The sequence below is a fragment of the Perognathus longimembris genome, chromosome 23 (genome assembly GCF_023159225.1).
Source record: "Perognathus longimembris pacificus isolate PPM17 chromosome 23, ASM2315922v1, whole genome shotgun sequence".
Lineage (NCBI taxonomy): Eukaryota > Metazoa > Chordata > Mammalia > Rodentia > Heteromyidae > Perognathus > Perognathus longimembris.
This window is the reverse complement of record NC_063183.1, coordinates 3,997,141-4,138,579: the sequence shown is the minus strand read 5'-3', so window position 1 is coordinate 4,138,579 and position 141,439 is coordinate 3,997,141. Positions and strand designations below refer to the sequence as shown.

At 48.3% G+C, this 141,439-nt stretch overlaps 3 protein-coding genes and 2 long non-coding RNA genes across 12 annotated transcripts in view; 2 read left to right on the top strand and 3 right to left on the bottom strand.

Annotated features, from left to right (window-relative positions):
• Positions 1-1,464: 1,464 nt before the first annotated feature.
• Positions 1,465-25,929, bottom strand: Lcmt1 (leucine carboxyl methyltransferase 1). Its single transcript, XM_048332595.1, has 11 exons — positions 25,678-25,929; positions 15,189-15,280; positions 13,440-13,561; positions 11,785-11,861; positions 10,678-10,739; positions 8,133-8,235; positions 6,317-6,437; positions 4,540-4,641; positions 2,576-2,667; positions 2,252-2,349; positions 1,465-1,675 (listed from the first exon to the last, which is right to left on the bottom strand). The coding sequence occupies exons 1-11, from the start codon at positions 25,788-25,790 to the stop codon at positions 1,653-1,655; spliced, it is 1,005 nt and encodes a 334-aa protein (XP_048188552.1). The 5' UTR covers positions 25,791-25,929; the 3' UTR covers positions 1,465-1,652.
• On the top strand, positions 17,549-21,661 carry LOC125340771. Its single transcript, XR_007208816.1, has 3 exons — positions 17,549-18,260; positions 18,623-18,627; positions 21,631-21,661. It is a non-coding gene; the product is annotated as an uncharacterized LOC125340771 (long non-coding RNA).
• Positions 25,930-51,406: 25,477 nt separating the features above from the next.
• On the top strand, positions 51,407-136,034 carry Arhgap17 (Rho GTPase activating protein 17). Of its 4 annotated transcripts, none has more exons than XM_048331986.1 (21): positions 51,407-51,576; positions 84,855-84,894; positions 88,273-88,377; positions 92,766-92,839; positions 96,736-96,847; positions 97,393-97,469; positions 100,636-100,747; positions 101,942-102,010; positions 102,172-102,253; positions 106,194-106,321; positions 109,156-109,267; positions 109,908-109,989; positions 112,395-112,475; positions 114,164-114,277; positions 117,204-117,295; positions 122,037-122,193; positions 124,146-124,379; positions 126,422-126,591; positions 127,836-128,324; positions 131,755-131,803; positions 135,487-135,624. In XM_048331986.1, the coding sequence occupies exons 1-20, from the start codon at positions 51,524-51,526 to the stop codon at positions 131,760-131,762; spliced, it is 2,391 nt and encodes a 796-aa protein (XP_048187943.1). In that variant the 5' UTR covers positions 51,407-51,523; the 3' UTR covers positions 131,763-131,803; positions 135,487-135,624. The 4 variants fall into 4 exon arrangements, with proteins under 4 accessions (XP_048187943.1, XP_048187942.1, XP_048187939.1 ...); XM_048331985.1 differs by lacking the exon at positions 131,755-131,803 and adding an exon at positions 129,242-129,296 and having other exon boundaries at positions 135,487-135,615; XM_048331982.1 differs by lacking the exon at positions 131,755-131,803 and having other exon boundaries at positions 135,487-136,034.
• On the bottom strand, positions 115,260-127,509 carry LOC125340401. Its single transcript, XR_007208759.1, has 3 exons — positions 127,345-127,509; positions 120,579-120,584; positions 115,260-115,270 (listed from the first exon to the last, which is right to left on the bottom strand). It is a non-coding gene; the product is annotated as an uncharacterized LOC125340401 (long non-coding RNA).
• Positions 136,035-138,965: 2,931 nt separating the features above from the next.
• Positions 138,966-141,439, bottom strand: part of Slc5a11 (solute carrier family 5 member 11) — a 39,223-nt gene continuing 36,749 nt past the window's right edge. For 4 of the 5 annotated variants that reach the window (XM_048331990.1, XM_048331988.1, XM_048331991.1 and 1 more), the window contains 3 exons: positions 141,342-141,439; positions 140,327-140,495; positions 138,966-139,200 (listed from right to left, as the gene is read on the bottom strand). The exon at positions 141,342-141,439 is cut by the window's right edge and continues 118 nt beyond it. In XM_048331990.1, coding sequence (XP_048187947.1) covers positions 138,995-139,200; positions 140,327-140,495; positions 141,342-141,439 — 473 coding nt within the window. In that variant the 3' untranslated portion in view covers positions 138,966-138,994. Of the gene's footprint in view, positions 139,201-139,791; positions 139,980-140,326; positions 140,496-141,341 lie in introns of those variants that run through there. The other variant, XM_048331992.1, reaches the window with a different exon arrangement.

Below are 141,439 nucleotides of genomic sequence, written 5' to 3'. Positions count from 1 at the left end.
CAGGGATAGCACTTTACCACTTGAGCCACAGCACCACTTTGGCTTTTTTTTGTTGTTTTTGTTTTTTAATATATGTGGTGCTGAGGAATCAAACCCAGGGCTTCATGTATACGAGGCAAGCACTTTACCACTAGGCCATATTCTCAGCCCACTCAGTTTGTTTTTGTAGGAGACTCTTGTGCTTTTGCCAATACTGGCCTTCATGCCAGTCTGATTCTATCTACCTCCACCATCTTAAGAGCTGGGACTACAGGTGGGTACAAACATACCCAGAGCCTAAATTTCCTTTCCTTTCCTTTTTTGCCATCCCAGGGCTTGACCTCTGGGCCTGGGCACTGTCCCTTGGGCTCCTTTAGCTCAAGACTAATGCACTTCCACTTGGGCCACAGAGCCACTTCCAGTATTTTCTGTGATTAATTGGAGATAAGAGTCTCAAAGACTTTCCTGCCCAGGCTGGATTCAAACTGCAATTCTCAGATCTCAGCTTCTAGAGGAGCAAGAAAGAGCACAAGGTGTGTATATATACGCACACATACATACATATGCATATATATGTGAATCTTCTGAGAAGTATTTTTTTTTTTGAGGTGCAAGTTGTTGGTTTTTTTCCTGTTTTGTTTTTTCCTCTTTGATTAATGGACACAATGCTGAGATTCAATCACTACGTGAAACGCCTGGCTATGAAAACACAGCCACCCCTTCCCCAGAGAAGGCTGCTTTCCAAGCAGTGTCAAATTCATCCGACATCAGCATCTCTTCTCTCCTCTCTTTCTTCAAGGAAATTATCTAGTGATTTCAGCCTATGCATTAAACAGGAAATAATGTGTCTAGAACTGTGTTGTTGTTTTTTCTAAAGAGAATTTAAATACTGCTGCTACATGTTATGTACAAAACTGGTTTGGGCCACATGAACAGAGAATCACAAGTTTGTTCCTCCTTGTACTCAGTTGTATAGAACTTCCAAATCAGAATGAAAAGAAAGCTGTTCTGTATCAAACCATCTAAACAATAAACATTACAAAACAAAAAACACGGTAGAATACCAGTCAAAAAAAAAAAAAAAAAGAAGAAAGAGCACAAGGAGCAAGGCGCCAGTAGCTCATGCCCGTAATCCTAGCTACTCAGGAGTCTGAAATCTGAGGATCAAGGTTCAAAGCCAGCCCAGGCAGGAAAGTCCACGAGACTCTTACCTCTACCAGAAAATTGGAAGTGGTGCTGTGGCTCAAGTAGTAGAGTGCTTAGCCTTGAGCTGAAGAGCTCAGGGACAGTGCTCAGGCCCAGAGTCCAAACCCCACAACCAGCAAACAAAAGAAAAGCGAAGAACACAAGGACCGTTCAAACCCAAGTACCAACACACACACATACACACACACACACACACACACACACACACACACACACGATACAGTAAATCCCCAAATCCCCAGATGGATTCAAAATCATGAGCTACACAAACTCAAAGTCAGAACACATAGGTAATTGGCAAATGAGATTTATTTAAACAATGATACGTCAACAGGAACAATGGCCTTTGGAATCGAGGACGCTTAGACCACAGGAGGAGGCGAGGGGACTCGACCTGCCCATCCGTCAGGAAGCCCAGCTCAGCTCTGGAAGGCTTCAGCTTCCAGTTCACATGAGCCTTCAACAGATCAACAGGTTATCTCCTTCAAACCTGAGGGGCAGGGGAGACAACACTGTCAGAAGCTCAGCAGAGAGCAGAGACGCACAGAGGGGGAAGATGTGGCACTGCAGGGCCCACTGGGTCAGCACTGGCAACCAGCAGGCCTCAGGACAGCAGCTCCACTGAGATTCTACAGAGGAACAAGAGGTGTCACAAGATACTATTTGTGGATGTTTTTACAAAGGACCGAGAGAGCTGGGCGCCAGTGGCTCACACCTGTAATCCTAGCTACTCAGGGGGTTGAGATCTGAGGGTCACAGTTCGAAGCCAGCCCAGGCAGCAAAGTCTGTGAGACTCTTATCTCCAAGTAACCAGCAAAAGGCTGGAAATGGAGGTGTGGCACAAGTGGTAGAGCAACAGCCTTGAGTGAGAAAGCTAAGAAAGTGTGCAAGGCTCACAAACACAAAGAGTTCCCCCGACCTCTGTGCTACAAACTGAGAAGATGGAGCTGAATCCCAAGGCTACACTGGGGCTCCATAAGCACAGTGCTCCCTGGGCCTGCCTCTGGCTCTCCCAGAGGGAAGCGCCCCATGGCCCGCGCCTAGCTACAGAGGGAACATGGCCTACCGAGCTCCTGCCCTCCTTTGGTCGCCCAGCACAGGCAGTAATGCTGCATGAGCTGCTCCAGGAGCTCCATTTCATCCAGGAATTCCAGGGACTCTATTCTGTGCAGGAAATCAGATTAGGAAAACATCAGTGAAAAAATGGACGTGGTGTCCACAGAGATGGAGAAGGAGCAGTGTGCATGACCTATTAGGTGAAAACAAACCAGCTACAAAACGAAATAGAAACACATGGTGTGGTGGTTTTAGTATGTGTGTGTGTGCGCGCGTGTGTGTGTGTTTCATACTGGAGGACTCAAGCCCGAGCCTGTTCGTCACGCCCCCATACCTGTTCACCTCGGCACGTGGCAGCCTGCTGTACAACTCCATCATGTTCAGGGCTGAGGCCGTCTCCCACCCGTTCAGCAGGAGACGCTCTTTCTGAAAGGCAGTGAAGAGAAATGCACAGCTGCAAAGGACGCCCACAGCAAGCTGAGACCCTAGTGCCCATGGGGATTTAGTCCTCTCCAAAGCCCATCCTGTGTCCTCTGGTCTCCCTTCCTGCTTGCCAATTTTCTGTATTGAACACCAACTGTTATCATGAGGGGAAAACTCACTAAAGTATAGTTAAAGCAAAACAAAGGAGGAGACTTTTCCAGGAGCCAGTTTGTTGTTGGTTGGTTGGTTGGTTGCTGGTCCTGGGGCTTGAACTCGGGGTCTGGGCATCGTCCGTGAGCTTCTCCTGCTTAAGCCTAGCACTCTAGCACTTAAGCCACAGTGCCACTTCTGGGTTTTTCTGTGTATGTAGTACTGAGGAATTGAACCCAAGGCTTCATGCATCCTAGGCAAGCACTCTATCACTAAGCCATATTCCCAGTCCTAGATTTTTTTTTTAAATACAACTTAAAAGAGGTATCAGTGACATACCACTAACCTATACTGGTGGCCTATGGATGGATCCTTACTCAAGCACCTCATTCATAAAATGTGGTTGGGATTTTTAGCGTGTGCCAGTACTGACATCTGATCTTAGGACCTTACTCTCTTGCTTAGTGTTTTCACTCAAGGCTAACACTGTATCATTTGAGCCACACCTCCACTTCTGGCTTTTTGCTGATTAATTGGAGATAAGAGTCTCACAGACTTTCCTGCCTGGGCTGGCTTGGAACTGCAATCCTCAGATCTCAGCTTCCTAAGTAGCTAGGATTATAGGAGTGAGCCACAGCACCCAGCTTATAAAAAGTGTTTTTAAAGAACCAGGAAAAGCTGTGGGGCTTGAGAAGCTATGGCAATTACTATGGACTTTAGTAGTGTGAAAATGAGAACCTTACAGGGACCACAGTTACAGCCTGGGTACACAGGTACAGCCTAGGATTTGCCTGAAATAGTATGCAGAGGCTACCCGAAGCAATATTGACAGAATGTTAGTAATTACTCAAGCTGGCTTGATGGGATAGGCGTGTTGACTATACCTAAGTCTTAAACCTTTATGTTTAAAATTTGCATAATAAAATGACTTATTACTACTTGGCATGGGTGGCTCACACCTGTAATCCTAGTTCCTCAGAAGACAGAGATCTGAGGATCAAGGTTTGAAGCCAACCCAGGAGGGACCTGGCAGGAAAGTCCATGAGACTTTCTCCAATTAACCAACAAAAAGCCAGAAGTAGAGGTATGATTCAAGTAGTTAAGCACCAGCCTTGAGTGAAAAACCTGAAGGGCAGCTGCGCCCAGGCCCAAAGTTCAAGCCCTAGTACTGGAACTCTGTATTAACCATTAGATTTGCAGGGCTAGGATGTAGCTCAGTGGCAAAGCACTTGCTATCAAGTACAATATCCTGGGTTCAGTCCCCAGCACCAAAAATAAAAGACAAAAATAACAATAATTAATAAATAGAGTAGATTTGCAGCCAGATACCAGTGGATCCGACTTATAAGCCTAGCTAATCAGGAAGCTGAGATGTGAGGATTGAGGTTCCAAGCCAGTCCCGGCAGGAAAGTCCACAAGACCGTTATCTCCAATTAACCAGCAAAGAGCCAGAAGTAGAGCTATGGCTCCAGTGGTAAAGTGCTAGCCTTGAGCAAGCACCAAGACCCTGAGTTCACCCCAGGACTGGTACAAAATAATAACAATAATCATCAAAACAACAACAATAATAGATTTGCATGGCAGGGGAGCAGGGGAAGAGGTGGGAGCCCCAGGGCGGGTGCTGGCAGCGCTCAGGTCCTCTCACACAATGGTGTCACCTGCCAGGGAGCAGGCCCCTTCCAGCTGGCCACGGGTACACGTGGACGTCCCGGTCCCCACTCTGACCTGGGACTCTAATGACTTGCAGGTTTCCACTCCTGCCAGGTCGCACTGCCGTCTCCGAAGGTTTTCAATCATGATCTGCCCAAACCGATCATCCATGTTCACCTGGGCAAGGAGAAGCTTCGTCAGACACCACCACGCATGTCTGCCTCGTCAGACATCACCGCGCATGTCTGCTTCATCAGACTTCACTGCGCATGTCTGCTTCTTAAATATGCAGGCCATGACACCACCTGCAATCCTCCCTATACAATAGGCCGAGATCTGAGGATGGCGGTACAATGTGAGCCTGGGCAGGAAAGTCGATGAGATTCTTATCTCCAATTAACCAGCAAAGAGCCAGAAGTGGAGCTGTGGCTCAAGTGGTAGAGTGCTAGCCTTGAATGAAAAAGCTCATGGACAGCACCCAGGCCCTAAGTTCAAGCCCCAATACTGCCACCAAACCAAACCAAACAAACACACCCACCTCCTGCAAAAACAAAAAAACAAAAAAACTCACAGAACAGTGCCTGGCACAGAACAGAGAAAAATGTAATAAGCTTCTAAACTATATAGAAATAACAAACAGCAGTACGGGGTGTGGGAACACATGTTGTGAGGTTGCTGATGACTTTGTTCTGGCTACAGAACTGGTAAGTTGGGTTACTCCTGACAAGGTGTGGGGCAGGGTGGGAGGCAGAGCAGGTGAGGGGCAGCTGTGGTCAGCATGCTGCAAAGCACAGGCCTGCCACTCACACACAAGGCCCGCCATGTGCTTGTTTGCACATGCTGGAACTGAGAGGGAGAGGGGTGCATGCCAACGGTGCAGACGGGGTGCCCAGGATGCGTTTGCACCTAAAGAGAAGGCAGAGGCCAGCACCACTGGCATGGTTTTCCCAGGATAAGGAAGACAGAGGAAGGTTCCCAGTAAAAAAGAAAGGAACGCTGGGAGCCAGTGGCTCACGCCTATAATCCTAGCTAGCTACTCAGGCTGAGATCTGAGGATTGAGGATCGCAGTTTGAAGTCAGCCTGGGGAAGAAAAGTCCATGAGACTCTTATCTCCATTTAACCAGAAAAAGCCAGAAAGAGAGCTGTGGTTCAAGCTCTAGCCTTGAGTATAAAAGTCTAGCACCCAAGACAGAGAGAGAGAGAGACAGAGAGAGAGAGAGAGAGAGCGAGAGAGACAGGCCAGGAGCCCAGGCCTGGACTGGAGCTGTTCAGGAAGAGAAACTAGTGTGGACCCGTAAATCTATTTATAATGACATAGCATGGGCCAAGTCTCTTTACTGCTCTTACCTGGGGCTTGAACTCAGGGCCTGAGCACTGTCCCTCAGCTTCTTTTGCTTAAGGCTAGCACTCTGCCACTTGAGCCACAGTGCTACTTCTGGCTTTTTCTGTTTATGTGGTACTGAAGAATCAAACCCAGGGTTTCATGCATGCAAGTACTCTACCACTAAGGTACATTCCCAACCCAATAAATGGAATTAAAAAAATAAATAAAACCAACAGGGGCCAGGTACCAGTGGCTCATACCTATAATCCTAGCTATTTAAGAGGCTGAGATCTAAGGGTCGCAGTTCAAAGCCAGCCCAGGACGAAAGTCCATGAGACCCTTATCTCCAATAAAGCTGGAAGCAGCACTGTGGCTCAAAGTGGTAGAGTGCTAGCCCTGAGCAAAAAGAGCTCAAGGACAGGCCCAGGCCCTGAGTTTAAGTGCTACACCCATAAAAACAAAGAAACAAACAGAGATAGCCACCCAGGACCCCTGAGCAGGCTCCATCTCTTCTGCATTCTTCTTACCTGTTCATAGTTTATGAACATGGCCGTCTCAAAACAATTAGCTGCCCACTTGAGGAGGTTTGCCGACTGCTCTGGTGTCATGTAAACCAGCACACATTCAGTTATCAGGAGTGTTGGCAATCTGAAGAAAACAAACAGACAAAAGACGCACAAATGTGTTTTCACAAAGTCAGAACCCACTACTTATACACAGGTTGTGTTTGTTTTTTGGCAGGTGGTAGGTACTACAGGAAGAACCAGAAAAGACTCAGCAAGCACAGCACCAACCCACATATGATTCAAGAGCACAGCCATCGCAGCCCGAAGTTCAGCACTGAGAAGAGGGAGCTCATGACCATGAGGTAGAAGCACACGGTGAGCCATAGCAAGGGCTGCAGGTCTCCCCAGCTACACCTGGCCACTGGGGCAGGAGCAAACATGAGGCCAGCAAAAGCTTAGAAATCCCTCACACACTAGTGCTCTTGCTGCCCTCAGAAACCTCAGAAACCCTAAGTGAATGAAGTCAAGTCGACCTGGCAGAATAAGAGAATGAGGCATCTTGGCTGAGTGTCCTCTTCCTATATAAGCCTTCACCATAAACAGTAAGAGCTGAGGGTGGGGTGGCTTAGTGTAGGACACTTGCACAGCACCTACCAGGCCTGAGTTCCATCCCCAGCACAGTCTTCAAGAAATTGCATTACTACAACTACACCCATTTGCCAGACACAGAGCCATTGACGAATTGTGAACTAGGAAAAGCACAATTGGTTGGCTCTGTTGCTTCTGGGCCTGTGGCCAGGCAGCACATTGTGTGGGAAATAAGTGGCAGAGGAGGGACCCTGGGTGTGAAACCCAAAGGAAAGAGCTTCAAAGACACTGCCCAGTAACCTGAAGACCTCCCACTAGGCTCCACCTCTTAAAGGCTCTGCCATCTCCCAACAATACCCAAGCGGAAGACCCACCTTTAAAACTCATGGGTCTTTGGGGGAACATGGATCCAAACCATAGCAATGGCCCTGCTCCCCCGAACACTCATTGAGGCAAAGACTCAGAAAATAAAGCTGGGGCAAGGGCACTGGATCAATCAGAACCAATTCTAACATGGGACCTGTGGCTGCTGGCCTGTAAGCCCTAGCAATGACAACCCAGAAGAGGATTCTAAGCTGAACGTGTAAGGAGCTCAAAGACAGACAACACCCATCACCATATTGATGAGCAGGTTATAGGCATGTTCTTGGCATACTCCAAGATGTGAATTCTTTCCTTATATGTCATAGTTATGTTCCTGTCTATATGACTATCCTCTCTCAAACTTTGTTTCTATTAGGCACCAGTCAGTATTTAAAAAAACTAGTAGGTAGCTAGGCACTGGTGGCTCATGCCTATAATCCTAGCTATTCAGGGGGCTGAGATCTGAGAATCACAGTTTGCAGCAAGCCTGAGCAGCAAAGTCCTTGAGACTCTTATCTCCAACGAACCACCAAAAAGCCAGAAGTGGATCTGTGTCTCAAGTGGTAGAGTGCCAGCCTTGAAAGAAAAAGCCAAGGGACAGTGCTCAAGCTCTGAGTTCAAGCCCCAGGACCAGTATATAATAATAATAATAATAATAATAATAATAATAATAATAATAATAATACAGGTGATTCTGATGTGGAAATAGACTTGAGAAACAACAGGGCCTACAAATCTCAGGCAATCACTCTAAGTAGCCAAGGCATGACAAAACTTTTAGAATACACGTGGGACTGGGCAAGAGGCTGAGCCTCCGGCCAGTCACATTTCACAGCTAGCAGCAACTTAGAGATGCATAAGAGGTTTAAGGAAAAAAAAATCTCACTGTGTATTCATGTTACATTTCTTTAGTTTCTCTTCTAGCTCTGGGAGGTCCCGGAGATCAGCTCCAATGATGGCATATCTCTTTGAATCCAGCATGTGCCCATCTACAAGAAAGAGATGATCGTTTCAGAAAAAATCTTTCAGGGAAAGATCAGTGTGAGGGGATGTGGCTTTCTCAAATTAAAGTAATGGTCTTAGCCAGGCACCAGTGGCTCATTCCTGTCATCCTAGCTACTCAGGAGGCTGAGATCTGAGGATTGCCAGAAGACAGTAGTTCAAAGCCAGCCCAGCAGGAAAGTCCATGAGACCCTTATCTCCAATTAACCAACAAAAAGCCTTCAGAAGTAGAGCGGTGGCTCAAGTGGTAGAGCCCTAGCCTCAAGCACAAAAGCTCAGAGGCAGTGCCCAAGCACTGACTTCAAGCTCCCATACCAGCACCAGAACAAACAAAAAAAAACCCCTAAAATTAAAAAAATACATGCTCACTGTTGAAAACAAGTCAGGTAATGGCCGGGCACCAGTGGCTCACACCTGTAATCCTGGCTACTTAAGAGGCTGAGACCTGAGGATCAAGGATCAAAGTCAGACTGGACAGTAAAGCCTGTGAAACTCTTATCTCTAATTAACCAGCAAAGATCTCAAGTGGCAGAGCACCAGCCTTGAGCAAAAAAGCTCAAGGACAGCACTGAGGCCCTGAGTTCAAGCCCCTGTAATGGCACCAAAAATAAAAAAAATAGTCCTGAGGATTATGAAGTGTTCTTTTCAAACCTTAATTTTCCCAGGATACTTTACTCAGCAGTAACAAGCTAGCCTCAGGGGGCCTTCTGGACCATACAAAAGATTAATTTGTCTCTCTGTCCACCCCTTGGATCATTTTTGAGCTCTATGTACAGAGCATTGAATCAGCTCGGGGAATACAATGAACGGGAGCACACAGTCCCTGAGCAGGCAGCTGAGATCTGAGGATCATGGTTTCAAGCCAGCCTAGGCAAGAAAGTCTGTGAAACTCTTATCTCCAATGAACCACCAAAAAGCTGGAAGTAGAGGTACAGCACAAGAGGTAGAGCACTAGCCTTAAGCAAATGAGCTCAGGAACAGTAGTACCCAGGCCCCAAGTTCAAGCCCCACGATGGGCAAAAAAAAAAAAAAAAAAAAAAAAGGTGTTCCTATAACATAAAGGAAAAGGAAGCAATGCAATGAAACAGATGAATGAAGTAAACAAAATGAAAATGTACACTAGAGTCCCAAAGGCCAGAACTGCCAAAGACGGAGGCCATGTCACTGGTGCCCAAAGTCATATGAATTGTTCAGGTGACAGGACAGCACTTCAGCCCATCAGACCAGGGGTCACTGTGCAAGCCCAGGAAAAGCAAATTCATTTCAGATCACAATGTTGAGACACATGTCCACCAAGGCCAAGCAGGTGCTGGTGCCTCACACCTATAATCCTAGCTACTGAGGAAGTGGAGATGTGAGGATCATGGCCTGGAGCCAGGCTGGTCAGGCAAATCTGTGACTCTTAATTCTAATAACCACCAAAAAGCCAGAAGTGGAAGTTTAGCTCAAGTGGTAGAGTGCCAGCCTTGGGTGAAAAACCTACACAAGAACATGAAGGGGGCTGAGAATGTGCTTGCCTAGCATGCATGAAGCCCTGGGTTCCATTCCTCAGCACCACATAAACAGAAAAGGCAAGAAGTGGTGCTGTGTGTGACTCAAGTGGTAGAGTGCTAGCCTCGAGCAAAAAGAAGCTCAGGTACAGTGCCCAGGCCCTGACTCCAATCTCTAGGACTGGCAAAAAAATAAAGAAAGAAAGAATATGAAGGCCTGAGTTCAAGCCCCAGCACTGGCATGCATGTGCGCGCACACACAGATTTAAGATTACAGAGACACCCAGCTGGGTGCTGGTGGCTCATGCTATAATCCTAGAGGATTATAGTCCTTCAGTAGATATGTGAGAGTATACAGATCTCCTCATTCTTGTTCATGGCTTTATAGTACTATAATCCTAGAGGATGTACTACATAGTACCATAATCCTTGAGGATCTGCGGTTCAAAGCCAGCCCAGGCAGGAAAGTGTGTGAGACTCTTATCTCCAATAAAACCCCAGAAAACTGAAAGCGGTGCTGTGGCTCAAAGTGGTACAGGCACTAGCCTTGAGCACAAAAGCTCAGGGACAGTGCCCAGGCCTCGAGTTCAAGCCCCATGATGGAATGAAAAAACAAACCTCCTCCACAGGAATCATGATATGATTTCAGAAGCATTCGAGGTGTAACAGCACATACTATCTTGTTTTTGTTTTTTTGCCAGTCCTGGGGCTTGAACTCAGGTCCTGGGCACTGTCCCTGAGCTGCTTTTTGCTCAAGGCTAACACTCTACCACTTGAGCCACAGCGCCACTTCCAGATTTTTGTGTATATGTGGTGCTGCGGAATTGAACCCAGGTCTTCATGTATGACAGGCAAGCACTCTACCACTGGGCCATATTCCCAGCCCACCACGTGCTATCTTTTAAGAGACCCCATGCTTGATGAGTAGGGGATACTTGCCCAGCTGCAGAGTGGCCTCCAAATTCAGGTCAACAATGGGTTTGGACAGGAGAGGCTTGTTTCTATGAGAGACAGAAAAGAAACAAGTCAGCTATTCATCAAGTTATTCCCCAGCATATGGGCGGCCCAAATGCAGGCACCCACTCTAGACATGGCAATGTGGTGGCTAAGTGAGTGACCTTTATGCTTTGAGATCAGAAGTTTCACAGAGTCTAGATTTTTCTCAGACTTTAAACTGCTTATATAGACCTTACCAGCTAAGCAGCCCTAATCTAACATGACAGTCAAAAAGTCAAGAGACTAGAGCACCTAGGATTTCAAGTTTGGCGATTTAGGGAAGTTCTACCATAGATACTGCTACTGTTCTAAGCCAGGAGCCATTTCCAAAGGCATTCTCCTCATAGAGAAAAAACCCAGTACATAGAACTCAGAGGGGGTTAGCCGAGTGGGTAAGCACTGGGCATCCAATCACACACTGATCACGGGATAACTCGGCCGTGAGAAAGCCAGAAGATGTTTCCAAACGTGCAATACTGTCAAGCCATCTCTACGTTCTTGCTTATGCTCAAGTAAACATTGGGAGACTGCTGTTCTTTACCAGAGACAAACACAAGAATTGACTCTGTAAAGTTTAGTGACTGGGTGATGGTGGCTCACGCCCTGTCATCCTAGCTACTCAGGAGGGACAAGATCTGTGAGCCACAGTTTGAAGCCAGCCTGGGAAGGACAATCTGTGAGACTCTTATCTCCAACTAACTACAAAAAAAAAAGAAAAAAGAGCCAGAAGTGGAGCTGTAGCTCAAGTGGTAGAGTGCTAGCCTTGAGCAAAAAATCTAAGAGACAAGATGTAAGTCCTGAGTTCAAGCCCCAGTACTGGCACCAAAAAAATAAATAAGAAAGGATAAATGACATGAATGGACAAGATACTAACAAAGGAAGCTATACTGTACACCAAAAGCTACATTAAGAAGCTGGGTTGAGAGGCCTAGGACAGCCAATAAAGTGGAAAAAGAGGCCAGGGAAAACACACCCAAAAATGAGGTTTCCAGCATCCGCCCTACCAAGCAGAGAGCCCCAGGCTCCCACTTCCATCACGGCCCTACTTACTTGATGTTGTGTAGCTTTCTCGTGACTATCATTGGAAAGTCAACTTCAAAATATTTACTTGGGAGGAGTTCTTCATCCTGGGGAAATACCCAAAATCATTCCTGAGCTCACCAATTCATACATTATCATTCCCCATGTAGCAAACCCTTAGAACTAAAGAATAATGGGGCCAGAGTAGAGGGATGAAGGGGGTGGGGATGGGGGGGCCATACAGTGTTCTCCTGAAGGCAGCTAGAGAGGACTTACAGAAGAAGGGAAAATCCATGGGAGTTCTGACCAGCCGTTTTTGGAGGAAACAATAAAGTAGTCACTATAAGCCAGGCACTGGTGGCTCACACCTGTCATGCTAGCTACTCAGGAGGCTAAGATCTGAGGACTGCAAGTTCAAAGCTAGTCTGAGCAGAAAAGTCCATAAGACTCTTATCTCCAATAAAAAAAGCTCAAGTGGTAGAGTGCTAGCCTTGAGCATAAAGAGGCTCAGGGACATAGGCCCAGGCACTGCGTTCAAGACCTAGGACCAGCCAAAAAAAAAAAAAGCTGGAAATGGTGCTGTGGCTCAAGTGCTCAAGCTATGAGCACAAAAGCTCAGGGGCAGCATCTAAGCCCTGAGTCCAAGCCCCAGAACAGGTACCAAAAAAACAAAACAAAAGAGGTCATAGGCCTTACATAGTACCTGCTGGTCCCTTTAGCCACAATTCTAGAAGCTTCTTCACAAGCACAAATAGGTGTATAGACAAGGGGAGATCACCAAAGAGATCTCCCTCAACAGCCACAGGGGCCGAGTGCAAAGATGGAGTTGCATGAGATGAGCCCCCATGCCAGCCCCATGTCCTGCATCTGTGAAGACCCCTCCCAGAGCTCTCAGACATCTTCCTGCAGTCCCTTACACAGACGGTTCTTATGCATGCTCACTATCTTATCCTAAAACAATGCACAGGCAAGCAACAAACACGGAACCCACATGGAGCCCAATGGTTTCTCACGCAGGAGGAAGGCCAGCTGTTCTGGTGACAAAGACCTTATCGGGTGAGCTGATTAGGTATGTAATAGCTACGCAGGCTGGGTTACAGCCATACACTCTCATTTATCTGGGTTTGCACCTGCCAGGAATCTGGGGAAAGGCACACACCCATTCCTGCCACATGACTGGCCTCACAGAAAAGCCTGCACAAACCTACAAAAAATAGAAAAAGCCACCAGGAGAGCAGAAGAGTGGGGAGTGGGTGAGAGGGGACAGGAGAGGGAAGCAGGCCAGGGGAGGAGGGGAGGCACTGAGGGAAGCCCAGACAGGAAAGGGCGGGGGCGAGGGGCAGGCTGCCACTTCACACCCTGTCATGTCATGTATTTTTCAATTCTGCATTGGGTAAAGACTTTTTTTCTTTTTGTCTGTCTTGGAGCTTGAACTCAAGGCCTAGGCACTGTCCCTGAGCGTTTTTGCTCAAGGCTAGTGCTTTACCATCTTGAGCCACAGCTCTACTTCCAGTTTTCTGTCTCACGGACTTTCCTGCTTGAGCTGGCTTTGAACTGGGATCTTCAGGTCCCAGCCTCCTGAGTAGCTGGGATGACAGGTGTGAGCCACCTGCGCCGGGCTTTGAGTAAAGATCTTTTTATGAATGCCCATGGAATGAATGACAAGGAAAACGAGGATAATGTACCTTCAGTTTCCAGAAAGTGGTGTCCATTCCTGCCCCAAGGTTGAGAATCTGACAGTGACATTCTGTTTTGCGGAGAAAAGCCTTTACAAGCTGACTGACGCCATGGACACGAGCGAAATAGCCTGCAGGAGAGTCAGAGAAATAAGCTACCGCTGGTGACAACAGGCCTCTCCTAGAACAGCACACCCCATCCGCATCAGGGGCCCTCTCATCCACAAAGGCTTTTGTACAATCTGCCTGAAGAACATAGAGGACAGGTGAAGTGACCCTTCTCATCTGAGAAGAGCATCGCATTTCACTATTCTTTGCATTGTTCTTACAGGAGTCCCACTTAGGGGTTAAGCGTCTCTCATCACTGGGTGCTCGTGGCTCACACCTGTCATCCTAGCTACTCAGGAGGCTGAGATCTGAGGACTGTGGTTCACAGCCAGCCTGGCAGGAAAGTCCGTGAGATTCTTATCTACAATGAACCACCAGAAAACCCAATGTGAAGCTGGGGTTCAAAGTAGTAGAGCACTAGCCTTGAACAAAAAAGCTCAATGACAGTGCACAGGCCTTGAGTTCAAGCCCTATGATCAACAAAAAGAAAAAAGTTTCTGATCATCATTTGATCAGTTTCTCCATGGGGCCAAAAACAAGTCATGCTCTGGCCTCAAATCCTTGGTCTTCCTTGATGAAAATTAGGGAGTCTAATGTGCTATGAACACTGTAACAAGGCAATGAAAAACAAACTCTCATGGTTTTCTTTTAGTCTGTTACTTTTTTGAGACAGGGTCTCACTATTTAGCCTCTGCTGGCTTCAAGCTTGCAATTCTCCTGCCTCTGCCTCCTGACTGCTGGGGTTACAGGCATGTGACACCACACCTGGCTTAGAAGATGCAGTTCAAATATAAGAAAATGGGGCTCTACCTCATCTACACATAAGAGGGTTGGCTAGGCACTGGTGGCTCACGCCTGTAATCCTAGCTACTCAGGAGGCTGAGATCTAAGGATCATGGTCCAAAGCCAGCCTGGGCAAGAATGTCCATGAGATTCTTACTGCCAAGTAACCACCAACAAAGCTGGAAGTTGAGTTGTGGCTCAAGTGGTAGAGCATTAGCTTTGAGCACAAAAGCTCAGGAACAGTGCCTAGGCCTTGAGTTCAAGCCTCAGGATTGGCACACAACAAAATGTCAGTAACATACCATTTTTGCTGGGCACCAGTGGCTCACACCCATAATCCTAGCTACTCAGAAGGCTGAGATCTGAGGATTGTGGTTTGAAGCCAGCTTGGGCAGGAAAGGCTGTGAGATTCTCATCTCCAATTCAATCACAGCAAAACCTGGAAGTGACTCTGTGGCTCAAGTAGTAGAGTGCTAGCCTTGGGCAAAAAGAGCTCAGGCCCAGAGTTCAAGCCTCAGGACTGGCATAAATAAACGGTGGTGCATTCACATGTATGTATCTGGGAGAGTGGGGAGGAGGGTACTGGAGGTAAAAGGGGGTGAAAAAGTGCAGCAGTGGAGCTCACTGGGCATGGATGAAAGTGAACTATACAGCTTGTGGGTGGAGATGGGAGGGAGAGTCTGGGAGAGAGGGAAGAAGGGAAGACATGGTATGAAAGGAAATGTACTCATTGCCTGACTCATGTAATTGTAATCCCTCTGTACATCGCCTGTATAGTAACAATAAAGTAAATAAAAAAAGAATAGATCCCTAAACACTCAGGCCCCTAGGAGATGAAGAGGTGGCAGGGAGGGGACGGTCACTTGCCTCTGTTTATTTCAGGGGCCTTCCTCTCTTTACACAGTCTCACCAGGTGCTGGATGTAGGGGTCGTGCCAGTAGCCAATGCTCACTGCAAACCTGAAGGGTTGGAAGAACAGGCAGGTGAGTGGAGAGGGTTCAGCCCCCAGGGCCCAGGATGAGAAGCTGGGGGGAAGGGCCGGTAAGCGCACACATGGTACCACAGGCCATCTTTATCCAGACTCATCCATCCACATTAAGCATCCCTTCATGTTTCCCAATCATCATTCTCCGCCTCTCCTCCTCATATTGATTATTTCTTCCCCAGGACCCCTAAAGAACAAAGAATCTCCCTTCACACTTCATGAAGAAGGTCATTTATTCACTCAGCAAACATCTTCCAGAGCTAGTCATATGGCTCTATGAAGACACGCATTCTGTGTCCAGAGGAAAACCTCAAAAACTACAGGCAGACATCACTAGTTGCCCACCTGAGTGTTTCTCCTAGCTCTGTACAGTGCGCCCATCATTATACTTCCTCTAGGATCATGGTGGGGGTGGGAAGGGAACCCACAAACAAGACAACTCTAACTCAGAAAACACTATAATAGACTACTCAGGTCTGCATGATGGCAGCCAGAGGCTGAGTGTTCTGAAGTGGGGAACTAGTGTCCCAATTTTCCCTGGCAGCCTTTTGGTGACCATTGAGGAGCCAGGCATAGGACAACTCATGAAAAGAGCCCAGATCCCCAAGGCTACCCTCAGCCACATGGGCCTATCGCCCGCTCTACCTCACAGTGCACAACTTGTGAGCTAGGCATTCAAAACACCTTGAGTCAGACTTCATTCAGTTCCTGGCAGCCAGAAGCTCGTATCTCCACATCTACCCTCCTTGAGGATGAAGCTGATGCTCACAGCATGTGTGTAGCATATCTCTCAGCTGGATTCTGAGCTCTCAGAAGCAAGTTCTACATCCTTTCTTTTCTTTTCTTTTTTTTTTTTTTTTGGCCAGTCCTGGGGCTTGGACTCAGGGCCTGAGCACTGTCCCTGGCTTCTTTTTGCTCAAGGCTAGCACTCTGCCACTTGAGCCACAGTGCCACTTCTGGCCATTTTCTGTATATGTGGTGCTGGGGAATCGAACCCAGAGCCTCATGTATATGAAGCAGGCACTCTTGCCACTAGGCCATATCCCCAGCCCCCTTTCTTTTCTTTCTATCTACCAACACAGCTTTCTTCTGCCACAGTAGGTGCTGGCTCTTGCAGTCACCCTCAATATCTGCCTATTGGAACAAACATAAGGAATGTCATAGGTTGTGCTGCATATGGCAGCAACTTAGTACAGACAGAGCATTAATCATTGGACAAGATGTGCTATACCAGCCCAGGCTTTCCAAAGAAAACAGCACATTCAATGAGTTTTGTAAACCAGGCACTGGTAGCCCACATCTATAACCCCAGCTACTCAGGAGGCTGAGATCTGAGAATCAAGGTTCAAAGCAAATCCAGGCAGGAAAGTCCATGAGACTCTTATCTCCAATGAACCACCAGAAAACTAGAAGTGGTGCTGTGGTGACAAGTGGTTGAGTGCTAACCTTGAGCACAAAAGCTCAGGGCAGCACCCAGGCCCTAAGTTCAAGCCCTGTGACTGACAAAAAAGAAAAGAGTTTTCTAACGGTAAGGTTCTTCTGTATCTACAATGGTATGTTTCCAGTGAGTTGTGACCCATGAATATCATAAGACCAAGTTGTGTACAAACCTGTATTGGAAAAAAAAAACCCACGATGGTGAAGAGTAAATGAGAAAAGAGCATCATGACACACAGTAAGGGTTAAGACCGTTTCTAGAAGTCTTGTTTCCAGGTGTGTGCTGAGAGTTTAGCTCAAGCGAGTTTTAAAGCATCTCCTAGTGCCCTCTCGTGGTAAAAACTGCATCTGCAAGTGAGTAGGTATGGTTCTGACCCCTTATAGAAGAGGGGTCTCTCCTCTATGGAATTAAACAGGATCTCACGATGTAGCCAGGCATAATGGCCGAGATCAAAGGATTTATGACGACACTGTTAGAAATAACAAGGAAGAGAGGACTGTCTGGCACCACTGAGGCCCATTCTGAAGGAAGATGAACATCAAGTTTCAGGATTTATAGGCCACCAACTAGAGATTAAGTCAACAAATTACAGTGTACAGTGAAATAAATGCTAACCAGTCATTTGAGACCCAAGTTAGAGACACAGCCATCTGCCACGGCAAGATGTTCACATATACCATCAAGAGAAACAACTAGAAGCTGGGTGCCAGTGGCTTACTCCTGTAATCCTAGTTACTCAGGAGGCTGAGATCTGAGGATTGTGGTTCAAAGCCAGCTCAGGCAGGAAAGTCTGTGAGAATCTCATCTCCAATTAACCACCAAAAAGCTGGAAGTAGAGGTGTGGTTCAAGTAATAGAGCCCCAGCCTGGAGTGAAAAAAGCTAAGGGACAGTGTCCAGGCTCTGAGTTCAAGCCCTAGAACCAGTACACACATATACCCAAAAAACCCAGGACCTCATTTCCTGACCTCATGTTTAAAACACACAAAGAATCAAGGCCTTATTTATTCAGTCCCCTATTTCTTTCCATTTCCCAACAGCTGTCTACTACCTGTTTAATGTACTGAGTCATTAGATCATCGCACATCACTTTTTAAACAAAATACACCCAAGGCTGGCCTACTTTCCTTGCTATTTTCTTCTAAAGCCAACACATAATAAATAACAACCACTGATATGTAAAATGTCTCTCTGGGAACCACCTAAAATCACCTCACTGCTCTTACTGAGAAACACCCATTCATTCAGGAAACAATGACTGTAAGGATTTGCTCCTGTCAGCTTCAACCTCAGCTCCTTCAAAAAGAGATGTGGGAAAGCACTTCCAACAGGCTCCTCCCAGCCTGAGAATCCAGGCCACAGCCTCCAGTTCTCACTGAGGGCCAGGTCTTATCCAAATGATGACAAAACGCCAACACATCCCCTGATATGTCAACTGTGTGACAGGGCACTGATCTGAGATGAAGCCAGGAAGCTACCTCAAACTGTTAGCATACTCTACCAAAGCAGGGAGCTCAGGTCTGGGAGGGGGGGGGGGGGAGGTGGTGTGTGTGTGTGTGTGTGTGTGTGTGTGTGTGTGTGTGTGTTGGTACTGAGGCTTACACTCAGTGCCCTGTGTTCTTGGCTTTTTCCATTCAAGGCTGGTATAGTCTCCCACTTGAGCCACACATTTACTTCCAGCTTTTTGCTGGTTACTTGGAGATAGGAGTTGCCCAGAGCCAGGTGCCAGGGGCTCACTACTGTCATCCTAGCTCCTCAGGAAGCTGAGATCTGAGGATCGTGATTCAAAGACAGCCCAGGCAGGAAAGTCCCTGTGAGACTCTCCAATTACAGTTCAAAGCCAGACTGGGCAGGATACTAATCTCCAATAAATGACTCAGAAAAAGTGGTGCAGTGGCTCAAGTGGTAGAGCGCTAGCCTTGAGCAAAAGAAAGCTCAGGGATAGCACCCAAGCCTAGAGTGTAAACCCCAAGACTCAGATGTCAATTTCCTGAATAGTTAAGATTACAAGTATAAGCCACCAGCAGCCAGCTAGGTCTAATGCTTTTTCAGAACTACTTATTACCTGGACTTAGGTCTCCTACATCCTATATCTGTCCACCTAAACACTTTCAGTTGTTTAAATGGTATGTGTGTGCGTGTGTGTGCGGGCACAAGTGCAGGCGTGCATTCATGCATTCATGATTGCAAAAAGTAGCCAACTTAATAAAATTTCAAGTTTACTGCTTGTAGTCTTTAAGATCTTACTACCTCTGAATTTAACTTTCTTGCTTTCCTTTTAGTTTCATCTTCACCTTCCATTCCCTGACTCTTTCGTTACAGGTTTATAACCAGGAACCAGGAAGTAAATCGTCAGGGTGGCTGACTAGATACTTTGGGCAGGACCTGCATTCCTTGCCCCTCCCATGAGGGGCATGGACACCCATGAGTCCATCTGCCAGATCTAACAGGTTGAACCACCTACAAACTGGCCTCAACACCTAGGTGGAAGCCTCTCCCGCAGCTGCCTCCCCAAGACCTCAAAATTAACCACTCAAAAACAGGAAGTAGGGCTGGGGATATGGCCTAGTGGCAAGAGTGCCTACCTCATATACATGAGGCCCTGGGTTCGATTCCCCAGCACCACATATACAGAAAATGGCCAGAAGTGGCGCTGTGGCTCAAGTGGCAGAGTGCTAGCCTTGAACAAAAAGAAGCCAGGGACAGTGCTCAGGCCCTGAGTCCAAGCCCCAGGACTGGCCAAAAAAAAAAAACCAGGAAGTAGCACTGTGGCTCAAGTGGTAGAGCGCTAGCTGAGCACAGAGGCTCAGGGACAGTGCCCAGGTCCTGAGTTCAAGTCCCACAATGGTATAATAATAATAATAATATAAATGGCTTGTAAAGAGGATTTGAATGTTCTCAACAGAAAGAAATAATAAATATTTGAGGTGCTACACATCACTTACCCTGATCAGATTACACACACACACACACATAAACACACACACACACACACACACACACACACACACACACACAGAAATGTCTCACTGTAGCCAGGTGACAGTGGCTCACTCCTGTAAGCGTAGTTGTTCAGGAGGCTAAGATCTGAGGACTGAGGTGGGAAGCCAACCTGGGCAGGAAATCTGTGAGACTCTTCTCTCCAATTAACCATTAAAAAGCCAGAAGTGGAGCTGTGGCTCAAGTGGAAGAGTGCTAGCTTTGAGCAAAAAGAAGTTCAATGACAGCACCTAAGTGGACAGTTCAAGCCCCAGGGTCAGAATGAAAACAGAACTATTTCTCACGGTTTGAAGTAATCATTGAACGTTGGACAGAGTATGAATGGGAAAAGGTAAACATTCACAGGAGGGTGAAATAAACAGGGGAATCCATTCAGAAAGTAACTACCACCACCACCACCACCCCCGTACAAGGTCCCATACCTAACTTAACAGTAGTCAACATGGAATAGAACCACAAGATGCTACAGACCTATGGTCAGGGAAACAAACAAACATGTGAAACATGTGTTACAAATAATTTATGCTTGCCTAGCATGCATGAAGCCCTGGGTTCGATTCCTCAGCACCACATAAACAAAGACTGCAAGTGACGCTGTGGCTCAAGTGGTAGAGTGCTAGCCTTGAGCAAAAGAAGCTCAGGGACAGTGCTCCAGACCTGAGTCTAAGCCCCAGAACTGGCAAGAAAAAAAAAAAAAAGAAGAAGAAGCTGCTGTCTGTTCCAGCAGTCCCTGAGGAAGGGTAGGCACCTAACCCTAGAAGCAGTCAGCAGACCAGGTGAGGTTCATTGTTGGCCAGCACTCACTTCTCCAGTCAGGTGATTTTTCATTACCCTAACCCTCTGAGCCCCTGCATACCTCCTAACATCCTCACTCTCCCCGGAAACGTCATCTACCTCTATTGGAACCCAAGTTCAGGTTAGTTCAGGCAGGATTGAATTGGACCCAACTTCAACAGATAGTACTAGTTAAAATCTGTTAATAACACATTAGCATCAGGCATTATTATCCTTGACAACAGATACAACTTGGATAAAACTCAGGGAAAATGCTGAATTTTTAAAAAGGGGGAGGGGCTGGAAATGTGGCTTAGCGGTAGAGTGCTTGCCTAACATGCACAAAGCCCTATTCTTCAGCACCACATAAACAGAAAAAGCCAGAAGTGGCACTGTGGCTCAAGTGGTAGAATGCTAGCAAATGCAGCTGAGGGACATGCTCAGGCCCTGAGTTCAAGCCCCAGGACTGGAAGATGATGATGATGATGATGATGATGATGATGATGATGATGATGATGATGATGGAAGCCAGGCTATTGATGGTTCATGCCAGTAACCCTAGCTACTCAGGAGGCTGAAGTCTGAGGATCACAGTTCAAAGCCAGCCCAAGCAGAAAAGGCAGCAGTGGTGCTGTGGCTCAAGTGATAGAGTGCTAGCCTTAAGCAAAAAGACTCAGAGACAGCACCCAGACCCTGAGTTCAAGTCCTAGGACTAGCACAAAAGAACAACCAAAAAAAAACCATAAAGGAATATGTAATATAGAACTCAATTTATATGATACTCAAGAATATGCAAATCTAACCTAGAGTAGTCAAAATCAGAAAATGGATAGTATTTGTGTGGTAAATGAACCCTTATTAGAAAAACTTGTCAGAGAATTTCCTGGAGTTTCAACAATATCTTACGTATTGTTTGGGATATTGGCATATATATACATATATGCATCACATTCATCAATATGAACCATGAAAATCTAGTATTTTATTATATGTAAATTATCTCTCCCACCATCTCTACCTTTCTCCCTATTTCTCTTGAATTAGCTGAGGAAATTCTGAAAGAAAAAAAAAAAAAGAGGATGGAGCAGATATTTCAAGTACCCTGCTGTCATAGTGTGTGTGTGTGTGTGTGTGTGTATGTGTGTGTGTGCTCAAGACTAACACTCTGACTTAAGCCACAGCTTCACTTCTGCTTTTCTTGCTGGTTAACTGGAGATAAGAATCTCATGAACTTTTCTGCCCAGGCTGGCTTCAAACTGTAATCCTCAGATCTCGGCCTCCTGAGTAGCTAGGATTACAGGTGTGGTCATACCACTAGCTCCCAGGTCTATCTAGTTTGTTTCGTGCTCCTATAACAAAACACCTGAAACTGAATAATTTGTAAAGCACAGAAATGCATTTCTCCTCTTAGTTCAGGAAGCTTGGATAGCCAAGATGAGGGCCCAGGATCTGGAATGAATTTCTTGCTGCATCAGCTCATGGCAGCAGAGTGGAGGTAAGAAAGAGCAAATGTACTTCTGTCAGTCTTTCTGTTAGTGATGTTAGCCCACTCAAGACAGCAAAGGCTTTATGACCTAACGATGGGGGGAACACATTTAGAGCACAGCACCTTCTAACACACATACACCCCTTCTTCCTTAGAGAGGTATGATTTTGTTTGAGGCATCAGTCTATCCTATCAAAAATTCTGGCCTTCCTGGATCCTAGTCCAGGCCAATGAGAACTTCTACTTGATTGAGCTTCCTAAAGAGCTTCTGCTTTCCTGATGAAAAGGGACAGGCTCAAAAGATACATGCCTTGTTATTATCCTTTCCCCTTCCTCCTCCATCCTGCAGCACAGCTTTTCCAACCGACTAGGAAAATTCTGATATTCCCTACTAAAACATATTATTATATACAAAGCCAGAGAAGCAAGCTATAGTTCTGTTTCAATGCACAGCTAAGTCACTCTGTAAATTAATGATTTCCAGCACTGACATAAGCAAAAGCAATCTCAACTATAAGTGAAGGAAGACAAACTGGCATCACAGGACATATCAGAACTTAGTATGTGATATAAATCATCTTCCATAAGTCAATATGCAGAGATAGACAAGAATGACTGCAGCCAGGCATTGATAGCTCACGCCTGAAATCCTAGTTACTCAGGAGGCTGAGATCTGAGGATCACAGTCCATGAGACTCTATTTCCAATTAACCACTAAAAAGCCAGAAGTCGCTGGGGATATGGCCTAATGGCAAGAATGCTTGCCTCTTATACATGAAGCCCTGGGTTCAATTCCCCAGTACCACATATACAGAAAACAGCCAGAAGTGGTGCTGTGGCTCAAGTGGCAGAGCCTTGAGCAAAAAGAAGCCAGGGACAGTGCTCAGGCCCTGAGTCCAAGGCCCAGGACTGGCAAAAAAAAAGACAGACGTGAAGCTGTGGCTCAAGTGGATTTGAGCACTAGCCTTGAGCATAAAAAGCTCAGGGAAGCCAGGTGCTGGCATATAATCCTAGCTACTCAGGAGGCTGAGACCTGAGGATCACAGTTTGAAGCCAGCCCAGGCAGGAAAGTTTGTGAGACTCTTATCTCCAATTAATCATAAAAAGCCAGAAGCAGAGCTGTGACTCAAGTGGCAGAGTGCTAGCCTTGGGCACAAAAGCCCAGAGACAGCATCCAGGCCCAGAGTTCAAGCCCTGGGACAGATAAAAAATAAACTGAAGGACAGCACCTAAGCCCCCTGAGATCAAGCCCCAGGGCTAGCACCAACAACTTTTTTTTAAGTAAGGACTCCTCCATGACTTATTTTACTTCACTCATGGGCTAGTTGTGCACATTCATTTATCTCCAACAGAATACTCTACTAAAGTAGCCTATCTTCTCAGGGGATGGAAAACAGTTCCTGCCATGAAACTATTTCAGATCAAAATCTCTACCTCGCTCTGGCGCACAGCCATAAAGATGCAATCAGAAAGACCCTGGACCTAAGACCACAGGAGAAATCTGCCTTCACCTTCGAGTGACCCTGCAACCTGCTTGCACGTCCAGGGGAGATGGGTCAAGTTGGCTGAGAAATCAGATGAAGTTCTATCGTTTCCACAGTGGGGTGTCAACCTTAATAAACCCTGGTAATGGGGAGAGCTCAGAAGCAGTAAACCAGAAAAACCGCACTAGAAGGTCTCATCATAAACTGGAACATTTACACTCAGTTCCTCAAATGACACAGGGTGCAAAGGTAGGCACAGTCCCTGCTTTCCATGGACTTGCTTCTCTTGGAAGAGATAACCAGGAAGCAATGGATTGGGTTATTTTTATTTTGTTGTGTTGTGCTGGTCCTGGGGCTTGAACTCGGTGCCTGGGTGCTGTCCTTAAGCTTCTTTTGCTGAAGGCTAGCCCACTACCATTTGAGCCACAGCTCCATTTCTGGATTTTTAGTAGTTTATTGGGGATAAGAGTCACACAGACTTTCCTGCCCAGCCTGGCTTCAAATTGCAATAATCAGATCTCAGCCTCCAGAATAGCTAAGCTTACAGGTGTGAGCCACAGACACCTGGCTCGCATGGATTTCTTAGTTCTGTTTGGGCTGCTGACCACAGAGAAGACACATGGAATGCTGGGAACACTCACACTCCACCAGAACCCTGATCTGTGGGTGTCAAAGGCACCTCTCTGAGCTCAGCCAAACACCTTGGGCTCTTCTCACACCCATCTGCCAGCACATTTTGTCAGTTCCACCTGGGGAATGCCTGTCACCTGACTGCCATCCTGCCCCAGGCACCAGAGCTAGCAAGCCTCCAGGCCTCTCTGCCTCACTCCATGACCCTCGCCTGTTCTCAACAGAAAAGGTGCACTGGTCCTGAGAAAACCCACAGCAAGTCATTTCTGGTGCAAAATCCTCCATGTGGTCCAAGAGCAAGAAGGCTGGTGCCAATGGCTCACACCTGTACTCCTAACTACTCAGAAGGCTGAGATCTAAAGATCCTAATTTGAAGTCAACCCAGGCAGAAAAGTCTTTCTGAAACACTTATCTCCAATTAGCCACCAAAAAAGCAGGAAGAGGAGCTGTGGCTCAAGAGGTAGTGGGATCACCTTAAGCAAAAAAGCTCTGGGACAGAGCCCAGGTCCTGAGTTCAAGACCTAGTTACACACACACACACACACACACACACACACACACACACACACACAAGCAAGAGCTCTCCCTGCAGGGCCTGATACCTCCACTCTCAACTCTCAGCACCTACCCTCCTGGCCTCCTTTCTCCTACCCTTCTCTTGCTCACTCACTCTGGCATCGCTGCTCCTCAGATAGGTCCAGCCAGCTCCAGTTTTAGGATGTTTGCACTTACTGTTCTCTGCCTGGGACCCTGTTACCCAGACATGGACAAAGCTGCTTGCTCCCTCATCCCCTGCAAGTGTTTCCTCTGCATTTAGTTTCACAGTGAGGCCTTCCCTAAACACCACAATTGCTACCAACAGACCATCTATCCATCAAGCCAGTGTTTTGCTTCCTGCCTATTTCTACCACTGGAATCAGTGGTCCAGAAGAGCTCCATCTACTGGGTCCACTTCTGTATGGGCAGTGTGTGGGAGAGTGCTTCCATAAACAAAGCAGGCACTCCATAAACAATCTTGGTTCATCAGAGAAGTGGCTCACACCTGTAATCCTAGCTAACCAGGAGACTGAGAGTTCAAAGCTAGCCCGCGCGGGAAACCCTGTGAAACTCTCACCTCCAATTCACCAGAAAAAAAGCCAGAAGTAGAGGTGTGGCTCCAGTGGTAGAGCACCAGCAAGAGGAGGAGGGGGAGGGGGACAAGGAAGCAGCAGCAGCAGCTCAGAAACAGCGCCCCGAGTTCAGGCCCCAAGATGGGCACAAAATAAAGAAAAAAGCAAAGAGCCCTTCTCATAACCCAGCGAGGCTGTGGACACTTTGTGCAGCATGCCCGTCTCCCTTGCAAACAGGCAAAGCCCACGCCTGCCTGGTTCTGGCCTGGATCTCCGGCTCCGAGCACCCCAGCTCAGCAGGAACTACAAGGGCCCCGAATGAAGGGCGGCACTTCCACGTGGGAGGTTAGCATGGCACAGCTCTGTCTGGAGCAGCCCCCCCATCCCCCCACACACACCCCACGACCCCCGACCCCTGACGCCGTGGTCCCCACCCCGGCCCCTGCCCACACCTCTTGCATAGAGAAGCATCCTCGCAGGTGCCGCGCACGCCCTCGTCATCTGCATCGCAGCTCGACGTGGAAGAAGCGGAGGCGAAAGAGGCCTCCCTCAGCCTAGCGGCCATGGGCGTGAAGATTCCGGGGTGCCGTGCCCACGAGGGACATGGAAGCGAGCTCGCCACAGGTGGCCGCGGACGAAGCGAAGACACACAAACCAGAGGGGCCGGGCGATACCTGGCTCAGCTCGCGCGGCTCGGAGACCCTGCCCCGGCGCCGCCTCAGCAACCGGCCGTCTGGCGCTTATTGGGCATTTTCCCGGCCCGTCAAGCGAAGGCACTGCTCATTGGAAGGTTCTTTGGACACGCCTACACAACCCGGAAGTTTGCGAACAGAAACAGGAAACTAAAATTGACCTGAGTACCGCAATGCTCCCTGGGAAGTGTAGTCTTAGGTGCTCAAGAAGGCGATAGGCTTTATTTCATTGCTGGCAAGGAACATTTTATAAATATAACTAATTTAGGATCGTTACCACAGGCAGAGAAGAAGCAAGTGTAAGTTGTTACTTTCAGTCTGGGTTCAGTGCCACTCAACAAGTGGGGGGGGTGGGGGGCGGGGAAGGGACAGTGTCCTTTCACTTTGAAATGTTGTAAAGGAGATAATGGGTAGAAAACTAATAGAATGGAAAACTGTATAGCAGTTATACTTACCCGGTTCCAAGCGGCAATGGCTGAATTTCAAAACCAATGCCCAGCGGAAGAAAGAAACATATACTTATAAAGCAAAAACTATTACATCATAGGAAGTTGGACCAGGAAGAGTTAGCAGCAGCTCCTCCAGTGCAAAATCGCAGGCCCTTGCAATCCATTTATGAAAAGCATTTCAGGGTGTCTCACCACACAAAAAAGAAAGCCTCACAAAATGAAAGTTTCTGGCAAGGGTGTATTTTAGGATAATAGGGTTAAGTCCTAGATGATTAGAAAAAGAGAGGAGAACAGTGCCTGCGCCCCATGCAGAAAATGGGAATTGGAGACTCAAAATGGCACGTGTCATCTGTGGCCTTTATTCTGAGCTGGGGGACACACACATGATCAAGTGGTCTAGCAATGCTAATCCTTAAGACAAGGGCTTGGAGGGGGTACAATGGTTGAGGTCCACCCAAAAGTCAGGAAACCTGTAGAACTTCCTTCTGCCAGATATGCCCTTGGTTTGTTGTCTTTGCAAGAGTAGTCCCCAGTGATGTAGAGCACTTTTTCATATGACTCTTGGCCATTCTCATTTCCTCATCAGAGAAGTCTCTTTGTAAGTCTTTAGCCCACTTGATGAGGGGGCTAATGGTTCTTTGCGGTTTTGTTTTGGAAGAAGGTAATTTTTTTTTTTTTGGCCAGTCCTGGGCCTTGGACTCAGGGCCTGAGTACTGTCCGTGGCTTCTTCCCGCTCAAAGCTAGCACTCTGCCACTTGAGCCACAGCGCCGCTTCTGGCCATTTTCTGTATATGTGGTGCTGGGGAATCGAACCTAGGGCCTCGTGTATCCGAGGCAGGCACTCTTGCCACTAGGCTATATCCCCAGCCCCTGGAAGAAGGTAATTTTTTTAGTTCTGCATATATTTTAGAGATGAGGCCTCTGTCCGTTGAATGGCCAGTAAATCACTGGCCATAAAAGAAATGCAAATCAAAACAACATTGAGATTCCATCTCATCCCAGTAAGAATGTCATATATCAAGAAAATTAACAATAACAATTGTTGGAGGGGATGTGGCCAAAAGGGAACCCTACTTCATTGTTGGTGGGAATGTAAACTGGTTCAGCCACTCTGGCAAGCAGTATGGAGATTCCTCAGAAGGCTAAATATAGAACTCCCCTATGACCCAACAGCCCCACTTTTGGGTATCTATCCAAAAGACCACAAACAAAATCACAGTAATGCCACCAGCACAATTTGTCATAGCGAGAATCTGGAACCAACCCAGATGCCCCTCAGTAGACGAATGGATCAGGAAAATGTGGTACATATACACAATGGAATTTTATGCCTCTATCAGAAAGAATGACATTGCCCCATTTGTAAGGAAATGGAAAGACTTGGAAAAAATTATACTAAGTGAAGTGAGCCAGACCCAAAGAAACATGGACTCTATGGTCTCCCTTATTGGGAATAATTAGTACAGGTTTAGGCAAGTCATAGCATACCATCACAAGAGCCCAATAGCTATACCATGTTATGGAAATGATTGTTATATCACAGTTGTAACTACTCTCAACATCCCATCTGTATCTGTAGCTTCTATTATTGATGATGTTCTTGTATCACCTTCCAATGGTTGTACCTACACTATCTCTGTAATCTTATCTGAGTATATTGGAAACCGTGTATACTGGTATTAGAACTAGGAAATTGAAAGGGAATACCAAACTTGAGACACACAGGGTAAAAAAAGACAAACAACTACAAAAGCAATACTTGCAAAACTGTTTGGTGAAAGTAAACTGAACACCTCATGGGGGGAAAGGGAATGGGGGAGGAGGGAGGGGGGTATGAGGGACAAGGTAACAAACAGTACAAGAAATGTATCCAATGCCTAAAGTATGAAACTGTAACCTCTCTGTACATCAGTTTGATAATAAAAATTTGAAACAACAACAAAAAAAAAGAGTAGTCCCCAGATTTTTACCTTACACAAAAGGAGGGGGATTTAGCCCTTCTCAAGTCCATGAATCAGGTAGCTTAGCATTAAAAAGGAAGCATTGTGAGAGAGGAACTTATTTGCCTTTTCAGTTTTCTTCCTGGTTGTAACTTTGGATACTTGCCAAAATCAATATAATTTATATGTATGACTCTTTCCTTTTGATATTTGTAAAAATTAATATAATTTTTCTATCTCCTCATCTATCTATCTTGTCTCAAAACCAAGCAAAATGAATGTCTAGGACACATGCCTGAGTGGTAAAATAGTTATAGACATGAAGACGAAAATAAAACCCAGAACTAGGGGGAAAGTGGGACACAGGAGAGCAGGGAAAGGGACTATAGGCACAGCATGCAATTTTTCAAATGGGAGTTGGGTTCACATGTGTTTATTTCATTATTATACACATACAAAATGTTGTCCTAGCTACTAAGGAGGCTGAGATTTGGAGGAAAGCAATTCAAAGCCAATATAAACAAAAGTCCATGAGATCCTTTCTTGAAAATAATCAGCAAAAAGCTGGGTTGTGGGCATGGCTTAAGTAGTAGAGCACCTGGTGAGTAAGGAAATGGAGCAAATGAAAGGCCCAGAGATCAAACCCTAGTGCTAACACACACACACACACACACACACACACACACACACACACACCATCAGGATATTCACCATGACTTGCATTCAGGTGTGGTCTGCTCAGTCAGTATTCTGTAGAGGGATGCTCAAGTACGCATTGATCCCAAGTCAGAAAAGGAACTGCTAAATTTGAGTTTTGCCTGAAGGAAGGGAGGTTCAATATACATTTCCTCAGAGTGATACTGTGCAAAAGTATGGAATAGGCAGAGTGCCCTGCTTGGGAGTGGACATGTCCCATAGTTAATAACGGGTAATAAGCCTCAATCTCTCATGCACAGGGAGGCTGTCAATCCCATGGTCTAAATGTGGTTAATATGTTCTGCAGGTCTCAATGGTCTCTCAGGCACAGTTGGCCTTTCCCTGAATAGACACTCAGTATAGCCTAACTTTGACTACCCTGGCTTTTATTGTGGCTCTCGTGGGTAAAAGAAAAAATGCGATGATACTATTAAATTGAAAATGAACTGCACAACCCATGAGTGGGGTGGTAGGGCAAAACTGTGAGGAAGAAAGGGGACCTATTCTCCAAAACATAATGGGCTCTTTGTCTGACTTAGTAGATATATTCCCTCTGTTTCTAGCATTTCCAGAAAAATACTTTTAAAAAAAGATTGTCTCTCAAAAAAAATAAAAAGAAGAAGAATCCATTATCCCTGTGGGTCACCATTCTCTCCTTCCTAGTCCGTACAGTTGTGAAGAGGACAAGGAGAGCTACAACGTTGTGAGTTGGGAAATTAGACTGTCTCCACTCACGAATTACTTTAGTGCCTTATTGAAGGCTTTCTCCCCTATTTACTTGGTAATATTTGCGAACCGTTTTTGTCATGCCTGGATTCCTGTTTGAGTATATTCGGTGAGTTTTCTGTTCCATTCTCTGGTTAGCACTGGACAAGATTCCTCAGCTCGGTCACCTTAGCAGCATTGGAAACAGCAGCTGCAGCATATCTCGGCATGAAGCACTCCCCTAGTAACGAACTCTGAGCCAGAGGCCACAAGCAGTGGCCTCTCAGAATCTAGCATTTTGCTGCTTTGATTCCCAGGGCCACATCTGGTTTGCATTTAGGTAATTGGAAATAAGTGTCTTAGAGACTTCACTGCATGGACTGGCTTCGAAATACAATCCTCAGATCTCAGCCTCCTGAGTAGCTGCAATTCCAGGCCTGAGCCTCCTGGGCCTGCTCTCATCCTCTCTTAATAACAGTGAGGATCAAACAACTCCTCAACTCTGTCGTGTTAGCAGCAGTAGAACCAGCAGCAGTAGCAACAGCTGTCTGTATGGGCACTTCCCTGGTGACTAGTCTGAACTCCATGCAGAGGCCACAAGCTCTGGATTCTCAGACCACCCAGATCCCTGGCCAACCCTCCTGTTGCTGGGTGTTTCCCTGCCAAGGTGGGACTTGACCCTTTTGCCTCAGCCTCTTGGGTTGAAATTGTGATTTGTTTAGACATCCAATTTAGTGAAAGTGAAATGAACACTAGCTGCTCTGAGTAGAGTGGACAAACTCTCTCTTCATTGTGTGGACACAGGTGCTGGTATTCATTCTCTGTGTCTTTCTAAAGTACACTATCATTCTGTAAAGTTCCTTTTACACACCAAGTAGGAGACAGTGTCATTCCCATTTGTGATCCAGGAAAAAAACCACAATGACAAGATCTCTGGAGAAACAGACTTTTTATATCATACCAACATGCAAGGCTAAAATATGTGACTTAAAATCGTCTTTTATGAATAATTATTTTCCTATCGATTATGCATTCCCATACAACACAAATAGGGCAATAACCCACACTCGAAATGGCTGAAATCTCCTTTGGTCTTGAATGCTTAGGATGCAGTGTTGAGTGGAATGACAAGTCATCGATGGGTCACGGCATTGAGCCCATGGCCCTGTCTGAATTCAATCAAGTAATGAGGGGTGAGGTCTAGTAAAGGCCTTTCTACTAGGACCTCTGGAGTCCTGGGATTTGTGGTAGGCAACATTCATGACCCCGGGTTCCTCCTCGTGGAAAAGTCTGGTACACCCTGACAAAATGTGGAATAGCTGAGGAGTAGGCAAGGGAAGGTCAGAGCTCAAATGCTCTCTACAGGACGACAACCTAGAGATTGGAGGGGTTTGTGAGAGCCTGTCCAGTGGAACTGTATAGAACAGGGCATAGTGACCTGCATTACAGTCGTAAAAGTGCAGTCATAAAATAGAGATGATGCCAGGGGCAAGTGAGAGTACCACACCCATTGCTCCATCAAAATGTCTGCTGTTCCTCTATAGCAAAGTACAGAGGACACTGGAAGGAATGCATGAATTCGTGGATGAGGGTGAATATGTCCATTGCTGGCCATCATTCTGGTACAGCCTGAACACTGTGGATAAGTAATCCTTTTTGTTTCCATTGAGGGGAAAGGAATGGGGGATGTGGTCAGAGACAAATGACAACTGTCATTCTGACACTGGGGAGGATTGTATAGGAAGGACTGTGAGTATATCCTGGATGGGAGGTCAAGGGGAGCTGGCTACTGGCCGGGTCCACATTGTCACTGTCATACTGACCTCAGAGGGGATTGTGGAGAAATGATTCTGAGAGATTTCAGGATTGGAGGTCAATGGAGGGGTTGGGGATGGCCTTGGTCATTCTAGTCTGGATTTGCTAAACCTCTGTCCAGCAAGACCAAGAGGAGCCATTCTTAAGGGGTTTGTCCCTTTTTCTCCCTGGGAAGATAGGTGAGGTCCCGTCCACTCTCGACCATGGCATTCTGGGTGGAGGTCCTCTTGTGGAGAATAAAATTTTGTTTGCCCAAAGTCTTGAGGGTGTCAAACCCATTTGCGTCATCAGGAACCCTCAGCTCTGGTGGGAGAGGAATAGAAGGGACTGGGCCACACCATTCATTTGAGGAGCTCCTAGAGACCAGATGTGAGGGAGGACACTGCCATCCCAGAAGATCAGGACCAGGAGCCCCAAGGGCCTGCCACCCCCTAACTGGGAAGGGAAATGTTGAACTCTATCTTGTTTTGCTCAGGAAAAAACTTGGGATTCCAGCTCGTGCAACTCTGCCAGGCCCTGCCACAGGGATTACCCTTCTCCCCTCACTGCTGTCTGAAGGATCAAGTCTTCAAGGCACACTGGCTTTCTACAATGCACAGCTCCTCCTGGTAGCACTGTCCCACTGAGAACAAGGGGACTGCGAGGAGCACCCCAGGGCAGGCCTACACTCAGGCTTCCTGCACATCATGCATGCCAAGGGTCTCCAACCCAGGGAGCTCCAAGCACTCAGCAGGACTTGCCTAGCCTCAGGGCTCTTCTTTCTCTCCAGTCTCCTCTGACCTTGAGTCTCCTGTCAACCAAGTCTAGAGTGCACTCAACTCCTACCGCATTCTGGCTTCTCATTCATGTCCATTAAACTCCCTAGGCCTCTGACTCCCTTTCCTGAAGAAGGGAAACCATGCCTCCTGCACAAGGGGAAGCTGGCAGGACGACAGCAAACATTTGATGGCAGGTGAGGGAAAATCAATGCTGAACATCTAATCAAATCACCTGATTGGGTCTTCCTCTCAGTACAAAGAAAACAGAGCAACTGACAGCATGCACAGCAGCTTGTGGATCTCAGTCTCTCTCTGTGTCTCTGTTTTTGTCTCTCTCTTTCTATTTGTGTCTCTCTCCCCCCACTTTTGCTCTCTTGGTCTCTTGCCCCTGGGTCATTCAGTCCATCTGTCCTTCTATCTCTGCCTTTCTCTCTGTCTCACAACTACTGTTTCTGTTTCTGTCTCTGTCTTCCCCCTAAGGTGTTGGGTTTGCTCCACTGATTGTGAAGAGGAATACATTGGCACAGAAGACGCAACGTTCTGGTGCTCTCTGACATCTCTCTAGCTCTCTCTTATCTGTTCTATTCATCTCTTTCATCTTATTCTGTTCTGAATTCTCTTTTGATACACAGACTCAGCACGTAAAAGGGTGCTTTTGCTGTCACTCCCATTGATTGCTCATATGATTTTTGGTATACTAGGGTTGGATCCTTGAGCATGAAGGGGCATCTTTCTTCAATGGTCTGGGGAGAAATCAAAGGACATTGTCTTTGCACTGAAATACACTACTGGGGGAGATTCTTTCTGGAGCAATGATTCCCATTTTTGCAAGACCAACCGTCTTCTAGGGAGGTCTGTGTCCACCCTGTCCCATAGCAGCTACATCCTCTGCCCTCCTTTGTGATGGTATCTCTCCACTGACTATATCCTCTGATGGCAGCAAAGGTAGAGCATGCAGGACAGCACGAGGGCAGGCATGTCTAGCAGTAGGTTGGGCAGCAAAGATACCAGGTGCATCCAGTGCCAGCTTGGGGCTTAGTGCCCAATTTCCACTCTCCTGATGCTGTCCCTGCAGCCCTGCTGCGGCTGCAACCTTGCATCCCCACTCCATTCTGCCATTGCCTTGGCTTTCTGTTTCTGACTTACTTTTATCCTCAGGGACAACCTGCACGTGCTCCAAGTCTTCGGGATTGTATCTGTGCAGCAAGTGCTTGTCCATGGCTATGATGTGCTGTGTCGTTTCCTGCTTGGTAACATGGGTGAGAACAGGAAAGAAACCACGGGGGCCAGGGCCCAGTGTGCCCCTATTCCCCACATCAGTGGCCAAGGGTCCTCCGGAGTCCTCTCTGTGCTCAGCAGAGAAATCAACAATGATATGATGCAGCTATTTCAAGTCTTTCTTCCTGAGCTTGGTCTCCACGAGGTAAGGATGGGCCTTGTCCTGAACTATTCCTAGCCCTACTCTCCTCAGCAGTAGAAAACCTCCTCCCAAGCCATGATCCCACGCGTCACATCCCTTTGGCTTCAGGTTAAGAGAATAGATTTGCATGGTCAACTGATACACACCAGCCACTCACCCAACACCAGGAGAGGTTGAGGCCCAGAGCCAGGAGCCCAGTGCCTCCTACAAGGCATGCTTGTTCGGGGCTGGAGGGGGCATTGGTGGAGGACAGAGCCTGAACTCTTGTCCCTCTCCCCAGACACTGAGATAAGAATACAGGAAGACACAGTCTGCCAGGTGGCTGTGAATGACAGCTGTTTCCATGTTACACAGCGCCCAGACTCCCACCATCCTGATTAACTGAGGCCTCCAGGTGGCTATTGACTGGCTTGGCCAACTACAATTTCTTTGGGACTTCAGCCAACTAAGCAGCCTCCTCTCCCTGTGTCTGAGACAGTGATTCTCACACGGAAAATGCACTTGATTCACTGTGAAGCCCCTGCTCCAAAACACCAGGTCCTAGATCTTCTTCCTCTAAGCAACGTCACTAAGCTCAGTATTAGACACTGCCTCATACAATCCAGGAGGTCATCTCCTTGATCCCTGTTTCTGCCCTTCAGGACTCCTCAGATGACCCTGCGTGTGGTGTCATTCATGGATGGGGGCAGGGTCTCCATGCCCTCCCTCATTGCTGTCAGATGTGGCCCTGAGCACTGCCCACTGCCTCTGGCTTGCTGTTTTTGCATTCCCCATTAGAAGATCCAGTTCTGGTGGGAAGCAAACAGTCATGGAGAATGCCCTGGGCCTGTGTCCTGGCTTGTTGAAGACACCAGGAGATTGCCCTAGTGCCCCCCACAGCAGGATGGATTTGTAGACATTTCTAAGGCGCCCAGGCAGACTCACCGAGATGACACAGATGTCTCCCAGTTGTTTCTTGTGTACAGGCGTAGGAGAGCTTAGGCTGCCCACTCCTAAGTCCCAGCTATAGCTGTTGCTTGTGGTGGCCACCGGTGTGCAGGAGGCAGGGCTGCTGCTTTTCAAGGTCATCCTGGAGGTCCCTGGAGCTGGCAGTGTGTCACAGGCCCTGACCTGGAGGGACATCAATGTCAGGAGTGCCTTTGGACCCCGTTGAGTGCCCCAGCTGGGCAGGCAATTCCAGGGCCTTCTAAACACTGTGTGTGTGTGTGTGTGTGTGTGTGTGTGTGTGTGTGTGTGTGCGTGTGTGTGTGTGTTTGCAGCAGCTGGAATTCCGAAGCCCATTCATTGCCCCTGAGTGGACAAGGTTGGCATGGAGTCGAGGTATAGGGAGTCACCTGTTTCTTGTCTTCAGATGACTCTCCCTTGAGGCTTCTGTGAAGGTCCTGGTGGGAGTGGGGCTCACCAGTGCACTGCAGGCTGCTGTGTGAGGGCCCTTCAGCAGTGTCCCTGCAGCCTCCTGCCCTCCTGCTGTCAAGCTTGACTTGCTCCTGTGATGTGGACTGGGAGCTGCCACTGCAACTGAGGTTAATGTGAGCATGGTGGCTTCAGAGAGAGGCAGGCTTACTTTAGGGAAAGCCCCAAGGACAACCCCAGCTCATCTCCCCGTGTCCCTCCAGCCGGCTGCTCCTCCACAGGATTTTGCACAACCCTTGCTTTCCTAAATGTACTCCCATCTGAGAGATGGATCCCAGAGACATGTAAGCAGAGGAGTGAGCCTAGAGAGCTGAGGCCTCTGAGTGGGACAAGAGGACTGAGTTCAGCATGCAGATATCAGTACCAGTCTGATTGGCTCGTGGTTGGAGGTCACCAACTTCCTTTTCCCCTTCCTCAGGTGCCCGTCTACTTACTTGTTCCTGGCCTTCCCAGTGCCTGAACCATTCCTGCTAGAGAGGATTTGATTGTCAGTCTGTGTCAGGGGCTCCAGAGACAATGACAGCTCATAGCTAAAACAAAAAGCGGTGGTCAGTTTACCAAGAACCGGGCTTTTGTCCCTAGTAGTCTCAATCTGGACTGGAGAGCCTGGTGGCTCGGCCCTTATTAGGCCCTCCAGAAAGGTTGTTGGGTCCTATTCTCCCTGGTGCACACCTGTTCCTCTGGGCCCCACTGCAGGCATAGCCCCTCTCACTGCCCCAGTGTCCGCTAACACACCTGGCATCTTCACTGAGCTGCTCCAGGCCCCTGAGCCAAGAGCGAAAATTCTCCTCGGCTTTCATAGTATAATAGCAGCAGCTGCCTTGCAGGTATTTCAACTTGTTGAGGAGAGCATTTTTCTGAGGAGAGCAGGGGAACAGTGAGAGGGCTGGGCTGGCTCGTGCAGGTCCAGGCTGCTTTGGGAGGGACTGACCTCCTCTTCATGCTCTGGCAACCAACCCTCCACTGATCTGCCCCTCACCCCCATCCCAAGGCTGATGCCAGAGATCATGTCCTCACACTGAGACAAAGGGAATTCTCCCAGATGCCACCTCATATCCGCCCTGACCGGGAATAGGACCTTCTCTCTCCTCCCATTGCACCCATGCAGAAAGGGCAGCTGGTCAGGCAACGTGGGACCAGATGCTGGCCCAGCCCATCCTGTCCTGTCTGGGCTGATGCCACTCACCTTAAGCAGTTTCATCATAGGTGATTTTACCTAGAATGGAAATGGTAATGGAGTTAGATTTGGGCCCTTCTTTCCTCAGGACCTCCTGTCATGGTCTCTTGGAGCCACGCCTTGCATACACAGAAGGAGAACCAACTTTGAGAGGAATGCTGGGCACCTGGCATGAGGCCAGCTTCAGGGACTGTGTCTAACACTTTTGTCTTAGGAGAGAGGATGTGGCTTCCGATGAAAAGGCTTTTCTCATGTCCAAGTTTGTTTGTCTTTAAAAAGCTAGCCTTTAATTGGGCCTCACAGTCCTCCCTTGAGGGACCTGATGTCCAGCTGGGCTCTATGCACACAGCTCCCTGATCAGGGAGCTCTGAGTGTCACCTGCTCAAAAGGGGCTAGGGCCGAGCTCAGAGGGTGGCCTTGAGCCTGACAGCAGGGTAGAGCTCAGGACTCCCAGGGGAGATTGTCCTCCACCTCCAGGCACCCACCTGGGCCTGGATACTCACATCCTGGGTGTCCTGAAAGCTACTATACATCCTCAGAATATCATCCAAGAATATTCCCAGATAGGGAACGATGCCCTTGGTCAGCACCTGTAGGATTGGTTGAGTGATCATCAGATCCTAAGTCCAAGAGCTTCCCCATCCCAGGGGGCTTCCCACTCAGCCAGAGCCCCACAGGGCCTCCCAAGGCACAGTGTCCTGGGGAACCTGGGACCCCCACTGGGCAGCCCCCTTCCTGCTTCCACAGTGTTTCAGGTCCCAATCTAGCCTGGCATGTGCAGAACCCAAACTTACATAACCTACCTCTGCCCACCAACCTCCACTGGACTCTACTAAAGTCTGGCTCTGCTGGGCCCACTTCCTTCTTCCCATCTGCCACATAGCCCATCAGGGACCCTATCTGGGAGTGGGAACTCCCTCTTCCTGTGTACACAGTGGAGTGAGGTCAAAGGTGAGCAGAGTCAGGGAAGGCTGTGACTCTGCTCTAAGTCAATTGACCTAGTTCTCAGTAACTCACCATATTTTTCAACCACCTGGGACTTCCTTTGAGATGCTTTTCCTTGGTGGCCAACTTGCAAGTCTCCTGCCAGGATTGAGGAGGTTGTGGGTGAGAGCGCTGTCCTGTCAACCTTTCTAGTGCCATTGTCTTAGTCTTGAGACCACAATGACTGCTGTGCTGTGCCAAACTTACCACCTCCTAGCAGACCAATTCTAGTTCAGGCTCTGCTCTGGCACTCCCTGCTGGGGGTTCCCTCTTGGGGCCCTGGCCTTCTCTGTCTGCCTCCTCATCTGTAATCTGTGCCTCATGGAGGTAAGGGATTCCAGGTCTCTTGCCTGCCTGCCACCAATGGTGCTGTGCTCACTGGCACGCAGATCCAGAGCCTCCTCAGAACTCTGGAAAATTCCTTTTGTCTCCTTTGCACAGATAAAATCCCAGCCTCCTCCTCAGCCCTGTGAGCTCCAGACCTCTCCATACTGAGAGGAGTACACTGAGTTACACAGGCTGCTGGCATGGTAAGGGGAGAGGAAGTTGAACCTCTTAGCAAGTGCAGTCAGCTAGTGCTTCTCTGTGTCAGGGGCCTTACAGGTGCTGTGCACAAAGAGAGAGCGCCATGGCATTTCAGACTCCTTCCTGACCCCAAAGTCCTGGCTTACCTCCGCTAAGTAGGGCAAGGTTCTAGAACACAAGACAAACTTCTGGTCTCTACCGAGCCCCTGCTAAGGAGTTGGGACAGGAAAATGTGCCTCTGTTCAACTGTGATGTCATCTTCTCAAGACCCGCTTGTGCACACCAGCATGCGCAGCATCAGATTCTGTGCATTCTACTCTTCTTTTTGTGGAAGTGATCAGAGAGATTGGGAAAGAAGCCCCGGAGGTTGGTTTTCCCTCATTTTGTTCTTGTCATTTCTACTAATAGATCTCAGGGCCTGATTGTTGTCTTTGAAGTTTGATGCTCTAGGCTGGTGCTCTGTCATGTGAGCTACAACTCCATTTCCCATTGATGGGAGTTCCTCTCAGTGATTTGACTGCCAGGTTAGTCGCCTGGGCAATCCTCAGATGGGCTCTTTTCTTAGGAACAAGGAAGATGGGAGGCCTAAGTTAGCAGTGCTTGGCCAGGCCTATTTGACCGGCCCTGGTCTGTCCATAGCTGCAGCTGTAGACTAGGTCCCTCTAGGCTGTAGTTGACAATTACCAGCATCTGCTGTGGAGATCGCCCAGAGTCATAGTGCCTCCAGATGGATATGCTGGGTCTGGATGTTTGGATCCAAGCCCAGGGAGTACTATTGCACTCGGTCCCTTGGGAAGCCCTGAAATACCCATGTCAGAGCTGGCCTTTGGATTTGCCTCTGAACAATTAGGGGCAAGAGTGAGTGAGAGATAGCCTGGAGTCAGGCCAGCATACTGTGGGGAAGGGGAGCCACATTAATGTCCCTTGCCTTCTGCACACTGTCAACAAGTTGAATACTTGGCCCTCGGGTAGAACAATCCTCAATCCTGAGGAACCTGTGCTTTGCTGGAGGGCCCTGTGTTCCCCCCACATCATCTCATGCCCAAAGGCTTCCTGGACTGCACATACCCAGACTTGCATACATGCTGCCCTCCAGAGGGCACAGGTACTTATGCAAAGCCCCTCAGGGGGGCCCTGACTCCCAAGTGAGCCTTCTCCCCCTTCCCCCAAATGCTATTATCTCCTCATACCAGACCTTTTGTTTTTCAGTTACATCTTATTATCAAGGTGGTAACCTACCCTTAGTAGCAGCTCTCTACTCTGGGAGTAGTTGTTTTCCGGAGAAGTAATGTTGGCCAGCTTGTGGAATGTGAGCAAGAAGGCAGAGAGAGAATGTGAGCAAGAGGGGCAGAGAGAAGGTGAGAGTTGGGAGGGTCGGAGAGGAGGGAGCTGGACTCCATTTTGAATGGGAAGCAAGCCTCCCATGGAGCCACACAAGAGGGCTCAAAAGGGTCTCCACTGAGCCCCAAGGACCCAAGGGATACAAGAAGTGTCTTCTTCCTGGTACAATGCTGTTCCATACCACTTCCACTAGGTGGCTCTGCTTTCATCTCCAGTAGACAGAGATGGGTGGCTACCACAGAAAATCTGGGGTGTGTGCGTGCGTGTGCCTGTGTGTGTTTGTGTGTGTTTGTGTCTCCAGATTCAGTCAGACAAGGGGTGCCTGAGGCCTGGTAACGATGTCCCAGACAGCAAGTGTCCCAGCCATCCTGGCCTGGATGTTTGTGTCCAGCGTTTAGTGATTGCAACGCCTACCCTGTGTGTCCCACAGGCCACCTCCTATGGGGACAGGCACCCACCTGGTGACCTCTTGCCATGTCTTCTCCAGGCGCAAAATGGCTTTGCTCTGCAGGGCAGAGACGATGGCATGGAGTGAGGAGAAGTTCCTTAGCACTCGGCAACCCTGGAGAGGAACATAGTGTGAGAATTCCCTGGCACTGCTGCCCCCTCTTGTCCTGGAGAAGAGCTGGTTGCAGAGAGGGGCATTTCTTGGGCAGGGAGGTAGGCCCACCCTGGCAAGATTTGGGCTCCTCCAAGGGCTGAAGAGCAGGACAGATTGAGGAATCAGCCAGGGGTGGCCTGACAGTGGTTCTTCCTGGGACCCATAGGCCTTGCAAGGAGTGAGCTGCTCCACAGAAGGCGCAGATGAGAATTCCAAGAGGCAAAATAGAGAAGTAGGAAGAGAGAGGGAGAGTCACTGGGGCCTACAGCCTGAAGCGTACCTCGGCCACCTGGATCCAATGCTCCACCACTTGTGCTCTGTCTGGGGTTTTCATGCTGAGGTCTGCGAGGCAGGTTCTGATCACACAGGACACCACGTTGTTAAAGTGTGTCACAATGGCCTGGATGGTGGGGGCCAAGTGCTCCTGGCCCTTCTTCTGCCTCTTGGACCAGATAGCCCCCAGGGAGTGGTTGAGCACGGCCTTCTCAAACAGCTCCTAGGGAAGATGTTCAGAGTCTAGGCCTGTCACACACCACAGTGTCCAAGCCCAGGCACTGGGATCCCTGCCCACTTGGACATCCAAGGCCTTGGAGCCCCCAGTATGGATAAGGCTTGTCCAGCCTCTTGGAATCTGTCAGCACTGCCGACCACCCAGTCTACCCAGCACTGAAGGGAGCCCAAGGAAAGGAAGACAGGAACAGGAGACCAGTGTTTGCTTTGTTGGGTTTCCACATGCTCCCATATTTATTCCTTACAATCCCATGCATTTGCCACTGCGCTCCCAATATTATAAAACAATAAGCTTCAAGATGGTAAGTCATTCGTGGCAAAACAATTAGCTCAAAGACACAAGGCCAGAGTTAACCCTCCAATACCCCCAACCCCGTAAAACAGTCAAGTCACTGGTTTAAGCAGGTAGAGGCAGGATTGAAACCCAGGGCTGTTGGTTACACTACTGCATCCTAATACTGTCTCCCTGTGATGACTAGACAGACTACAATGTGGATGTTTTCAGAGAAAATAAGAATGAAAGAGTTGAGCCCTTACTTGGTATCCTTTTGTACTCAGAAGCTCAGACTAAATTATACCAGACCTGTTTTGTATAGGAAATATCTAAGAGAGTCGTTTTGTTCCTGGCATCTAAGACGGTGAGTTCAAAGGACAAAGAACGTCTCCCCAATTCACTTGCATTACTCTCCTGCTTTCTGTTCCTCGTTCACCTCTTCCTTTCTTCCCTCCTCCTTTTTCACCTTCATTTTAGGAGCCCAGTGTTTTGCAACACTTTTGTCAGTCTTCCCAGAAGCCGAATGGCCCCCAAAGGCCCCTCTTTTGCTTAGCCCACTCACAGCCTGTCCGTCTCCAGGTACACTAGAACTCGCACCCAGTTGGGACGCTGGCCTTGGCACAGATCAGGTTCCCTCCAGTGCCTGCCTAAAGTGTACTGAGGCTCCACTGGCATCCAGGCACTTGAGGGTGAGCTGTGTCCTGGCTGCCTTTCCTTCGGCCCCAGTGCTTGATTCCCCACAGCTTCTGAGAGGGGAGCAGATGTCATCTCCACTTGAGGGATAGCACTTAGCCACGTTTTCTAGACTAAGATGTGCTAGGTGTGCTAGAATTGGTACTGGGGCAATAATCCCTGGGCTCCGGGGGAAGCAAGCATGGACCTGGGCAACAAGGTAATAGGAAGCCCGCCTCCACACCTACCAGCCCTGCCCAGCCCCTCACCATATCCATGCTTGTGAGCTGCTTTGCCACCTGGTAGGGTACGGCAGTCAGGACAGGAGGCATGTCCTGGCCCTGCCCACTCTTGCTGGCCGCCAGAGGAGGATGGCAAGCTTCTTGAGTGGGAACTGGTGCAGAATCCACCTCAGATTCCCCAGAAGCAGAGGGAGCAGAGGGCTCCTTGTTGGCAGTAGATTCAGGTGCTAGATGAACACTGTGCATGGGAGCCAAGGTGGTAGATTGCTCCAATTTGGCACAAGAATGCAATGCTCTTAAAGCACAGAGGGTAACAGTTAGGACTCCCATGAATGAGAGCACCCAAGCTGGTCCTCCTAACAGAAACAGCAATAGAGCCCAGATGAGAAGCACCGCCAGCTCAGCACTGGAGTGCGCATGTCTGGGCCTGAAAACGGGAGACAAGATGGCATCTGGCTCCCTAGGAGCACCCCATGCTGGAGCTGCCTCATCCTCCAGCCTCAGAGCCATGGTGGAAGCTGGTTCTGATTTGAGACACAGGCCTAGTGCTTTCACAGCACAGAGCACCAGAGTCAGCACTGCCACCAGAGAGATCAACCCAGCTGGCGCTCCACCCGCACAGAGCAGCAGAGCCAAGGCCGCAAGCAGCTCCAGCTCCAAAGTGAAGAATCCTTTTCCAGGACGAATAGGCAGAGCCAAGATGGACGCTAACACTGGCTTTTCCTCAGCAATGGCTTCTGGTGCTGGGTGGGGACTGAGCACAGGAGGCAAGCTGGAGCATAGTGCCATCTCTCCACGGCCCATGGATGCTCCTGCCACACTCAGACCTGGAGCCACGCTGCAAGAGGGCTCAAGCTCCGCAGTGGCCTCTGCTGTTCCCTGGCCAAGCCAAAGTGGGGGCTGACTGTGCTTCTGCAGTGGCGGCCCTTGCTCCTTCTGGACTCTGCAGCAGAGCCTGTGTGGCACGGGGCTCCTCCTCCACACACATTGCTTTGGCTCCCAGAGGCCCACAAGCCAGGGGCAAGACTGAAGTAGCTTCTGCTTGGGCAGCTGATGGTGCCCCTGCCACTGGGTTGGGGGCCACATTCACTGGTGGAGAAGAATGCAGCTCTGAGGTTGGGGTGTCATCGACCACTGGAGCTGCAGGAGGAGACAAGACTTTGTTCATGATTCCTTTGTTCTGAGTCTGTGAAAAGTCCCACCACAGCCTCTTCCCTGAGGTTTCCCAGCATGGGGCCTCCCAGACATCCTATGGCTCCACTTCCCTGTGGCCACACTGGGATTCAGGCTTCTCCTGCTCCTGGGCCATGGCTACTTTGGGAGCGTCCTCCCACTGGTGCCCTGCACTTTCTGCCCCTCCACAGGCCGGGCCTCAGTCCCAGGCTCCACACCAATAGCCTTGTCCTGTCTGTCCTTCAGGATCCTGAAATTTGCCGGTAGAAGAGACAAATGGAGTTCCAGGTCACAGCCTGGAATATGGAGCCTCAGGTGATCCAGGAGCCTCGGGAGGCAGCAATGCTGGAGGGGACGCAAGAAGTCCTCCGGGTAGGCGTCTATCCCGCTTGTCAGGAGGGACAAGATGGCACTAGAGGCAGACAGGTGGGAAGCAGAGTCTGCATAAAGGCCAGCAGCTTCGGTAGACTCCCTCCTACCGCTGTGATTATCACTGATATTCGAGAGAGCAGCCCAACAGAACACCAGTACTTGCTGGCTGTGCTGCCACTTGCAAGCCAAGCAAGGCCAGGCCTGCAGGGGAATTGCAAGGACAGGCTCCAAATAATGCTGGGAGCAGCTCTGTCCTCTTGTGCAAGTTCTACCACCTTCTTCCTCTAGACACCTAGAAACTTTCTGTTGTGACTGGCATGCCTATGGTTCTGCCCTACCTCCTTCTGAGCTCTGCTACCTAATTCCTCAGGATCACAACATAGGCTTTCTGCCTACCTCCACACAGATCTACTTGTGCTTAGGCCACAAGGTGGGTTTGAGTTCTCAGTGACACTTCTAGTAGCCTCTCAGGGGCTCTGACCCACAACACATATCTCTTGGCCTCCTCGGGAGCTCATGGTAATCTGGGTAAACTTTAATGGCCTGGGCTATGTAGAGGATGGATTCTAACAGGACTCAACCCTGGGACCCAGCCTCAACCTGTGCTAACAATAGTAGCCCAGCCTGGTATCTTCATCCTTCTGCAAATGAAGCCTCCCACCCCAAGGCCCTGGTGACAAGCAATTGGGGCCCCTCAGTTGTTCCAGCATCCCTTCCGCAGGCCCAACCAACCACACACACACACACACACACACACACACACACACACACACACATCTGTCTCCCCTCTGGAGACACATGCCCTCCCCAAGACCAAAGTCCACTCACTGCTGGAGCTGCTCCAGAGGGATGTCATCCTCACTGCAGTGGGGGAGCCTGTCTCTCCATCCAGAGGAGCCTGTGGGGCCTTCACAAGTCCTCAACCTGTAGACCATTTCAAGCATCACTGGCCAGCCCAGGACAGCCAGCATGTTCCTGCTTTTCTCCCTCCTCTAAAGTCATTGCCTGGTTATCGGCCCTTGCACTGTAGCTACTTCCTATCTCTAACAAGGATGAGGACAAGCAGCTCCTGCCCTCATCACCATACAAGTCCAGGTGCCTTCCTTCTGGCCCCAGCCAGCCCTGCTCTGTCCACACCTAGGGTGAGACCCTCTTGCCAGAGGGAATTAGGTTTTCTTCTTGCTGACTAGAGACAATGGGCTTTGTGAGGTCTCAGAGAAGCAGAGTCATACCAATGAGGGAGTTGAGTGAGCACCCCATTGCCAGGCTCCATTTTTAAGGCTCCCACTGTAGCTGAGGTGTCCTATCATATCTCCGCTGTGCTCACCATTTGCTCTGGTTTTTTGCCCGTCCTGGAGCTTGGACTCAAGGCCTGAGCACTGCCCCTGGGTTCCTTTAGCTTAAGGCTAGCACTCTATTCCTTAGCCACAGTGCCACTTCTAGCTTTTTCTGTTTATGTGGTGCTGAGAAATTGAACCCTGGGCTTCACACATGCCAGGCTGGCACTCTACCGCTAAGCCACATTCTTAGCTCCTGTGCTTACCTTTGGAAGAGCAGGTCTATGACCTGCTGGGTGTCTGCACACCTCCTGTAGGTTTTGAAGAAGGTACGGATGAAGTTTGAGTCCTCCATCAACTGGGCAGACACCAAGCGCTCCACCTGCTCCTCCACTGTGCCTGCGCCCTCCACCCTGCCTGGGGCTGAGCCTTCTTCACCCTGGCAAAGAACCATGGAGGGACAGTTCAAGTACAGTTTAGAAAATGACAAGACTCATGGCCACACTTTTGACTGAAACTGTGGAAACAACTATTTGACCCCCCACACAAGCAGTGTGTGTACACTTACCCACAGCACCCCCACACCCCAATGGCAGGCAGAGCAGGTGACAGGCATGAAGATGGGAGACCTGGGTCAGCCCGCTGTGTCCCGGTGTGCCCTGCCCCATGTCACCTGTGATGTCCTCCTGAACAATCTGCAGAGGTGGAAGTGGTGGCCAGGACGCGGCCAGCATGGATACACGCGCCCCAAGCACCCTCTGCGCCCTTCATTCTGGCCTGCGCCTCGACTAATTCTCCAACAACAACCAAACATCTTCGCAATAGTCACGATCCACACAAGTGCACGATCGGCGTCTTGAGTAGACTGTGAGGCTTACTGGAAGGACCAGGGTTCTAAGTCCAGTAAGCCATTGTGATGTCATCGCTCTAGAGTTCTTCACTTGAGCCCTTCTGTCCACACCTCTTCAGAGTCTCCACTCCTTGTCCTGACAGAGACCATGACCACCACTGGCCACGGGGACCCCAATCTCCCAGCATACTCTTCTTGGGTAGACCTTGGGTCAGGGGCCTCCACCTCCTGCAAGATTTGTACATGTGGTTTCATAAGCACACTGACTCCCCCACTCAGATGGCACCCTGGGTAGGACATTGTGTCACTCAGAGGGTTTCAGCCCCTTTCAGCCCCAATTCCTGGGCATCTCCTTGGGATGGGCTTCCTGTTAGATCACCAGGTATTTGGACTTGAGAGTCCATGTCTCATCCAAGACAGAAAGTGGCACAAATCATTGCTGCAACTCCCCGGACATCAAAGGGGAGGAGCCCAGGCTTATGAAACCATCTTCCACTCAAGCAAGCCCTCAGCCCCTGCAGCATGGTGTAGAAAATGCCCAGTGCACATTCCTCAGGGGTAACGTTGACCAGGTCCCATGTAGCTGACAGAAAACAAGCAGTGAGGGGCAGCCTAGCAGCTTTTGCCCCCGTCCCAGCTCCTGTCTCAGGAGAGGCCACAAGCACGGCCTTCTGGAGATCTGAACAGGGAGGCCTGGCTGGAGCATGCCTGGGTGTGGGAGCACAGCATCTGGGACTTGCTCGGTGTGTGGCTGGTTGTCAGCGCTGCCTTAGGGAGAGGCTGTGGCTCAGCAAGGGCTGCTAGTGCCATCACCGGGCCCTGTGGTCTGTAGTTTCCACACCCCTACCTGTGTCCAGCTCCCTGGCCTCCTCACATCAACACAACCCCTTCTGGTGTCTCTCTCTCCTGACTGTTTTTTCCTTGTCTTGTGAGGTTTGGACCTTAAGAGAGGTCTTATGGATGCCCCAAGCCCCAGGCTGCTATGGGGAATGGATGGGTAGCGTCCAGCTTGCACATGAACAGGGAAGCCAGGTGTGGGGAGATGGGCCTCTCCTCTGCAGGCAGGAAAAGGTCAGCCTGCATCCCAATAAAAGAGCAATGTGGCCAGTCTCCCTTTGCACACACTGTGGACACCATGTGACATAACCTTCTTGTCACAACAACACTCCAGACTGCTGTGTCTTCGGCACTAAGTGGCACCCCTAGTTTCCAGCACAGTATGACAGGTAGACCTGTGGGCCAATGCCTGAACACCAGGAAACCTCTCTCTTCCCCTCATTCACCCATCAACAGGACACCTGCCGGGCACAGGCTTCTGGACATGCTCTCCTCTCTGCTGTACCCCATGACAGGTGGTCATGTGCAATCAGCACCCACTCCTATCTGATGAAAAGGAGGCTCTGGGAATACCCCATGAGGTTGCTCATGTCGGTGTTGGCTGGGAGGCATACAACCCTGCCTGCCCCAACAATGAGTTTTCCCATTCTCGTATTTCAGAGGCATCTTTGTTCAGCTCTGGCCCACAGAGGGGCCTTGATGTCTAGACCCATGCCAGTGCAGCAGAGGCTCAGGTGAACCTGGAGCGAGGCCTTCCACTTCCCATCCTCAGTGAGGCCCTGACAAGGCAGTGCTCTGGCTGTTGGGTGCTGGGATGGCTGAGCAGATTCTTTGGCAACCTCTACAACCCATGCTTTCTCAAGGCATAGAGCGGTCTCCATGTCGGATGTTCAGCTCTTTGGTGAGTATCACTTTGTCAAGGGAAAGTCATGGTGTTCAGTGGGCTCAGGACATGAATTACCCTTTTGGTCATGCTGGTTTTGTTTTGAATTGGACAACTCAAAGTCTCAAGACATCTCAAGGCCCCGCAGAAACAGGCAGCTGGTAGCCATGTATTGGTGTCTCATATCTGTCAGCTACTCAGAAGGGTGAATCCTGACGATTGTGGGTCAAAGCCAGCCTGAGCAGGATGGTCTTGAGAAGCTGATCTCTAGTGAATCACTCCAAGCCAGATTTGGAGCATTGCTTCAAGTGGTAGCGCACTAGCCTTACACCTATAAGCACAGGGACAGTGGCCAGGCCCAGTTCAAGTCCCAGGCCAGTACACGAAAAACGCTGTGGGATGTCAGAGAACAGCTGGGTGGGTCAGCCCTCTCAGCAATCGTATGCAGCTTGGGATCTTTCTTTCCACATGGCTACAGAAAGCATACCTTCATTGTCAGCTATCCTCCCGTATGCAAGTGGGTATTCTTCATGTGGATGGTTTTCCCTTTTGAATCAGACCCCTGCAGGTGGACCTGTGTGGTTCCCACCCACTTGTCCTTCTCCAAGAACCTGTCGAGCCTGGTTGTGTCTGTGTGTCCAGCGTGGACGTGTGTCCCTTGTTCAAATCCCTGGCCTAGTCCTTCTCAAGAAAAGGATTATTGAATCTGTAATATGGATGGAATCCTGACAGGTTCTTCATAGACCGATGGAGGCCAAACTGTGCTCACTGACATGAGCACTGAACAAAGATCCTTGTTTGCCAAACTTTGGGCTTGGCCATTTTGTCTTACTATGACTGAGATTTGAGTTTGTGTGTAAATGCCTTGTGTTTCTTGTTTTCTTTTTCCATGCACATTTTGCTGTGTTTCTAGTCTTCTTTCTTATAAGACACGGAGGGTTGCTATGTTGTATCTGAGTTCTATGCCCAGAGCTCCCTGAGTGAAGTCAGCCTTGCTATCAAATCTGAAACACATCACAGGTAGGTTTCTGAAGCATCGCCGGCCCTCCCTGAACGAGGCTGTGTGAGCTGTTGGCACACAATACCAGTCAGCAAATTCATCTTATTGTTTCTCACTTTCTCTTTCATGTTTTTTCTTCGTCTATTTTGGTTGTTTTGGGGACCTGGACTGGGGCCTGGGCCCAATCCCGGAGTTCCTAGCTTCAAGCTTAGCGCTATGCTTTTCTCAGCCCCTGTGCCACTTTTGGTTTTCGTTTACTCAATTGTAGATAAGGGTCTTTGGGACTTTCCTTCTTGGGCTGTTTTGGACTGCAATCCTCAGATCTCAGCCTCCCAGGTAGCTACAATTCAAGGCATTAGCTTCCCATGCCGGGCTCCCTTTATCATGCTAGCATCTAGGGACAAACAATTTCTCAAGGTAGTTATGTTAGCATCACTAGAGACAGCAGTATTAGCAGCACCTCTGTCAATGAAGCAGTCTCCTGGTGACTAAGCCTGATCTCTTTGCAGAGGCCACTCACTGGATTCTCAGAACTCCCCAGCTCCCTGGGCAGTCCGCAGTGTGCTGGCTGTTTCCCTGGTTGGATTGGGACTTAAAACTTCCTCCTGTGCCATTTGGGTTGCAATAATGATTTGTCTAATCATCGTGTTTTGTGAAATTGAAATGAACATTAGCTCCTCTGGGCAGGGTATAGAGGCACTACTTTCATTAGGGAGACAAAGCTGGTGGTATTCATTCTCTACTTCTCCCCCAAATTCCACTATCAATCTCTAAAATTCCTCTTCCATATCATGTGGGATAGGGTCCCATTCACAGTTTCGATCAAGGAATAAAACCACAATGTCTAGACTCTAGTAGAAACAGAATTTTATCATACCACTAGTCAACACTGACATGTGTGTTTAAAAACGATCTTCATTTCTATGATTAATATTTTTCTTTCTATGATGAACTCCAATACAATGTAAAGAGGGCAATAACCCACACCTGAAATGACTGAAATGTCCTTTGATTCCATTGCCCTGGATGCTGTCTCCAAGTGGAATGGCTATCATCTGTCATGGCACTGAGCCAATGGCAGGGTCAGCACTCAGTTCAGGAGTAAGGAATGAGGACTACCAGAAGAATTTCCTGTAAGACCTATGGGGCACTAATATTTTAGGTGGTCAATACTCATGGGCCCTGGGTTACCTCTCAAGAGAAACTGAGGTGAGCCCTGACAAAGTGCAGAATAGCTTCCACGTACACACTTAACACCTCTGCCACTGCACACAGTCTTGTCAGGTAGAATCCTGTTTCCACCTTTCTCTAGCAGTACACTGACAATGCTGCCCTTATCATCTCCTCCTCTGAGCATTTTTTGGAGGGACAGGAACACTTTTATGAAGGACATATATATACAACATCTTTTATGCCCTTTGGGGTCCTGGAAGTAACATTTACCTTACTTATAAGTTTTACTTCAGTACAGTTATTTATGCTGTATCTTGCACATCAACCCACCACAGGTAGCACCCCCTCCAATGGTTCTCATAGGGATGGGAAGGTGGCTTAGTGGTAGAGTGCTTGGCTAGCATGCATGGAGCCCTGGGTTCAATTTCTCAGTACCACATGGTGCTGTGGTCCAAATGGTGGAGTGCTACCCTTAAGCAAAAGCAGCTCAGCAGCTCACGGAAAGTGCCCAGACCTTGAGTTCAATCCCCAGGACTGGGGAGAGATCCAGAGAGAGAGAGAGAGAGAGAGAGAGAGAGAGAGAGAGAGAGAGAGAGAGACAGACAGACAGACAGACAGACAGACAGACCGACCGACCCCCAACCCCCGTGAACACTGTAATGGGCCACCAATTTTGAGGCCCCCTTCTCACCTGGAGAAGTCTCTGCCTTCCTCCTCCTCACCCGTAAACAGGTAGACAGGACCTCATAGGGTACAAGGTAGCCCTCCCACCCGGGAGTCACAGTTTAGAGATTACACCAAGCTGGCAGTAGCCAAGAGGCCTTACTCTCACTTTCAAATAAACTTTGCCAGGCTAGCTTTGAACCTGGATCCTCAGATCTCAGCTTCCTAGATAATTAGGATCACAGATGTGAGCCACCTGGGCCCAGCAGTCACTGTTGGTTGTGGTGGTGGTGTGCTGGTCCTGGAGCTTGAATTAGGGCCTGGGCACTTTCACTCAGCTTTTGTGTTCAAGGCTAGTCCTCTACCACTTGAGCCACAGCTGTACTTCTGGCGTTTTTTGCTGGCTAATTGTAGATAGAGAGCCTCACAAGGGGCTGGGAATGTGGGTTAGTGGTAGAGTGCTTGGCTAGCATGCATGAAGCCCTGTATTTGATTCCTCAGCACTACATATATAGAAAAAGACAGAAGTGGCGCTATGGCTCAAGTGTTAGAGTGCTAACCTTGAGCAAAAGGAAGCCAGGGACAGTGCTCAGGACCTGAGTCCAAGCCCCAGGACTGGCCAAAAAAAAAAAAAGAGCCTCACAGGCTTTCCTGCCAGGGCTGGCTTCGAACCGCGATTCTCAGCTCCCTTATGCCTGCCAAGAAGCTAGGATTGATTACAGGTGTGAGCCACAGCATTATTTTTTTTTCAAATTTTTATTATCAAACTTATGTACAGAGAGGTTACAGTTTCATACGTTAGGCAACACAGCATTATTTTTAAATGGTGGTAAACTGTGCCCTGTGCAACGCACCCACCGACACAGCCAGATCAGGGCCTGTGGCAATCGCCGAGTATTTCCAGCGCCTCTGCCTCTGAGACGTTCCCTCCACCCCGTGCCCTGCCAGGCCGGCCGGCCCTGCTCGGCCACCCACACAGGGAGCTGCGTCCCTTCCCGCGTCGCACGCCTGTGCTTCGTGCCCGGCTCCTCTCCCGTGGGTCAGGAATCTCGTCCGGGTGGTGACTTCACGTTGTCCCCAAGCTGATCTACCGGGAAGTGTGGGCGAGGGGCCAGTCCGTGGTGTCGGCGGGCTTCCCACACAGACGTCAACCTGGGGGCGGCCGGACCGCGGCTGGGCCGAGGCCGCGCAGGGCGGGGACCCGAAGCGGAGCCGGGAGCCGAGAGCCGGGAGCCGGGGCCTGAAGCAGAGCCCGGGGCTCAGAGCCTTGGTCTGAAGCGGAGCCCGGGGCAAGTTCCGACCCAGGTCTCGCTCGGCGAGCCCCGGCGCTACCGGATCTGTTCCGCCCGTTGCGCTAGGCTCAGTCCCACTTGGCCTCATTCGGGCCCACTCGGCCTCACTCGGGCCCACTCGGCCCCACTCGGGTCCACTCGGGTCCACTCGGCCAGAATCGGTTCGGCCCCGCCCCTCGAGGGCCCGCCCACTCGGCTCTGTCCAACAGTGCACGCCCCTTTTCGGCCACGCCCCGGATCCCGCCCCCAGGGCCCACCCACTGCTCCTGATTCGACAGACCACGCCCCTTCTCGGCCCGCCCACCACGCTCCGCCCACTCGACAAGGTCCCTCCCACCTTACTCCGCTCCGCCCCGAGGGTGGGCGGGCGGCGGCGCTGGAAGTGACGCCGCGAGGGCGGGGCCGGCCGTCTCCTCCTCTCCTCCACCCGGACCCTCCCCCCTCCCTGCCGCCGCCGCCGCCGCCGCCGCCGCTGCAGCTCGGGCCGGGAAGCAATGTAGAGCTCCCAGGCCGTCCCCTGCCCTGCCCGGCCCCAGCCCCGGGGCCGCCGCCACCGCCGCCGCCATGAAGAAGCAGTTCAACCGCATGAAGCAGCTGGCCAACCAGACCGTGGGCAGGCGAGTGCGCCGGGACGACGCGCGGGGGGCGCGGGGCGCGCGGGGCCCCGGGCGGGGGACGGGCTGGGGAGGGTCGGGGCCCGGCCTAGGCCAGCGGGACCGGGGTCTGCGCCTCGCCGCCTCCGTGCGCCCGGCTCCGGGCGGCCCCTGCACACTGGGCCGCCGGGTCCTCACCGCGCCGAGCGGGCCGCGCCTCTGCCGGGCACCCCGGGCCCCAGGGAGCATCACCCAAGGGGGACCGCGCCGAGCCGGGCTCTCCCTTCCCCGCCGGGCCCCCCGCTGCCCAATGTCCCGGCCCCGGGGAGCATCACCCGGGGGATGGGCGGGGGGGGGGGACCGCGGCCGGCCCAGCGCCCCTGGACGCGGAGCGAAGCGCGGGACTTTGGGGGCGTCGCTACCCCGCCCTTCCCGCGTGACCCCCTTTCCTAGAAGTGCTGGCTAGCCGGAGTGACCCGGGGGGCTATGGAAGCCATTGGGGCCGGCTTGCTGAAGCTCAGCACGCCCTGGGAGGGAACTGGGGACCGGCCCCAGGCTCCCTAGGCGAGGCTGCTTGGAAGCCGGCCGCTTGGAGTTCTTGACATTCAGAAAGTTGCGATGGGAAGGGGAGGACGGGGAGGTGGTGGGCGCCTCTTTAAAAAGGTAACAAAGTCCTTCTCACCTGACTGGAAGCCAGCTAGTGCTTCCTCGTGTTTCTCCCGGTATTGCTGCAATGCCTGACAGGAAACATTGATATTTAAATGGAAGGCTGGAGATTCCAGTCGCGGGGGAAATGATTTGCGGGGTCTTTTCTTTGGGAGGGGGAGGCCATTGACATTTGCTGTAAATGTTTTTAATATGTAAGGCCTTGCAAGGCAGCTAGTTACTCGACCCATTTACTGTTTGTTTTGCCAAGAGATAGGTGAATTTCAAGAGCTGGGTCAGAGCTCTCACTTCTTTTTTTTTTTTTTTTTTTTTTTAAAATTTTTCCTTTAACAGTTAAGGGGAGTTTGGTTTGGCCAAAGCACGTGAGACACTTCTTTTTTTGTGTGTCTGTGAAAATACTTTTACTTCCTCTTGAGTTTTCTAAATTTGCTTTTGACAGTGTTTCGTTTCCTGCTACTTTTTTTTTTTTTTTTTGCTTAGAGTTGTCATTCAGTGTTTAATATTCCTCACCAGGTTGTCTTGAGGAATGCCCACTTTTTCGGTTATTTATAGCAAAGCTAAAGAAATAAAACTTAGAGATAAGAAAAAGGGCAATTGTAATGGGGAGGGGGATATGTTTCAAACCAGAAGTTTAGGGAAGATTATAATTCACCTGGCCACCAGGCTATTGTAATCTTTCCATCCTTTAGAGTTTGTGACATTGTTGCATTCTTTGTTACATTGCCCATTACTTTATTTGTGGTTACTTTGTTGGGTCAAGCATGGAACTTTGTTCTTCTTTAGCTGTTGAGTTTTCTGTCTTGAAAGCCTTTAGGTCTGTTTGATTCCTGCTTTTTCTTAGCCTTCCTTCCTACTTTTACATCATCTGCTTTCAGCTTCTAGGGGATGCCAGGATTTCTTACTTAGTATCCTCTCCCTGGAAATCTTGAGTCTCTTTCATGACATCTAACTTACAAACACCTCTGTTTTCAGGCCTCCCTGGGTCTCTGTGGCTTTAGAAGGTCCTTGATGTTCCAATGTAGAGTGGTTATCCTTCCTGGGCAGTGCCTAGTCCCATTTGCCACCTGTGCTTTAAAAAAATTATTTTGTAATGGCATTGCCTCTTGACTTTCCTGTGTTCTTCACTAGTCTATAAGACCTGTGGCTTCTGCTACCCATCCCCCATCCCTTTTGGTGCCAATCCTAGAGCTTGAACAGGGCCTGAGCACTGACCCTGAGATTTTTGTATTTGTTTTTGCTCAAGGCTAGCGCTCTACCACTTGAGCCACAGCTCCACTTATTTCTCCTTTGATTCCCATGATCTACTGTGGCTCCTATCACATGGCAGGTAATTGATCACCTGATTGCACGATGCTAGTTCTTACTATGTTGCCTGGTGTAGTACAGCTGAGTATGGGAAAACTGTGAACTGGATAGATTCATACTGGTGATTCATACTGGGACTTTAATTCTGGGCCTGGCCTTTGACTCTGAAAAATTTTTATTGCTAGATGCCAGTGGAAGTTGCAGCTATTAGAGTTATTCAGGGTGTGGCTGTTAGGCACCCAAAGTTAGAACATCTGTTTTTACTGGGGAACCTGTTACTCTCTTGCTGTTGATTTCTTAGACCTTTACATATTTGTGTCTGTGTGTGTACTCATGCACGCGCATGCATATGTGTGTCCATCTTGGGGCTTGAACTCAGGGCCTAGGTGCTATCTCTTAGCTTTTTTGCTCAAGGCTGGAGCTCTACCGCTTAAGACCATACACTTTGTTGTTGTTGTTTCTTTTGTTTTTTGTTTTTGTTTGTTTTTTTGCTGGTTAGTTGAAGGTAAAGAGTCTCACGGACTTTCCTTCCTGAGATTGGCTTCAAACTACGATCCTCAGATCTCAGCCTCCTAAGTAACTAGAATTACAGATACAATCCACCAGTTCCTGGCCTTTCTGTATTTTCCCCTCTCAGCTATTGGAGACAGGCGAGGCTAGGGTTGCTAGCATGCTTCCATAGTGCATGGAAGCTGGTGGTTGGTGGGCACCAGAGTTGAGGTGTGGGTGTGTTGGGTCATGGTAAAGGCTCGGAAGCACAGAAGGTTTTCCCTTCCTGGTGCATGAATGGAAAAGGAAAGTATGCATGGGGATGTCTTGCCCATTGTGTATGTAGAGAGAGAGTTATTCCTGCAATATGGTTACCTTATGAATAGCCCCCTTGGTGGGGTTCCATGGGACTGACAGATGGAGAATGAGTAAGGTCTGGGAGGAATGAGTTCCCATGATGCAATCTGTTTACTGTGGGTGGCTGAGTCTACTTAGAAACATGGAAGGCATGTGAGGTGGCTTCGTGGTGTGGGTGTTTCTACCTGTTGCTCCTTGGGTCTGTCATGTCCTGGATACCGGAACTCAGAACTATGCATCCCAGTACAAGGTATTCAACAATCTAAGGTAAATAGGCACAGTTTCTGCCCTCAAGCTGCTCCACAGATATGCAGAGGAGATAGGCAAGTGCAAAATAATTACATCTCTGAGATAAGTGTTTATAGAAGGCTGATGGTTGGTTGCTCAGGGGAAAACCTCACTGGTATTGGAATGAAGAAGGTAATGCCAGCTTCTCAGGAGAAAATGGGAGTAGAGCCTTTTTTTTTCTCCATCTTCAAGCATAACTTTCACATTTTTCTCACAACGATGAGGTGTGTGTTGGTGGTAATAGAACCCAAGCCAGGGTGCCTGAGCCAAGACAGAAGTGCTCTGTGCAAGCACAAGGGGTCAAGTGGCTGTATATGTGATTGACTCCACACTGTAGGCTCATGTGTTCAGAACCTCTCCCCCGCCCCTCCCCCAGCTGCCATTGTCCTCCATACAAGTCCCAGAGGGAAAGAATACTTTGTGACTGTGGCCAAAGTACCAGGATTGACTCTGAATGTTTCTGGGTCACATGCCTGCTTTTCCCAGGAACTGAACACAGTCAGCCCCACCCGAACCCTGTGGACGAGAGAGTGAGAAGGGAGACGGCTCGCTGGTCAGGCCAGCAAGAAGCACCCTGCCCTGCCTTTGCAGCCAGGCTTCAAAGAAAGACACTTTGCCCTTTAAAATCCTTAGATACAGATAATCCAGCGGACCCAGATAGTGCTTTGGGGAGGTGCTGTCCTGAAAAGAGGAAGGTGGATGGCTAGGATGAGGAGCTTGAAGTTAGGAGACTCAGGTAAAAGAGAGGAGGAACCCTGGGGGATCTCTCTTAACTAGGCCCTCCTGGACTCTCTCCCTAGAGTCTAGCCTGGTCCAAGGTTTCCCCTGGAAGTCTGAGTGCTTTCCCCAATCATTTGTCTCTTGATACACCAAGGAAGGTTACAAACCCAAGTGCCTGGAGGGCCAGGCTAGTAAAAGAAATGAGTGACCGCACCTTCAGAGGACCTGCACTGTGTCCCAGAAAGAGGCTGTGTGGGAATGTAGGCCCAGTGTGGCTCGCCCTCTGCAGTTTTCAGGAAAAGCCCACAGTGTGGTTTCCAAGAACATTTGATGGTGTTTAAATCAAAGTAAACAACCACTGTGGCGCTATGTGGGACCACAGAAAATTCCTGGAGACCAGATGTATCCAGTACTTACTGGTCTTCCACTCACTAGGGAAGCAGGCCCCAGGATTTGTAATTTTCCCATCTTCCTTTCCCTGACACCCCCCGCAGTCTTTACTGAGCATCTGTGAAAGGTCTGGTGTTGCCCATCTCTATTTCTATAGTAGTGTGGTTTTTGAAGGGTTAGGCTAAAACACCTGGCCTGATTCTCACCGACAGGGCATTATCACATGAGAAATGACTTGGCAAGTTGGCACAGTTACCAGGTGGCCGGCCCAGTACACCAGTGCAGGCCTTTTGCCAGGGGGCCCATGTGCTTCCTTTTCACCAGGGATGTTTGTTAAATGCCCTCTGGGTGAGATATTATCACTTATTCCTGATTTAATGATGAGGAAGCAAGAGATCAAAGCTGGGGGCTGGGAATATGGCCTAGTGGTAGAGTGCTCACCTCATGTACATGAAGTCTGGGTTCAATTCCTCAGCACCACATATATAGAAAAGGCCAGAAGTGGTGCTGTGAGTCAAATGATAGAGTGCTAGCCTTGAGCAAAAAGAACCTCAAGGAGAGCGCTCAGGCCCCAGAGCTCAAGTCCCACAATTGGCTTTTATTGTTTGTTTGTTTTTGTTTTTGGTAGTACTGTTTGAGCTGGAGCCTTTCTTGCTTAGCTGATGCCCTACCACTTAAGCAATACTTCTAGTCCTGCTTTTCTGCTTGTTATTTTGGAAACTGAGTCTTCTGACTTTTCAGCTTGGCCTGACCTTAAGCCTGGGTCCTCTCCATCTAGCCTCTGTAGTAACTTGTTAACAGCTATGAGCTATGGTGCCATGCAGTTTCAGAATTTTTCTTTGAATTTCAGAATAGCAAATAAAGATTGTAAATCTGTGTTACTCTTAGTAATGTGCCTGTAAATTTCTATTTTAAATAATGTTTTCTGTATTTTGAAAGATTGGTTACCACATTTTTATTGTATTTGCAAGAGTCAAAACTAAAGCACCAGGACAAATGAAATAAAGAAGTGAAACGGGAATGGATATAAGCCAGTAGGGAATGGGAGTGACTGTAGTGAACATACTGAATACATGTTCATTTAAAGGGTGGAGTTGCTCTTCAGCTCTTACCCACCTGTTGCCTTAATGCATGTGGGTATAGTTTAGCTTATTTGGTTTTGGTTTTTTTGCCAGTCCTGGGGCTTGAACTCAGGGCCTGAGCTCTGTCCCTGGCTTCTTTTTGCTCAAGGCTAGCACTCTACCACTTGAGCCACAGCACCACTTCCAGGTTTTTCTTTATATGTGGTGCTGAGGAATCAAACCCACGGCTTCATTTGTACAAGACGAGCACTTTACCACTAGGCCATATTACCAGCCTCACATGTCCCCATTTTAAAAGATGCTCCAGAATGATGATTTTCATGTGAAGTTTTTTAGTTGCTTGTTTGGTTTGGGTGGTGCTGGGGTTTGATGCAATGTTTTTGATATTTAAATATTAGCAGCAGCAACAACAACAACAAAAACCCACATCCCACTGGGTAGGCCAAACAGAACTTATCTGCAAACTTTATCTGGCTGTAGGCAGCCTGTTTTGCCCTTTTGTTTGCAGACTGAGCCCTGTGGTTTGAAAAGTTGTCTGTGGTGCTGGTTATGAGCTAGTTTTTTGAGATGGGGATGGCTGATTGGTTTTGTCATTATTTATTATTCCTTATACATACACTGTATTTTGTGTATAGGATATTTCATAATAAAAACAGACAGGCAAGCTGACAGGCACTTCATTTTAGAGCTGCCTTACTTTCCAGACATGTTGACATTTTCCTTTCAACCTACAAATTTGATTCTTCTTTTTTTTGGGGGGGTGGGGAGAGGGGTGACACTGTTGCTGAACTCAGGGCCCAAGGGCTGTCCCTTAGCTTTTTTGTTCAAGGCTGGCATTGTACCACTTAAGCCAGCTTCTAGCTTTTTTTCCCCCTTCTTCTTCTGGTTAATTAGATGTAAGAGTTTCACAGGCTTTCCTGCCCAGGCTGGTTTTGAGATCCTCAAATCTCAGCCTTCTGAATAGCTAGAATTATAGACATGAGCCACTTGTCCTCAGCCAAATTTCATTACTTAAGGTTATTTATGTTGGCAAAGTGAATGCAAGCAGTACTTTAAAGACAGGAGCCCTCTTTCTAAAAAGGATGCTGTGTGGTCCTTAGGACCACAGGGATACTAAATTCCCCATATGTTCAGGTCCCTTATATAGATGGTGCAATCAGAATTGGGTTTACAACCATTCCATGTATAGGAAACAAATATTTATGTAACCATAATATTCCCAAATTGTACTTGAAGATGATACTTCTTTCACTTAGTTTACAGTAGAGAAAGCAACACTACACCATATGGCACAATATCACATTTCCCCGCCACCTTAAGTAGTATTAGATACTGTCTGTGTGTGTCTGTGTGCGTGCATGCGTGCGCACGCACACCCACATGTGCACCAGTCCTTGGACTTGAATTTAGTGCCTGGGCTCCATCCCTGAACTTTTTTGCTCAAGACTAGTGTTCTACCACTTGAGCCACAGCTCTACTTCTAGCTTTTTGCTGTTTAATTGGAGATAAGAGTCTCACAGAGTTTACTGCCTAGACAGTAAAGATCTCAGCCTCTGGAATAGCTAGGATTACAGGCACAAGCCACCAGCACCTACTTCTGGAGCTGAGAAGGTTTAACTCACTGGTGGAACTCTTGGGTAGCAGGCTGAGACCCTGGATTCTGTACCTAGCACTGAGATACTTATTTACATTTTATTTACCAAAATCAAAATCAATGCATCTGGGCTGGGGATATGGCCTAGTGGCAAGAGAGCTTGCCTCGTATACATGAGGCCCTGGGTTCAATTCCCCAGCACCACATATACAGAAAACGGCCAGAAGTGGTGCTGTGGCTCAAGTGGCAGCCTTGAGCAAAAGGAAGCCAGGGACAGTGCTCAGGCCCTGAGTCCAAGGCCCAGGACTGGCAAAAAATAAAAAATAAAAATAAAAAATAAATTAAAAAAATCAATGCATCTGTATCTTGGTTGAGTTCTCTGTGTATGTCATTTGTTTATGTAGTTGTCATTAATGTTTCCTTATCGATCTTATTGTCCAGCTAACAATTTAGTTCAACACATCCTGTCTAGTGCTATCAGCTGTTTAATATATAACCAGTCCTTCAGAGCTTGAGTGGTGAGATAGACATGTAAAGAGATCATATAAATATAACCAGCTGAACCTATTCCAGCAGGTCTTCCTTTATTTGTTATTGATTCTTTTTTTTTCTCTTTTTGTTTTTGTGCTTTCCCTGAGGTTTGAACTTGGGGCTTGCGTGCTGTCCCTGAGCTTTTTTGCACAAGCCTAGCACTCTATTACTGGAGCCACAGTTCCACTTCCAGCTTTTTGGTGGTTAGAGGTAAGAATCTCAGGGACTTTTCCTCTCCAGGCTGGCTTTGATCTTCAGATCCCTGACTCTCAAGTAACTAGGATTACAGGCATGAGCCACTGGTGCCTGGCATCATGAATGATTCTTGATTGATGAACATGTTGACCTTCTTGCTCCCAGGGTTACTTAAAATGCATGCAGTGATGGAATCTTGAAAGCACATGTTCTTGACTAGGCATGCTATTAAAACAGGTTCAGAAAACAAAGCAGATTGTAGCAAAAATCATTGACTTCTGTAAGAAACTTTATTTTGGATAGGCTACAATTCTTTGGAGCAAATGAAGTGTTAGTAGCAAAATTGGTATTGAACCCAAAGCCTTGGACATGCTGGGCAAGCACTCTACTAAGGAGCCACCTCTGCAGGTCAGTGGTTTTCTTCCATTGCCCTCTGAGCTCCATACGGTTTCTTTTTGGGTGTCTTTGGATCAGAGCTGCCTTTAGGTCTTGTAGTCAGTTGGATCTTTCCTTTAATGTTTCATTAACATTTCTCCTAGCATTTCTTGGCATTCTTCCATGGTTTAGTCAAACCTGTACTTCTTAAAAAGCTTTCATCATAAATCATAGATTCAGCAGGTAGGGGCTGGGATGAATACGAATATTCATAGAAATAAGTGTTCAGAAATGCATGGAAGTCCTTCCAGCTACCTGTCTGTCACCTATCTGTGTGAACATGTGTGGGTCAGCCATCTTGGATTTCATAGGTTACTGGATACTCACAGATGCCTGGGGTAGAGTGGCCACCTGACGTGGAGCCCGGCTGTAGCATGCATGGGGTGGTGTACCCAAGTACGTACACCTTTGTCACCAGGTGTGGTGATGCTCAGCGAGGCAGTGGGACACAGCTCCAGGGTCTCTGGCATGTGCCAGCACATTCAGTGACTGCTCAGACACACAGCATCTGAGCTAGTGGTACAGAATTTCAACAAGGCCGGAAATACTCAGTATTTTAATCTTTATTTTAATAATTTTGTCTGTTAATCAGAAAAATCACAACCGTTACTGATTCTTAGTAGAGGAAAAACTGTCAAGCTTTTGGGGAGTAAGGGGTGGTTACTAGGGTTTGAAATCAGGGCCTCAAGCTCACTCAGCTTGGGTGCTCATAGCACTCTTAACACTGGAGCCATGCCTCCCGCCTTGCTTTTTGTTGGTTATTTGAAGATGGGGTCTCTTAGATTTTTCTGCCTGGACTGGTTTTGAACAATGGTCTTCCAGGTCTTAACTTCCTTAGTAGCTAGGATGACAAGAGCCACTGGTGCCCAGCCAAGTTCATTTGCTTTTAAGTTACTTACTTGGTAGAAAAGATTTATGTCAGCATCCATATGTCAAGCACAGATTGATTGTGGTGTTTCTCTCCGAATGCATTTCTTCCATAAGATGTTCTTCAAAGTGTTCAAGTACTTTACAATCATCACAGTCTTATTTCTTTTTACCTTGTGTTAACTGATGACCTCCTTACCCCCAAAAGTGCCTTGAAAATCTATTTTACTCCCCACTGTGTAACGTCTAATGTTCTTTAGTGTCCATTATACTTATATGACCCCTTTCAAACACCTTCCACAATGTTCCAGTTTTAGGAGGTCATGGTTTACATAGGACTGTGGTAGGATTTGGGAAACCCTTATGTGTACAGAGGGCTGGGAAATTGGGGCATTCGGAAGAGAAATCAGCAGCAAGCAGAATGCCAGGGGAAAGGACACCTGGAGGCAGAGATGACAGCCAGAGGTAAACTCCCAACACCATGGTGTTCACACAAGAATAAGTAACATACAGCCCTTTTTCACTGTCGTATAATGTTTCTCTTAAAAATGTGATTCTGACATCTCCTTTTGGTCTCCCATTTGGCTGTCTCCTCTCCCTTGGTTTTGTGGCTTTGGGGGTGTGTATATGCTAGCACCCAAGATACACCCTTAGTAACTGTTTAAATTTGAATGAGCTAGTAGTGTCTGTCAGATTATTTTTTTAAATTATAGTTTCCAGTTTTTATGCAAAAATGAATATATGTACCAATTTTAGTTTTTGGAAAAATTTAGTAAGAATTTGATGGGTTGACCCAGTACTGTAAAATGAGAAAAAATAAGAGAAATACCAAAACAAACAAACAAAAAAACACGCTAATTCCTGCATGCACGTTCTGCAGCTTAGATGATGTGAAGTCCTGCTCCGTCGTGATTGTACACCTGCCGAGTGCTGCCCTGGCATGAGTTTTGTGATAGTCTGCTTTCCTAAAAGCAAATGTTACCCAGAAAGCAAGGGGCAAGTATGTCAGCCCCCCCAAGCCAAAAGGGCACATTGAAAGGACTACACAGATATGAAAGAAGTGTTGGAAGGCAGTGGGTCTTTAGTAAGAGTTGGGTGGGTGATGAACTGAGCATGCTCAGGGAGATGCTGAAGCCCTCATCCAGAGCGTGCACAGATTTCCCTCCGTGGCAGGGTCCTCACAGGTACCAGGGCTCTTCTGTGGTGTGATGATCATCACATTGCTAATTGGTTGCCTGCCCCTGGTCTAGGCCCTAGATAACAAAAATAAACTGGATTGTGGCATTTGTTGCGTCGTTAATCTGTACTGTGCCTGGGGGAAACTGAAGGAGATGGTAGATAACCTGGGGAGATGGAGCTGAGCCGCTTCTGTTTACATAGGCAAGCAGTTGTGTGTGGCCTAAGTACTGCTTGTTATTGCTGACTATAGGGCCTAGGTACTTGCTTCAGTTGGTGGGCTTGGGTAATCTTAGTGTTCTCTGTATATTTGTAATTACTTAACTACTTATGATTTTGAATGCCTTAATTTTGACTTTAATCTTTGACACCTCTATGTATATAATGTTATGTTCTTATTTCTCTTAGTTCCTTTCCTTCTTTCTCTTTGTGTGTTTTTTTGTTTTGTTTTGTTGTTGTTTTGTTTTGTTTTTTGCCAGTCCTGGGGCATGAACTCAGGGCCTGAGCGCTGTCCCTGGCTTCTTTCTGCTCAAGGCTAGCACTCTACCACTTGAGCCACAGTGCCACTTTTGGCCTTTTCTGTGTATGTGGTGCTGAGGAATTGAACCCAGGGCTTCATGTATGTGAGGCATGCACTCTACCACTAGGTTATATTCCCAGTCCTTTATTTTATTTATTTATTTATTTATTTATTTATTTATTTATTTATTTATTTATTTATTTATTTAAAGAAGATAGGGTCTCACTGTTTTGCCTGAGCTGGCCTGGAACTCACAATCTTTTTTTTTTTTTTTTTTTTGGTCTGTGGTGGGGCTTGAACCTTGGGGCCTGGGCACTGTCCCTGAGCTCTTTTCAGCTCAAGGCTAGCACTCTTCCACTTGAGCCACAGTGCCACTTTCTGGTTTTCTGGTGGTTAATTGGAGATAAGAGTCTCACGGAGTTTCCTGCCCCGGCTGGCTTTGAACCACTATCCTCAGATCTCAGCCTCCTGAGTAGCTGGGATTATAGGTGTGAACCGCCAGCGCGCAGCTCTTAGTGATTTTTATACCTCTGCTTTCCAAATAGCTGGGACTAGAGGGGCATACCACTGTGGCTGACCTTTCTTATTATGTTGAAGGATTTGTCATCCTTTCGTTAGCTGGTTAGACTCCAGGATAATGTGTAACAGTTTGGAATTTAAACAGGAATGCACAAATCCTGCTAAAATGCAAGAGTGATAGGGATAGTCCTGGTGAAGGTCGGCCAGCATTGTTCCCCTAAGCCACATGACAACCTGTCCTGTCAGTGTGGCTGCAATGTGAGCCTTTGTTCTTCCTAGTCATCAGGTTGCAAGTGGTTTTATTATTTTATGTTACCTTGTTTATATTGTTTACAGAAGAAAGTGAACTGTGCCTTAATACCTCTCTCAGAACTGGTAGAGGGGACACCCCTCAATGTTTGGATGGTAGGGCGTGGTCTGGGAATTTGGTGCTACTCCTGGAAACCATCCAAGAAATGCCCTTGAAGTGTTTTGTATGCTCTGAGGGCTTGGGAAGGGACAGGTAAGGGGTCACCTGAGGCTGGTGCTGAGCTGAGGGAGAGGGAGGCATTTGTAAAGTAGGAGATGGTAAGTTTTCCACCAATGCTATGGGAGATGTGGTAGCTGGGGCCCTGGGGCCCCAGCCTGCACTGGACTCATGTTGGTGAATGATCTTCCTGAGGCTAAAGCTGTGCTGACTTGTTTTCGGCTTAGTACTGTGGCTTGTCTGTCCTCTTGAAGTCATTCTTGCTTTCCTGTTGTCCCACTCCTGAGCTGTCTAGGAACCATTCCTAGGAGGCTAACCTACAAAGTGATTTTTTTTCTTAATCAGTTGTGGGGCTTGAATTTAGGGCCTGGGCACTGTCCCTGAGCCTCTTTGTGCTCTACCACTCGAGCCATAGCACCACTTCTGGTTTGCCAGTGATTAGTTGGAGATAAGTGTCTCACAGGGACTTTTCAGCCTGGGCTGGCTTCCAACCACAATCCTCAGATCTCAGCCTCCTGAGTAGCTAGGAGCCACTGAGTAGCATGAGCCACTGGTGTCCCGTTCTACAAAGTGATTTTTAATAGAGCCCCTCTAATTTTCTGCATTCCTGAGAATCACATGGGATGCATCCATTTTACTCTGGACTTCTGCTCTGTGTTCTTGCCTGGCAGGTGATATTAAATGCAGGATGCAGAATTTCTGCTACTTGAACTATACAGAAGATACTTAAGGCTTAGGAACGGGATGAAAACATTGAGAAATGATAAGGGCAGTTTCAGTGGAGCACCTGTGACAATATGTCAGTGTCACTTCCAATGAAGTTAGGTCACAAGGCAGTGGATGCAGTTGTAGGCACTGAATCTTAGTGTGTTTTCCTCTCTCCTTCCCTCCCTTCTTTTTTCCTTCCTTCTTTCATTTCTCTCTCTCCCTCCCCCCCCACCCCCCCACCCCTGATCTAGAATTTGAACTCTGGGCCTTTTACTTCCTAGCCCATGCCTTCAGCTTATTATTCTTATTGTTGTTGTTGTTATTATTATTGTCAGTTGTGGGGCTCAAACTTAGGGCCTGGGTGATACCCCTGAGCTTTTTCACTCAAGGCTAGTGCTGTGCCAAGTTGAGCCACAGCTCCATTTCTAGCTTTCTAGTGGTTAATTAAAAATAAGAGACTCATGGATTTTCCTATCCAGGCTGGCTTTGAACTGCAATCCTCAGATCTCAGCTTCCTAAGAAGTTAAGATTATAAGTATGAGCCACTAATACCTGCCACTTTCCATTATTTTTGAAGAGTCTTTTATTTATGTCTTGGGCCGGGCTTGATCTAAGCTCCTCCTATTTATACTCCCCTTGTATCTGGGATGGGACGACAGGCACACACTACCATGCGCAGCCCTTTCTTGGTTTAGATGTGGTTTCACTTTTTGCTGGGGCAGGCCTTGAACCATAATCCTTCCCATCTCTGCCTCTTAAGTAGCTTTGATTATGGGTGTGAACTACCATGCCTGGTTTAGGGTAATCATTAGGAATAGAAACTTTTCTAGAAACCTTAGATGGAGGTTCTCATCTTCTGGGCCAGAAAAAAAAAAAAGAAAGAAAACCATCCATACATAGAGAGCCAGATATAATTTCATGGGTTTCTAAGAATCCTGTGGACACAAACCCCAGGATAAAGGAAAACCAGTCAACCCACCTGGCAACTCAAGAAACGCACTAGTTATCCGAGAGACGCTCCATGCCAGGACTGCTCTCTAGAGAAATAGTTACTGATGTGTCCTTCAGTGTGCACGCCCACGTGTACTACAGTTCTACACGGGAGCCTCCCCGCAAGAAGCAGAAACGTGGTTCTGGCCTACAAGGCTTTGTGATCGGCTTTCTGGCTATAAGTTCATTCCCTCCTATATTAGAGTGGTGAGGAAGTGACTTGAATCCGAGAAGCTGGGTCTCTCGTGTGCTGGTCACCAGCTCTCTCTGACGTTGGCCCAGTCAACCTGCACCATACTTGTGACCCAGAGCACCAAATCCCATAGGGAAACAAGGCCAGGTATGTTTAACAACTTGGCAAGTGATGAAGAGGGATCACAAGACACCAAGGAAATCATAGGAGACAACAGGTTAGTACTGGGAAAAGTAGTTCGGTTAGATTTCACCTTACCACCATATGCCAAGATAAATTCCAGATGGATTAAGAGTTTCATGTAGGGACTGAGGCTGTGGCTCAGTAGTAGAGTTATTGCCTGGCATATGGACACTCTGGCCTCTTCAGTCCTTGGTGTGTGTAGGTGGGGAGGGGAGAATGACTGTGTGTGTGTTTTAAAATAAAAGAAGTAGAAGAGCTGGGCACTGGTGGCTCAGGCCTGTAAACCTAGCTACTCAAAAGGCTGAGATCTGAGGATCAAGGTTCAAAGCTAGCCCAGGCAGAAAAGTACATGAGGCTCTTTTATCTCCAATTAATCACTAAAAAAGCCAGAAGTAGAATTGTGATTCAAGTGGTAGAACACTTGCCTTGAGCAAAAAGGCTCAGGGACAGCATCTGAAATAGCATCTAGGCCCTGAGTTCAAGTCCCAGGACTGGCACAAAAGAGAGGGACAGACAGACAGACAGACCGACAGACAGACAGAGGAGAATGTGTTGTCTCATGAAAAGTTTGGCATGAAGTTGCAGAGACAGTACAATACAAAACAATCTGCAGAGTTGATTAAACTTTAGGCTTAGTGTGTAACTCTGTGGTCAAACACTTGCCTAGCCTGTGTGAGGCCCTAGATTTGATCCCCAGCTCTGGGGAAGATCAGGTTTGGTTTTCTTTTGTGTGTGTGTGTGCCCTCCTGGTGCTTGAACTCAGGGTCTAGGCACTGTCTCTAAGCTTCTTTTGTTCCTGGCTAGCACTCTATACTTGAGACACATCACCACTTCTGGCTTTTTCTGAGTAGTTTGTTGGTAGTAAGAGTCTCATGTACTTGGCTACCCAAGCTGGCTTTGAACCGGGATCCTCAGATCTCAGCCTCCTGGGTAGGCTAGGATTGTAAGCATGAGTGACAAGCATCCAGCCTGTATCAAGTTCCTAATATAAACAATGCCTCCCAACTGAGCAAGTATCATAAACCAAGTTCACAGATGAACTACAGATGGCGGTATGTGAGACAGTGTTCAAAATGACAAGTTCTCTCAGAAATGCAAAGCTTCAAGACTCCATTTCCCACTCAGTAGGCATAGTTCAAGATAGTGACAATATTGCCACCTTGGGAATGGAGGGAGAGGGAGGGAGGTTCTGTCACCTTTGCCAGTGGGAAAGAAAGCTGGCATTTTTTTTCAAGAAACAAATGTGTTGTAAGAACTGCTTCTAGAATCTTCTGCCTGGTCCTTTTGTCCACTGTCTGACCACAGCCTCTCCCCTTTGAGCAGTCTGTCTCCCAGGCAGTGCCTTCTGCATTTCCTCTCTTGTCTCCTTCTTTCCTTCTCTGACCAGAGTCAATCAGCCAAGTTCTTCTCAGACCTCACTCTTCACAATCAGCCTGGCTGACCCTTTTCTTTCACTTGTTCTCCTACACCTGGAGTGCGGGGTGTGGTCCAGAAAGATCATCCAATTGTACGGGTCAAAGCTGTCTGGCCTTCCAGCTGAGCTGGGCTTTCCTTGGCTTCATTCCTCATCCTGCTTTTCTGAGCCAGACTTTCACTTTCCTAGCCTGACACCCACTCTCCTTGGATGACCTGCCTCCAGATCTCCAGAGAACACTCTTCCTTAATGCCTAGGGCCCCCCATCCCACCACCTGAGGGAGGCAGCTCTCCAACCCAGGCCTCTTCTCAGGGGCGTGGCCCCCAGCCTTCCCTTTCTGCACTGCCTTCACAGTCAGCCCGCTGCCTGCCTTCTCAGGCTCCTCCCTCTCCTCAGTGCCCAGCCTCTTGGCCTCCAATACCTGTCCTAGTTATTTTTGTATCCAAGGGCCTAGCCCAGCACAGCCACCCAATAAATATTATTTTAATGAGTAAGGCCCAAGCCAGTCAAAATCCTTAAAAATTTCTAGAATGGAAAAAATATAGATACCAATATTCAGCTTTAGATGAAAATGGGAAAAAAATTATTGAAAATGGATATTGAAGGGCCAAGATACCCTCATCTCCTCCCCCTTTGCCCCTCCTCCCTCTGCCTTAGCCTCCACTCCCCTCTTGTCTCACCTCATCTGTCTCTTGGGCCATAGTTGCCTCACTCACACCTCATTCCTTCTAGTTCCCTTCCCTAGCAGCTGACTCTTCTTTCCTCCTTTCCTTTCCTCTCCTCCCCCCCATTCCCTTTTCTTTCCTTCCTTCCTATTCATTTGTTTGAGATAGGGTCTTGCTATGTGGTCCAGGCTGGCTTTGAACTCACAGTCCTGCATCTTTTCCCCTGAGTTCTGGGATTGAAGGAAGTGCCAGCAACCCTGGCCAGGGCCTCCTCTGTTCTCTGGCTCTCCTCTGCGCCCTGGGTTGCTTTCCTTTGCCTCATCCTCTCTGCAGGAGCAGCTTTCCTGGTGAACTTCCTGACTTTCCTGAGATCTACAGTGTCTTCTGCACCTCTTGTCCAGGCATCCCTCAATGTGTCAGAACTGGAAGCAATCTATGCTGACAGGGCCACGCAGCTGTGTTCCCAGACCATTCAACAGAGGCCTTTACTTCTGCATTCCAGAATGTCCTCATTCACTGCCCCTCACAGCCTCCAGGCCATCCTTCAGGGGGAAGGGTCCTCACGTCCAGCCAAGCACTTGGGAGACCCTTGGTGGCCCTGCAAGGCTTTCACTTCCCACCCACAAAGGTCGTTCCATACCTCAGGAAGAGCTGCCTGTCCCCTGCTCTCTGTCCTGGGTCTCCTCTTCTCAGGCACCTTGTCATTGCTCTGGTACTCTAATAGGTCTCCTCTTTCCCATCTTTCATATTCTTCCAAGAGACTCATCCACAACCACCTGTGACTGACTTCATGTTCGTTAGGCACTAGGCCCAATTTGAATGGAGTTCTAAAAGCACTAAGTTCTATACTTACATCCCCAACCTTTTTCTTTATGTTCCAAGATCTTAGAGACCACAGAAGTTAAAAGTTTCCATAGTTGAACATTAGCAGTTTTGTGTTCTTTTTTTTTTGTTTTTTTGGCCAGTCCTGGGCCTTGGACTCAGGGCCTGAGCACCGTCCCTGGCTTCTTCCCACTCAAGACTAGCACTCTGCCACCTGAGCCACAGCGCCCCTTCTGGCCGTTTTCCATATATGTGGTGCTGGGGAATCGAACCGAGAGCTTCATGTGTAGGAGGCAAGCACTCTTGCCACTAGGCCATATTCCCAGCCCCACATTAGCAGTTTTTAAAATGCCACACTATCCTGGCACTTTCCTAGAAAGTAGATAAAATTTCCAGTTTTCATCGTTCCTGATCTCCTTGCACAGAGACACTGAAGGTTTAAAGTCAAGAAAGACATTGGAGGTTGGAGGCACAGCTCTGTTGGTAGAACACTAGCCAGTGAGCCAAAGCAGCAGGTACTGAGTTCAAGTCCCAGTCTCAGATCTTTAAAAACAAAAAAGAATGCCACTGCCTGATGCCATTCTGAAGGTATTCTAACCTGAAGGTACCCAGGTACCTGCCCATCCCCCTGTGGCTCACTCACCTGTCTGGTCCCCTAGACCAAAGTGTCTGTATGCACCGATGCTGCAGAACAGTATTGCTGATCAGCATTGGCCTGGGGAAGCTGTTTGCCATTCTTCCTTCAGGAGGCCTTGCCACCCTGATGGGTCAGCACAAATGCATTGCCTTGGCTTTTCTTCACATCCCCTTCTGCTCCCCACCCACAGGGCCCACAGTGAGGGCTTGTTGAGATGAGTTCTTGTTAGCCTTTGTCACTCAAAACATGTCTTTCTTTTGAAGGAATGTGTTTGGTGTAGAAATGTAAGTTGTCAGTTCTTCTCAGCACTTCGATGATCTGGTCTTATATTAACTATTATTCTTATTATTGCTCCCTGTAGGTACAGTGCCCTTGCCTGCTTTAAGGCTTCCTTATGGGCTGAGCATACTGGGATTACACCTGGGATTACACCTGTAATCCCAGTTACTCAAGGTGGAGATGGGGAAGATCATGATTTAAAGCCAGCCCAGGCAAAAGAAGCCAGCAAGACCCCATCGTAAATATAATGAATGATACAGGGCTGGGAATACGGCCTAGTGGTAAAGTGCTTGCATCCTATACATGAAGCCCTGGGTTCGATTCCTCAGCACCACATATATAGAAAAAAGCCGGAAGTGGCGCTGTGGCTAAAGAGGTAGAGTACTAGCCTTGAGCAAAAAGAAGCCAGGGACATTCCTCAGGCCCTGAGTCCATGCCCCAGGACTGGCAACAAAAACTAAACAAATAAATATAGTGATACCAGCTATGTAGGACACTTAAGTGGGAGGAGTATAAAGTCTGCGGCAGATTCCAGGCAAACACACAAGACCCTATTTTAAAGTTGACTAAATCAAACAAAGGGTTACAGTGTGGCTCCTGTGGTTGAGTACCTGCCCAGCAAGTGGGAGGTCCTGAGTTCAACTTAAATAATAGCTCCATCACCACCACTCCCAAAAACATCTTTTTTTTCCCACAGTTTGATTTAGATGTTTTTACTTATGTTTCGCTTTGTATTTATCTAGCTTATGGTTTTCTGAGCACCTTGGATCTATGGGTTAATATCTTTTACTAATTTTAGAAAAGTTGTTTGTGTGTTTGTTTTTTCCAGTCATGGGGCTTGAACTCAGGGCCTGGGCATTGTCCCTGAGCTCTTTTGCTCAAGGCAAGCGCTATGTATACCACTTTGAGTCACAGCTCCGCTTCCAGTTTTCTGGTGGTTTATTGGAGATAAGAGTCTCACAAGGGGCTGGGGATATGGCCTAGTGGCGAGAGAGCTTGCCTCGTATACATGAGGCCCTGGGTTCGATTCCCCAGCACCACATATACAGAAAACGGCCAGAAGTGGCGCTGTGGCTCAAGTGGCAGAGTGCTAGCCTTGAGCAAAAAGGAAGCCAGGGACAGTGCTCAGGCCCTGAGTCCAAGGCCCAGGACTGGCCAAAAAAAAAAAAAAAAAGAGTCTCACAAACTTTCCTACCCAGACTGGCTTTGAACCATGATCCTCAGATTTCAGCCTCCTGAATAGATAGGATTATAGGCGTGGGCCACTTGATGCCCGGCCTAGAAAACTTTTATGTTGACTCTAAAAGTACTTCTGCTACATTTCCTCGTCTTACACACACAGTATCATTACATGTGTGCTTCATGGATCTTGACACTTGGTAGCGACTTTCTCCATCCTTTTCTCTCCCTGTGTTTTAGTTGGAGTAACTTTACCTCATCTGTTCATGCATGCATTTCTCAACCTTTTTACTAAATACTTCCCTGCATTCGTTCTAGATGCTCTAGATGTTCTAGAGCCCTTATGAGACAATTGCAGCAACTTGATTGTCTCTGGGTCTAGTTCTGTTGACTGTAGGCTTACGTTTTCTCCCCGTGGCCACTTGTGACTGAATGCCAGCTGCGTGTGGAAAGTGGGAACACCATAGTCCTTCTGCCAGCTGTGCCTATGGGAACTCCAGCCAGTCTCTCATCTGTATTTGAGTCTGAGCTATGCTGTTGCTACAGGAAGGACAACCAGCATTTGCCTTGGGGAAGGCCTTGTTTATTTGAGGGGTGTTTGCCCTCATTGTCAGCATGCCTGATGCTTATTTTCAGGCTCAGGGTTTCTCCCAGGCTTCTCCATCACCCTTCAGGAGCCTGGAGAGAAGCAGCAGTCGGCTCTGCCCCTCCACCAAGCACTGTTTGTAGTTCTTGCCCTAAGTGCCAGCAAGTTTCTTGGTATTCACACCTCACCCTCAGACTCCAGCAGGCCCCACACACCTGAGCTTTGAGGGTACTTTCTCCCCAACCTCATCTCCAGTGCTCCTTACCTGACTTCTCCCCACCCTCATGGGCTCTGGGACCATCAGAGTCCACCTTTCCAATGGTTCCAGGGGCTGGCCACAGAAGCCAGCACCAGTTTCAGAAGAGCTTTCTGGTGTCCTACTTCTGTTCTTTGGGTCTCTCCTGTCTCCTCTGTAAGCATCTGCAAGTTCATTACCTTCTCTGGGTCTAGATGTCTCGTCTCTAAAATGGGAATGGTCATAGCATCAGTTTCACGGTTCACTGAAGGGTGAGTGGGTCCACAAATGTGAAGCATGGATTTGGTGGTTGTGAACAAGGCCTCTGCAGGAAGCTGCTAGAAACCCTGGGCAAGCTCCTTAGCCTCTCTCCAATGTAATTCTCTCCTCTATGACTGTGGAGTTGTTCCTGGCATGCCTAGAACAGTGCTGAGCTCTTGCCCTGGTGCTCCCTGTGATGATGACAGTGACAATGATTGAGGGGACCCTGCTCCCCCCTCCCCCGCTCCTTGTGCTGGAGGTGAAGCATCGTTTTCCTCGACAGTCTGAGGTCCATCTGGTCAGGGCCTCATCTTACTCACCATGGCTTGTGGTGAGGAAAGCAGGCACATATTTGTTTAATGAGTAAAGCATGAGGCTGGTGGCAAAGAGTGCGTGGCAGCGCTGGGTACTGGGTGGATTCGGTGCGGTGCTGGAGAGCTTCGCTCAGTCTGGGCCAGTGTCCTGGGGATCCTTTCGAGAAGCTTCATTTTTAAAAAGCCCTTCAGAAAAGGGCCCTGGTGGTGTTCCCCACCCTGAGCTCCCTCCTTCCTCCCACCACAGCTCCCTCACCCCAGTTTACCTGGTGAACAGCTTTCCCTTTCACCCTCTGCCCCGAGTGAATCATGGAACTTTCTGGGCTTCATGGACCCAGAGGAGCCCAGTTCTCAAACTCTGAACGCTGTATGCCTTTGTTAGATCAGCAGCATTGATGGTGCATTAATGGTTTGTAGATGCAAGCCTGCGTTTGCAAAGCCACCTTCCCTGCCTCTGAGTGCTCTGCTGTTTGATTGTCATCTCTTAAAAATTGTGTGAGAGGGGGCTGGGGATATGGCCTAGTGGCGAGTGTTTGCCTGGTATACATGAGACCCTGGGTTCAATTCCCCAGCACCACATATACAGAAAACGGCCAGAAGTGGTGCTGTGGCTCAAGTGGCAGAGTGCTAGCCTTGAGCAAAAAGAAGCCAGGGACAGTGCTCAGGCCCTGAGTCCAAGCCCCAGGACTGGCCAAAAAAAAAAAAAAAAAAAAAAAGTTGTGTGAGAACATCAATGCAAATAGAGAGCGAGGGCCGGAGAGCAAAGGGCTGTAGAGCTATATTTTTAGATCACCTGGTTAGCTTGTGGCAGGCAAGAGCTGAGTGTAGCAAGGAAATTTGGGTGAAAACCAACCAGCCCACAGCCCATAGACACTAGTTTGCTGTCTGTATAAGAGTTCAAGACAGGTCCATGTCATGTCCCTTGGTAATGGTCCTGCCTTAGCTTCCACACCTACGAAACAAAATAGGGGAACAGAAATTGCCCTGTAAGTGTTCTTATAGTAAAATGAAATAGTGTATGCAAAAGGGTGCTCGTGAAAGAAAATAATGTACTAAGTAAATTTAACTTGTTAAATGTGTGTGTCCCTTTGTGTTTGTGCTTACTAGGAAAGGGCTCTACTATTGAGCTACATCCCAACCCTAAAGCCTTTTCAATGTTAGGATTAGAAATCTGGTGTTGAATATTAAGATCTCTCTTTTTTTTTTTTTTTTTTTTTTGCCAGTTGTGGGGCTTGGTCTCAGGGACTAAGCACTGTCCCTGGCTTCTTTTTGCTCTAGGGTAGCACTCTTAGCATTTGAGCCACAGTGCCACTTCTGGCCTTTTCTAAATGTGGTGCTGAGGAATCGAACCCAGGGCTTCATGTATATGAGGCAAGCACTCTTGCCACTAGACTATATTCCCAGCCCATAATAAGACAGTCTATGAATTCCAGTTTCTATGTTTCGTTTCCTTCTTTTCCTTTCCCTTTTTATTTATTTATTTATTTTTTTGCTAGTCCTAGGGCTTGAACTTGGGGCCTGGACACTGTCTCTGAGCTGCTTTTGCTCCGGCTAGCACTCTACTACTTGAGCCACAGTGCCACTTCTGGCTTTTTGGTGGTTAATTGGACTTTCCTGTCTGGGCTGGTTTCTCAGTTCTCAGCCTCCTGAGTAGCTAGGAAAACAGATATGAACCTGGTTCTTTTCTGTCAGTCATGGGGCTTGAACTCTGGGCCTGGGCGCTGTCCCTGAGCTCTTCAGCTTACAGCCAGTGCTCTACCACTTTGAGCCCAAGCGCCACTTTCCGTTTTTTGGTGGTTTATTGGACATAAGATTCTCGTGGACTTTCCTGTCCAGGCTGGCTTGGAACTGTGATCCTCAGATTTCAGCCTCCTGAGTAGCTAGGATTATACACTTGAGCCCCCAGCGCCCGGCTTCTGGTTCTTTCCTCAATTACAAAATTACAATTTTCCTGGTGCTTTTGAAAGTGCTTTATTTTGAAGTGGCTGATGTCTGTGTACCAGGTAATGGAGTACTCCAGGCCCTGCCCCATGGTCAGACACAAGGGCCTCCATTATTGCTCCCTCCTGCTCCTGTTTCCTTGGCAGGCATACTGCCCAGCTCCTGTCCTGTGGCCTGGGCAGTCCAGACCCCTCCCAGGGCTCTTTCCCAGTACTGACTCACCCTGGAGGCCTGTCCTTGCCACACAAGCCATTACTCTTCCATCTGTCCCCTTGTGCTTTGAACAGGTTGGTTGTTTTCAATTCTGACTTTCCCAGGAGTTTCTCAAGGGGAGAAATGACTCATTTCTCTCACTTTTTTTTCTCCCCTCTCCAGTTCTTGACATTTAGTGAAAACACCATAAATACCAGGTGAATGACTACAGATCTGACTGAGGTCTAGCATCTTGTAGCAGGCCCACCCTGGGTGGGGTGCTCTATAGTGGGAGGGTGGCATAGGCTCCCTGGGAACAGGCCCCCTGAGAACTGCTGGCCAAGGCATTCCTGCAGCCTCCTTTCCTGGGGCTCCGAGCTCAGCCCCTTAAGACATTAATCCTTTGATGGAGAGTTTGCTGCCAAACCGAGTTTCTGTTTACTGTGTGACTCGATTCCCCTTGGTGCCTCCATCCCACCCACTGCGGTCAGAGCCGCCATTGTTTTCTGTGCACAGGCTGCCCGTGCCTGCAGGGCAGTGCGCATGGCTTTTTGTCTGTGCACCCTGTGCTCAGCAGCAGCTTCCTCCAGACAAGCTTCAACAGCTTGGTCACTTGGGAGTATCATTCTTAGACGAGACTTTGGCTCTTTCTGCAGGCTATTATAATTCCTTCTACTCCTCAGGACAGCTAACATCCCATGGATACTCACTAGGTTCCAGGGGCCATGATAGGTTGGAAATACAACCAGTATGGCGGTAGTGGGTCTTGAGCTCTCAGGGTCTCTCGTTCTTCCTTGGCTTTTTCACTCAAGGGTGGCACTCTGTCACTGAGGCACAACTCCACTTCTGACTTCTTGCTGATTAATTAGAGAGAGGAGCCTCACAGACTTCTCTACCGGGTTGGCTTTAAACCTCAATCCTTAACAGTCCTCAATAGCTGGTATTACAGACATGAGCCACAGTGCCTGGCATATTATTTATATTTTATATTTAGGATCACTCATCTTTTACAGTGGAACAAATGAGACTGAGGACTGCAGCTTGCTACAGTGACTTCATTGGGCTCCAAACGCAGAGGTGTCTGACTGGGCCCTGGTCCTAGCGCTTGTGTGTCCTGTGTCGTTCTCCTTAGAGCCTGGTACCCACTAGTTGTTTGGCCCAGTGACTGACTGTATCTGTGAAGACCACAAAAAGAGAGCAGATGCCATTGAGATGTGTGCACCAGTGATGAAATCCAGGCAGTTCTGACCTGGGAAGAGCAATGACCACGCCCAGAGCTTAGTGAATCCTGTTGCTCTGTGCCTGCCAGCCGTGTACTGCTGGAGACTTGACCATTGCTGGCCCTGGCTGTTCTCTAGCACTCTACCACAGCGATCTCACAGCTGGCTGCACTTGGGAATTGCCTGGGGAGGTTTTTTCTTTACAGAAAAAAAGAGATGGGGCCAGGGTCTACCCCAGAGGACAAGTTCCAGTTCTTGGTTGTTCTAAGTTGGGGCCCAAACACTAGTGTTAATACCGTTTTTAAATAACTTTATTGGCTGGGTGTGGTGGCATATGCCTGTAATCCTAGTTACTCAGGAGTCTGAGATCTGAGGATCATGGTTCAGAGACAGCCTGGGCAGGAAAGTCTGTGAGACTGGTTTTGTTTTGTTTTTGTGGCCATGGGGCTTGAACTCAAGGCCTGGACACTGCCCCTGAGCTCTTTGCCCAAGGCTAGTAGTGCTCTACCACTTTGAACCACAGCTCCACTTCTGGTTTTCTGCTGGCTAATTGGAGATAAGAGTCCATGGGCTTTCCTGCCCAGGCTGACTTTGAACCACAATCCTCAGATCTCAGTCTCCTCAGAAGCTAGGATTACAGATATGAGGCACCAGCACCTCACTAAGACTCTTATCTCCAATTAAGCACCAGAAAACCCAAAGTGGAACTGTGGATCAAGAGTGTTAGCCTTGAGTAAAAGAGCTCAGGGACAGTACTAAGGCCCCGAGTTTAAGCCCCACAGTGACAACAGCTGGCTCAGGTGCCATGCTCTAAATTATCACTTGACTCTCTTGCTTTGTATTTTGAAACTTTTTCTCTTTTTGTGGATGGCAGGGATTAAACTCAGACTCGTTCTACCACTGAGTAAGGCTGGCCTGCCTTCCTTCCTTCCTTCCTTCCTTCCTTCCTTCCTTCCTTCCTTCCTTCCTTCCTTCTTTCCTTCTTTCCTTCCTTCCTTTCCTCTTTCCTTTCTGTCCTTCCTCCCTTTATTCCAGTCCTGAGGTTTGACCTCTGGACCTGAACACTGTTCTTGAGCTCCACAGCATCACTTCCATCTTTTTCTCTGATTTAATTAGCGATTAGAGTTTCACAGACTTTCCTGCCTGAGCTGGCTTCAAACCACCATCCTTAGATCTACTGAGTAGCTGGATTATAGGCCTGAGCTCCCAGCTGGTTATTACCCTTAACATCTCTCTCTCTCTCTCTGTGTGTGTGTGTGTGTGTGTGTGTGTGTGTGCGTGCGTGCGTGCATGTGTGCACGCGCTGGTATTTGGGCTTAAACTCATGGCCTCTTACTCTCACTTGAATTTTTTGCTAATAGACAAAGCTTGATCACCTGAACTACACCTCTGCTTTTGGCTTTTTGCTGGCTAATTGGAGGTAAGAGAGTCTCACAGACTTTATTATCCAGGCTGGCTTCAAACCATGGTCCTCAGATCTCAGCCTTCTGTGTAGCTAGGATGACAGACCTGAGCCACCAGCACCCAGCTTGCATTGCAATGTTTTGACCATTTAAAAAAATTGAACAATCTTAAAGTCAGCTGCCTCCAGGGCCAGGCAGGTGCCACAAATGACTGCAGTGGGGCTGGGGAAGGAGGCCACGGGAGGCCTGCGAGAGAAGATGGAGAGTCACAGATGGAGAGTCACAGTGTGCTTGGTGGAGGGGAAGTTTCCTTGGACATTGCGGTAGGCAGGAGTGGGGTTTTGAGACTTGTGGGCCATGTGGTTAGAGCGAGGCTAACAGATTCCACTTGGTGTGCCAGAGAGGAAAACAGCCAACTGAGCAAACAAAAAGCTGTGTGCACAAGCTTACACGTGTAGGAAAACGATAAAACTCTACCGAACCTCTTTTAAAATAACTGTCCATGTTAGGCACTGATTAGAATTCTAGTAACAGTGTAAAGATTAAGACTTATATGGTCTTTGTTATTGTCCTTAAAAGTAAAAAGTAAACCGTATAGCCCTATCTTGGAGAACCTGTTAAATATATGTAAATACGTATCCTATTGTTGGAGAAATAATTCAGAATATAGTACTCTTCTATTTGCCCCATCCATTGCCAACATGCTTTCTCTTTTATTACTTCCCCTCCCAGAAATGTCTTTCTTTTTTGCATGTTATACATTGCAACAGCTTATTTCCAGTACCACCCCTTTAGAGTTCTATAAACTCTCTTTTAAGACTTTCTAAATTACTTTGTGGAATGTGTAGCAAATTGTTTCCTGGGTAAAGTGTCAGAAGGTCCTTTATTTTTGAAATCCAATTAAGAAGATTTCAGATTCCTTCCCAGAAATTCAAGAAGAAGGCTGATCTAATGAGATAAAACAGTCAGAACTGGCTCAGCAGTCTTCCAGCTCAGTATGAAACGAAATGCCTTCACTCAAGCTCAGCACAAAGGCTCGAGTGGATATTAGCAACACTTGTAACAGGAGATACAATGTTGCACAAAATGGGATTTCCCAGGGACTGAAATTCATTCCTCAGCTGTGGGTCTGGTCTCCTTAACTTCACCCCAGTACAGATTTCATTGCAATGTTGATCTTTGGAGCTGTTCATATTCCTCCATGAGTTAAAGCTTATTTTATCAAAGTGCATTTAGATAGCTCCAGAATTAAAAAGAGCTTTTTCAAAATTCTTAATATCCTTTTCCTTCCCCCCCCCCCCTCCTGGGTCTTGGACTCAGGGCCTCAGCACTGTCCCTGGCTTCTTTTTGCTCAAGGCTAACACTCTACCACTTGAGCCACAGGGCCTCAGCACTGTCCCTGGCCTCTTTTTGCTCAAGGTTAGCACTCTGCCACTTGAGCCACAGCACCACTTCCATCTTTTTCTGTTTATGTGGTACTGAGGAATCAACCTCAAGGCTTCGTGCATGCTAGGCAAGCACTCTACCACTAGGCTACATCCCCAGCCCTTCCTTTTCATGTTAATGGACATATCAAAGTGGCTGTGCAAAGTAGGAAACAGTAGAATGGTGATTCCTGTGTGCAAACCACAGGCCAGCATTGTGGACCCAGAGTTTGGTGTTAGTCTTGGTGCCCCAGCCTCATTTGCCATCTCTAGGCAGATTGTGCCTGGATGCCTAGGAATCTTCTGCTCGGAGATCTCAGATGCAAGGGATTGAACTCTGGGAAAGCCAGCTTCTCTCCACCTCTGAAGTGCTTCTTGGGAAAGGACAGAAATTCCACTTCAACGTCAAAAGCATTTGGCTATGAGAAGTGATTACAAGGATTGGAGTTTCTTGGGAAAACATTTTTTAACCTGTGCAGTGAGAAGGGGCCAGCACGCTCAGGCCTGTGGGCCAAACCTGTCTGCCAAATGGGTCTAGCATCTTAAAATTTTTTTATTTTTTTATTTTTATTTTTTTGCCAGTCCTGGGCCTTGGACTCAGGAGCTGAGCACTGTCCCTGGCTTCTTCTTCTTTTTTTTTTTTCTTAAGGATAGCACTCTGCCACTTGAGCCACAACACCACTTCTGGCCATTTTCTATATATGTGGTGCTGGGGCTTCATGTATACGAGGCAAGCACTTTTGCCACTAGGCCATATTCCCTGCCCTAGCATCTTTAAATTAAAAGGGCAGTATAATACTTCATGACACACATGAAGTTTGACTAGCACAAGTCTAGGCTCATTTAGGGATGCGATGTGTTACCTACTGCTGCCCTTGAAGCGCTGAGTCACAGAGGCAGAGGCAGTGCCCTCTGCACACCTGGTGTGAAACCTAGCCCGTGAGCCTGGTGGGCTCGGCATGCCACCTTGTTTCATGTAGCAAAGCGGGTGCCGGCTTATCTTGATCCTGGGGTACTATGGAGCCGTGACAAACAGGGAAGCAGAGCTGTTTGTTGTTCCAGTCTGTAAAGATATGTCCACGTGTGTGTGTGTGTTCTCATGTGTGTAACCATGCCCTGAAGTCAGGGTTTCTCAGCCTTGACTCCGCTGATTTAAGACCTTCCTGAAGACATCCATGGACCCCCCAGAACCTCAGAATGTGTGGTTACCTGGGCAACCACAGAGCTAAGGCTGATGGTGGAATTGGTGTGTCAGTGGGCAGGAAGGATTACGAGTGGACCGGTGAGTCACGCCAAGTCCCCAGAGGAGGCTGTGGCTGGGGAGGAAAGCACAGAGCACACAGTGCTGGCTTTCCTCATGCAGGACCAGGGCCAAGGAATGTGGGCGGCTTCTGCATGCTGGAAAAGGAAGGAAATGGAGTCTCCTCTCCAGTGTCCAGAAGGGACATCAATGTGCTGACACTGATTTTAACTCAGTGAAACCTATTTGAACTTCTGACCCCACCCCCACCCCAGAGCTCTATAAGAATGCATTCATATAGTTTGAGCCAGTAAGTTTGGAGTCTGGTTTTTTTTTTTATTAAACAATAGCAAAGAGATATAAGGTAGGATTACCCTTTGTATTTAGGGGAAAGCAATATATACTATATATGTGTGTATATGTATGTGCATGTATATGTACATATACATACACTGTGTGATATATATTATATTAGTATATATAGTACATATATAGAGAAACATTATATATATGTGTATGTGTGTATATATATATATATATACATACATATATTTGTCTCTACTCACCAGATACAAGTAGCAACCATAAGAAACAAGTCTCTAGGCCTTGCCAAAGGTCCCCCCTCTCCCCGCAAGATGTGTAGGGAAGGGCAGCCCCTTCTCATTGAGAATTGGGTGTTTAAATTTAGGAACACTGGGAGAATGACACACAATCAGTAATAGTAATTCAGGATGTGGGAGAATGACATTAACTTCCCTTTAATATAAAACTGAAAAATCCATAGTACTGTAGGTCATCTTTTTGTAGCAATTGTTAAAATGTAGCTTGTCAGGGGCTGGGGATATGGCCTAGTGGCAAGAGTGCCTGCCTCATATATATGAGGCCCTGGGTTCGATTCCCCAGCACCACATATACAGAAAAATGGCCAGAAGTGGTGCTATGGCTCAAGTGGCAGAGTGCTAGCCTTGAGCAAAAAGAAGCCAGGGACAGTGCTCAGGCCCTGAGTCCAAGGCCCAGGACTGGCCAAAAAAAAAAAAAATGTAGCTTGTCAGTGCCCTTAGCGCTTGCTTGTAATCCTAGCTACTCAGGAGGCTGAGGTCTGAAGATCAAGGTTCAAAGCCAGCCTGAGAAGAAAAGCCCCCTTGAGACTCTTACCTCCAATTAACCACTCAAAAACCAGAAGTGGTGCTGTGGCTCAAAGTGGTAGAGCACTATCCTTGAGCAAAAGAAATCAGGAATGGCACCTAGGCCTTGAGTTCAAGCCCCACAACAACAACAACAACAACAAAAAGACTGGCTTTGAAAGACAGTGTGGGTCACTGTGAAAGACAAAGCTGCTTTTCTACCTTGCTTCATTGAATACTTTTCTTACTACCTCTTCTGAGGCAAAAGTTCATTTCTTGAACCTTTCTCTGCCACTGTGACTGCCATCTCCCCTGCTTTCATTCAGTGTCTTTCAGGGCCTGCTGTGGGCACGAGGGCAAAGCCAGGTGCCTGGGGCGTGGGTGGGGGGAACAGTGATGAGTGTCTGCCTCAGGTCTCAGCATCTGTGGAGCCTGCCGAGGGGAGGAAGGGAGGGGTCAGGAAGACCCTTTCTGCTCCGTGGGAGACCAAAGCCTGTGTCCATGACATGGACTTGGGTGTTCCTGTGCTTGTAGCAATGCCAGGCTGATTCGATATTTGCCCTGGTCTGAGCATTTTCCATCTTTTTGTTAGTTTGTTTGGGTCTGGGAATATCTGTTTCTTCCTTGCCCAGCAGATGAGCTGGATGAGTCTGGCTGTTGAGCACAGAAAGCAGGCTAGAACTGACCACCCCTAGTCACAGGAAAGGTGAACAGATCAAGCCCAACACAGTGCTGCTACTTTGAGGCTTTGGGGATTACGAGGGGAAATGTGCTTTCTGCTCTATCATCCATCATTATTTAAAAAAAAAAAAAAAAAAAAGTAAGAGAAAAATCCTGCCTGGGGTAAGCCTTGCTTGAGTGCCTGGTGAGATTATGGATTGGTCTACATAGGAAAAAACAAGTACCGGCGCTACCCAGCGAGTGGCGAGTTCCTTCCTGGTCCGTATTGTTCTTCCAGTTATAGACAGGAAACACTCGAGTGTGTTTTCAAGCTCAGAACACTGGACACAAAGAAGGCTCTGACAAAGCACAAAGCTTAGGGCTGTACAGCAAAATGTCTGACTTAAAGTAATCTGACTGAGCAAGTGTTATTTTTATTATTAGATCACATTGTTGGCTGTTTTCTGCTGCCTTTGAGTGTTCACTCTGTTGTCTTCTACCCCTAATAAACTTTAAAAACTCAAGCTAACCTACCTCATACTTAGCTAGCAGGGAAAATACCATGGTCAATAGTTGGGGAAAACCCAGCAAGATTTCCTAGTAAGTTTGCTTGCCTGTAGAATGAGCACCATGTCAGTGATTTGAATACTGAATGATTATTGCCAGACATTGCTCAAGTAAAAACTCCACATCTTTGATCAAGATGAACTCCTTCAAGATAATTCGGTAGGGTATCAGTGACTCATTCCTGTAGTCCTAGCCTCTCAGGAGGCTGAATCTGAGGATTGCAGTTCAATACCAGCCTGGGCAAGGAAGTTCCTGAAACTCATATCTCCACTTAACTCCAGAAAACTGGAAATGGAGTTGTGGCTCAAGTGGTGGAATCCTAGCCTTGAGCAAAAAGCTCAGGGATAGTCCCCAGGCCCTGAGTTCCAACTCTAGGACCAGCCCCCCCGCCCCCCCACCCTGCTCCAAACATTAATTAATTTAATTAAATCAGCATATGAACCAGTCACCGGGAAGAGAGGGTCAGATCATTTGTGTCCACAGTCAGGCCAGCAGAGGGGGCTCTGTGTAAGATAGCCCCCCCAGTTTCTGTGCTACCTTCCACAGCCAAGCTCTGACCCTCAGGCTGAACGCTTTTCTTTTGAGCTTGAGAAAATGTCGGTAGGCCTTCCCACTTTTCTCTCATACGGAGAGAGGGAAGAGATCCCAGAGTTGAAATGGAATCTGTCACGGGAACAGGGACCCCTGCAGATGTTTGACCCTGGGCAGAGACCAGAAAGCAAGCCACTCACTGAAGGGTGGTGTTGTGCTGGAGGAGGGGAGGGGAGGCTGTTGGTGAGAGGAAAGGAGGAGGTGGGGATCTCTTGCCGGGTGTGCTCCTGCTAGGCTGCCAGGCTTGTCTGACCTCTTAGTCAGCTGGTCCTTGCTCCGCTTACTGAGCATGTCACTTCAGTAATGCCTGCTAGTGCACATGCCAAGCAAGGGCTAGGATGGCATATTTGGCCCGTTGCTGGTAGAATTTTCTCATAGAGTTAAGAGTTGGCCACCCGTGGGCGCTGAGGCCTTGACTGTGTCTCCAGGCTCTGATCCTCTGGCCTGGAGCGGTATTCAAGCCAAGGCAGAGTTCCAGTCTCCCCTGGAATTCAGTTCTCCAGGTTAACTGGGCCTCTCTGTTACCCTGGCCATGGAATCTTCTGTGGCAATGCCCAACTTGACTGACTCGCCACTACCCTTAAGCAGGCTGGAGAGGCACCAAGGTGCTGCTCTCTCCTACCCATAGCTGTGCTGCTTTGAGTTTTGTGGTGCTGTGTGTGTGTGTGTGTGTGTGTGTGTGCGCACGCGCACACACATGCTAGTCCTAGGGCTTGAACTCATGGCCTGTGTGCTGTCCCTGAGCTTTTGTGCTCAAGGCTAGCACTCTACCACTTGAGCCACAGCTCCACTTCTGGCTTTTTGGTAGTTAATTGTAAATAAAGGTCTCAAGGATTTTCTTTCCTGGGCTAGCTTTGAAACCTCGATCTTTAGAGCTCAGCCTCCTGAGTGGCTAGGATTACAGGTGTGAGCCACTGTCACCTGGCTAAGCTTTGTGTTTTGAGGTCATTTTAGTCTCGCTCTTTTTTTTTCTTTCTCTTCTCTTGTATTGGTTCATGGCCAAGGGTCAGGCAGCCCTGCATACTGCCATGCAATTTATAAAAAGTCAGACGTCTCTAGTTCATTCTGAACTCTCCCTGACTCCACTAATAATTCTTTCTCTTTAAAAACTTCCTTGTGGGCTGGGAATATGGCCTAGTGGCAAGAGTGCTTGCCTAGCATGCATGAAGCTCTGGGTTCAAATCCTCAGTACCACATAAACAGAAAAAGCCAGAAGTGACGCTGTGGCTCAAGAGGTAGAGTATTAACCTTGAGCGAAAGAAGCTCAGGGACAATGCCCAGACCCTGAGTTCAAGTTCCAGGACTGGCAAAAAAATTATAAATAAATAAATACTTCCTAGTTACATCCATGTCTTGGGAATTTGGTAGGTATGTTAAGAGACTTGGCTCATGGAACTGGAAGTCCACATGGCACTTAGACGGTAGCCATTGTGGATGGTATGTATGGCAGCAAGGTGGCTTTCTGGATGACAAAGACATCTGTGCTGGTCATCTTTCCATCACTGTGACAAAATCCCTAGCAGGCCCACTTAGATGAAGGAAGGCTTGCTGGCCTGGTTTCACAGGCTTCAGTCCATGATGAGTGGCCTAGTGACAGCAGTGGCCTAACTTCCTCCTCCTAAAGATTCCACCACCTTCCCATAATGCTACAGACTACACATCAAGCCTTCACCACATAGGTCAACTGTTTGACCAATCAAGAATCCCTCTTCTGATGGCTAGCCCCCATTTTGGTTTTAGGGAAGGAAAGTTGTGAAATAACCTTGTTTCTTTTTGAGTTAAAAAAAGAAGGAATACCCAGTTGTTACTGTTGCCTGTTTTTGTCTAGACATGTGTTTATTTGCATAACATTTCTTAAGTGTGAAGCCTAGGAAGAGATCCCTTTCTTTTCTGGCTGTGGGGCTTGAACTCAGGGCCTGGATGCTGTCCTTGAGTCTCTTTCGGCTCAAGGCTAGTGAGTGCTATACCACTTTGAGCCACGGCCCTATTTCTGATTTTTGAGTGGTTATTTGGAGATAAGTCTCACCGGGGCTTTTCTAAAAGCCCAGCCTGGCCCGGAACTCTGATCCTCAGGTCTCAGTCTCCTGAGTAGCTAGGATTACAGGTGTGAGCCACTAGTGCCAACAAGACATGATCCTTTTAAGAAACAAAGGTTAAGCTTTGAGAGAGGAATCCTCTCCCCCTCAAAAGGGTGGCCTCAGGCCTCCTCCAAGGAGGTCCTGAGCAGGAAGGGGGAGCCCATTTCCAGATTCACTGAGTTAGAATGGAGTCCTCTGTGCTTCCTGTGAAAGGGTGGTTTAAAGAAGCAATGCACTGGGTGATTCTGTACCTGCTCAAGTGGAGAGCCACTGCCTGAAACCATGGATTCTTGTATTGGGTTACAATTTTCTGCAAGCATTGCATGCATGCACACAGGCACTTGCATGTTTGTTGGTGCTGGTGCTTGAACTCAGGGTCTAGGTACTGTCCCTGAGCTTTTTCATGCACGGCTGGCTCACTGCTACTTGAACCACAACTTTACTTCCAACTTAAAAAAAAAAAGTTATTATAAAGGTGATGTACAGAGTGGTTAGTTACAGAAGTCAGGTAGTGAGTACATTTCTTTTAGGACAGTGTCACCCACTTCCAGCTTTTTGATGGTTAGAGATGAGTCTCACTTTCCTGACCCCTAGGCTGGCGATCCTCAGATCTCAGTCTCCTGAATAACTAGAATTACAGGTGTGAGCCACTGGCACCTGGCATTGTTTTTGTTATTCTTTGGTTTTTACTTAACCTGCCATCTAATGCGAACATGAGTGAACTTTCCCCATGGGTTTCACAAGTTGTTTCTCAATCCTGGATTTTAATTCTGAACTTTTTTTTTTCCTCCACAGAGCTGAGAAAACAGAAGTCCTCAGTGAAGATCTATTACAGGTAACCAAATAAAGTGTTCTTAAAGTGATCTGTTTAAAGACATAGAATGAAAAAAAATATATCCAGGGCCTATGGTTTATATACTTCAGTAGGACAGCACTTTTCTTTCTTTCTTAAGCTGGAAGGGAATAAAGCAAATGAGCTTGGTTTGGGCAGGAAAAGGAAGCAGCAGAGTTCGTGGTGATAGCAAGGGGATGTGAAACCTCCTGGCATGCTAGGCTCAGATGGGACTGCCCTGTCCTCCAGTGCCAGGTCCGGGGAGGGGCGGGGCCTGGCCAGTCCCTGGCACTGGGACACAGTCATGGGTCCTGGGCAGGCGGAGGCTCTAATCTGCTGGCCAGCCAGTGTCCTTTGGTAGGCAAAGAGCACTGTCAGCTGAAGACAAGGCCTTCTAGCCACAGCTCAGAGCCCGGGTCTCCATCCCTCCCAGGCTCCTGCTCACTCCCCAGCTTGGGTCCTGGTGACCGGGCACCAGTCTGATACCATCCTGAGATCCGACCTTCTTTCCTCCCACTCCCTTCGGTGTATTCTGGCTGGCACCATTCCACTCCACCTGCTATGATTCTCTTAACCCTGTGCTGGGAGTTTCTCCTGGATACCAGATGCTTTCTGCCCACTCCCTAATGTGCAGATGAATTCTTAGGGAGACAGGTCAGCTTCCTTACCTGTCTGCTTGCTTTTTGTGTTCTATAACCTATAGCAGGTCTACCCACATGAGCACCTGAGGACCAAACGTTCACTCCTGGGTGACTGTCTTCCTTTGTAGAAGAGGAACTGGCATAATTTAGGGAAATGCTGCTTTTACCTCACCAGGACGAAGCACCCTTGTAAGTCCTCGACCATCTACAAGTGGCCTGTGGTCGGTCCTCCATATTCACTGGTGGAGAGGAGCCTTGTGACAAGGCCTGGTGTTTGGCTATCACCTGTGCCTCCTCCTGCTCACTTCAGTTCTCACTGGATGACTTGTAGCCTGGTGAAATGTTAGCACTAAGGCAAATACCTGTTACACTGTGTTGTTAATGGAATAGTGACTAAAAACAAAGTCTTCACAAGTTAGTACAGTTGTTTTTTTCTGGAAAACTTTTAATCCACTTAGCTAAATGTATGCATGTGAAACTTAGGTTTGGGGTTCAATTTTACTTCCCTTCTGGATGCTAGGAATTTAACCCTGGGTTTTTGTGCATGCAAACAATGCACTCAACCACTGCCTACCCCCATAGCCTGCTTGACTTTTAAAAGCATTTCTTCCCTTCCCTTTCTCCCTTCCCCTTTTCTCCTTTCTCTCCCTTCCTTCTTCCTTTTTTGTTGTCTTCTTTCAAGACTAGAAGCTTTTAAAAAAATTAAATAGATATTTTTAATAACTTATTAAGGAAGCATAGTTATTAATATGCTTAATATCTATTCTTAGTTTTTGTCATGGGTTTTAAATTAATTTTCAGAGTTATACTTAAGCATGGTAGGTCTCCTCTCCTCTTCCTACATCAAATACAGAAGTGATCTGGTGTTGTCTCATTTACACCCTGAGACCAGAGGCCTGCACAGGCACCTGGAGATGGTTGAATGCTCATGGCCATGACCATGGGGAGGAGGGCAGTATCTTACCATTGTCCCTTTGTGTAAACGTCTGAGAGCTTTGCCAGTCCCCAGAAGCTCCTGCCTTAATGGCACAGATCCTCACTTCTGCTACTTCCACAAGTGTTTTCCCTCTTCCCTTCCTGTGTGAACATCCTGGGCCGCTTCTGACTAGCTCTGTGACCTTAGGATTTCCCTTGCCTGCTGGTACCTCAGGTTCTAACCCTCTCCAGGACTGATGGTCTCACACCAATGAACCGCTGGGAGGGCTTAATGAGTTAACCGTGGCAAGTCCAGATCATGGAGCTGGGAGGGGTAGTTTGGTGTCATTCTTAGGATCACTGCAAGCCACAGAGATGTATGTTGTTTCTCGGGTGAAACAACCAATGATTTGTTCTTCTCCTGTTTCTTTCTTAGGTCTCTTAGAGCCTTTCATGGGCTGAATTTTAGTTGGGTGGAGTTTTCCCAGGGGGCTGTAGGTCCCAGGAGAACAAGAACCCCAAACTTGTGTTGTTTTTCTAATACCCAGCCCATGGACCTAATAAATACATGTCCTGTTTGCTCACTCGTAGTAGGTGAGCAGCTCCTAATGCCAGGAGAGACTGTGCTGCGGACAGTGAATGAAGCAGACCAGGCTTATAGATATCAAAATTAATGATATCAAAATTACATTAAAATTCCATATCAAAAGTACATGATGATGTAAAGAATGATATCAAAATTAAGCTACAGACCTTTGTTTTGTTTGTTTGTTTTGCCTTGTGGCAAATGTTTGAAAATACTGTCACTGCAAGATGAGGGAGGTGATGGGGAGCCTGCCTACCAGATCTGGGGTCTGGGGGCCAGAATGTGGGTCTGAGGAGGAGCAGCCTGCGTTGAGATCTTTCAGGGAAGAGGTGCAAAGCAATGTGTATTCTGCTTCGAAAATGTTGGCTTTTCTTGAAAATAGAAAGCATCCCCAAGGGCTTGCTCTGGCTCTTCATGAGTCATCAGAAGACACATTTTTGGCATTCCTTCCTGTAACAAGCAGCTCTCTTTGCCATAAACAGCCATATTCCAGGGAAGCTGCTCAGGATGTGGGTCCCTAAGCCAGCGTTTCCCCCTGCCTGCTGCCCCTTCTGCTTTGGACATCTTATAAACAAAAACAAAAACACTCCCTAAACCTAATGAGGAATGCTTTTAGAACATGGGTGGTGAGTTTGGGTGGTAGACACTTGATTCTGATCTTTGCCCTCGCATGGGGGATGGGCTCCAAAGCTGTGAGTTGGAGAGTGATTCTGGTCTCCCCCTGCCCTCTCCCACCCAACAGTGTGTCTAAGCCTAGACTGGTCAGTACAGTTGTGGTTGGCTGTATCCATTTCTGCTTGCTGAAATAGTGGGCCAGCCGGCCACCACCTGACAGGACGGCTTAGTGAGGACTGCACTGGTTTCACTTTGAAGAGGTCGAATGCCCTCAGTGCTGGGGAGATAGTGGTTCTCAGTCAGGGCTGATTTTGCCAACCTAGAGATGTTGGACGATGCCTGGAGTCATTTCTGGTTGTCACACACCAGCAAATGGGGAGCCGCTAGTATCTAATGGGTAGAGGCCAGGGATGCTGCTGAATGGCCTGCAGTACACAGAACAGCCCAGAGTTAACCCAAGCCCCCAGGGCAGATCATGAATTCCTGATGCAGGCAAATGGAATCCACTTCCATCCATACTCACAAACCAAAGTATGAGACGGGTAGAGTGCTTCTCCTCACCCCATGACATCACTGCAGACCCAAGAGACGAATGCAAATGGTTCTTGGTTTCTGCCTTGTCAGATTGAGCGGCGTCTGGACACGGTGCGGTCAATGTGCCACCATTCCCACAAGCGCCTGATGGCTTGCTTCCAGGGTCAGCACGGCACAGACACGGAGAGGAGACATGTGAGTATCTGATGCTGCTGGGCCACTGCTCCTATCTTCCTTTGGCCCTGACCCCTTGGTGGATGGGTTTTCCTGAGAAGCACCATCAGGTTCACCTTTGGGTCAGTACTTCTGTCACTGTTCTTGCTTGTGGCACCTCCTGACCACAGCACCCTTTACTGCCTGTGCCTGACTGCTCTGCTTTCCAGAATCTTCTCCAGGTGCCTTTACAGCTCTGATGAGTCATTGGTCACTGATAAGGCAATGGGCATGTCAATGAGGAATCCTTTGGCACAACCTGAAGACTATTACAGATTGATGGAGAGAACTGACTGGCTGAAAAGTTCAAGCATTGGGTTGGGCTTAGTCAGGGTGTGGTATTTTAGTGATAAAACCACAGCCTTGTCTCATTTCTTCTCTCTCTTTCTCCGGGGTCTGCTTCTTTTGGACACAAGTGCCCTCACGGTTGCCAGTTGGCCGTCATGAGTTTCTGCTTCCTGTGTCTCCCTCCACCAGGAGAGAGCCGCTCGACTGGTAGCTTCCTGAGTGGACCCAGAGCGCTTCTTTTCCAAAGGCCTCACTGCTGTGAGGTTTCCAATCTGTGTCAGATCACACTCCCCTTTCCACTTCCCCTTTCCAGTCCCAGGGCTGAATCTGGGTGAATTGGTGGGACATGCTGGTGGGCCCAGCCCTAGCACCTCTGGCTGTGGTCTGCCCTGCTCATGGGCTGGAGAGGATCCCAAAGGAAAGCCGGCGTACTGTAGGAGAGAGGAAGGCTGGAGTCTAGAGGACCATCCAGTTTGTACTACAGCGTGCCTTGGTTGACAGTGTTCAAGTCCTGGGGGCCATTCGCAGAACACAGCTGCTTTGCACCCCGGGCAATTGGACTCTTGCTTTTCTAATAAGCTCCTTAGGAGCTTATGAGCTGTGCTCGTGTCCTCCTGTGCCACATTAGGGTGACAATTTCAGTGGCACTCTGTTTAGTTGGTAACTGGATGGTTCAAGAGGAAGAACTTGTCTTCAGATGTCTATACTAGGCTTCTTAAGCACCTGACCATAGGGTTATCCCTGCCTAGCAGTCATGCAAGTCCGGAGTGCAGGTCTGCCTACACCTGCGGTTGTCCTTCAGAACCTGACCCAGTGCATTGATTCCATCCCGCTGTTCCTCTTTCCCCAGCCCCGACTGCTCTTCTGCTTGCCTTATAATTGTCTCCTCAGAGTGCATGCTTTCCATTCTCCAGGTTACAGTCTCTGTGCCATCCCCTCTAGCTGAGGCCTTTACACCAAGCAAAAAGTTCCCACCCTTAGAATACCTTTTAGCATGCACAACCAACTCTTGCCTCTGTGTTGGCATTCTTATATTCTGTTTGCACCGTTAGGCAAACAAAGACTGTGGGTTTTCCTTTTATTGCCCATCACCCTCCCATAGCTGCCTGATGGATTGCACATGCTCTGCCATTCTCTCTGTGAATACCTTCGCAATTCCTCACCTCTGCTCCCTCTCTACCACCTTCACCTCATTGCACACCCAGCCTGCCAATACTTGGCCTGTAGCTACCTCCTGCCCTTCACCTCCCTCCTTTTCAGACTGTCTTACACCCTATCACCAGAGTAGCTTCCTGAAATACCGATCAGTCCTGTCACCCTCCTTCCAGAGGAAGCAAGAACAAATCTTAGTTTAGTGATTCTTAGCAGGGGCCGAGGTCACAGCTTTGGAAGTCATTGGAAATGTGTAGGTACAGATTGGGTTGTTATAGCACTGGAGGCACTGTGGGCATCTGGAGGGTAGGAACCAAGATGTTACACATTCGGTAGTGCTTGGTGAATAGTTACATACAGGAAGTGCCCTATAATGTGGGAGCACCTCTTTTGAGGGACACTGGCTGTTTTCCCATTGCCTAGGGTAAAGTCCACACTCTTTTTAGCAGGACTGAAACCCTCTGTAATCATATCCCATATTATCTTATCAGCCTCCTTATCCCCTGGCTCCCTCCCTTCCCTCCCTGTCTCCAGATTGTCACTGTCTGTGTTCCTGCTGTCTGCTTTGACATGCTGCCCAACTGTCACCTGTTTTCATTAAAAACAAGCAAATGTTTCTCAAGCACCTGCAGAAATCTAGAATGAATGGAATATAACTGTTCTTGGCCTGGTGAAGTGGTACATACAAAACAGATTATTGCAAAAGCACACACTAAAGAAAATATACTCAAGAGCAGGACCCACGGGCACTAAGTATTCAGGGGCAGCTTCTTGGAGCAGGGGCGCCTGAGCTGTAAGGAAGATAGTGTGGGTGATGGGAATACTGCCGGCAGCAGGAGCAAAGGTGCTTGGCTCTCACTTGTGAAGCCTAATGCCTGAGCTTCCTTTTCCAGTCCCCACAGGAAGGGCCTAACCAGCATTGAGGAGAGAGAAGAGTCGGCATGGCAGGAAGAGCTGGGCATGCCCCGAGCTCAGTAATGCAGAGAAAGTCCCAGGGGTGTTCAGGGCTCCAGAGCCCAGCGTTCTGGCCACTGCCCTGCACTGGAGAGGTGGACAGAGAGGGGAGTGAGGTGGGGCAGAGCCTTTGCTGCAGGCCTGTGAAATGTGGAATTACTGTCCTTCGCAGTTCACGTGCTTGTTACAAAGCAAGGCTGGTGGCAAGCTGCTAACCCCTGGGAAGCCAAGTCCTCTGGGAACTTTAGTGTTTGCAGACACTATCTTCTCTAATGAGCTCATGTGCCCTGTAGAATTTCCTAGTCGTGAGCACTAGGAAACAAGACTATGACACAGAAAACACAAGGCTAGTTTCAGCAGCCATCTTGCATGGTATAGCTCAAAATAGGCTGACTTTTTTTTTCCTTTTTCTTTTTCTTTTTGGTCAGCCATGAGACTTCAACTCAGGCAGGGGCACTATCTCTGACTGTGGCTAGTTCTGTACCACTTTGAACCAGAGCTCTACTTCCAGTTTTCTAGTGGTTCATTGGAGATAAGAGTCTTGCAGGCTTCACTGCCCAGGCTGGCTTTGAACCACGATCCGCAGATCCCAGCCTCCTGAGTAGCTAGGGATTATAGGCAGGAGCCACCAGCTCCCAGCTTAGACTGATTTATTTTTAATTCATTGAGTTCTGGCATTGCACCTCTTAACACTTAGCTCTTGGAAAGACAGCATAACTGAAGCCTGTGGGTGGGCTGTTACTCTGTTACTCTCCTGTTACCCTGGAAGCAGCCTGCCAGGGCTGGTCTCATGGGGCTAAAGGAACTATGACTTATTTATATGGATAAGTTAGAGGAAGGGGAAATGAGTGAATATATTTAATGCCACTTATTTTTAAATTTCAGTTTACTGCTTTGAATAGGTTTTACAGTGACATAGTCAAAGCTGAGAATACACAAAAGAAAGTCTATACAAGGTCTATAAACAGAACATAGCACAGACTGAGTCTCCTTTATTCAAAACTCTGAAGTCCAAAGCTGGACGCCAGTGGCTCACACCTGTCATCCCAGCTACTTAGGAAGCTGAGACCTGAGGATCAGGCTCAAAACCAGCCTGGGCAGGAAAGTCTATGAGATTCTTATTTCCAATAAACCCCTCAAAAACCAGAAGTGGTGCTATGGCTCAAGTGGTAGTGTTAGCCTTGAGTACAAGGAGGCTCAGGGCCAGTGCCCAAGCCCTGAGTTCAAAGCCTCACAACCAACAAAAACAAAACTCTGAAGTTCAGGTGCTCTGAAATCTGAACTTTTCTCTTTTCATGCTTTGTTTCTTTGGGTAGGTAGGGAGCACTAGTTATACTAGGGCCTAAACTCAAGGTCTTGGCACTGGGTAGGCTATAAAGTACTCTTCACTTGAGTCATGCCTCCAGCCCTTTTTACTTTTGTTTTTCAAGTAGAGTCAAGTTTTTTCCCAGGCTGGCCTCAGACCTCAGTCCTCCTATGTGAACCTCCTGAATGTTTGTGATTACAGGGATGTCTTACCACACCCTGTCACTAAATCAGAACCTTTCGCTATGCTGACAGGATACTCAAAAATGTGCAGGTTTTGAACAAATTCAGATTTAGGATTTTTTTTTTTAGAATAGAGATGCTCATCTAGTAAAGTTTATGAAAATATCCCAACCCCAGCCCCCCCCAACACACACAAAACCCTCCCAAATCTGAAGCACTTCTGGTCCCAGGCATGTCACGTAAGTGGTTCTCAACCTGGGTGCACTGATTAATTAATAGTGGTCACAGTAGCAGCCCAATCCTCATAGCAGCTCACAGGTATAGTACTGTGGTGCAGACCACTGACATCAAAGGTCTACTTTAGCCAACAGCCCCAAAGCGAGTCACAGGTCTTTTCTTCCCAGTTTATCTGGAGGGAGAGAGCACCAATGGAGATCTGGATTGGGGTCAGGTAATAACAAAAACCTGCCATGTGTTCTGCCCTCCAGAAAAAGCTCCCACTCACGGCCCTGGCTCAGAACATGCAGGAGGCGTCTGCCCAGCTGGAGGAGTCCCTGCTGGGGTAAGTAAGGTCTGCTTCCCCTGGGGAGAGCTGAGGCCTCCGTCTGGGAAAGAGGTGGGGGGATTGTGTGACTGGGTACCACACAATAGCGAAGACCTTGGGGAGAAGGTGAGACCCAGCCCCCGGCACCCAGGAGATCGTCCAGTAGGAGCCAGGCTCCAGCAGGGGCTAGAAGGAGCTGCTGACAACAGTACTTGACAGGGTCAATGTGTGTTCCCCTGCGCTTGGACATGGAGAAGTCCCATCCACACCTTCCTGGTGTCGGGTGTTGACTCATGTTTGTGGCTCTGACTTGTCCCTCTTAGTCCTAATTAGGAGTCACTCCCTTTCAAGATAGCCACCAAAATTGTCAGCTGTACTTGTCTCAGTAGCTCAGGATCTGAGGATACAGTTTAAAGCCAGCCTGGGCTGGACAGTCTGTGAGACTCTTATCTCCAATTAACCACCAAAATGCTAGAAGTGGAACTGTGGCTCAAATGGTAGAGCACTAGCCTTGAACACAAAAGTTCAGTGACAGAGCCCAGGCCCTGAGTTCAAACCCCAGGACTGGAACCAAAAAAAAACCTCTGGGTTTTTTTTATCTAGGCACTGGTGACTCACACCCATAACCGCTACTTGGGAAGCTGAGGTTAGAGGATCGCAGCTCCAGGTCAGCCTGGGTAGAAAAAGTCTGAGATTCCATCTTAGCAGCTGTACCAGAAAGGTGGGGGGGAGAGAGAGAGAGAGAGAGAGAGAGCCCTCACTCAATGATAACCAGTTGTGGGGGGGAGATAACCCACAGGAGGCACATCTCTAATGATTGCTCCCTTACCTAGCATGCATAAGTACTGTCAAAGATCATTATCTGGGATGGGGAAGAGAGTGTACTTTTCTAAATTATTTGAAGTTATTTGGATTTGTGGTTGGTTTCTTTCAACAGTTCAAGGGCTTACTGAGCAAGTGCTCTACTACTTAAGGCATGCCCCCAGTCCTTTTCATTTTCAGTTTTATTGTTCATATAAGGTCTCACAGTTCTGCCTGGAAGGTGATTTTCCTACCTCCACTTCCTGATAGCTGGGATTACAGACATGGGCATAACCTATAATAATAGCTTGTTTTTCAGATAGGGTCTTACTAGCTTTTGCTTAAGCTGGCCTTGGACCAGAATCTTCCTATCTTTACTTTCCAAGTAACTGGGATCATAGGCATGTATCACCAACCCTTACCGTGGTTGTTGTTTTAACTTAAGTGCATGTACATGCATTCGTGCGTGTGTATATGTGTGTGCATGTGTGCATGTGTGCCTGTGCGTCTGTGTGCATGCTGATCTTGGGGCTTGAACTCTGTCTAGATGCTATCCCTGAGATTTTTTGCTCAAAGCTAGCACTCTTATCATTTGAGTCACAGTTTCACTTCCAGATTTTGGATGGTTAACTAGAAATAAGAGTCTCACAGACTTTCCTGCCCAGACCAGCTTTGAACACCAAACCTTAGATCTCAGCCTTCTGAGTAGCTAGAATTATAGTTGTGAGCCTTTGACACCTGACTTAAATTTTTTTGTTGTTTTTGTTTTGTTTTTGTTTTTTTTTGGCCAGTCTTGGGCCTTGAACTCAGGGCCTGAGCACTGTCCCTGGCTTCTTTTTGCTCAAGGCTAGCACTCTGCCACTTGAGCCACAGCGCCCCTTCTGGCCATTTTCTGTACATGTGGTGCTGGGGAATTGAACCCAGGGCTTCATGTATACGAGGCGAACACTCTTGCCACTAGGCCATATCCCCAGCCCCTGACTTAAAATTTTTATGCGTGGTCTATTTTTTTAAATTGGCACAGAATAAGGAGTTGTATGCACTGATAAGGGACATGTGGCAGTTGAGTGCAGATATGGTGTGTTACTGTCCTCTTGAGCAATTGGTGTGTCTAGCACCTCAGACACGCATCATTGCTGTGGTGAGATCTTCCAGAATCTTCTGTACTGGCTACTTTGAAATGTCCAGCTAACTGTTGTCCAACACAGGTGTCCTGAGCTGCAGAGGGTTAGGGGTTCTCCCTCCATCTGCCTGCGCTGTCCCCCATGGCAGGCAGGGTGCATGGATGAAGTGATAAAGAAGTCTGATGAGAAAGCAGTTTTCAGTGTGGGAGGCAGGCGTGCCTGCCTCGGGCCTGCCTCTCTAGGGAGGTTCCTGCCTGGAGTCCTCGCTGCAAGAGGGGCCTTGCTTCCCAGTGGGGCATGACCCATGGACTTCTCTGCCCATTTCCTACAATCCCTCCTTTGTGCTATAAAGAGAATGGTCTCTTCTCACTCCTTACCCACGTTGGAGGGTACTGGCCCCGTCCAGAGCCCGGGCTTGTGGCTGCAGCCAGCATCCCTGTCCCCCCCCAGCCTGGATATGTTTCCGTTTCTCCAACTGCCACAGTCCTTACCAGAGTGGCGCTGTGTGTTAACACCCCCCCACTCCCCCCCACCCCTGTGCAGAGAACTCCGCAAGGGTAACTTGATGTTCCCAGCAGTGGAGGAGGTGGGTAATACTAATGCTCCCATTTTACACAGGAGGACACTGGCAAACAGAGAGGGAGAGACAGCTGCCTGAGACCACACAGCTGTGACACAGCAAAGCCTGCACTCAAACTCAGCTTCACAATGCCCCTACAGCTGCCTCACCCCATCCCATGTGCTTTCTGGAACTGCAGGGTGACAAGGAGACAGGAGAGAGAAAGCAACCATGACAAGTACAGGTGTACATCCTCACACACACGTGTGTGAGGTCAGCTGTGTTTTCACAGCTGTGATGCTTAGTGTTAGCCAGCCCCTCATATGCATGCATGTATGTATTAGACCTCCAGGGCCCTGGGGGAGGACTGATGGTCACCCGACTCCAGTCCCTAATTCTTGAGTAGGTTGTGACCTCTGTACCCCTCATCTCACCCACATAATGTACATGCTGGAGATGGTGTGCTTCTTCCCTCCCTCCTCCCCTCCCCCACCCATCCTTTCCCCTCCCTGTCCTCTCCATGCTAGCCTTAGCTGAACGCCCCTCCCTTCCTTGGATTGAACCCCAGTCTTCACTCATGCCAGGCAAGTGCTCACTGAGCCACACCCCTAGCCCAGTCAGCTTCCTTCCAAAACACGAATCTGTGGACTCTCTTCCTGTGTGTTTGTTTGAGAGTGTTTTCTATGTATGCATTTCAGGCTGGTCTTGAAGTGATGGTCTTTGTGCCCTGGCCTTCCCAGTTCTGGAGTTATAAATGTGGCTGCCTTGTGCAATGGACTTCAGTTTTAGGTGCTACCCTACGTGTGTGCGTGTATCTACGTGTGTGTGTGTGTACATGCACATGTGTGCACATTGGAGCTTGAGCTCAGGATCTGGATGCTGCCCCTTAGCTTTCTTGCTCATGGCTGGTGTTCTACCACTGAAGCCACACCTCTGCTTCTGGCTTTTTGGAGATAGGAGTTTCATGGACATTCCTGCTTGAGCTGGCTACAAGCTTTGATCCTCAGATTCCAGTGTTATTAATTAGGATTACAGACATGAGACATTGGTGCCCAGCTTGTGTATATGTATTTGTTTTTTAACTGGTCCTAGGACTTGAACTTGGGGCTTGGGCACTATCTCTGAGCTTTTGTGCTCAAGGCTACCATTCTGCCACTTGAGCCACAGCTCTACTTCTGGCTTTTTACTGATTAATTGGAGAGAAGAGTCTCACAGACTTTCCTGCCTAGGCTGGCTTGCAACTGTGATCCTCAGATCTCAGTCTCCTGAGTAGCTAGGATTACAGGCATGAGCCACCAGCACCTAGTTGGTGTGTGGTTTGTAAAGGCTTTACTGGGCAGTGCTCTGCTCTGCAGTCCAAGCTGCAGCCATGTAATAATCAGTGCCTGACATAATTGCACATGCCTGTGTTGCTTATCTCATTTCTGAAGGAAGATGCTGGAGACGTGTGGCGATGCGGAGAATCAGCTGGCTCTTGAGCTCTCCCAACACGAAGTCTTTGTTGAGAAAGAGATCATGGACCCCCTGTATGGCATTGCAGAGGTGGGTGCCAGGGCTCTGTGGCACAGACTGGCTTGGGCTGGGCGGAGGATGCTTCACTTGTACCTGCAGTGGTTGATTATGTTCTTAGAAATAAAGGGAGTGGGCTGGGAATGTGGCCTAGTGGTAGAGTGCTTGCTTGGTATACATGAAGCCCTGGGTTCAATTCCTCAGCACCACATATATAGAAAAGGCCAGATGTGGCACTGTGGCTCAAGTGGCAGAGTGCTAGCCTTGAGCAAAAAGAAGCGAGGAATAGTGCTCAGGCCCTGAGTCCAAGACCCAGGACTGGCAAAAAATAAAAGGGAGGGAGGGAGGGAGGAAGGGAGGGAGGGAGGGAGGAAGAAAGGAAGGGAGAAAGGAAGGGAGAAAGGAAGGGAGAAAGGAAGGGAGAAAGAGAGAAAGGGAGTAAATTGAAAATAGTTTTTTCCCCAAAGAGAAACCATTTGTAAATAGACCACGTGCTCCTTTGAGGTCTTCGCTAAAGTCCCCAAAGTGCATCTCGTTCAGCCCCAGCATGCATCCCATCCCTGTGCTCTCCCTTTCAGGTGGAGATCCCCAACATCCAGAAACAGAGGAAGCAGCTTGCAAGGCTGGTGCTGGACTGGGACTCAGTGAGAGCCAGGTGAGATGAGCCGCCACCACTGCCAAGTGGGCAGAGGGGAAGTCACCACAGAATCGCACACCAGAGGCCCCGGCCACACCCTCAAGCCACCTTCCCTCCGGAGCACGGTGGTGGGGACTTTGTTAGACTAGCCTGTCCTCCAGGAGAAAGGAGAAATCCAAAATAAGGAAAATGAACCAGGTGCTGGTGGCTCATGCCAGTCCTCCTAGCTACATAGGAGGCTGCAATCTAAAGAATAAAGTTCGAAGCCAGCCTGAAAATACTTCCCAAAATACTTCCAGTTAACTTCCCAAAAAAGCCAGGAGTTGACAGTGCCCTGAGTTCAAACTCCAGGAACAGCGCGCGCATACATACACACACACACACACACACACACACACACACACGTTTCCTACTATGCACAAGGTAGGCACTGGCTTCATCACCAGCATTGCGGATATATGCAGAACAGTACGTGAGTGCAGGAGTGTGAATGTCCACCAGCAAGATTCTTCCAGAAACAGGAGGCCTTGCTGATCATGTCAGGCCTGCCAGTCCTCACTGCAGGTCTGTGCAGCCCATGGTAAAGCAGCTAGAGTTCTGCGCCTCAGCTGCTCCAGTGGTACACTTAGGAAGTGGCCATCAACAGGGCTGGATGAGTATCTGGGACCTGGCTGGCTTGACATCTGCTTTATCTAGGGGAAGAGGAAGCCCCAGGCTGTCAAATGTGTTGTTAGGGTATGTCCTGGTTTAGGCAACGATGAGGTATTCACACATAGCACAATTACCAAGTAAGAGCGAGGCTCGCCGCACACTTGCTGCTCACCAGGTATTGCTCTCCCTACACTAGATATCAGCCTATCGGGTTCTCCCAGCAGCCCCTGCTCTTCTGCGCCTCTTATTTTCAATAGTTATAGGTCCAGTCAGGCTATGCACAGAGGCACTCAGTGCCATTGGTGGAGGGAACTTATCTCCCACATAAGAGAGGTGCCTGCCTATGCAGCCCAGGTGACTAGCTCTGCACCAGGCCTTAGAAATGATAAATGGCAGAGCTAGAATTCAGACATGGTGTCTGCTTTCTCTATGTCACCTGTACACGTGTGATTGGAATCCTGAGTGACAGGATAAGAGTGCAGGCCACCCCAACATACATATTCTTTTTTTTTTTTTTTTTTTTTTTCCAGTCCTGGGCCTTGGACTCAGGGCCTGAGCACTGTCCCTGGCTTCCTTTTGCTCAAGGCTAGCACTCTGCCACTTGAGCCACAGCGCCACTTCTGGCCGTTTCCCATATATGTGGTGCTGGGGAATTGAACCCAGGGCTTCATGTATACGAGGCAAGCTCTCTTGCCACTAGGCCATATTCCCAGCCCAACATACGTATTCTAATTAACATTATTTATTAGCATGGCATGGTGCCTCATGCCTATAATCCTGGCTACTAGGAGGCTGAAATCTGAGGCTTACAGTTCCAAGCTAGCCTGGAAAGGCAAGTCTGTGAGATACTTATCTCCAATTAACTACTAAAAAAGCCAAAAGTAGAGCTGTAGGCTCAGGTAAAACATGGGGACAGCACCCAGGGGAAAAAAGTTACATACGTGTGTGTGTGTGTGTGTGTGTGTGTGTACACACACATATGTATATATACACACATATGCTAATATATCTAGGTATGCTAACGTATATTAAATATATTACAAAGGGCCCCAGTCATGACATATCCATACATGTTTCCTCATCCCTCTCCCTCATTCTCAAAATAGTTTCAACGGGCTTCTTCTTTTTTTTTTGGCCAGTCCTGGGCCTTGGACTCAGGGCCTGAGCACTGTCCCTGGCTTCTTTTTGCTCAAGGCTAGCACTCTGCCACCTGAGCCACAGCGCCCCTTCTGGCCGTTTTCCATATATGTGGTGCTGGGGAATCGAACCGAGAGCTTCATGTGTAGGAGGCAAGCACTCTTGCCACTAGGCCATATTCCCAGCCCCTCAACGGGCTTCATTATTTTATTTTCATAATGCCCTATAAAGTGGTTCCTCTGTATTCACCTTCATCTACCCTCCTCCCTGTGACACCTGCTCCCCACACAGCCTATCTTCCTTTCCCCAGTCTACAATTGTTTTCTCAAACAAGGAAGAACATTGGACTGGTTAAACAAGGCTGTCAGTGTCCCTCACTAGAATTGATTGATAGTTACAGAGATTTATCTGCCAGGAATTACTCATTTCAAGTATGTTACCCCCTAGAACATTTACAGATTCTCCATGTCCTACTCATGGACTTACTCACTGAATTAACTCAAGTAGGTAATAGAGACACTGAGAGGGCTGGCCATTCCTCCTTTACGTCTTCCTACACTTACCCTGCAGGAGTGCTAGGTAGGAATCCAGTGTGTGTGCACACATACACATTCATCTTTGTTCTCTCTCTGGCTCCCTGTGTCATTCTGCAAGGCGATCAGCATTCACCATCTCAGTGTTACAGCTGGGCCCTGAGCCACAGAGAGGCCAAGTTGCTAACAAGGTTACACAGCTAGTTACGTTGGAGCTGCTCTTTACCCTTGAGTGTGGCTCCTCTGAGAGTGTAGCACTGGACTTCTGCTTGAGCCGACCTGCTGCAGTCTATCTGTGCCTTGCCAGACATGTGAAGTGGGCAGAACACAATGCTCAGGGCAGTGCAGCAGTCTGGGAAGTACAGTGAGATGTCGTAGGGTGCTAGCCTGGGTTTTATGTTTAACTTTCCACAGAACTAGACAGTGCGCATACAAACGAGCTCACTTGAAAAGGAGGTCTGCCCTGCTGAAACTAGTCACAAGTCACAGATGCCAGGAAGACTCATCCTGGGCAGTGCTCAGGAGGCACAGGGAATGTTCTAGATCAGAGCAGGGCAGCAGGGGGTGCTTTGTTGGCAAGGATTCTGTGCCAGGGCACTGCAGAAAAGGGTCCCATGATTGCTTCAGCAGTGGGGTTTGTGTAAGACAGGGTGTGTTTGGTGGTGCTCGGAGCAGATATCCACAGCTCTCTGAAACATGCATGTCTCCTCTTAGAGGATAAACTCAGAGAAGCAGCCATCTGGATTCTGATACCCACCGCAAGCAGCATCTGTCCTGGGGAGGGACCTGCCTCCTTAGTTCTCCACACGGTAAGGTTGAGGATGCATAGCCTGTTTTCAGACTGCTGCCTCCTTGTTTTGCAGGTGGAACCAAGCTCACAAGTCTTCAGGAGCCAACTTTCAGGGGCTTCCGTCCAAAATAGATACCCTAAAGGAAGAGATGGATGAAGCTGGGAATAAAGTGGAGCAGTGCAAGGTCGGAGATGCCTGGGCAGCGCAGTGCTCCTTCCTTGTTTGGCGTTTCCGCGTGCTGACCAATGACTTTGTTTTAACCTGTCCTGCATTGAGGGCCTAGGTCTCCAGGACTCACATTCTGCACGCAGTGTGCCTGTGCTGCTTCCCCGCCATGCCAGCCCAGGGCTTCCTTTTCTGCTGAGTCCATGTGAATGCTGGACTCAGCCATGTTGACCACCAGGCTGGTACATTTCTACCCGGTTATTCCATACCTAGCTTCCATTCATGCACAGCGTCATGAATCTTTTCCTTCTGTCTTTTTTCTTTTCTGAGGGAGGCAGGCTGGAGACTCAGGAAATTTACTTTCTTGCTTTCCCAGTTATTTTATAGAATGCTTATTATTCATTACTAGCATTTCCAGATTTATCACAAATGGGATGATATTCACATAAATTTGTGTACCTTGATTTCCAAAATAAAAAGCAATATATTTTTTTCAAAACTCAAAAGAAGCTATATATGTGTGTTTTCCAATAAATGTAAATTTTTTCTGTATATGTGTAAAAGAAATATATGCACACACATATATAAGAAATTTGATATATAAATATTCATAGACCCATATGCCTAATCTGTCCTCTTTTTGAAGTTACCAAATTTTTACATGAATGAATTCTTTAGATATTAGCAAGAGTAAAACTAGACATTAAGTCTTCCACCATTCTCTTCCTTCTGTCTAATTTCTTCTGTATCTGACAGAAAACTGCTCTTCCTAATGTCTTTAATTCCAGACATGTGCACACATACATTATATGGAAGTCAAAAGAGCACATCTTTTTCCTTTTTCTTAACTCAAGTGGTAATCTACCACAAGTAGTGCCCCTTCGTGCCCTTGCTGCCTAGCAAGGAATATTAAAAACATACTTTGGAGGTGTTTCCATGTCAAAACATAACAAGGGAAGTTTGAGCTGAAGAGCTCAGAGACAGCGCCCAGGCCAAGTTCAAGCCCCTTGGCCCACCCCCACCCCCCGAAAAAAAGGATATAATAAGGTGCTTATTCTTTTTGTCTTCTTACCCATGGCATGGTGGGAACGGCCACTTAGTGGACATTTAGGCTGTGATTTCTCCCATCACTTTTTCCACTAAGGCCTCACAGATCACCTCAGGCCACACTTCCTGTCATCTTTCTCATGCCGTATCTCTTCTGCTTACCCAGGATCAACTCGCTGCAGATATGTACAACTTCATGGCCAGAGAAGGGGAGTACGGCAAATTCTTCATTACGGTAAGCACTTGCCCTTGAGAAAAATCCTATCCTATTGTAAAAATCGAGTCCTTTTAGTTTATTTGCAAAAGAGTTCATTTTTTGAGTTTTGCTCAGCCACTGTGTGTGTGTGCATCCGACGCTAACGTTACTTTTGTTTTTGAATGTGGGTCTGTTCTCAGTTATTAGAAGCCCAAGCAGATTACCATAGAAAAGCATTAGCAGTCTTAGAAAAGGCCCTTCCCGAAATGCGAGCCCATCAAGGTAACGTAACCTGCGTGCTGGCTGATGCCCTTCTTGCGCTGCCCCCTCTGCCTCTTTTCTTCTCTGCATGCATTTCTTACGGGTGGAGCCTTCTCTGCCATGCCAGGCGTTGCTCCCAGCACCGGTCCATCTTCCTTGCTGCATCCTCTAATACCTTCCAAACCCAAATTAACACACTAATGGAACACTTTGCAGCTCTTTCAAACCTTCCCTTAAAGAGAAAACTAGGGTGGGGGGTGGGGGGGTGGCAGGTCTGTTTGTCTTCTACAAGCTTGAAACGTTCTAGCGTCCAGTTACTTTTCCAAGCCAGTTGTTGATTCTTCAGGGCTGAATTCTGGTGCTGTGCCTCCAAGAGTGGCCATCAGTCTGAGAGAAATAGTTCAGCTTTCCAAGATAGAACTTTGCTCTTGACCCCACCCTTGAGTGTTGATTCACAGACCACAGCCCCCATTTCAGACACCTTTGTCAACATAAGGCTCCCGTTGTATCAGTACTGATATTTTACTCAAGCACATGGTAGATTCTATTCTGCAAATGGAATGAACCTTCCTGTGATGTTTACTTCCAAGTGGGATATGTACACCTAGGTTTGCTAGTTGGGTTTTCTTTTCTTTTTTTTTCCCTTTTGCTGAGATTCGCCATCCGTACTCACCAGCAGAAGTGAGCAGGCATTCTGTCATCTTCAAGCCTGTCACATTTGTCCCTCAGTGCCCGAGGGGGCGTGGTCTCATTTGCGTATAACCTGCCCTTCTCCTTCTGTGTACTTTGTCATCTCTAGATGATTATACTGCAGAGTGCAGGGTAAATGCTGTGTAAATAGTAGTTCATTATATGGTTTAGGGAATAATGGCAAAACAATAAAGTGACTACATGTTCAGTAGAGAGCAGTTTCATTGCTGAGCATTTTCAGTCCACGGCCTTTTGAGTGTGCAGGTGCAAACCTTGTGGATATGGAGAGCCAGCTGCCTTTTGCTTGTGGTGTAGACCTGACATTTGGAGCTTAAGTTCACCCTGCAGACTGGCTTGAACTGCAAGTTCAGGCCAGCCACTCAACGTGGCGACCATGTGATTATGCGGGATGGGTAACTGTGGAGCAGTCTGTGAGTATGTGTGCCCAGTGGCCCCTTGAAGAATTTCAGGAAGCCCCAACAGTATTTAGGCTTGTGCCTGAGAGCTTTTGGATGATGGAATAAGATTCTTTGTCTTGACTGCCCCTGGTCCTGAGTATATCTCAGCTGTAATGCACCCCATTGCTTAGCCATTCTTCAGAGAATGAGCTTCTCTTAGTTTGAAATGTCATAATTTCCCAGTGTATAGCAGTAGTGTTGAGCAGCATACATGCAGAATTGAGAGTTTGGGTTTATGAGACACTCACTGTGTGCTGAGTGCCACATTGGGTAGCTTTTTGAGTGGCTGAAGTCTAATTGGAAAGACCTACACATCCACCAGAGGAGGGTAGCTTCCCAGGCAGCTGGTTCTGTTGTTTTCCTTGAAGAAGTGCTGTAGAATGGGGAGCAGGGCCAGGGTAGGGTGGGAGGTGGCAAACTGGCCTGTGCGGGGCACAGCAGAGGAGGACAGTAGTCTCTTCCTGTATAACATTGCCCCCTCCCCGTCTCCTCTTAGTCCTCTCCCCCCTAATCCTCTCCTCTGTCTTCAGAAAGGCTTAGCATGTTTGCTGTAAGACATATCCTGGACCCTCTAATGGGTGTTTGATCAGCTCTTGGCTAGTCAGGCCTCATATGTCCCAAACTCAGTGCCATTCACCGGATCTCCTCTTCTGCCAGGCTCTTAGAGACTCATGTCTTCCCTTCTTGCCTGCCTCTTAATTTTTCAATCTGGCTTCTACCTCTACTCTGCTGTTTAAAAAAAGAAGTCTGACCAACAGTGCAAGAAATGTATCCAATGCCTAATGTATGAAACTGTAACCTCTCTGTAATTCAGTTTGATAATAAAAAATTAAAAATAAATAAAATAAAATTATTTCAGTCATAGGACAAAAAAAAAAAAGAAAGAAAAGAAAAAGAAGTCTGAATTCCCAAGCACTAGGCAATTAATTGTGTTTGACACAGCTGGGCCATCTCTCCCCAGCTAACTTTCTTCCGGCTCCACTTGATCATCTTCTCTCATTGGTAGGATTCACATTTCTACAGTTCTGGCCCCCACCCCACCCCCTTTTCTGAGGTTTGTCCTCACTCCTGGCTTCCTCTCTTCCTCCTTCCCTAGAAACCCCCGCTCACCAGCATCCGAAGTTCTCTTGAATGCTGCCCTCATCTTCTACTCTGTGGTCTGGCCACTCCACCTGGCCTTCCTTCCTTGTCTCCTTGATACCACCAGTCCTGAAAGCCCACAGCCTAATGCTCTCTTCTCTTCCTCTCTCACTTGGCCACCAGGTCCTCTTCATTCTGCCTTGTGCCTGCCTTCTCCCTGTCCTTACTGGCCCCTCTACTCGTGTGCTGACTGTCATCTCCTGGTGCCTCAGTTCTGGGATAAAACTCAAGATTCAGTCCCTGGTCTTTGCTCAGCCTGTCGCTCTCCACAAGATGTGCCTCTCTGCTTCTTAGCCTGTTGGTTCCTGTCTCTGACTGCTGGGGCCTGTGTGAATACTGTCTCCTGAATCGCCCTTGCCTTGATGGTCCACACCAGAAGTCACAAACAGCTGCCATTCATTAAGTATTTTTTTAATTAGTTGCTGTCATTTTGAATCAAGACACTTTTCACCTACCAATCCTGATTCTGGCTTCTTTTAAAAGTATGAAAGATATGGTGACACTTGGAGTGTTGTCCCCCATTGGCCCGTTGATGGGGCTGTTTGCAGGGGCTCCCCAGCCTGCCCGGCCTGCTCACCACTGGCCCTTGTTTGTAGACAGCTGTTTTGTGACTCTTGTGTAGACCATCAATCTGCCGTGACATAGCAAACGTGTCTTGTCTCATGGCTGTTACGTGTTCGTGTATGTCTTGTGTTCTCTTCATAATCCAATTGCTCTCATCCTGAAGGTGAAAGTGTCCCTGTGCCCTCAGTGCCTCCTGCAATGCCGGGCACATAGTAGGCTGTTTATTTGAGAGCCTGGAGTCTGTCCTTAGGATTGTCTCTGGGATGGAGGTTCTCATTTGTACCTCTGCCAGCATTACACGAAGGCAGAGGGCAGAGCACTCTGTTTAGCATTTCTAGCAAGTTCTAGCAGTGGGTGGGAATGTGCCCTCTTCATGGGTAGGACCGCATCTCTCCTTGAGCCTGGTTACTAGCTGGTTTCCCTTGGGCTTCCATGTGTTTCACAAGTGGTGCTGGGTGTGTCCCAGTCCCACAGGCAGACCAGACTCCCAGCCAAGCACTTCCCATTCTCATTGCCCATGACCAGGGTCAAAAGTTGGCTTACTTACCAGACCACCTTACCGTGTATGTTTCCACTGAGCTGCCTCATCCCTGTGGTGGAATGGAGCAAGGTTACATAAAATCCTGCACGTCTGCTATCACCCCAGCCTTTGTCAGACTAAGTTGCTGGGGAACTGACAATGTTTTGTTGTGTTTTGACTCAGCAGATTGTCTCAGAGACATTGTCCCTGGCCCACGTTCCCCTCCACCATCTCTAGGCTTGTGTAACGGATGTGTAAAATGCCAAGGCAGTTTCCATGGTCACATCCTGTCCCAAGAAGGCCAGTCCAGTGCCACTGTGCATGGCAAGACTACATGGCTTTCCGTGGGGAGGGGGCACTCAGATGCACCCTGTGTTCTCACACTGGGCTGCTGGCTGACCTAGCGCGTGTTGAAGGCAGGTGACGCAGGCCTGTGCTCATACATGCTGTAAGTGACAGAGCGTGTAGCACAGGCACTGGCCCCTCTCCAGAGCCTCAGTGTTTAGAAAGCCCCTTGGTGGTAGGGGAGACCACAGTGTGGGGACGCATGAGGTGGTGGGGGTGGCTTACAGGCTGTTCACTACTCTAGATAAGTGGGCTGAGAAGCCCGCCTTTGGGACGCCTCTGGAAGAGCACCTGAAGCGCAGCGGGCGTGAGATCGCGCTCCCCATTGAGGCCTGTGTCATGCTGCTCCTGGAGACTGGCATGAAGGAGGAGGTGAGCTACCCCTTCCTCTCGCAGGGTGCCCTGTGGGACCCCCCAGCCCCCCATCTTTATTGCACAGCCCCTGTTGGCTTTGTGTGGACCCACAGCTTTCAAACGTTCACATTGAGACACACCCTGTATGCCGTACCTTTCTGTGTCTCAGGACCGTGTGCACGTGCCTGCTTGAAGTGTGCTTTGACATTTGTGTTCCACCTGATTGTTGCATGTTAAGCTGTTCATGATTTGGGACAGTGGACTTCATTATGTACTAATAGACCAGAGCTTCCAGGAGCTCTGGTTTTTAATAGCTATTGATAGCAAGAATCTTCCACTTAGGTGATACTACGCAACCGTCACTAGAATGCATGTACGCACTTTATTTTATAGGATCCTTACCAGACAAATCCCATGAACTAGGTAGGGCAGTTCTTGTTCATTTCTTCTATTTAGATAAGTCAGCACACAGAGAGGCACACCGGCATAGAGCCAGATAGCCAAATAAAAGTCTTTTTTCCGGGCTGGGAATATGGCCTAGTGGCAAGAGTGCTTGCCTTGTATACATGAAGTCCTGGGTTCGATTCCCCAGCACCACATACATAGAAAACGGCCAGAAGTAGCGCTATGGCTCAAGTGGCAGAGTGCTAGCCTTGAGCAAAAAGAAGCCAGGGACAGTGCTCAGGCCCAGAGTCCAAGGCCCAGGACTGGCCAAAAAAAAAAAAAAAAAAAAAAAGTCTTTTTTCCTTTAAAGAACTTTGATCATTTTGTCAGTCATAGGGCTTGAACCTAGGGCCTGGGCACTGTCCCTGAGCTCTTCACCTCAAGGTTAGCTAGCACTCTACCACTTGAACCATAGTGCCACGGCCTGTCCCTGAGCTCTTTTGCCCAAAGCTAGTGCTCTGCCACCTTGAGCCACAGTGCCACTTCCAGTTTTTGAGTAGTTAATTGGAGATAAGAGTCTCACAGGGACTTTCCTGCCTGGGCTGGCTTCGAACCATGATCCACAGATCTCAGTCTCCTTGAATAGCTAGGATTACAGGCATGAGCCATTGGTGCCCGGCTAAAAAACTTTTTATGAAAGTTTTATGTAACATACACAAAGAAAAGCATGTTTATTGCAGTGTGAACAGCTTAAAGAATTTCACAGGCAATGGGCTGGGAATGTGGCTTAGTGGTAGAGTGTTTGCCTAGCACACATGAAGCCCTGGCTTTGATTCCCCAGTACCACAGAAACAGAAAAGACTGCAAGTGATGCTGTGGCTTCTGTGGTAGAGTGCTAGCCTAGAACACAGAGGCTAAGGGATAGCACCCAGGCCCTGAGTTCAAGCCCCAGGACTGGCAAAAAAAAAAAAAAAAAAAAAAAAGAACTGCACAGGGAAGATTACCGATCCAACTTCACTCAGGTCAAGGACAGTCTGGCACTCTCCTTCAGCCCTGGGACCTCCACTTTCTGATATGCAATGGTGGATGCTTTTCATCAGGGCCCACTTCAGCTCCCCCACTGATGTTTGGCAAAATGTTGAGACGTTTTGATCCTCATAATTTGGTTGCCAGGAGTATCTAAGAGTAAAAATCGGGAATGCTGTTAAACAGCCCTCAGTGTACAGGGAAGCCCCTCCCCCAGTCCTTGCCCCCCCCCCCCTTCCCCAGCAGAATCACTGAGCCTGAAGTGTCAGGAGTGTCCAGGTCCTGAAACACTGCCTAGATCAATTGGCTTGAAACCCAAGTCTTCTCACTTCTGATCCAGGGTCCCTACTCCTGCCTGTCTTGGCTGATGCTTCCTGTGCTGTTTTTTTCTCCATTTTCTAAATCACATTTGGGCAGAGAAAGTGACTAGCAGCTTCGTCTAACTTTTTTTTTCTTAAGATGTCAATATTTTTTTAGGTTAGAGACAGTTTCAATATGTAACCTAGACTGGCCTCATACTCAAGATTTTTCTTCCTCAGCCTCCTGAGTGCTGGGACTATAGATGTAAACCATTATGACTGGCCTTGAGCTACTAATTTTTTAAAGATAATTTTATTGTTATTAGTATCGTGTTGTACAGAGGGGTTACTATTTCATAATTTTTTTTTTTGGACAGTGTCACCCCTTGCTTTGGTTTTCCCGTTTCCCTCTCCCATCCCTGTCCACAATGTTGCATAGTTCAGAAGACCACGATTGCATTTGTTCATCCTTCCCAGACTTAATGCTTTAATCCTAAATTTAGAAAATCCATAGCAGTCAATGTTGGAAATATAAATCTTCTGTGGAAGTAAAAAGGCTTCTTATACAGAGTTCTGATGGGTACAGTGTTTTAGAAAGAAAACAGATTGAGAGCTTGCATTGACTAAGAATGGATTTTTTTTTGGCGGGGGGGGGGGGGTTGGTCATAGTGCTTGAACTTAGGGCCTGGATGCTGTCCCTGAGCTTTTTTGCTTAAGACTAGTGCTCTACCACTTTGAACCATAGCTCTACTTCCAAGAATGGATTTCTAGCTGGCATGGTGACTTGCCTTGTAATACTAGCACTAAAGAGGCTGAGGCAGGAGGATTTAGAATTTGAGACCAGCTTGGGCTACATAATGAGTCCTTGTCTCAAAAGAACAAAAACCAAGAGGAATGGGCTGCTTTCTGCCCAACCAGGTATTCTAGCTGATATGCATAGGTCTCCTCATTTCTTGAGCAGCCCTGTGCAGCTGTAGCAGGCAAGCAGGCAGGCAGGTGGGTGGGCAGGTGGGTGGGCAGGCAGGTAGCCAGTCTGACTGTCCTCATGAATAGAGGTGAGCTAAAGTTCCATCAGAAACCGCAGCCCCTTGGTATGAGACTCAAAACCTACACTTGATACTAAAGGCTTTTTGTTGTCTTCAGGGCCTTTTCCGAATCGGAGCTGGTGCTTCCAAGTTAAAGAAACTGAAAGCCGCTTTAGACTGTTCTACTTCTCACCTGGATGAGTTCTATTCAGACCCCCACGCTGTAGCAGGTGAGCTCCAAAGAGTGTCCCAAGTCAAGCTGCTACTCAGTCAGGAGCCAGCCTGGGCAGCATGAGACTATCATCTCCAACAAACTACTCGGAAAGGGCTGGAAGTGACACTGGCTTAAACGGGAGAGGACTAGCCTTAAGCAGAAGCTCAGGGAACAGTGCCCAGGCCCTGAATTCAAGCCCCAGGACTGGCAAAAAACAACAAATTTCCTGTGTAATGGAGTGTGTGTATACACACACACACACACACACACACACACACGTATACACATACACACATACTTTTTTATTACCTTTATCTTAGTTTATTTCCTCCCTCTTTCCCATTACTAAAGGCAAGATAACTTATAATGCAGTGGTTGGAGACATACTTCTCTTTCCTCATCCCCACAAACCAGATCTACAATTGTCAAGGGAATTTGAACATAACTTCATTTCCCTTTCCAATATAGTTTTGCAAGAGACTGAATGTCCTTTGGGAACATACTTTATCTCTAATCACTCCTCCTGTCAAAGTATGGTTTGTTCTGTAGAACTCAGAAGATTGTAACTGAGCTAATGTCAGTTTGCAATACAATGTGCCCACCCTCTGGCATCTCCAGGCTCCCCCATTTCATCCACGTGGTATTGATGGTTGCAGGTGCTTTGAAGTCCTATTTGCGGGAATTGCCTGAACCCTTGATGACTTTCCATCTCTACGAGGAATGGACACAAGTTGCAAGGTGAGTTTCAAGAACACAGCTTTCAAAGCTAAGAGATAAGATGGAGGAAGTGGAGCTGTGGCTCAAGTGGTAGAGTGCCAGCCCTGAGTGAAAAAGCTAAGGGACAGTGCCCAGGCCCTGAGTTCAAACCCCAGGACTGGCACCCAAAAAGAGGATGGAACACTGTAACCCATTTGCAAGTCAAGTCATTTTTAGCCTCAGACTTTATAATTAACATTAAAATAGCATGTGTCCCAGATCTAGTTACATTTAGAATGAAAATATCAGGTATCAATATTAGTGTGGAAAGCTCCTGAGTTATGCATTGGTTTATACACACGTGATTTATGTAACTGAAGAGGCATCATTGCCCATCACAAATCCCTTTATGTTGAAGAAAGCCCTGTAACTGGACAAGTATCCTACTGCTGCATGCCTATCAGGCTGTTTGCAAGCTCACTGGACATCATTGTAGTAATAACATTTCTTGAGTGTTTACTATGTGCTGAATGCCATACTAATCCTTAGTGTCTTAAGAGGCTGATGTTATTGTTCTCACTTACAGATGAGACAACTGGGGGTCTTGGGGGGAGAGTAGGGCCAGGGCTAGGACAGTAACCAGTACGCACTACCTGTCTGCCCATTCTCTGTCCTTTCCTTCCCACCCACCCCCAACTTTATCCAGGAAGAGTTGGATTTAAGCACAATAGTCTTACACAGAAGGTTGTTGGAGCTTTCTTGGTCAGCCAACCTGTGCCATTGTCTTTTCCCTCATGGTTCCTACCTGCCTCCTCTCCTAAATGCCTAAGTCATCACCTCTGATGCTCTCCACTCCTCTCGCCTGCCCCCAACTGCCCATGCTCCCGCCATGACTTGATGGTCTCAAAGCTATTTATTCTTATCATTTATACATCATCCCATATTGCTCCTCCCAGATGCTTGCAAAATTGTGGAACAAGAGGCTTTGTCCCTGGTTGGTGAGGTTTGTAAGTTCAGAGCCAAGTTCCTAGTTTTCCTTCCATCCCTAGAATCCAGTTAGGGCCTAGCCTATAACTGTATTAAATGAACCCAGCCATCACTTCTAGGTAGGAGAGTTGTGGGGACTCTTTGGTTGGGGGGTCTACTTGTCCCTTCCTTAGCTCAATTCTTCTCTAGTTCCTGAGAGGGAATAACCTCTCAGGCATCTGCCTGCTAGTGTATTAATTCATAGTTGAGAAATGTCAGCATGCCTCTAACGTGTTGGTATATTTTCACCTCTGTCCTGTAGCACCAGGACACCTAGCACTATCCTTCCTAGCAGGCAGAGCTGACTATCCCACAAGTCCTGCTCCATCCCGCTTTTGCATCTCTGAGCATTGGTCCCTTGAAGCTTACCTGGTGGTCAGGGCTCTGCAGCAGAATGGGCCTCTGGGCCTGGAGACGTTAAGCAGCCTTGAGAGCCGGAGCGACCGGCCCAGAAGTCTGGGTCTCTTGAGCTTGGCAACTGGTCTGTGGCTGGACTCCCTTTGGTATAAGGAAACCCAGGCTCCAGAAAGCATCCGTTAGCATGCACGTTTTCTCGACTGCACCCTCAGTGGAGTTCTGTCTTCTTGTGCCATGTGTATTGGACTAGGTGGTTTTGCCCCTTAGCTCACAATTGTTTGTCAGCATCAACAAACTGAAAAATCGAGTCTGTTAGCTGAAGTTCATGCTCCAAGTGAAACAGTGACTTAGTTGGTTTTGGACTACAAACCTGTCTATTTCCCACACTAGTGCTCTCTTCCAGCTGTAGGAAATAGGAGCACAGGCCTCACGGTTAACGTAGCATATGTTTTTAGTCAGCTCTGCAGCGCTTTGACAGAATACCTGAGATACTCGACATAAAGGAGGAAAGGGGGGCTGGGAATATGGCCTAGTGGCAAGAGTGCTTGCCTCGTATACATGAAGCCCTGGGTTCGATTCCTCAGCACCATATGTATAGAAAATGGCCAGAAGTGGCGCTGTGGCTCGAGAGGCAGAGTGTTAGCCTTCAGCAAAAAGAAGCGAGGGACAGTGCTCAGGCCCTGAGTCCAAACCCCAGGACTGGCCAAAAAAAAAAAGGAGGAAAGATTGTGCTGGTTTATGATTTCAGAGGTGCTGGGCCTATGGAGGCCCAGCATATCACAGCAGAGCTAATGGGAGAGGAAACCTGTTTACCTCATGTCAGCTGAGAAGCAAAGAGAGAAACAAGAAGGTCCAGGGTCCCAGAACCCCTCCCAGGCCTCAGCCCCTGTGACCTGACTTCCTCCCACTGGGCCTCCTGGAGGTTCCACCAGCTCATAGAGCACCACAGGCTCAGGCACCTAGGGGTGACATTTCAGACCCAGACGATAGCCACATACTAGCACAGCTATCAGTAATATGGGGTCGAATGAATTGCTATACACAAAATTTTGTTTGTTTCTCAGCATACAGGATCAAGACAAAAAACTTCAAGATCTGTGGAGAACGTGTCAGAAGTTGCCACCACAAAATTTTGTTAACTTTAGGTATGCATGTTTGGGATTCTATAAAGTAGCTTTTGACGTGACAGTAACTCCTGATGAAGATAGGTTTAATCCCAGCAGGGAAAATATTAACTCGGGAGTGCTTGGCACATCTGAAGACATGGAGAGTAATGTGGAGCTGCTGGCCTGGGGGCTGGCAGGGCTGGTGATGCTGTGATCCACAGGTGCCATTGGTGTCAGGTTGTCTGATGATTTTACTCTGTAAATTTTACTAGTGGTTTTTTTTAAATATAGAGTGCAAAAATTCAGTTTCATATGGTTCAGAATTCAAAGGTACACATTGAAAAAAAAATCTCCTATTCTCCTCTTCTCACTACCTAGCTCCTCTCCTGAGACACAGTCAGGGTTACGGTTTCTTGCAGGACTCAGTGCAAGCCAGGAGAGGGAGGGTCGAGTATATAATCCTAGCTGCGTGGGATGTGGAGATCTGGAGATCAAGGTTTGAGACCAGCCTTGGTATAGAAGCTCATGAGACTCCATCTTGAACAGTAACTGGATGTGGTGGCAGAAAATGTCATCCTAGGTATGGGGGAAGCATAGTAACTGAGCACAGTAGCCCTGTCTGTCATCCCCAGCAATACGGGTATAAAATAAGACGCCAGGCATCAGTGGCTCATGCCTGTCATCCTAGCTACTCAAGAAGCTGAGATCTAAGGACCCTGGTTCAAAGCCAGCCCAGGCAGGAAAGTATATGAGGTTCTGATCTCCAATTAACCACCAGAAAACCAGAAGTGGCGCCATAACTCAAGTAGTTAGAGTGCTAGCCTTGTGCTGAAGAGCTCAGAGACAGCGCCCAGGCCCAGAGTTCAGGCCCCATGACTGACAAAAACAAGACTCTACCTCCAAATTAACTAACATAGAAAGTGGCTGGAGGTATGCCTCAAGTGGTAGAGTGCCTGGTAAACTCAAGGCCCTGAGTTCTAATCTTGGTACCTCAAAAAAAAAAGTGAATCCATGCATAAGCAGCTACTTTCATATACATGCTTTCTCTCATCATCCACTTTTTAACATCAAATAGTATTGTATATTGTACACATTATCCTCCTCATCTTCTGTGCTTAACATTTTACCATTTTGTTCAATGCATCTTAAGAGAAATTTCCATATCAGTACATGATAACTTTTCATAGTTGCATAGTACTCTACTTTAAGGATTATCTGTCTTTATTTAACCAGCTCCCTGTTGTCAGAGAGCTAGATTGTACTTAATTTTTAAAAATGTAACTGTACTTATAGTCATTATAGTCATATATGCTTAAAGTGTATATCCAGTAAATTGGATATTTTCATAATTGCAATATAAAATGTTTTCAAATACAGTTCCATTTAAGAAATGTACCTAGGTTGATTTTGTTAGTTCATTTTACTATATTTGTATTAAAAATACATTGAGCCACTCTTGATCCCAATGTAAAGTGTGTTAGTATACTTTATTATATACTTTTCTACTATGTATTAGTGGTAAAGCATATTGGATAATAGAGGAGAAATGGATTGGAAATGTGCAGCAAACAGAGGTAAAAATCATTGCAATTTCCTCTTTCCAAGTTCTCATTAATCAGTTTCTTAAAACAAACAGAAGAAAAAACTGGACCAGAACTGTGGAGCCAGGTGGGAGGGAAGATCTGCAGGTGTTTCATAGACGCACCCTCCATCCTTCTGTTTTGCAGGTACCTGATCAAGTTCCTGGCGAAGCTCGCTCAGACCAGTGATGTTAATAAAATGACTCCCAGCAACATTGCCATCGTGTTGGGCCCCAACTTGTTGTGGGCCAAAAATGAAGGGTGAGTAGGCTTTCCCTCAGCCTGGGACACTGATTGCTCCTTTTCATCTGGCTGGATGGTCCTCATCTTAGTAAGATGCGCCTCAGGATTCTGAAGTTGATTTTCCACTTAGCTGACTTTCTCAGGACACAGCTGGGAGCCAGCCCACATGTGGGCGAGGGGGAGGAGGCCATCAGGGGGCAAACAGGAGGCACACATCTGCACCTGCCTGTACTAACCAGGCTGTGATGAGACCGCCAGGGCTTGACCCCTCCTCTCTCCCGGTCTGGCTGGGCCTGCGGTGAAATTGACACAAGACAGATTAATTAGCAGGAAGGATGCATGTGGGACTTTTACATTTACCAAGGAGCCCTCATAGGAAAAACAAAAAGGCCCCAACAGGCAGTTACTGCTGAATGCTCTATGGCCAAGTCAGACAGCCACTAGTCCATTGTGAAAGTGTGAACCAACAGAGCTTAGTCCCATGGAAAAGGATGAGTCTAACAAGGTCATTTGCCCTGATGGCCTCCTGCCTCAACACTCCCCCCCCAACACACACACCAATCCCTGATGATAAAAAATTTTTCTCCCCTAGGCGCTGGGAGGGCATCTTTCAAGGGAGAGTTTATCTCCTGTTTTCTGGAAGAAAAAAGGAAGGTCAGAGTGCCCTTCTTATATCTGCTGTTTCTCAGGTGTTTTTCCCTCAGTCCTCAGAGCTTTCCCTGCAAAGCCAGGGCCGTCACACCCACCTAGCTGAGTCTTGGGAGCCCTGGGGGTGGGGGGCCATGGGGCCTGTGTCCTTCCTCACCTCCAGGATTGGTTCAGTAGGATGATGGCCCTATTCCACTTCCTCTCACACCTGCCAAGCAAGCGCTCTACCACATGAGTAGAAACCCAGCCCTTTAAATTTTTTTAAAATTGTTATTATAAAGGCGATGTACAGAGCAGTTACAGTTGTATAAGACAGGTAAAGAATACATTTATTTTTGACAGTGTCACCCCTTCCCTTGTTCTCTCCCAGTTTTCCCCTCCTGTCCCCACACACAAGTTGTATTGTTCATTTTCCACATAGTGCCTAGTGAAAACCACTGCTCTGCATTTGTTCACCCTTTGTCCCTCCATTTCTATATGCCCCCCCTTGCCTTCCCAAAGACAAATAAACAACAAACAAGACAAAAAGAAAAGAAAAACAAAAATAGCAACAAAGAAAAAAAGCTCTTGTTTCCATTTCCTGGAGTTCATTTCAATAAATATTACTTGCATGATCGGATGAACATAAGCATTGCACCTTTGTGTTCTTCCCCTAAGAATAGCCTCCTGTGGTCTTGCTGTGTGAGAATGCCTAGAGACCTGTATAATTTATCATGTCCCAGTGTGTTTTAGATCTAGCTTCTGCATATGAGAGAAACATGCTCAGTTCCTTTCTCAGAGCTTGGCTCACCTCATTTTATTTTCTGGTTTGTGGCGTTTTTGCCCAAGGCCAGCCACAGATCACAGTCTTTCTGCCCAGTAGCCTCCCACATGTCTGGGGTCACTGGCATTTGCCACTGTGCCTGGCTTGTGGGTTAAGTTAGGGACCTCACTTTGTTGTCCAGGCTGGCCTGGAACTGCCATTCTCCCAGCTTCCCACTTCCCAAGTAGGTGGGGTTGTATGTGTGAGCCACCTTGCCTGGTCAAAATGCTGTGGTCTTTTCATTCATTCATTCATGTGTGCCCAATCTTGTTTTAGAAAATAAGATTACTGGGCGGGTGGGAGGCGGGGGGAAAATGAGGGAGAAGGTAACAAGTTGAACAAGAAATGTACTCACTGCCTCACATATAAAACTGTAACCCCTCTGTACATCACTCTGACAATAAATAAGTAATTATTTTTAAAAAAGAAAAGATTACTTGTAAAAATTCAACATTATAAAGCAAGATTAAAGGTAAGTAGAGATATAGCTATAGTAGATATATGCTTGTAATGCTAGCTACTTGGAGGCTGAGAGCAAAAGGATTGTGGTTCAAAGCCAGGCCAGGCAGAAAAGTTTCCAATCAAAATAACCAAAAAACAAACAGAAATACAAGGCTGAAGGTGTGTCTCAAGAGGTAGAGCACCAGCCTACTAAAGTCCCAAGTTCAAACCCCAATACCTGCTAGGTGCCGGTGATTCCCATATATAATCCTACCAACTTTGGAGGCTGAGATCTAAGGATCATGGTTTCAAGTCAGGCCAGGCTAGAAAGTTAAGGAGATCCTTATCTGTTATCTCCAGCTAACCACCAAAAAAGAGGAAGTGGAGGTGTGGCTCAAGTGGTAGAGCACTAGACTTGAACACAAAAGCTCAGACAGTGCCCATGCTGAGTTCAAGCCCAAAATGGACCAGCACAAAAAGAAAAAGGCACACACACAACACCCCACATTATTGTGCAAATCAGTGGGAACCAAGCACTCTATGGCTGCTCAAGGACGAGGATAATGGTTCTTACTCATTCTCTTCCTTTTGTGCCCTGATGGTGGATACTTTCAGCTCCTGGTCCCTCACCTGAGACGGAGCCCACTTGGGCCAACTTCTGTGTGAGCTCGGGGCTCTGCAGCGGTGCACACGCTAGGTGATAGTATCAGCAAACTGTTTTTGGTGATAAGGGGTCTTGGATGCTAGCTCCCAGGTTGCAGCCCTGTTCCTATCAATGGAAGCCGCCTTTCTGACCCTCCTCTCTTCCTGGCATCACTGCCCTCGGTCCCTGTGCTGAGCATCAAGCTTGCCCTTGCTTGGCAGAGGGAGGAACCACAGCCGGCTGTGTTATTTGTCCTCCTGGACAATCACTACTGCACTCATAGTCTAGGACCTTGTGAGTTTTGTCTGTGCATCTGAATTCACATGTCTTATCACATAGACACAAGTGCATTGCCTGGCTGAGGCTGCAGAGGGGAAGGAAGCTTCTGATTTTGCACACTTGCTTTGCAGAACGCTGGCAGAGATGGCAGCAGCTACATCAGTCCACGTGGTCGCGGTGATTGAGCCCATCATCCAGCACGCGGACTGGTTCTTCCCCGGAGGTAAGGATTGTTGCAGGTCTAGTGATGTCAGAGCTGTGTGGTAATCTAAGAAAGAAATAGCAAATCTAAGAAAGAAAACCCATCGGTGGTTATGTAATTGGCTTTGCTTTTTCACGCTTCTTTCCAGGGTTTGTTCATTTGCGTTTGTGCTCTGACATGATAATGCTATTTTTGCATTTCCTGTAGTTTCACTGAAACACATTCAGCCAATGCAGTGAGTACCTGCCAGGTGCTGTGTGTTGCTAGCTGTGGAGGAGCTCTGCACCCTGGAGAAAACAAGTTCTAATTTGTGACAGGATAGAGACAGAAGGTCGAGGAGAGGTTTGACTGTCTCCGGTGTTGAGTAAAGGGAGCCATAAATTGCCTTTTAAAAGGGACTTGGAATAGGCAGGATTTTCACTTGGAAAAGAGGGTTGGGTTTTTTTGTTTGTTTGTTCCTGCTTTCTTTTTAGTGTCTCCAGTCAGATGAGTCATTGGGCTTGTGCAAAGGGAGAAAGAAAGTAGGAAAGGTGGATTGGGGCCGATTGGTAAAGGTCTGGGCTGCTCAGTCAGAGGATGAGGCTTTGATTCTATAGTGATAAACTCTGAGTACATGGTGCAGTCCCAGGATCCACAGAGCTCCTTTTGGGGGTCCTGGTAGGGTGTGTGTTAAGTCCAGACCTCTCCCCCCACACACACACTACTTCCCCAGAGCAGCCAGCTGCCCTAGGTCTGCAGTGTGAGCTTCAGACGCGATCTGGGCTTCGCTGTTCTTCTCCCCTGCCTTTCTTTTCTTTTTTTCTTTATTGTCAAAATGTGATACAGAGGGGTTACAGACTCATATGAAAGGCAGTGAGTACATTTCTTTGTTCTACTTGTTACTTCCTCCCTCATTTCCCCCCTCCTTTCCCCTCCTATTCCCCTCTCCCCCCAAGAGTTGTGCGGTTGGTTTACACCAAATGGTTTTGTAAGTGTTGCTTTTTGAATAGTTTGTCTTTTTGTTCTTTGTCTCTCAATTTTGGTATTCCCTCTCCCTTCCCCAGTTCTGATACCCATCTAAATAGTATCCAGGGTACTCAGATGTGATACAGTAGTAGCGAGGGTACAGCCGCAGGAAGGGAGTACAAGAGAAACAATCTAAACAAACCAGTCAGTTAAACCGACAAGGAAAAAGAGAAAAAAAATAGTACAAGTTCACATGGCATGTTGAAAATAATTATAACAGTGGTATAACTCTTGTCTCCATAACGTGGAGTTCATTTCACTTGGCATCTTCTTATGTGATCATATGGGTGTAGCTATTGGGGTATTTTGATCTTCTACCGTGACTAGCCTATTCCTGTACTAGCTATTCCCTATGAGGGACACCATAGGGTTTATGTTTCTTTGGGTCTGGGTCACTTCAGTATGATTTTTTTTCCAAGTCCTTCCATTTCCTTACAAATGGGGCAGTGTCATTCCTTCTGATGGAGGCATAGAATTCCACTGTGTATATGTACCACATTTCCCTGATCCATTCGTCTGCTGAGGAGCATCTTGGTTGGTTCCATGTTTTAGCAATGACAAGTTGTGCTGCAGTGAACATTGTTGTGCTGGTGGCTTTAGTGTGGTCTTACTTGTAGTTTTTTGGGTAGATGCCCAGAAGTGGGGCTGCTAAGTTGTAGGGGAGCTCTATACTTAGCCTTCTGAGGAACCTCCACACTGCTTTCCAGAGGAGTTGAACAAGTTTGCATTCCCACCAACAATGTAGTAGGGCTCCCTTTTGGCCACATCCTCTCCAGCATTTGTTATTATTGGAATTCCTGATAATAGGTATTCTTACTGGGGTGAGGTGGAATCTCAATGTTGTTTTGATTTGCATTTCTTTGATGGCCAGTGATGTAGAGTACTTTTTCATGTGACTCTTAGCCATTGTCATTTCCTTGTCAGAAAACTTTCTTTTTAGGTCTTTAGCCCATTTGTTGAGAGGGCTGTTGGTTCTTTGATTGTTTGGGGGGAATTTGACTTTTTTGAGTTCTGTGTTTATTTTAGATATCAGGCCTTTTCCCAATCTGCAGGCTTTCTATTTATCTTGGAAGCTATATCCTTTGCCCTGCAGAAGCTCTGCGGTTTGATACAGTCCCACTTGTCCAGCCTTTCTTTGATTTGTTGGATTTCTGGGCCTTTGTTGAGAAAGTTTCTTCCAGTGCCAAGGAGTCCTAGAGTTTCTCCTATTCCTTCTTGTAGAGTTTTCAGGGTATCAGATTTTATTTCCAGGTCTTTGATCCATTTGGATATGATTTTGGTGCAGGATGATGAACTGGGATTCCAGGTAACAGTCCTGAATATGATAAAGGCTGTCTATGACAGACCAACAGCAAGCATAATACTAAAAAGTGAAAAGCTAAAACCATTCCCTTTAAAATCAGGAGCAAGACAAGGATGTCTGCTCTCTCCTCTCCTCTTCAACATAGTACGCAATTAGGCAAGAAGAAAACATAAAGGTGATCCAAATAGAAAAAGATGATGTTAAACTTACTCTCTTCACAGATGACATGATCCTATACCTAAAGAACCCCATAGATTCTACTCCCAAGCTACTAGAGCTGATCCAAAACTTTGGCAAAGTAGCAGGATATAAAATAAATCCTCGAGGCTGGAGATGTGGCCTAGTGGCAAGAGTGCCTGCCTCATATACATGAGGCCCTGGGTTCGATTCCCCAGCACCACATATACAGAAAATGGCCAGAAGTGGCGCTGTGGCTCAAGTGGCAGAGTGCTAGCCTTGAGCAAAAAGAAGCCAGGGACAGTGCTCAGGCCCAGAGTCCAAGGCCCAGGACTGGCCAAAAAATAAAAATAAATATATCCTCAATGGCTTTTGTGGGGCTGGGGATATGGCCTAGTGCTTGCTTCCCATACATGAAGCCCTGGGTTCAATCCTGCAGCACCACATATACAGAAAATGGCCAGAAGTGGTGCTGGGGCTCAAGTGGCTGAGTGCTAGCCTCGAGCAAAAAGAAGCCAGGGACAGTGTTCAGGCCCTGAGTCCAAGCCCCAGGACTGGCAAATAAATAAATAAAATCAATGGCTTTTATATACGCCAACAACCTGAAGAGTGAGGCTAAAATCAGAAAAGTAACACCTTTTACAATTGCCTCAAAAAACGTAAAATACTTAGGAATAACCTTAACCAAAGAAGTGAAAGAACTCTATGATAAGAACTTTAAAAGCCTAAAACAGGAAATTAAAGCAGAATTTAAGAAATGGAAAAACCTCCCATTCTCCTGGATTGGGAGGATTAACATCATTAAAATGGCAATATTACCAGAAGCTATCTACAAATCCAGTGCAATACCCATCAATATCCCAATATCATAACTGTACTCCCTTTGCTCAATACCTTGTCAATAAAATTTTTTTGAAAAAAAAATATATATCCCAACATCATTCTTCAATGAAATAGGGAAGCAATTCAGAAATTCATATGGAACAATTAAAAAAAAAAAACCGAATAGCAAAAACAATCCTAAGTAGAAAGAACAGTGCAAGCGGAATATCAATACCAAACTTTAAGTTGTACTACAAAGCTATAGTAATAAAAAACAGCTTGGTACTGGCACAAGACAGCCCTGAGAACCAATGGAACAGAACGGAAGACCCAGAAATGAACCCACAGACCTACCTAATCTTTGACAAAGAAGCTAAAAACATAGGTTGGAACAAAGACAGTCTCTTCCACAAATGGTGCTGACAAAACTGGGTCAACACCTGTAACAAACTAAAACTAGATCCCTATATATCATCCTGCATCAAAATCAACTCCCCTGCCTTTCTATCCACAAAAACTGCTCCTTGTTCATGCTCAGTAGAAACGTGACACATTCTGCCTAGGTTTCCCTCGAGGAAAGGATTCTTGGCAAATTACCCCAGTGTTGCCTTTTATTCCTTGGTTTTGGTGGTAGTTTTTTGTTTTGTTTTGCTTCGTTTTCTTAGTCTGTTGTGAAGCTTGAACTCAGGGCCTGGGCGCTGTCCTTGAGCCTGTTGTGCTCAAGGCTAGTGCTCTACCACTAGAGCCACAGCTCCTGCTTCTGGCTTTTTTATGGTTAATTGGAGGTAAGAATCTCATGAACTTTTCTACCTGGGCTGCCTTTGAACTGTGATCCTCAGATCTCTGCCTCCTCAGTAGCATGAGCCATCAGCGCCCCACATTGCCTTTTTTTCATTTTCATTTCTGTCGATTTTTTTTTTTTTTTGGCCAGTCCTAGGCCATGAACTCAGGGCCTGAGCACTGACCCTGGCTTCTTTTTTGCTCAAGGCCAGCACTCTGCCACTTGAGCCACAGTGCCACTTCTGGCCATTTGCTGTATATGTGGTGCTGAGGAATCGAACCCAGGGCCTCATGTATACGAGGCAAGTACTCTTGCCACTAGGCCATATTCCCAGCTCTCTGTCAATTTTTTGATGATTCAAATAACTAATCCACACTTTGTTGTCATCTTGTTTTCTCTGTGTGTGTGTGTGTGTGTGTGTGTGTGTGTGTGTGTTTTCTGTTGACAAAAAAGAAAGCAGAGGTCAGCGTGATGACTGGTTGCCTCCCTGGTTGCCTCAGCTCCTCACTTCCCCGTGGGTTGATATCACACTTCCCACGAGCCAGCAAGTAAGCGAGTGAGTAAGTGCTGGTGCTGCGTGGTGAAGCAGGGAAAGGTTACAGACGGAAGAACGGGGGGCCCGCCCTCCACCCCTGTGCTCTGTGCTCATGCCTTGCTCATGTCTCTTTTTGCAGAAGTAGAATTTAATGTATCAGAAGCGTTTGTACCCCTCACAACCCCGAATTCTAATCACGCATCCCACACTGGAAACGATTTTGACTCTGGGACCCCGGAGAGGAAACGGCCAGCCAGCATGGCGGTGATGGAAGGGGACTTGGTGAAGAAAGAGAGGTGTGTTCACCCCCAAATGTCCTGTGGGACATTATACTCAGAGTTCTCTCTGCCCCACCCCCCGACTGGTAGTGTCCTGATCATTGAGGACACGTGCTGTAGATGAGCGCAGTGTGAATCTGAACGCAATGTGACTCTGGCTGTGATGTCCTGAGTGGCACCTGTGCGGTCTGCAGCCCGCTGACCCCCCAATCTGCTCTGTGCCTACAGTGGGAGTGGTCATCACACACCCAGCAAACGTACCTCACCATACCTCACTGGACTTCTGTCCAGAACTGTGTCAACACCACACATCTTAGTGAGGCATGTGAAATCCTGTGTATAGACACATGACTTTAGTGTCTTTGGCTTCAAAGTAAAAAGCAGCCATTGAAAAACCTCAACAGTTCAAAAGGAAAACCAAGACCTGAATGAACTTCCTATCTCTCCTGTTCTCTGTAAGCAGTAGGTGAGATTTTGCCTTTGGGTGCCTCCTGTCAGTGTGTGGTAAAATGCCCAGTACTACCGCACTGTGGGTATGTAGAAGAAGCAGTATGCTTCCTGACACGCACATGGTATTGTTACTGCTGGTGCTCAACAGAGAAAACATCTAGTCTTCGGAGTGAAGCATGTGGGGTGCTCATGTTGATGGGGTCAAAAGCAAAGGAAAACACTTTGCTTTACTGTTCTGTCACTCTGAAATTCACATTTCTTTTGTAGAAGTGTCACATAGCTGAGCCCTCGGTAAAGATTAATTTCAAGCCAGGCACTAGGAGCTCGCACTTGTAATCCTAGTTACTCAAGAAGTTGAGATCTGAGGATCATGGGTCAAAGCCAGGCTGGGCAGGAAAGTCCATGAGACTCTCCACTTAGGAAAACCAAAGTGGCACAGAGGTTCAAGTGGTAGAGTGTTAGCCTTGACCAAAAGAATTCAGGGACAGTGCCTAGGCCTTGAGTTCAAGCCCCATGACCAACAAAAAGAGAGAGGGAGAGAGAGATTAATGTCAAGCTGTGTGCTGGTGGTTCATTCCTGTGATCCTAGTTGCTCAGGAGGCTGAGATATGCTGATTGAAGCTAGCCTGGGGCAGGAAAGTCTGTGAAACTCTTATATCCAGTTAACTACCAAAAAGCCAGAACTGGAACTGTGGCTCAAGGGGAGAATGCTAGCCTTGGGTAAAAGGAGCTCAGGGTCATTGCCCAGACCCTGAGTTCAAGCCCCAGGACTGGTGTGCACATGCACACATGCACACACACATGCACGCACACACACACACAAGTTAATTTCATTTATTTTAAACTAAAATTTGGTGTTACAAGTCAGGTGTGGGGTCATGATTCTCAGTCACCTGCCCTCATGGTTTCTCTCTTCCATCTGAGCCAGTAAATACCATCGTAGACAGTCATAGGTCTTTTCCATTTTTGAATTGGAAAAAACAACCAAAAGGAAAAAAAAAAAGTTGCTGTCCACACACAATGGGCCTAAGTGAAGTGAGTCTTTTATCCTATCTCCAGGCCTCATCCCTTCCCCCGGCAGCCATTTCCCAATGTGCACTGGAGGCGTTCTTTCCTATAAACACCTGTCTGGATTTCCAGACTGTCAGGTGTGGCCACAGTACCTGTGGTCAGCCTCCTGGGCTCGGCTTCCACCTAACTTCCCAAACACAGACATGAGATGGGCGTGAAGGGGCAGGGAACTCAGCTCCATGCTGCGCTGCCCAGGACATGGCCTGCCTGTGTGCTTCAGCGGCACCCACACTGATCAAGGAGTTGGATCAGTTCCTGGTTGTTGGCTTTGCTCGGTTTCAAAGCCAACGTGGACGCTTGCTTTGATGGTCTCAGGGCTGACCATCATGTGGTCATTTACCACATGCTGGGCACCTCGGGTGGCTGTTCTGTGTTACCATGTGAGGATGCTGGGCTTCTGTCTCTGTAGCTGGCTTGCGTGGTGTTGACTGTTTCTTCTCTCTGTGTAGCTTTGGTGTGAAGCTTATGGACTTCCAGGCTCATCGGCGCAGTGGCACTCTAAATAGAAAGCACATTTCCCCCGCTTTCCAGCCGCCACTCCCACCCATGGATGGCAGTGCCTGGGCTCCCGCAGCCCAAGAGCCCTCTACCCAGAGCTCTAGGGCTGATGGCAGCTCGGGGTGTGGGACGGTCCCCTCCACTGCAGGCACACTGGAGCAGGGCCTGAGCCCGGGCGACAGCAGGTAAGGAGCCCGCTTCTGGCAGTGGAGGCTGGACCCCCCTCGTGTCTCACAGGCAGGGATGGCCTGGGGCATGGCACTTGCCTCAAGGAACAGCTCTGGAGGATAAACCAGATCTGCACTCATTCCTCTGATGGGCTCAGGGCATGGGAAGGGACCACAGATCGCTGGCTTCCTTTTCTTGTTCCCACAAGAAAGCAGCCTATGTTTGCATTCCCTGCCTACTGCTTCAGTGCTGCAAGCTGGAGGCTAAGCGGTGACTAACGTCTGTTTACTGACTTGTAGCCACCAGTACTCACTCACCTGTCACATGCCTGTTGTCATGCAGTATGCTAATTTAGAAGCGCCTGAGTGGATGTCCAAGCTAGCTCAGCTGTAGTCCCCCTAGCGTAGGACTCATTCACTCGCCCACTGGCTCATCAGCCATCAGGGCTGTCTAAGGAACTGATACATGCCAGGCACAATACTGGGTGTGGAGGGCGCCCAAGCCCCTGCCTTGGGCCCTCAGGCCTGCAGGGGACCCAACACATGAGCGCACTAGGTAGGAAGTAAGAAGACATTTCCTTCCTAAAGCAAACTTTGCTGCTGTACGAGATGAGTCCAGTTCTTACCATCACTTGCTGTCTTCTTACTGTCCACAAAGCCCTAAACCCTCATAGCTGAAGTGAAGTACATGCCATAAACAAGGATTGCCTGCTTTCCTCCCGCACGTTGTCTGTCCCCACGCTGAGGTGACTGTGCCTAGGGAAAACTGTTCATCTCAACTTGTATCCAAGGTGCTTAACGATGCCAGGACCTTGATTCAGCCGTCATAGCTGAACACTGAGTGCTCTGATCCGTTTTTATTCACATCCTCTGGGTGGTTCCGTATTTCGTTAAGAAAGGTTAGGGCTTCCCACTTAGTGAGGCTCTGCATTGCTGTGTGCTGGCTTATCAGTAACTGCTGCTCTAGACCTGTTTGCTTTGGTTTAAGTGTTTCTTGTTAGGAAAAAAAAATAGAAGCAAACTTAGGTGTTTTCATTTTCTCACACTATCAATTTGTTTAAAACTAAATGTCTGAAATTGACGAGCCATCCCTGTTGAAGGACAAACAGAACATCGGACATCCGATGGCCCTGTAATTTTAGACTCTTAAAGTTCTGTGTACATGTCGCTGATGGCTTTCACGCTGCAATGGCCCTGACAGTGTGCTGTTGTCGTGTTTGTACAGGAAGTTCCATCCTGGAAGTATGGGCCGTCGTTTCCGCCCCTTCCCTGCTGATCAGTGCTGGACTTGGAGTCATTCAGCTTCCCAGAGAGCAAATCACTGATCATAGTCAAACCCTTTATAATATAAAGTATTAGTAGGTTGTTGAGTCTGCTTTCTTTTGTACTATGCATATAGTATATACATATGTCCCAAAGTCCCTTTATATTCAATATCATCCAGTAAGTATAAGCAAAGCAGAACTTGTGAGGGATTGTCAGTCACCTTGAAATGGCCTTTAACTTGATATTTGAGTGCCAGAGTAGTTGAAAGCTAGGAATCTTTAAAAAAAAAAAATAAATCAAAAGGATATCATTGTTAAGTAAATATGAACCATATGGACTCCATCTGAGCCCATATGAGCCTGGCCCCTGCCTTGTTGAGATGAAGGATGCCTGTGGAATCTTATATGCACCTCAGCCCTCCGTGCCCCATAGCTCTTGTGTCTACACATTTCAAACATCCACCAGCCAAAATTTCTTTTTTCTTAAATCCTGCCTGCACTGAACATCCAGCTCTTCGCCCTTGTCTCCAGTTCCCAAATCCTGCAGCGTAGCCACTGTTTTTACATTGTACCTGCTAGTGGACACCAGAAGTCTGCAGGAAGATGGGCGCGGGCCATGTGCAAACACTGCACCTCTTTCTGTTGAGCTTGGGGCCCCCTGGGATGTTGGTATCTGTGGGGAATCGCAACCCCACCCCCACCCCTGGTGTTTGGAGGGATGACTGTATCTCACGGAATGTTTAGTTTTCTTAGCTGAGATTACCTGACCTCTGACTTGGCTTATACCTCCTTTAGTCCTCCAAAACCCAAGGACGGTGTATCTGCAGCTGTCCCTGCACCTGGCAGAAACAGTAGCCAGATAACCACTGGCCAAAACCAGGCCCCCGTGAGTGGCGGCTCCCATCAGCTGGCAGTGGGCCCACCGCACAGCGCCGCTGGCCCCAGCCCTCACACTCTGCGCCGGGGTAAGTACCCTGGGGCCCTTCGCGTCGGGGAGGGCCTGCTCTCCTGGGGTTGGGGACTTTGGCTCTGATATTTCCATGTCTGCTTTAAAACAACAAGCAGGAAGATCTGTCCTTGAAGAGAAAAAAGCATGGTAGAAAAATGACAGAGCACAGGGGCATGCATGCATGAGTATTTGTCCTTTAAGGCTACAGAGCTCAAACCTGAGGTGTTGTTTCTCCAAAAACGCGCCCAGGTTTCCCAAGAGTCTGGTTTCAGGCCTTCATTGTGGTTGGGAAACCACCGCAGCCTCGCTACCGCCCAGACTTTGTGGTTGTGGGAGCCGCGGTGCCCTTCATGTCAGGGTCAGGGCTTTCTGAATGGCTCCCACAGTCTCCCCTGGGGTCCCCCACCAGCAGCCCAAGGCACTGCTTTCAAACAGAGATGTGGGGGCATCTCTGTGTGACACTCCGGGGGTCTCTTGTGCACGCAGACCACCTCCGCCCTCACTCAGAGCATCAGGCCTCCCTGAGCCTCAGACTCCCCCACCTCACCCCCAGTGCACCGGGCGGGCCTCCCCTGAGCCCCACCTCACACTCCCCCCTCTCAGCACTCTGATCCTGGCGGCCTGTGTACACCAAACTCATTCCTTCCTAGGAGCTCCTGCACCTGTTGTTTTCCCTCCGGAACATTCTGTCTCTATCTGTCTTACTTGCTGTTTCTTATCAGCAGGTCTTAGCTCAAAGGTCACATCCTTCATAGGCCTCCATCTCCACTGTCTCTCCTGTTACTTTTTGGAGACAGGGTCCAGGTTGGCCTCAAACTTAGAGGACTCCTCAGCCTCGGCCTTCCTAGTGTTGGGATGCAGGTGTGTTGATCCTGTAGGCAGCCCTGGCCATTGTTTATCACCTAAAATGTTTAACTGTTCAGCTTCTTGCCGGCCTCCCGCCCCTGCCCGAGTTCCCAGCTCTGGTGCCTGGCCTGCCACGCAGCAGGCCCTGGGTGCGCGCTGGGCGCCGTGGCCGCCACAGCAGTGACGGTTCGGTTCCGTTCGGTTCCGAGGGCGGCCTCCCACATGGCTGAGCCACACACACCGCATGGCGTCGGGTTTCTTCGGGTTTTCCAAGTGGGCAGGACCCCGTTCTAGAGCCCACTAGAGTGTGGGACCCCCACCCCTTCCCGCAGGTTCTGGGGAGGCTGCCGGGCCAGGCGGGCGGTTCTGCCTCGGGCTCTGGCTGATGTGTGTTTTCCCCCTCGCTTCGTGCAGCTGTGAAGAAGCCTGCTCCCGCGCCCCCCAAGCCGGGAAACCCGCCCCCCAGCCACCCGGGAGCCCCTCCGCCGACGCCCAGCCTGTCCCCGAAGCCGGGTCCCCGCAGCCCCTCGCCGCCGCCCCCGGGCCCGGCCCCCGCCGCCGCCGCCGCGCAGCCCTCGGCGCCCGCCCCGCGGCGCCCGTCTAGCGGCCCGGGCCCCATCCAGGCGCCCAGCCACCCGCCGCCGCAGCCCCCGACACCGGCCGAGCCCACGCCGCCGCAGACGCCCACGCCCCCCAGCACGCCACCGCTCGGGAAGCAGCACCCCGAGACCCAGCCGCTCGCCGGGACCCTCCCGAGACCCCGGCCGGTGCCCCGGCCGCGGAACCGACCCAGCGTGCCGCCGCCGCCACAGCCCCCCGGGGGCGCGCACGGGGACCCCGCCTCCGCCTCTGCCGCCACCGCCGCCAGCGCCAGCACCGCCTCTGCCTCCAAGATCGTGACCGGTGAGTGTGGAGGCGCGCCCGGCTCAAGACCGCACAGCAGGGGCTCGAATTCCGTTTCAAGTGGTAGAGCGCTAGCCTCGAGCACAAAAGCCGGGGACAGAGCCCGAGTTCCAGCCCCAGGCCCAGCAAAAAGAGAAGTCCTGGAGTGTTCGGAGCGGCGGCTGCTCCAGGAGGGCAGGTTAGCGGTGTGCAGGATGAGGGGTCTCTGTCACCCTGGAATCCTGTTTTGAGGTGGGAGTGAGTGGTAGATTTTGGTGGCAACCTCAGAGAGTGCTAGAAAGAACATTTGACTGTTGAATTTAATTTCCCGGGCTGGGAATGTGGCTTGGTGGTAGAGCGCTTGCCTAGCATGCATGAAGCCCTGGGTTCGATTCTTCAGCACCACATACACAGAAAAAGCCAGAAGTGGTAGAGTTCTAGCATGAAGCAAAAGAAACTCAGGGACAGTGCTCGGGCCCTGAGTTCAAGCCCCAGGACTGGCAAAAAAATAGATTAAATTAAAAAAACAAACGAACAAAAAAAAAAAGCACATACACATTTCCCTCCCAGAAACTGGACTTCACTGTTTAAAGATGAATAGATGTTATAGTGTGGTTTAAAGTGGTCACTGGAGCCCCACCTCGTCTTCTAGCCACCTCAGCCACCTGGTTGTACCTTGGTGGAGTAGAGGATAAGCCACAGCACACCCTGGACCCTGCCACCTTCCTCAGGGCTTCTCAGTGGACCATGAGCCAGTGACATACCCCCAGCTGGTACCCCAAGAATTGTGTATGTGAGCCACAATGAGTTACCACTGGCCATCATTTCCCCCCAGAGTAGAATTCATATAGTTTACAGGTCATAAATGGTTGATAACTTGTGACATCAGAGCATTTGTCTTGAAAACCACATTGTTCTGTTTGCTTGTTTCCCCATAGATGTCCTACCTAGCACCCCCACAGGTGGGGATGGTTTCCAGGACTAAGGCCTAAGGTCTGTAACCCCACCACCACCCCCAAGCAGCTTGATGCACAGCTCCAAATGCTCCTGCTTAGCTGTGATCCCTGTGTGTGCTTGTGACCCCAGGCCGGGCGAGTGGCAGGCCGTCCATTTTGTGGCTTGTAGATGCTGCTTTGTCTGAGTCCCAGAGGACTACCAGGTTCAGGCTCAGATAAAATATGAGGACCATTTCCTTTTCACAAGCATTCTGCCCTCCTCAGGGCCACATACCTTCCTCAATGGACTCATCCAAGTCCCAGATAACTAAGTGCAACCAACTGTGTCTTTTGTGTCTTGACTTTTCATTTTTAATTTTTGAACCTTAAGCACAAGTTAACTGCATGGAGCTTCTTATTTGGTGTCTGAAATTCTCAGGAACTTCCCTCCCCTCCTCACCCCACAAAGTTCCTCCCTCAGCGATCCTACCCTGAATTCCTCTAAATCCCTTTTGCATTCTAGAGTGGTACGGGTTGATTTTCTCAAAAGACTATATGAGCTTTTTTCGGGCTGGGGATATAGCCTAGTGGCAAGAGTGCCTGCCTCGAATACACGAGGCCCTAGGTTCGATTCCCCAGCACCACATATACAGAAAATGGCCAGAAGCGGCGCTGTGGCTCAAGTGGCAGAGTGCTAGCCTTGAACAGGAAGAAGCCAGGGACAGTGCTCAGGCCCTGAGTCCAAGGCCCAGGACTGGCCAAAAAAAACAAAAAACAAAAAAAAAAGACTATATGAGCTTTTTAAAAGGCACCTGAGCTGTGTGCCCGTGGCTCAGGCCTTTAGCAAGCTCTGGCAGGAAAGCCCCCTGAGCCTCTTATCTAGAATTAATCACCAAAAACATGCAAGCAGAATTGTGGCTCAAGTTGTAGAGTGCAAGCCTTGAACAAAAAAGCTGAAGAACATCACCTGTGTCCTGAGTTTAAGCCCCAGAATCAACACACACACACACACACACACACACACACACACACACGGCCACTCTGAGGCTCCTCCAGGTCTGCCTTTGCCCTACACAGGGCCAACAAAAGGCTCTCATTCTGGGATGGGAATATGGCCTTGTGGCAAGAGCGCTTGCCTCGAATACATGAAGCCCTGGATTCCATTCCTCAGCACCACATATATAGAAAACGGCCAGAAGTGGTGCTGTGGCTCAAGTGATAGAGTGCTAGCCTTGAGCAAAAAGAAGCTAGGGACAGTGCTCAGGCCAAGGACTGGCCAAAAAGAAAGGCTCTCATTCTGTAAATGGTTGCTTCATCAGAGCCATAAGCCTTTTGCAGACCAAGTCACAAGAGACTTCACAGCTCAGACTTGGTGATGACACTAAGAAGATGGTGGCTAAAAACATGTCCAGGCCCAGGCCTGTCTCTCCCTCCCTCCTTCCTGAGGACTGGAGGGGAGCAGGGCTGGAAATCATTTACAGAGTCAGGTGACTAAACCTTGATCGGGGCTGAGCCTTTGATACTTCAGTGCTGTGGCACACCCCAGTGTAAAGCCTAGGCCTTCTTTTTACCTAGATGGGAGACTGTGTGCAGGTTCCAAAATACTGTCACGACATGAACTATGCTTATGCCAGAAGGCTATTTGTTCGATCTGCAGCTGTAGTTATTAAATACATGAAACTTTGCTGTTAAAAAATGTTTTTCCCTCTTAAGGTGTTAGCTAATTATTGAAAAGCTAGTCTGTCCTATGAATTCTCTAACACAATAAATTCCCAGATCACCATCATGACCTCAGTATTACAGAACTAACCTGCAAAGCCTTAAACTCCCTATACCACTGTGGGAAGCTCACCAAGGGTTTACATTTACAACTTTACAAATCCTGGCCCTGCTGCTGTTAACCATTAGCCTTGCAGTTTCCAGAAGAAAAGGGAAATAAGTTCCTAGGCAGGGCGGCCCTTTATTATGACATCATGTTTCACTTGGAAAGCTAGACAGATGAATTCCTGAAAACAGGTATTCCCTAGAAGTGCTTCATCCTGAGGAGTTGAATCCAGCCAGCCACCCTAGCTACTCAGGAAACTGAGTCCTGAAGATTGCAGTTCAAAGCTAGCCTAGATAGAAAAGGCTGTGAGACTTACCTCCACCAAAGAGCCAGAAGTGGTTCAAGTGATAGAGTATCAGTCTCGAGTGAAAAACTAAGAGACAGTGCCCAGGACCCAAGGTCAAGCCCCGTGATGACGAGAGAGAGAGAGAGAGAGAGAGAGAGAGAGAGAGAGAGAGAGAGAGAAAGTATGTGTTATATCAAGGCTTGTTGGGATTGAGGTCAAAACTTAGGAGAGGTCGCTGCTTCTGAGCAGGCGGGTGGCCACCTCCTCTGGCTGAGCCCAAGGGAGACTGGAGCTGTGGTGTCATTTTGGAAAGCAGCAGTGGAAGAGTTTATGCCTTGCTGTTTTCAAAGTAAAGGTTGGAAAGCAACAAATCTTCTAATGGAAACATTTTATTAAATAATTTAGATGTATGACCTGCCATATTCAGTCAGAACTGAAATTGGAATATTTAATGGTAAGGAAAAGGCACCTGATTGGCCAAAGCGTTACTGCTACTTCATGATCATCCTCGTGCACTAATGCGTGTCACTAACACATCACCTTCGCCCCCCTGCTCGCACCCCGACTAATAGTGCATGCACTAAAGACTGGCTTTGCTCGTGCTTCCTCACCTGTTCCCAGTACTCAGTGTGGTCACAGGGGGCCTCTGCACTTCCATCCATGGGCTTGAGTTAGAACTTCTGTTCTGAGATGACAGGCGTGGCACAGCCTGCGGGGCCTGTAAAGCATGGTATCCAGCCACACTGGTGAAGGGACTGGCGGAGATGGCACTGAAGCACCAGCTTCATGGTAGATCACTGGTCTAAAGCACGGCATTTATTATGCTCAGCTGGAGGAAAATACTTTAGTAAGACTTACACATCAGATTCCTGTGTCAGCCTTTTAAAACATTTACACACCCAGACCCGGCCTTCTAGGACCCAGAGCAGCGAGGCCAGATGCCCACTTCTTGGATCTTATGCCCTCTCTGGCTTTCCTGGCTTCCTTTTTTTTTTTTTTTTTTAAAGACAGCACTATAGAATAGGAGATCCTTCTTTACTTTTTTGTGCCAGTCCTGGGGCTTGAACTCAGGATCTGAGTGCTGTCCCTGAGCTTCTTTTGCTCAAAGCTAGCTCTCTACCACTTGAGTCACAGCGCCACTTCTGGCTTTTGAGTGGTTAAGTGGAGATAAGAATTTGACAGACTTTCTTGCTCAGGGGTGGCTTTGAATCACAATCCTCAGATCTCAGCCTCCTGAGTTGCTCAGATTACAAGGTGTTGAACCACTGGTGCCAGATTCTGAACCTGAATTTCTCACTTCACGTCCCACGCCCTTTCAATGCATTTTCTTTAGCCATTTCTTTTCAGTGACTACATAATATTTCCTCAGCTAGCTATATTATTTGTAGTTGGATAAAGTCAAACCTCCAGCCACACTCAAACAGAATTTCTCCTTTGACAAAAGTAACAAAAGGTCTCTTTTAGGGTAGAACAATGCTCAGCCTTGGAAGCACAATAGTAAAAATAAAGCAAGCTGTACCCTCGGCCCTGGGTTAGAAGGGGAAGAAGGCTAAGGCAGGGCTTGTTCAATCTGCAATTCCTCCTGAAGCCCTTAACTTTAAGGGTGTTTGCATCTGTTACCCATATTGCCATGAGAATAACCTTGGCATGCCTGTACCTGTAATCCTAACTACTCAGGAGGCTGAGATCTGAGGATCACAGTTCAAATCCTGCCCTGGCAGAGAAGTTCATGAGACTTGTATCTCCAGTTAGCCATCAAAAGCCAATGGGGCTGGGAATATAGCCTAGTGGTAGAATACTTGCCTAGCATACATGAAGCACTGGGTTCATTTCCTCATCACCACATACATAGAAAAAGCTGGAAGTGGCGCTGTGGCTCAAGTGGCAGAGTGCTCGCCTTGAGCAAAAAGAAGCCAGGGAAAGTGCTCAGGCCCTGAGTTCAAGCCCCAGGACTGGCAAGCACACATATACACACACAAAAGAAGAGAAGCAAAGGAGTTCTAGGTGTCCTTCTCCAATAACCTCTTCCAGTTTTTTATTATGATAAGAGCTAGGCCTTTCTCTCCTCAGATAGTGGGAGTAATGTCTCCATAAGGGCCGTACCCCAGGCCCCTATGGTCAGTGTCCAGCCGGGAGGGTGCCGATCATCTCATAGCCCATACTGGCCTTGTCACTCTCCCCCTCTCCCTCCGGTGGGTCTGAGGCTCAGTGGGCTGATCTCCTGGGGCTCGCGGGGGTGTCGTGAATGATGACGTGTGGGCATTTAGCAAGCCTCTGGTCACAGGAAGTGCACAGCAGCGTTAGACCCTGAATATAGAGTTGTGTTCACAAGTAGAGAACTTCACATGAGGGCTGACACGTGCTGAATGAGAAAGGGAAGAGCCAGTGTGTCCTCTGGAAGGGGGCCGGGGCCGATGGCTCCCACCGCATGTGGACACAGACACCAACCATCGCAAGCCTGGGGCTCGCACAAGTCCTGCAGTGTGCATGCCCTGCCGGGTCGCAATGGTTCCGTGGTCTCTCATAGACACTGGCCACTGCCACCGTGTGTTCTGGGATGGGGACGAGGGGAAAGGATTGAATTCACAGCCGTTTTCTTGTTCCAGTGTTGTCTTTAAGTCAGGCCATGTCTGTGCCTGAGGCCTAAGGAGGGAGGCATGGGAAGACGGTGCCCCGGACGCCCAGCCATCGGAGTGGCCACAGAGTTTACCCCACACTGGCTCAGCGGCCAGCCGTGGTCCTAGGCACCTGGGGCTTTGCTGTGAACAAAGACGACGTGCCCTGCCCCTACTCGCTTTCCTTCTGCCAAGAGCAGATGGGGGACATTCTTAATTCTGTGCACACAGGCCGCCTGGGGCTCTACCACCAGCTGTGTGCCCGGCTCGTTTCAGCACCTCAGCCCTTCGACGCCTTGAGGTGCCCATAAATCTAGGAAAGTCCCTGCACTGGGGGGCAGGTCTATCGCCCCTCAAGCAGGGACAGGAGTGGGGAGGGGCTATGAGGAAAGGGAAACTCAGGGGTGAAAGCAGATCTCTCAGCTGAGAACTGTGGGGATGGGAGCTTGGATGGGGCCGGGGAAGGAAAAGCATCTAAGCATCAAGCTTTCCGGAAGTGCGCCAGCTGTTCTTGCCTGAGTGAGGTGCTAGGGGGACCCAAGTAGCCTCAAAGTCAGCTCCCAGAAGGGCAGGCGTGGTATGACTGCCCCCCAGTGCAGAAGAGAGTCCTGCCATGACCAGCTCCAAGAGCAAGCCTAACAGCCATTTCCCTTTCCTCCTAAGGCCAGCCTTACACTGACTTCCTAAGCTGCCAGGCTTCCAGAGAAGCTGAAATGTGGGCCTAAACTAAGTCCATGCCCCCCCTGACCACAGGCTCCATCTCTCTTCACTGTGGCTTCCTGTGTCCTCAGCAAATAGAGCAGGGCATGAATGGATACCTCTCGGCCACACTGGCCTCTCTAGGAAGACGGCCATGGTGGATGAAGCTAGCTGTCAGTGAGCGTGCAGGCAAGGACTGGATGTTTTTGAATAAAAAAGACCTCAGCCAGCATAAGACACAAGAAAGGGGGCTGGGAATATGGCCTAGTGGTAAAAGTGCCTGCCTCATATACATGGAGCCCTGGGTTCAGTTCCTCAGCACCACACATATAGAAAAGGCCAGAAGTGGCACTGTGGCTCAAGAGGTAGAGTACTAGCCTTGAGCAAAAAGAAGCCAAGGACAGTGCTCAGGCCCTGAGTTCAAGCCCCAGGACTGGCCAAAAACAAAAGACACAGGAAAGGAGTCCGGTATGTAAGTGTAAGGAAATTAGAACAGGACTTGTTAGCACTTGTGGGAGGCTTGGTGGTCACTGCAGTCTCATTAGCCAGCGGGGATTGCCCGCTCCCTCCTCCACCCCTGTGAGGAGGCATCTGGCCTCCGGTGTGCAAAGCTCGGGGACTCTGTTTTGCACCCTGCGGCCCATGCCACCCCCCCGCCCATGTAGCATGTCTCCCAGAGCTGTGAGGGCCCACAGGAAAGAGCCGCGGGGTGCTGGCGCGGGGCACGCTGTGTGTCTGTGGTGGGGAGGCCTGTGGGTGTGGGCTCAGGAGCCCCAGGCCAGGCCCTCGCTGACACTGTCTCGTGTGTGTTTGTTTCCTGCAGACACCAATTCTAGGGTTTCCGAGCCGCTTCGTACCATCTTTCCAGAGCTGCCCTCGGACTCAGCAGGCAGGGAGGTGCCCGGCCACATCCTTCTGGACATAGACAATGACACAGAAAGCACAGCCTTGTGAAAACCGCATCCCGCATCCCGCCTCAGCCTCCGCCTCCACCCAGGGGAGTTGCCTGTCTTCGAGACCAAACAGTGAAAAGCTTTTCAGTGCAGGAAGAAGGCCCTGGCGACGCAGGACTGGCCCTCCACAAGGCCCACGAGAGCGCCGAGGCCCACACTTGAAGCTGCATGACCTGTGCTGTACTGTCTTGAAGAAGTTGGCTTTCTTCCCCCAGGACAGAAGTCATGCCAAAAACAAAACACACACACACACACACATACACACACACGCGTGCATGTTACTGCCCGGAAGTACATAGAAAGCTTTTGTCTGGGCTGGGTATGTGGCTTAGTGGTAAGAGTGCTTGCCTAGCATGCATGAAGCCCTGGGTTCGATTCCTCAGCACCACATACACAGAAAAAGCCAGAAGGGGCACTGTGGCTCCTTGAGCAAAAGGAAGCTCAGGGACAGTGCCCAGGCCCTGCGTTCAAGCCCCAGGACTGGCAAAAAAGCTTTCGTCTGTGCTGTCCACTCAGGCCGTACCAGCGACAAGCCTTCGCTGTCTATTTAATAACACATGGATTCTGCAGGCCACCTACTTCCCACAGCTGGGGCTTCTGTGCTCACGCACCGCAAGGAGCTTCTTCTCTTCGGATTTGCTGCCAGATCGTCTTTCATAGTCAGTGTGGTCTGTTTCCCCCACCCCCGGACAGTCGTGAGCGCGGAGGGCGACGGCTGGACCTGTCGCCCAGCAGCCTCCAGAGGATGCGTGCCTTGGGGAACGCCAGAATGTAGACAGAAATGTACTGTGCTTTTTAAAAAAAAAAACAAAAACAAAAACAAAAAAACCAATAATAATGTAATTGCTACTTGATAAGGACCGAATGTTATTCTTGGTTTCATGTTTCATTTGAATTAAATATATTCTGTGGTTTATATGAAAACTTGATATTTCTTGGGGGGGGCCAAGTAAACTGCACATACATATGGTCACTTAAACCAAATAGAATTGGGATGGGACAGCTTAGTAGGGCTCTAGCTATAACTGTAGGAGTTTAAAAGACTAAGATAAAACGGATCAACTGCAGTGTTCTCTCCAATGTGGGTGCCCCCTTTTTCTTGACTTCTAGGGAGAGGTGGACCAGGGCTGTGCACACATGGGCTGGCACCTCCCCAGGAATGCCCTTTCCCAGTGATGGAGTGCCTTTGTGCCCCAGCCAAGCACTTCTTTCCAAGACTGAAATGCCAGGAAGGCTGAGAATCAAGCCTTTGATCCAGCTCACAGCTTTCCTTTCCATAAATGTGAAAAACAGGCCTGTGAACCCAGTGCAGGTGGCTCACACCTAAAATCCTCGCTACTCAGGGCTGAGATCTGAGGATCAAAGTTCAAAGCCAGCCCAGGCAGAAAAGTTCCCCATAAGAGTCTTTATCTCCAGTGAACCACCAGAAAACCAGAAGTGGTGCTGTGGCTTAAAGTGGTAGAGTGCTAGCCTTGGGCAAAAAGAGCTCAGGGACAGTGCCCAGGCCCTGAGTTCAAGTCCCATGACCAACAAAAAAATAAAAATAAAAGCGAGCCTGGGTGCCTGCCCATGAGACTCTGCTCCAGTGAACCAGCAAAAGGCCAGAAGTGGAGCTATAGCTCAAATGGTAGAGTGCTAGCTTTGAGCAAAAAGCTAAGAGAGGGCTGGGCATATGGCCTAGTGGCAAGAGTGATTCCCTTGTAAACATGAATCCCTGGGTTTGATTCCTCAGCACCACATATATAGAAAAGACCAGAAGTGGTGCTGTGGTCAAGTGGTAGAGTGCTAGCTAGCCTTGAGCAAAAAGAAGCCAGGGACAGTGCCCAGGCCCCAAGTTCAAGCTCCAGGACTGGCAAAAAAAAAACTTAAGGGAAAGCACCCACGTTCTGAGTTCAAACCCCAAGATTAACTATTATTTTTAGGAAAAAAACCAATTTGAACAAAGGCAAGCAGTGAGCTAATACAATAGCCTTTGGTCCTGTGTGAGAGCATCACTTAGAAACTCAAAAGATTGTAAAATGAAGAGGTCCTAGAAGCATCATGTACGCCCAGTGTCTCCTTGCACTCTCCCCCTCTCCCCCGCATTTTTGTTGTCTATTTTCTTTTGAGTTTTCTGGAAATTGAGGTCCCTTAAGAGACCAGCTGCACTGGGCCAGTAACTAGCTCCGCCCACCTGCTGCTTTGTCCCAGGATGGGGAGGGGGGGGTGTCCCTGGGCTTCCCTTAAGGATGCTGTGCTCTCCTCTGTGCACATGGCACCCAGCCCCCAAACAGCCACAGAGGTAGGCTCTGCCCTCAACACGGCACTGGGCTCCAGTTCTGGTAGAGAAGCTTTGCTGAAATGAGTGAGTCTGGCTGTATGTTTGAGGACCGCCTTCATGGCCAATCAAGCAAAAAGAATTTTCTAAGCCAGAAATTGAGAAATACATACCATTCCCTGATTTGTTGTTGTTCTTGGCAATACTGGGACTTGAACTCAAAGCACTGAGCCAGTTATGCAGATAGGTGCTCTGCCATTTGAGCCACACCTTCAGGGCCTTTTTGCCTTGATTATTTACTTTTTTTTTTTTTTTTTTTTTGGTCAGTCCTAGGGCTTGAGCTCAGGGCCTGTGCACTGTCCCTGAGTTTTTCTGCTCAAGGCTAACATTCTACACTTTGAGCTACAGTGCCACTTCCGGTTTTGAGCCACAGCTCCACTTCTGGTTTTCTGGTGGTTAATTGAAGAGAGAAGAGTCTCACAAATGTTCTGCCTGGGCTGGCTTTGAACCATGATCCTCAGACCTGAGCCTCCAGAGTAGCTAGGATTATAGGTGTGAGCTAAAGGCACCTGGCTCCTTGGTTATTTTCAAAGGAAGCTCTCTCCCTTTCTGCCTGGGCTAGCCTGGGCTAGGATTCCACTTGGGCTTCCCAAAGCTTTGCCCCTTGGGCTACAGGTACTGGCCACTGTACCCAGCTCTTGTACTTCCCCCGTGAGCTAGGCTGACAGGTGTGTGCTGCCCTGACCAAACATTGGGTGAGATAGAATCCAACACATTTTGTAATCCCTGCACTGACCCCTAATTGTGATTCTTCAATGCCTGCCTCCCAGGTAGTCAGGATTATAAGCTTGAGCCACTGTGCCCAGCCCTGATTGTCTTGGGGCATGATTGTCTCCTAGACATTTATATAGGGATCTGCTTCCAAGAAATCAGAGCTGAGTATGGCAATGAGATTACTTCAGGAGTTTGGAGAAGAACAAACTCTCATGCTGAAACTGGCCCATCCAACACCCTTAAGACCCTCCTAGTAAACAAACAGCTTTTATTATTATTATATTTCATTAAAAAATGACAAAGCCTTGAGAACAAAACAAGAGCTGGGGCTTCTAGTCCCCCTCGCACTAAGCAAAGTAACCCCAGAGGAAAATGGCGCAGCTAATGCAGATGATGCAGTTGATGTCCAGAAGGGCTTTCACCGTGGGGCTTTCCTCCAAGGAAACAATGATGGCTTCCACTTTGCTGGGGGCCTCCTCTCGGCCTTTGTCCTCCAGGCCACACAGCCATAAGATGGCCTTTACCATTTTGGAGTGCTTATGGGTTACGTCACCTGAGGAGAAACCAATGAAGAAAGGTCAGAGAGGAGACAGGGCAAGAACCAGCTGTGTTTGTGTTCCAGGGTAAGTGCTTTGAGGTCCTACCCTCTTCCAGAAGGTAGGACCCACCACACTCTGAATTTGTAGATGCAACCAAACAGGGACTGGGAATGCTCAGATCCCGGGCACTGGGGGCTCACACCTGTAATCCTGGCTCTTAGGAGGCTGAGATCTGAGGATCACGGTTCTAAGCCAGCCCAGGCAAGAAAGTCCATGAGACTCTGATCTTCAATTAACCACCACCAACAACAACAAAAAATCCAGAAGTGGAGCTTTGACTCAAGTGGCCTTGAATGAAAAGGCTAAGGATCTGCATTCCAGCCCTGAGTTCAATTCCCAGTAGCAGCATGAAAAAAGAGTGAGAGATGGAGGGAGAGAAAGAGAAGAAAGATTGATGGATGGAAGGAAGGAAGGAAGGAAACAACATTCAGGGGAAAAGACTGGGTCTGCACTGAATATACAGAGAATTTTTCTTATCTCCATTCCCTAAACAATATGACATAGAGCTGACTTAGAACACACTAGAGGTTGTGCTTGGGTTGTATGATAGCACAACACCACTGTGTACTCCAGTATCCATGGGTGTTGGTATCCACATGAGTGCTGGGTGAGCCCAGTCCCCTCCGGCTCTAGGAAGGCCCAGCTTATCAGAAGACTGGCATTTTCAGAGGGTCACCATCTTCTGATGGAGACGTCCAGGCTCTGACTGGACGTCTGACTGGACTTCCACATCCTCAAAGTAAACGTAACAGAAGGTCGCAGTTCAACACCAGCCCAGAAAGAAAAGTCTGTGAGACCCTGATCTCCATTGAAAACCAAAAAGCTGACAGTGGAGGTGTGGCTCAAGTGACAGAGTGCCAGCATTAAGTGGAAAAGCCATGGAACAGTGCCCAGGTCCTGAGTTCAAGCCCCAATATTACAAAACCAACCAACAAAAGCAGGTGGCTGCAGAGTGAGAGAGGCCCAGACCGGAAGCCAGAAGAGCTAACATCCCAAATTGATTCCCTTTTGTGGCTTGTGATTCCTCTTAAACACGAGCCCTTGATGCTCCTACTGTTACCATGCACAGAGGCAACTCACCGCTGTGGGCCTTAGACATACTGTCTTGAGCCATTTCCAACTGGGTGACAGTGCCAGTGGCCTCTGGGGTTCCGTTCGGAGTTGGGGTCGGAGGCAAGGTGGCCGCTGGCTGCCCCTGGTCCTTCTGGACTATGGGGTCATGACGAGTAAACCAGGTCAAGCGGCTGACCTGAGGAGCAGAGACCAACCATGAGGTACAGGCGTCTGAGGAGAGGAGCCTGCCCCCTAAGCCCCTGCCCAGCCATCAGCTCAACCCTCACCCCAGGCTGCTCTTCCACTCCTCCTTGCTGACCTACCCTCCCTCAAGCATAGAGCCAGTGTACATTTTTCTAAGCTGCCCCCTCCTTTCTCTGCCAGCCTTCATTCTCATGCTGGGACCTCCCAGGATAATATAGGGTGTGGGATCAACCCTTCCAGTTAGCCATTTCTCTAGATCCAAGGACAGAAGTGAGGTCGTTGGACAAGCAAGTGTCTTAAGCTGCCTCCATCAACAAGAACCATAAACTTTGCTGGAAATCCTAGGACAAAAATGTTTGCGTTTAGCCAGGTGCTGGTGGCTCATATCTGTCCTCCTATCTACTCAGGAAGCTGAGACCTGAGGATCATGGTTCTAAGCCAGCCTAGGCAGAAAGTCCATGAAACTCTTATCTCCAATGAACCACCAGAAAATAGAAAGTGGCACTGTGGCTCAAAGTAATGGAGCACAAGCTTGAAGCAAAAGAAAACTCAGGGACAGCACCCAAGCCCTGAGTTCAAGTCCCATGACCAACAACAAAACAAAAAATGCTTGTGTTTTTACTTGATGGCAATAAAGAAAATGGTCCAGCCTCTTTCTAGAAGACTTTTGGCTCCACATGGGAGCCTGAGATTTGAAGAGGATCTATGTGCTAGAGTCTGATGACCTCTTCTTCTGAATTCTCAATCGCCCCATTCCTGAAGCCCCACTTCGGGCTTTACAGCTTCTATAAAGCTCAGTTCTTTCTGCTTAAACCAGTCTCAACAGATGAAGCTGTACCATCTCCTTGGAGGGCGGCTCCGAGAGCCAGCTCACGGCACACACGGTGATCAGGGTGGTGGACGAGAGGATCATGGAGAAGTAGAGGTAGTGCACGT

Coding starts and splice junctions, on each gene's coding strand:
- Lcmt1 (XM_048332595.1), bottom strand. CDS start 25,790: ATGGCCGCTAGGCTGAGGGAGGCCTCTTTCGCCTCCGCTTCTTCCACG. Junction 15,281..25,677: donor GATGCTTCTCTATGCAAGAG/GTGTGGGCAGGG, acceptor CCAACCCTTCAG/GTTTGCAGTGAGCATTGGCT. Junction 2,350..2,575: donor CCACGTGCCGAGGTGAACAG/GTATGGGGGCGT, acceptor TTTCCTGCACAG/AATAGAGTCCCTGGAATTCC.
- Arhgap17 (XM_048331982.1), top strand. CDS start 51,524: ATGAAGAAGCAGTTCAACCGCATGAAGCAGCTGGCCAACCAGACCGTG. Junction 92,840..96,735: donor CTGGAGGAGTCCCTGCTGGG/GTAAGTAAGGTC, acceptor TCATTTCTGAAG/GAAGATGCTGGAGACGTGTG. Junction 114,278..117,203: donor TTGTGGGCCAAAAATGAAGG/GTGAGTAGGCTT, acceptor CTTGCTTTGCAG/AACGCTGGCAGAGATGGCAG.